The sequence below is a fragment of the Spea bombifrons genome, chromosome 13 (assembly GCF_027358695.1).
Source record: "Spea bombifrons isolate aSpeBom1 chromosome 13, aSpeBom1.2.pri, whole genome shotgun sequence".
In the NCBI taxonomy this organism is placed as follows: Eukaryota; Metazoa; Chordata; class Amphibia; order Anura; family Pelobatidae; genus Spea; species Spea bombifrons.
The window spans coordinates 18,306,400-18,443,453 of NC_071099.1; the positions used below are offsets into that span (position 1 = coordinate 18,306,400).

At 41.4% G+C, this 137,054-nt stretch overlaps 8 protein-coding genes across 11 annotated transcripts in view; 4 read left to right on the forward strand and 4 right to left on the reverse strand.

The window, feature by feature from the left end:
- Positions 1 to 3,673: 3,673 nt before the first annotated feature.
- LOC128470930 (gastrula zinc finger protein XlCGF49.1-like) lies at positions 3,674 to 7,671 on the reverse strand. Its single transcript, XM_053452781.1, has 2 exons — positions 6,628 to 7,671; positions 3,674 to 4,407 (listed from the first exon to the last, which is right to left on the reverse strand). Exon 2 carries the CDS (start codon positions 4,337 to 4,339, stop codon positions 3,674 to 3,676), a length of 666 nt encoding a protein of 221 aa, XP_053308756.1. The 5' UTR covers positions 4,340 to 4,407; positions 6,628 to 7,671.
- A 95-nt stretch (positions 7,672 to 7,766) lies between these two features.
- Positions 7,767 to 12,680, reverse strand: TLDC2 (TBC/LysM-associated domain containing 2). The gene is made up of 6 exons (XM_053453988.1): positions 12,267 to 12,680; positions 10,412 to 10,576; positions 10,151 to 10,303; positions 8,494 to 8,589; positions 8,313 to 8,389; positions 7,767 to 8,042 (listed from the first exon to the last, which is right to left on the reverse strand). The coding sequence occupies exons 1-6, from the start codon at positions 12,297 to 12,299 to the stop codon at positions 7,907 to 7,909; spliced, it is 660 nt and encodes a 219-aa protein (XP_053309963.1). The 5' UTR covers positions 12,300 to 12,680; the 3' UTR covers positions 7,767 to 7,906.
- Positions 12,681 to 16,859: 4,179 nt separating this feature from the next.
- On the forward strand, positions 16,860 to 60,842 carry MMP24 (matrix metallopeptidase 24). The gene is made up of 9 exons (XM_053453472.1): positions 16,860 to 17,239; positions 46,343 to 46,491; positions 47,827 to 47,943; positions 50,256 to 50,560; positions 50,744 to 50,905; positions 52,666 to 52,880; positions 58,594 to 58,732; positions 59,779 to 60,045; positions 60,224 to 60,842. Exons 1-9 carry the CDS (start codon positions 17,120 to 17,122, stop codon positions 60,559 to 60,561), a joined length of 1,812 nt encoding a protein of 603 aa, XP_053309447.1. The 5' UTR covers positions 16,860 to 17,119; the 3' UTR covers positions 60,562 to 60,842.
- A 10,939-nt stretch (positions 60,843 to 71,781) lies between these two features.
- Positions 71,782 to 79,517, reverse strand: SLA2 (Src like adaptor 2). The gene is made up of 8 exons (XM_053453778.1): positions 79,444 to 79,517; positions 77,335 to 77,449; positions 75,884 to 75,992; positions 75,345 to 75,431; positions 74,526 to 74,629; positions 73,031 to 73,180; positions 72,551 to 72,683; positions 71,782 to 72,258 (listed from the first exon to the last, which is right to left on the reverse strand). The coding sequence occupies exons 2-8, from the start codon at positions 77,417 to 77,419 to the stop codon at positions 72,108 to 72,110; spliced, it is 819 nt and encodes a 272-aa protein (XP_053309753.1). The 5' UTR covers positions 77,420 to 77,449; positions 79,444 to 79,517; the 3' UTR covers positions 71,782 to 72,107.
- A 2,901-nt stretch (positions 79,518 to 82,418) lies between these two features.
- Positions 82,419 to 93,449, reverse strand: NDRG3 (NDRG family member 3). 2 transcript variants are annotated; one of them, XM_053453636.1, is made up of 16 exons: positions 93,353 to 93,449; positions 91,927 to 91,962; positions 90,154 to 90,259; positions 89,551 to 89,671; positions 89,404 to 89,466; positions 88,730 to 88,790; positions 88,189 to 88,275; positions 87,424 to 87,480; positions 86,852 to 86,955; positions 86,421 to 86,483; positions 85,973 to 86,024; positions 85,172 to 85,219; positions 85,025 to 85,060; positions 84,571 to 84,622; positions 84,257 to 84,295; positions 82,419 to 82,921 (listed from the first exon to the last, which is right to left on the reverse strand). In XM_053453636.1, exons 1-16 carry the CDS (start codon positions 93,407 to 93,409, stop codon positions 82,749 to 82,751), a joined length of 1,155 nt encoding a protein of 384 aa, XP_053309611.1. In that variant the 5' UTR covers positions 93,410 to 93,449; the 3' UTR covers positions 82,419 to 82,748. The 2 variants fall into 2 exon arrangements, with proteins under 2 accessions (XP_053309611.1, XP_053309612.1); XM_053453637.1 differs by lacking the exon at positions 84,257 to 84,295 and having other exon boundaries at positions 93,353 to 93,440.
- Positions 93,450 to 103,069: 9,620 nt separating this feature from the next.
- On the forward strand, positions 103,070 to 123,915 carry CACNB1 (calcium voltage-gated channel auxiliary subunit beta 1). 3 transcript variants are annotated; one of them, XM_053453913.1, is made up of 13 exons: positions 103,070 to 103,396; positions 105,305 to 105,391; positions 115,372 to 115,491; positions 115,718 to 115,840; positions 116,126 to 116,262; positions 116,416 to 116,489; positions 117,485 to 117,639; positions 119,172 to 119,252; positions 120,096 to 120,154; positions 120,433 to 120,542; positions 121,238 to 121,389; positions 121,694 to 121,789; positions 122,876 to 123,915. In XM_053453913.1, exons 1-13 carry the CDS (start codon positions 103,310 to 103,312, stop codon positions 123,155 to 123,157), a joined length of 1,563 nt encoding a protein of 520 aa, XP_053309888.1. In that variant the 5' UTR covers positions 103,070 to 103,309; the 3' UTR covers positions 123,158 to 123,915. The 3 variants fall into 3 exon arrangements, with proteins under 3 accessions (XP_053309888.1, XP_053309889.1, XP_053309890.1); XM_053453914.1 differs by lacking the exons at positions 103,070 to 103,396; positions 105,305 to 105,391 and adding an exon at positions 110,884 to 111,012; XM_053453915.1 differs by lacking the exons at positions 103,070 to 103,396; positions 105,305 to 105,391 and adding an exon at positions 114,530 to 114,747.
- A 576-nt stretch (positions 123,916 to 124,491) lies between these two features.
- LOC128471926 (voltage-dependent L-type calcium channel subunit beta-1-like) lies at positions 124,492 to 125,225 on the forward strand. Its single transcript, XM_053453923.1, has one exon. The coding sequence runs from the start codon at positions 124,686 to 124,688 to the stop codon at positions 125,073 to 125,075; it is 390 nt and encodes a 129-aa protein (XP_053309898.1). The 5' UTR covers positions 124,492 to 124,685; the 3' UTR covers positions 125,076 to 125,225.
- Positions 125,226 to 133,276: 8,051 nt separating this feature from the next.
- Positions 133,277 to 137,054, forward strand: part of ARL5C (ADP ribosylation factor like GTPase 5C) — a 6,997-nt gene continuing 3,219 nt past the window's right edge. Inside the window, exons 1-3 of the mRNA XM_053453921.1 lie at positions 133,277 to 133,513; positions 135,714 to 135,774; positions 136,444 to 136,591. Of these exons, the coding sequence (XP_053309896.1) occupies positions 133,468 to 133,513; positions 135,714 to 135,774; positions 136,444 to 136,591 (255 nt within the window). The 5' untranslated portion in view covers positions 133,277 to 133,467. The remainder of the gene's footprint in view (positions 133,514 to 135,713; positions 135,775 to 136,443; positions 136,592 to 137,054) is intronic.

The window sequence follows — 137,054 nt, forward strand, 5'->3', positions numbered from 1 at the left end:
TGGATATTTCAGTTTGGATTTTCCGCTTTATAGAATTTGTGTAAATTTACGCAATCACAGATGTTCCAAATTGGTTTTGGGGTTTTTACTTTCCATCTCAGACTTAACCTCGCTAAAGAGTTCTAGATAGAGTTTAATGGTGAAGGACCACGTACTAGGCTTAGTTTAGCATTAAACCCACATGCTTTATAGGACGGAGCCTTTGAGTGGAAAACTGCAGGATATTTTATAAGACCAAGCGGATAAATTGTTCCCAAACTATCCGTGTGATGATGGCCACTAAAGACGTTGACCTTTTTGGCAACTTCACTGCTCTGGTCCAGGCCGTTGGGTTGAGGGCACGCTTTGGAAAGTGCGAAATCTTTTGAAAAGAAGCTGGGCGAGAGCTGCAGGAGACAATGCATCTGTATGTAAATACATTGTGTCGGATCTCGATCGGGGAAGGGGGTGATTGTTTTTACGCGATCAGTATCTGTATGTAAATACATTGTGTCGGAGAGGATCTCGATCAGGGAAGGGGGTGATTTTGTTTTTACGCGTTCAGTATCTGTATGTGGGTTAACGGTTCAGCGACATGCGCATAGAGTGACTCTGATCTCTATAGGGAGTGACACATGATAGCAAATGGAAGGGCAGAAAATGATGCTGAATATAGATTGTAACTACTTAACCCTATTTTATCTTTGAATCTGTTCCAACTGTGCCCTTTTTGGCCACAGATAGCTTTAATTTGACACCCGGATTTATGTTTTACAATAATATCAAACTGGAGAAAGATATACCGGTAAAATATATATCATAATTACATCATCATGCCTTGAAAATCCAAAGCTGTAAGCTTCAAGTTAGAGAAATTCTACTACGCAGTGGAATCTTCACGTCGAATTTGTACGTTAAGGTACGCCGGGGAAACCATTGCCTGTTATAACGGTCTATGTAGGGTCTGAGTGACCTTCAGCAAACTCAAATTCTAGTGAAAGTACCTTAATACGCTGATTGGATTGGGCGATGTTGCAGTAATTCATGGAAACGTTAAATTTTTTTAATTTAAACTATGATTACCGGTTTTCGTAGTTTTCCAGCCAGCTACCTTTCCCAAAATGTACAAATTCTAATAGAACTCGAGCACAAACCAAAGCCGAATCCAGCTTCGTTTGGTCCCGTTGATTTAAGTTGAGTTTGGTCATCGTAGGGCGGCGTCCGAACACTCGAAACCTTTTACGATTCAGCACATGGCCCGTTCTAGAAAGGGCTCGTCAATGAATCGTACCTCGTATACCCTCTGTCACTTTATATAACGCTTGTATGGGTTCTGATGTCAAGTGGCCTTCTTACATTGCTGTCAAATCAAACCGAATGATGTATCTTGCGTTCCGAATACGTTTTGTTCTAAATCCATGTTTTGTACGCATCGCACACGGGGGAAAGGACCCGGACTTGTTTCATGTTGGGGTTCAGAGATATATTTTGATTTAACGATTGCATTATTATTCTTTAAGCTTGTGTGTCTATCAGTTAAAAATGCTTTACGAATCTGCAGGAATCCATCTGCTGTAGGTGAACGCTTTGTGTATTTTTGGGGATAGGGTAAATCGTAAAAAAAAAACAAAAAAAATGGATGTAAAAATACTTTGTCTTGAGTAAAATGATTTTGAACGCTTTATAAATAATGTTTGATATTACCACTTTGAATGTTTAGATATACTTTTTTTCATTATTTGGTTGGATTGCCATAAAACACAAGAAACCGATTTTATTTTGTACAAGTTGTACAAAGTAAAAATTAAAAAAAAATATATATATTTTTTTTTCTAGTTATAATAACAGGCTCAGCAGGTCTGGGTATCCTGTTTGGATATTTGTCTATATTTTGACTATCATATTCTCAGTTTGCCGAGTCGGACGTGTGATGACATCATTTTTCATATCAGTCACATCTGAAACAAATCAAAACGGCAAGCAAACTTGATAAAAAAAAAAAAAATATATATACATTTAATTTGAAGTTTTTAACTTTGAATTTGAAGTGTTAACCCCATACAATTTCCAAAAAAATATTCTTTTAGATATTATTTTCAACAGAAAAATGTATAATTATGTGGTCTGTTTATCTTTGCAACTCTTAAGAGGTTAATAAAATCCTGAATTATATCTTACCACAAAAAAATTTAATACGTTAATCTAACATATTTATTTTCAGTATGTTATAAATTTTAGTTTCTTTCAAAATATGTTCTTCAATTCTGACAATGGCATTAGGGATCTGTTTATTTATTAAGAAAATATATTTAAGATTTACAGGTATTACGGCAAAAATTCTAGAATTCAGAAAATGTTTTTCCAAGCACAGGGATAAATGAAAAAAAAAGTTATTAAGCAATGTTTTACCTAGCAGAGTTCTGTGCAAAAAAAGTGTATTCTTGTATACTTGAAAAATAACAAATTTACTATGATTTTAGTGAAAATTCTGTGTAGTAAAAAAAGAAAAAACTGCACACAGGCAATTTATTTTAGAAAAAATGCCATTTCATGACATCAATATCAAACAGTTGTATTTACTAGTTCAAGATTGTTAAGTAAATAAATGTATATTTTTGTTTTAAGCAGTGGTGCCCCATCTTTAAATTAAAAAAAAAAACAAAAAAATATTGGGAGAAAACTGTCTCTGTTGTTTCATTACGTATCTTGTCGGTAGAAACGTACGGCTTCGTCCACCAAGTTCCAAAACAGGCCGTGTATGTAGCGGCAATGTATATTTTTTATATATATATATGGGAGTTGGAGAATCGTTACTGGTTTGTATGAATTTACCTGTTTAAAAAGCTTAAGAGACCGATTGCGGGTAATCCTGCGATCGGCCTCCCCGGGTACAAGTTTGGACGTGGCATGAAAATCAAACTCATTTCATTGTGTGGGTAGAAGACAGAAGTCACGACAGAAGTAGGAGGATTGGAGTAACGTGCAAGACGTTGGGATGCGGTTTGGGTCTGTCATGTAGATGTTACAAATGGGCAAGATACCTGTTGGTTTTATCGTTGGGTTATCTGTAATAAACGTCTCATGATGCTTCCCTGCCAAGGTTGGGTTGTTGAAGTAGCGTGACAATCATCACTCGTCATTTTCAATCTGTGACTTTGAGTGAGACGAAGTTATTGATCTGGGTGTCCTTTTTTACGACTTACGATTTAAAATAAAAAGGTGGCACATTTCATTCATATTCTTGGCGACATTCTTTTTTTCCCTTCGTTTTAATCACCCCTCAACCACAATGTTATAAATTAAAAGTGAGTTTCCAAGAATAATCTGTAGAATACTCGCTACAGAATGGGACAGAAAAGGAAGGCCTCGTATAATTAAACAGACCAGAAATACCGCACACACAAATATAAATAAAAAAGGACACTATGGTGTGGAGGCAATTTTCTAAATTGCCCCCCAAATATTATAAACAAAAAGTTAAACTGCTTATACGCAGTTTGATGACATCATAGCAATTACGGAAAGTTACCATTTTGAATGTTTACAGTTCCTCGAAAGAATTATCGAGATGTTTGTCTTGGAAAAATACTGAGAGAGAGAGAGAGAGAGACATCCAAACTACGCCAAGGCTTTGGGGAAAGATGGGCAGAGAGACCGGCGCAGGCACAGACAGGACCTGAGAGCACATCACCCCTTATCTATGAATTTTCTGGTGTGCGACGAGACGTGAACTATGAGTGAAATGCTTTCCGCATTCTACACACACGTAGGGCTGTTGGCCGGAATGAGCGCGCTGATGAATGACGAGGTTGGAGCGGTGCGTAAACGTTTTGCCGCACTCGGCGCACCCGTAGGGTCTCTCTCCCGTGTGAACTCTTTGATGCGTTACCAGATTGGAGCTGATGCTGAACTTTTTCCCACATTCGCCGCAGCTGTACGGCCGTTCTCCCGTGTGGACCCTTTGGTGTGCCACGGCGTTGGAGCTGGTGCTGAAGCTCTTCCCGCACTCGGTGCACACGTATGGTCTGGAGCCCGTGTGGACCCTGAAGTGAGTCATGAGGTTGGACTTCTGGGCGAACATTTTTTGGCACACGGCACACGCATACGGTTTGTCTTTTAAATGTGTTTCTTCTTTACAGGTCAGCGATTCCTGGAGGTCCTTGCTCACGGTCGTGTATGAGAGTCTCTTTGCTTTTATGCCGGGGGTTTGTAGCGACGGGTGGCTCTCCGTGACCTGTGCTTCCCACAAACGTCTTCGCGATTCGTCCTCGCCATCTCCTGGCACCGCTTCATCGTTTCCCGCAGGGACAGAGTTATGGGATTTATGTTCAAAGGACGCAGCGGAGCTTTTATTCTCCATCGTGCTGATCGTCTGCCCTTTCTCTCTGCTTTTTTAAGAATCCGCTCCTTTGTTCTTCATGGTTAAGCCTGTTGGGAAAAAAAAGATATAATAATTACGACCATTTTGGAGGTGGCGGGATTTATGTTTTTTTCCCCAAATCCATTGAACTTTTGACAAAATAGGAGAGACGATTAAAGGGATATAGAACTAGTTGGGAAAAGAAGTGAAAATTCCATACTTCCCAAAAATATGATAACGCGATGGCAGCCCCTACGGCTACAGAGCCCCCCCCTACGGCTACAGAGCCCCCATCCTCTCCGGGAATCTCGCAGCTTCTCTCGTATTACTCCGTCGGTTTAATGGCGTTTCCCAGATCCTGCGTATTACCATTCGGCACGTTAAATAAAGCCATGTACTGACAGATTCAATCATCATTACCTATGTATTAGAAACCTACAGGTGAGCAGCGTTTCCGTGGTTTTTCCTCCCCGTTGGGTCACTTCTCTCATTTAGTAGAAACAGAGACCTCTGCGTCAGACCTTTAGTAAATAATGTAATAAATGTAATAAATCTTTACTAAGGCTGCACCTCTGGGCACGGAATCAACGCACGCCTTTAGTGTCCCAAGGTGAGGACAATTATGATGTCAGCAATAACCTGCACATGTCAGAAGGTGGCACACGTGGGGGCCGGGGATGCGGGGTGTACGATGTCTTACACACTTTTTCTCTATAATTATTGTGTGCAGCAAACTCTGCCTCCTCGCATTAAGGGGGCACTCCGGCCACCATACGCACTTTATAGACATATGAGAGCTGAGTGCTCCCTCTACAATCCCCCCCCCCGTAAATGAATGAATGGAGGGAGGCTGCAGCTCCAGTGCTGGCTCCTGCGAGGGTTCTCTGGGGGTCTGGGACCTCCTGTACACATGCGCAGAAAGAGCTCCCACTGAGTGCTTTCCTGCCTCTGGCTGATTACAGACCACCCACAGGACCACCTGCTGCAGCTTCTCCTTAAGGTAAGTAATCTATTTTTTATGTTTGCAAATATATTACTGTATGTATGTGTTACTGTGTGTTTGTGGATGTATGTGACTGTATGTATGTGTTACTGTGTGTTTGTGTTATTGTGTGTTTGTGGATGTATGTGACTGTATGTGTGTGTTACTGTGTGTTTGTGGATGTATGTATGTTACCGTATGTGTGAGTTACTGTGTGTTTGTGGATGTATGTATGTGACTGTATGTGTGTGTTACTGTGTGTTTGTGGATGTATGTATGTGACTGTATGTGTGTGTTACTGTGTGTTTGTGGATGTATGTATGTGACTGTATGTGTGTGTTACTGTGTGTTTGTGGATGTATGTATGTGACTGTATGTGTGTGTTACTGTGTGTGGATGTATGTGTGTTACTGTGTGTTTGTGGATGTATGTATGTTGCCGTATGTGTGTGTTACTGTGTGTATGTTGCCGTATGAGTGTGTTACTGTGTGTTTGTGGATGTATGTATGTTACCGTGTAAGTGTGTGTTTGTGGATGTATGTATGTGTGTGTGTTACTGTGTGTTTGTGTATGTGTGTGTAAGTGTGTGTTACTGTGTTTGTGTAAGTGTGTGTTACTGTGTGTTTGTGTAAGTGTGTGTTACTGTAGTGCTCCTCAACCCCTTTTCCTCAAGGCACACCTATCAGTCCAGGATTTAGGTATTACTCAGGTGTGTCAATGTGGTAGTACACGTGTGTGTGTCAATGTGGTAGTACACGTGTGTTAGTACGCATCTTAAAATGCATTGGATATTTCTGGTTGTAAACATTTAAATAATGTTCTGTTATCATAATAAATAATAATAAAAATACATTATAACTTTATTTAATTTTAAATGAATATTAACCTGAAATGGGGGTCACAGGGCAGGTATTTGTGGGAAAAATATTTTGTGAGCAAAGTTTTATTTACAATAAATCTGAAAAACATTTATATATTTTATATTTTAATAAAACATTAATTCCAAACATTCCTCAGTAAATAATAATAATAAGGATTTCATGGTCACCCGCGGGCCGCGGGAATGACGGCATCACTCGGTGTGTAGGAGAGCAGCTTGTGAGGTAACTGTGTGGTGGTTGTGAGGTGATTTATTGTGAGGTGATTGTGTGGTGATTGATTGTGTGGTGATTGATTGTGAGGATTTCTTTTTACTTCCTGTCATGTAACTCGGTGGCAGCCCCGGTGAGGAGGAAAGAGCACGGAGGACAGAAACGGTAAACGGACAAATATCTGCCGCCCACAGAAATAAAAGCCGCCGGCCTACCTGATCCAGATGAACCCTTTGTGCGTACAGAAGATTGATTTAAAAGTCCAGGGAGAAATGTCAGCTCCGGGAATTCTGGGAATTGTAGTCCTGCTCTGCTTATGATAATAGCATCTTATTGCGATAGGACTACAATACCCAGAATGCTGTGGGAACAGACAGCAAACAGCCGCACTGTCTAAATACACTGACATTACAGTGAATGAATGAATGAATGAATGCATGACTCTCTCTGCATACATTAATATACAGCAACATTCCAATAATAAAGAGTCTTGGAGGAACGTAGAGATAACAAAGCAATTGTGGAGACAATTCAATTCTCTTTAGCCATTTATTCTGAATTGAGAAAAGACCGGGTAGATTTTATTGTACAACTTGTTGGGTAATAACGCTTTCTGGTATGGGGCAATTATTATCTGCAGGTATAGGGTACAGCAATGTGCGCCGGCTTCGCGTGGAGCTCCGCCACCCGACTTATGGGAAAGTGGGAAGAAGAATATATTTGTTATTCGGTGTGAACCTGGTGCTGTGTAAGCGATACATCGTCAACAAATCCATACAATCTGCGCTTAGACACAAAATGTTTGCATTGTTTAAGACTTTGAGTCTTTACAGCAGGAAAAATAGGCAGACTGAATGGGGCCAAATGGGGCCGATCCGCCGGCAGGTTTAATGTTTCTATGTCTCTAAACTTCACCACTCTTTCTCTTTGTGAAATCACTCTGCGGTGGCACATGCAAATTAACATTTGCATACTTGCCAACTGTCCCGACTTTGCTCGGCCAGTCCCGATTTTTAAGGCACTGTCCTGGCCAAATTTTCCCCAGGCATGTGTCCCGAGTTATGCATCTCTCGCCTCAGAGACTCGGTCCGGCTTGTCCAGCTGCTGGAGAGATCGGCGGCTGCTGTTTTTATCTTGTGGAATATACACAAAAATAAAACAATGGAATGAACTTTAGACTTCTTTCAACCTTATTAAGGAACCACCGTCGATTGTTAATCTGCTGAACATTGAACTTGGCCTGCAGATAACTATACTGGCATGGTGTCGCTCAGTAAAGGTAATAGAAAGTCTTGGATCTACCAGAATTCCTCTCGGTTTTCATAGGTCCGTTGATTATTGTTTTCATAATTAATTTTGTTGATGTTTAAATTCGCTGTTTAAACTGAATTTTGAGTTATTTTCACACTACAATGTTTTGACCAGCTAAATTCCTGTAATACTGCTCACGATGATATAGTACGATATATGGACGGAGAAGGCAGCTGCCGAGTGTCAGGTAAATGCCCACACCTCAAGGTTATGGATGTGGAACTGCTCACTGGTGGACAGTATGTCATTGTTAAATGTTTCACACCTCTGGCTTCTTCCGTGATACAAATCTTCATCCAGCCATAGACCAAAATTACCGCTGCAAGGGAGAAAAGATCAGATTGAAATTGTCTATTTTAATCTTTTTTTTCCCCAAGAACTCAAAGGTTTAGCAAAATACACCAAAGAATCTTCATGTATGATAAGCCCTTTAGATGCCATAAGTCTAGATATCATGTTAATGGGACAATAATGTCCCCAAATCCCACAAAGCCTCGTTAAAGCTTGGTTTAGAACTTATTGTGAGTTGAAGTCATCAAGTTACACTCTGGCTGGGGTTCCACTCAGGACGATGCATGGAAGTCCTTACCATCTGCCTCCTCCAAATGACAGCGAATGTGTGTCCCCCCGCACAAATAATGTATTATCACCTGTCCACCGGAACACCTTTGGGCACAAAGAAATATATAAAATGCATCTGACTGACGTTTTCATCGTAGTTTCCATAAAAACAAAGAAATGCAAAGCCCTTTCGCCCTCGGTTTATTTACCTTGAGCTCTGGTGAGAAACTAAATAGAAAGGTTTCACCAGTTCCATAGAAAGTTGACCTGGCCTGCAGCTCAGCAGAGGAGAAAACCCCAAATACCTGCAAGAGATTAACATTCAGGGAAAAGAATTTGAAGAAAATGGCCAATTCTAGACTTTTACAGGGATATATTATACTCTTCGGCTTTATTTGTAGTTTGAGGTTATGGTGAAATAGTTGTTTAGTAACGAGATACATCTGGTTTATATACAACGGCACCTTATCAAACGCTACAATCTGATGCAAAACAACAGAGGTGGAAAAGGGTGACAGATACTGCAAGAGGGATAAATGTCCAAAGTACACTCACTGTTGAAAGTAACAACACTCACAAAAGCCATCCCCACACAGTAACAAGAGTTATACAAAAACATGGAGTTTGATGGCAGATAAGAGACCTTCACCCCATATTCTTCTTTGTACAGCGCTGCGGAATCTGTGGGCGCTTTATAAATAAAGGATAATAATAATAATAATATTGCTTCATACTCTATGCTGAGCATTTGGCTATGACATCATGTTCTGGCATGATGTATTTTTAGAACGCACGGCACCAAGTTAGATTCACTGTGCAAGCAATAAAAGCTTTGTATTCAAAGTAGTTTAATATACAAATATTTCCAAGGATCCTGCCTGGGGCACTGAATTTCGAACCACAATCACTATATATATATATATATATATATATATATATATATATATATATATAGGCATTTAAATAGAATCTTTAGAACAAAGCAGATTAACTTTGAGTCGCCTTCAATAATAATATTGTATACAATAACAGTTTATGGAAAATATCAGGAATTCAAGGACATCCTGTAAATGATTGACTCCTGAGGTGCTGCATTATAGAATTATAACTCTAAAATTTAATATACAATATGGTTACCTTATTGTAATTTGTTCATATAAACTTGTAAATCATGTAAATGTAAAATAGATATATAAATCAGAAGGGATGAGTCGGGTATAGATATATAGTGTATATAGTGTTGGCTGTGCTCCTAACAGTACAACTCTTTGGAGTTTCTAGTAGATTTTTTTGATGTTTTATCAGCAACCATACGCCGCAGGCTGCAGCCATCTGAGAGGGCGCCATGGATGTGTGTCGATTATGGGAGCCCTAAAAGAAAATAGACCTTTTCACTGTATTCATCTGCCTCGTGCTGATTTCCCTAATGGCTGAGTAGGACTTCTTGACTTATGACATCATAACGATGTTCCCATTTTGGTCTCTGTCCATGTAGGCAGCACAGAAGGACAGCAGGAGATATCTGGGCGAGGGGACGCCAGGAACAGGGGATGCATGGTGGGTAAGCAGTTTTCTGAAGAACCAGAAGAAGCTATGATGTTCTTCTTATTCACCTTCCTTTGTTGTATTTGCATGAAAGTGACCTGGAGCCATTAGTTTTGTAAGATTATTACACTTACAACCCCACTCACACTCCAGTCTTACAGTAAGAACTTTAGAAGGTAAGAAGCAGGTTGAACAAAGGGCTGCCAATGTGAATAATCTATAATCCATGATACAAGCAATATAAAACAATGATCCCTCTAATTAAATAATGCAGGAAAAATGTAAACATAAGAACTTAACATAAACTGTGGCAGTTATTACCTGTCCTTCATTATCCTTGATGACCAGAAGAACTGGTGAGCTGATAGCATTCATGGTTCTGTACATGGTCCTCAGACTGAAACCGTGTTTTTCTGTGCTGTAAAGAAGTCTCATGGGATATCCCACAACCCTTGGCGGCAAATGTTGGCCAATCTGTGAATAATAAGATGTTTACGCTAAAATAAATATATAAATAAATAATAATTAAGAAAAAAACGAATACATTTAAAGGAACAACACAACCGGTGGAGTCACCCCTACCTTCTTGATGTGTTCATTTGTTAAAATCTGACTGTTCCCAACCAAAACGGGTTCATATGGCTCCTCGGTAGGTTTTCCGGTAGATTTTTGTGTCTCGACCTCAGGGTACTCGATACACTCAAAATCTGAATCATCGCTGGGCAGGGCTTCATACAGGTTATTGCTCTAAAAGATGGAAAAACAAAATAGTCCAATTTATTAGAAAGTAGGTTCCCAGCGGGTGAGCACCAGAGAGCATCCCAAGGGAGCTGCTGAGAAACATTTTATCTTTGGGTTTGCGACTCAATTCCAGTAAATGTCTTGTTATCGTCTTTTGATCTGTACATCTGCTAGAAATTAGCAATGCCAGCTAACAAATACCCAGGAAAATATACCGGTCTGTTACCAATGAGAAAGGATACAAAGAATGTATCCACTTTTATTACAAAGTATTCACAGTAGTTGCAATGGTTAATAAACAACAATTATTAGGAAATGATGGGCTTTAGAGCCTGTGAATCCTGAAGTTGGGATTATTTGTAACAAGCGACTTTGTGTCTTGTTTTGGGTAACTGACTCATTTCCTTGTTTGATCTATACACATGTTTTATATCGGTACGATGTTGGCTAAACAAGTGAAAATCTTGTAATGTAAGCAGCATGCTTGTTTTGGTCTAATACAAAATAATTACATGAAGCCGCAAAGGTGCCTCCGATTACAATACCTGGACGAGCCGGGAGGGTTTATGTGTAACGTTAACCATTCGATGATCTGCCTAAAAGAATTCCATCTAGTGATGAGTGCAGTGAATCAGCTCATAAACCAGTCGGAAAGGTGAACTAAAAATATAATTAAATATAACGGGTGGAGCAGACAGGTTCTGGGGTTTTAGGATATCCTTTTACAGGCAACAGAAGCATGGAATTTAATGACAGAGAAACATTTGACCCATATGCCCGTGACATTTTGTTTGACCTGCTGTAAGAGGCCAAACCTTGCTTGATCCTTGGTCTTGCCTTGTGTCCAGCAGAACCCTATGTCTATCGCATTCATGTTTATGTATTCCCACACTGTATTTCCATTGCTTTAATCATTTTTGTACCCCTTCTCTGAACCCATTCTATTTCCAGTATGTCCTTTTTTGTACTGGCTCCCAAAACTCCACTGCATATTCTGGATGTTCGTTTCACCAATGACTTATAAAGAGGCAACATTATGTTCTGATCTCCTAAACCTATTCCCCTTTTAATGCATGCCTTATGGACAGCTGCCTGATATTGTGCACCGCTACAGTCTATTGTCAACAAGAACACCCAAATCCTTTTCCATGGAGGGTTTACCCAACACATAACCGTTTGGAGGATAATTAGTATTTTTATTTTCCATTACCCAAGTGCGTCATTTTACATTTATCTATATTAAAACACATCTGCCAGTTACCTGCCACATTCTCCCATTTTGTGGAAATCTCATTGCAGAGAAATGGCATCCTGTTCAGACTTTTATGACCTCACATAAGGAAATACTTCTGCAAAAATTGATACATTACTTCATAAATAAATGAATCGGCCCAGGGATGAAAGAGGCGCTCCTCTTATAACCTTTGTCCAGCTGGAAAAAGGGCCGTTCACAACGACCGTCTATAATCTGTCTTTCAATCAGCTCCCTACCCAAGTACAAATCATTTTTCCAATCTAATATGCCTTTCACTCAGTAACCAATTGTGTGGCACGGTATCAAAATTTTTGTATATTACATCCATTGGATTACTTTGATCTAGATTGAAACTTACCATTTCTTAAAAAGCCAGTAAGTTCGTTTGACGTGACCTATCACCCATCAATCCATGTTAAAGATGTGTAATAATATTATTACCTGGAAAAAAGTCCTGGCAGCATCTCTAAACATGCCTTCAAACAGATTTCCCACTATGGATATCGGCGTTTTGGTTTTCTTGTCTTTATTTTTATCTCTTTTTAGATGGTGCTAGGGGGACACCTCTTGCTTCTCCTCCAGTTGTTGACTTGGCTTCATTGAAAGTGTCCAGCAATCTAACGACGCATCTCAATGAGGTTTGACAGCCGGCACTGCCCCTTAGCTGAAATAGCTGTCCTTACTACTAGATGAAGTATAAGTCCTGCCCAAGGCAAGCCCACAAAATCTTTACCTGCCTTGACCCTGTCTGCCGCCCCCGTCAGTCACCACCAGTACAATTTCTACCACCTCCGGTCCGATTCAAAAATGGGAGCTGCCGTGTGCTGCTCATCCATAACCTCAGAAATTATCTCGCCAAAAAACTCTTAAACATCATGCGGATAAGCCTGGGTTTTACCGGTACATTGCTGACGTATACAGAGATTGTTTTCCAATATTATTATAACGTTTAGCAATTGGTAATAATCCTCACATGAAAGTATAATAACAACAGCAAAGCCATTACGCAAAACACGCTTTATCCTGGTGACCGGGCAATCATCTGTTCCATATGGAACGCCCGTTATTTGTGACAGAAGTCAACATTTAGGGGATCCCATTCTTGGTGCGGCCATCAAAGCTGCAGAGAACGGGCCCTGCTTACTTTGATTAGACTACCTAATGAGTTAATCCATGGCTTCAGAAGCCCCAGGGAAATACCTGCCTCCCTATAACGCAGTTAGACAGCATTTACTATTATTATTAAAAAAAATTATAATAATAATATTCTGCTGCGCAATATAACACAACAATTATCCCTTAACAAAAGGTAAGGAACTCAAAAGTAAGTCTCGAAGAATTGTTAAGAAACAAATTGTGATTATTCACTAAACAGAGTTACAGTGAGAGAGTTTGCATGTTACATATAAGATAAATCAATATATTCTTGGCCAATATATTTGTAAGAAAATGTAATATTATAATATTATAATACATTTGAGACATACATAATATATAATAATAACTGCATGAAATGGATAAAGCAGAAATGGATCTATGCTGGGGTAAGTCCTTCATCATACATTAAAGTGGTGAAATATTGTAACTCGCGTATAAATCCCTGTGTAGTGAATAAGCCCAATGATACATCCCATGCCTATTTTAAACCGGTTAATCATATAAGTGTCTGCTTTTATAGGTTGGAAAGTTTGTCTGTTTAACCAAAATGCACGCAACTTTTCACCCTTCCCCTGTATATCTGCCGGCTCTCTGCTCAGAGCAGGATGGGATAAAAGAATTAATGAAGTCTGGATATGTTTTGGAACAAAAAAAAAATACATTTCTATTATTTTCTTTAAGAGTAAGTTGTACATACCAGCAGCGTGTAAGAAGAGCGAAGCGTTTTCATGTTTGCGAGCTCGTCAGCTGAAGGCGTGAAGCCTCTGAAGGTTATATGTCTTGGATGACGAACACGCCCAAAACACAGAGTTCACTTTACCACATTTCATAAATCTCAGTGCTGATGTCATACTTGTGTTTCTTTCAAATACTTCTAAAAATAACCCCTTTTTCTGTGTGTCTGCCCTGCAATACGTTGTGTTTTCTCACATACATTGGGCTGCATGTATATTACAAACACTTCTTTTGGAGAAAATTACAAAAAGTTACTTTTTGAACTTTTGCTATGTGGTTTGGCATATTTAGAGAAATAATGCTTCTTTATTTTTATGATTAAATCATGTGATGAGATTTGCGTTAAACATAGAATTTGATGGCAGAGAAGAACCGTTTAGTCAGTCTAGTCTTCTCGTTTTTCCTTGATCTTGTCTTAGATTCCGGATAGATTTATGCCAATCCGGTGCATGTTTTACATTGTATCTCCTCTATTTTGGTAAACTTCTTTAAAGTATTTAAATGTTTCTATCACGTCTCCCCTCTCTACAGTTTCTACACATTGAAATCTCTTTCCTGCTATTTTTATCCTGCATACCATTTATCATTTTAGTTCATTCTGAACTCTCTAGAACAGGGGTCCTCAAACTGCGGCCCTCCAGCTGCTGCAGGACTACATCTCCCATAATGCTCCTTCAGCTAAGGGGCTGGCTGAGGAGTATGGGAGATGTAGTCCTGCAGCAGCTGGAGGGCCGCAGTTTGAGGACCCCTGCTCTAGAATGTCGATATCCTTCTTGAGATGGGGTCTCCTGCCCTGTACACAATACTCTCTGAGGTCTGAACGGCGGCAGAACCTCTCTCTCTCTTTGCTCCTAATGTCTATTAATTCCATGGACTGTTTATAAGGTAAATTCAATACTTGCTGGACAAACATGAGTTTGATTTAGTAATTATTTATATAGATGGAGCATTTACTTATGTGTGTACTATACATGTGACTGCAGCGGCTGATGCTCTTAAAAGGGACACTTCAACCATCATGTGTACTTTAATGCATGTGATGGCTGCATGGTGGCTTTCCATTTCCACGGTGTCACTTTTGTAAGTATTGAAAATGATATCTCGTCTGATGGACGGATATAGGTTTGGCAGATGCCCGGAGAAGCTTGGTGCCTGCTGTCAAGTTTAGTGGAGGAGGTAAATTGGGCTTGGTCTATTTTTCAGGGTTTGAGCCCCTTAATGATCCAGTGAAGGGTAATGTTAATGCTTCGGCATACAAAGTCATTTTAATCAACTATATGCTTCCAACCTTGTGGGAACGGTTTGGGGAAGGCCCTTTTCTATCCATGCAGCATGACTGTGCCCCAGTGCACAAAGCTAGGTCCGTAAAGACAGTTGGATGAGTTTGGAAGAACTTGGCCGGCCGCACAGAGCCCTGACCTCAACCCCATCGAACACCTTTGGGAGGAACTGGAAGGTTGATTGGGAGCCAGGCCTTCTCGTCCAACATCAGTGTCTGACCTCACAAATACTCTCTCTACCGGATGAACGGCCACAAATGCCCACAGAAACATTCCAACATCTTGTGAAAAGGCAGGAGGAACTCTGTATTATTGCCCATTATTTTGGAATAGGATATCCAAATGTTTTTTGGTGATGTTAGTCCTGGCGAAATAAGGATGAACCGAGTTTCTCCCCTCCAACCATGTAAAATATTTCAAATAACATTTTTGAAAACACCTAAATAGCCCTCCTCTAAGTTAAAATAACGGCTGTAGTCAATGCTGGAGTTATTTAAATGGCAATCTTTGCCTATATTGCTATGGAAATAGGTAAAAACAAGGATACTTTGACCCAGAATCATTAACTGCAAAACGCAAGAATAAATCCAGAGTTCAAACGCTGCCTAAAGTCCTTGAATTCATGTGAAGCTGCAGCGAAACCACATCAGCAGGTTTCAGGTAGTGACCCAAAAATCTTGACATCAGAGTAGCCCAGGGGATTCATGAATTAATAAGTAAATGCAACAGCAGAAGCACACATCTCCACTTACAAACTAACTCAACACGCATTCTTCGTTGGTAAGACTGACTGGGACTCCGGACTTTAAGGACAACAATCGTCATCATACAAGGAAGCAGACATTTTATTGTAAAAACCAAGATCCACCTGTTTCAGAGATTCAGAGCTGTCTGAGGCAATTTACATCGGCTAAACAAATGGGCTATTTGGGGTTGTGTCTTTTGGCCACCACCCGTCCCTTAAGACTTCTGATACCGTGTTAGCCATAGAAAGGGGGAGAGCGACTTTGGCAAAGACGATACCTTCATTGGCTAACTGTCGTATAACAGATTGCAAGAGACTATCTAGGTTTCTTCTTCAGATAGTATGGTTGAAGAAGAGACCTAGATAGTCTTGAAAGCTTGCAATCCATTATACGTCTGTTAGCCAATAAAGGTATCATCTTTGCCAAAGTCGCTCCTTTCCTCTATCACTTTGGAGCACCTACTTCACAACAGACGGTGGGAAGTACGAACAATCTCAGGCTTTAAGCAAACGCAAAAAGGTTTATTATAAATACCATAACAATATAGATGGACTATGTGAAGGTTCTGGTGACCCTGGGTCAGGTCCATTTAACTCCTTGCCCCCTCATTAATAAAAACACAGTTCTATACAGGTCTACATATGTGCCACCTACATCTAAAGCTATAGATTTTTTTCCACCACAGGGTCACATAACATCACGTTACGCATTCCCTACTCCCGGGGTAGGCCAAGTACGAGTCAGACTGGTCTTGTTTAAAATATTTTGGATGGGCCTAGGGCAACTTCCCCATAGCCAAGTGGGCCAGCCCACCCCATATACAAATAGAACATATTTTTGGAAGGCGGGATTTTGAGCTCCTCCTAAAGAGGGCACCTGGCGAGGTGCATGTGGAGGTATCTCACTCACTGTGGAGCAAGAGCATCCTTATCCTCCCAGTGATAGAGGGACCAGCGCGCATCCTCTGGCCCCGCCCCTGCTCTCCCATTGGCCCGCGCCGAGTGACTCTCTTGCTCGGTGCGCCTGTTACTAAGGCATTTTATCCCCCTCACCCCGCTCGCTACTATGAGAAGCCGCCGTGTGATGTGAGCAGCGCAGGGGGTTCGGTACGCCGAGGTCAGCCCGCCCCTCCCCGTTATCGTCCCGGGGATGGGCGCCTCACCTGTCATACATATAGCGCGGCCCTGGCTTCCTTAGCAGTCCTCCGCCAAGCCTCCTGCCCTGGGCGCGGCACCTCGGGGAGCAATGCATCCCAAATAAAGGCGCGTCCCACAAACAGGTGCCGGGGGGGACGCGGCTTTACCTCCCGGGCGTGCATGTGATGCCCTGAGCTCAATGCAGACGTGAGACCTCATTCCCCAAAAGAGCCACCGTTATGGCTGAAACTGGAATTAAGAGACGGAAACCGAAGCTTCTGGGATTTTGTATCAAAACCTGTTTCCTGCAGTTTTTCGTGGTCTCGGTGTTCGGTGAGGAGAAGACCTTCATTGTAGAGGTAGGTCGGCGGGCAGACAGATGAGAGCCTGTGACAGCAGCGCCTCGGGGAATAGCATGCGGCGGGGTAACGGCACCGTGCTGTGCCACAGTGATGAATAATGATATGTGCTTCTGCAACATGCATTACTGTGTCATGTGCTGGAATCCATATGTGTAACATACACAACATACATCGATATATCCACAATGAATAATGCACATAATGCATTGCGGGGCGTCATGCTTATGTAGACACAGTACATTATTTTGCCTGTGAAATGTTCTACACCTCCCCAATAATATTCATTTCACATTTCATGTATTGTGTGTGTGTGTGTATATATGGATGCACATATGTATATATATAGAGAGAGATGTAAATAATGGAATTCCTACACTGTATGTGATCTCTTCCTAGCCATGCACCTGCATATAATGTGTAATATATACATTGCATATACATACCCCCCATGCACCTGTGCTAGATAGGCCTTCTGTATATTACATTATACATACCTGTGCTGCAGGCTTTGCTGTCAAATAACGTACAGGTAAGCCTTTGAAGAGGGCCACGTAGTATGCATAGATCTGTATGTGTTACACAGAAAAAATATATAGAAATCGTCTGTCCTATGAACCTTGATAAGAAAACTCTGGCTGCAAGGAGCTGATCATGAAACTGGCTGATTTGGGAAATGTGTCACTTAGCATAGGAGCCATGGTTCTTTTGTACTGTTTTCTGGCCGTTCATTGTTTCCTGTGAAAAGAGTGAAGTCGGCATAGAGATGTTAGCTGAATTTGGGGAGAATATTGCATGCATTGGGTTTTTGTGATTACACATATAGATCAGTGTAATATCACATTATAGTTGTTTGTGCAGAACTCTAACACGCGTATCATATTGCACATCGATCGAGAAATTGCATGCTAGGCTACAGCTCATCATGTCTGAAATCAAGACGGCCGTGCCACTTTGTGATGTCATTCATCAGCTAAATATGTCAAATTGCATTACGTAAACCAGACCGTATGGCGTTCCATGCAGTGCGCGTGGTTTGTTATCGTGGCAAGAATTTGAGAACAGCATGTTCATGATGCCACTCAAGAACGCCCAATTATTTTGGAAGGCTTACACCATAAAATGACAAATACTTGATCCAGTTACAGACAGATTGCATGCGGAAAACAGCAGAACCTGCGCGATAAACCTACAGAATTCAGACACGAGTTCTCCAAAAATAGATTTTTTTTCAACAGACAATATATAAATAGAATATAGAAAGGAGTAGGACCAAGGAAGAAGGAGGTGAGTGGATTGGCTGAGGCCACTAAGATGCATATATCAGCATTATTTGTTGCTAGACAAGCTTTCTGTATCGGTCTAGCTCTGTTTCTAAGAAAACACTGTCAGAAACAATGACAACATTTTTATTGTATACCCACTCACGTGGTCAAATACACATCACTTGTATCTCAGGTGAAATTCACGTATCATACAGTAATTGTATGTCATCATGTATGAAAAAGAGGTTGTAATAACAGAAGGCACCTTTACAATAGTGTTTAATATGTTAGAGGTCATTGTTATTGATAAAGTATCATTCAGGTGAGCCATAATTATCACTATTTCAAAAAATTATTATTTTCCAGTAAGTAAACTTAAATATTAGCTTTGTATTTTTCTATTCTTCATTCCTTTTTATTTTTATAGTTCCAGTTATCGGGGGGTTTATTATCCAGACTGTCAAAACAAGAGTCAAGGAGCCATCTTGGGGTTGTTGTAGGAAACACTATGCTGTCGTATAAACAGCAGTAACATTGTTACCACCTAAACACTATGGTTTACATACTAATGCAGAAGAACTGGCAATGCTTGTTTATTGTATAAATAATTGTATCATGCTGTAGCGCCGTGGAACCTATAGATAAGGGTTCTAATCTGGCAATAGTGACACATTAAGTAAAGGTGTCTTACCATGTTTTTTCATGTACTCAAATGTTATGTATATATCTAATTGTTACAATTGTACAATAAATTGAGATTTCTTATATTTTAGAAAAATAATAACGGATAAGAAAGCAAATAGTTACTCTATTGCTTACTAAACACATCTACCATATACCCGTGTGATATACTGTTTTAATCTATGAATATCAAGTCGGGTTCTTTCATATTTGGAAAACCTGCAGCAGGAAACTATTATTAGATGAGGAAGCAAGTTTTCTTTACCCTCCATGCTTTCTATTAGGTCTCTCTATTTTTCAGGAAAGAACATTTAAAATGTAACTTTAATGTTATGTTTTATGTTGTGTGGAAGATAAACTCACAAAATATCTTTTCAGATATTAATACATGGAATTATATAGAGCTTCGCTCCAAAAACATTCCCATCAAGGTGGATTTAGTGTGGTTAATATTTGATGTATAGCTGATTCTTAAGTTCTTCTCTTAAGTAAAAAGATAGGTTAGGATGTTCATTTGCACAACTTGACTGTGAAAATTAACTTTAAAATAGTCTGTAGCTTTCAGATAATTCCAGTCCCCAGTCATGGTAATGGTCTCTTGCGTCAGTGAAAGACCAAAATTTGAGGGTAGCGTAGCAGCTGTCACTAGTGACGGGTAGCACGACTACACTGTACCCTGGACATACTTGAATCATCATGGATGGTTGGCTAGTAAATGTGTGTGCATACATACATACATACATACATACATACATACATATATAAACATACACAGACGTGTGAAAAAGAAAGGACACCCTCTTTGATTTCTATGGCTTTACATATCAGGGCATAATAACAATCATCTGTTCCTTAGCAGGTAAATACAACCACAGATGAACACCACCACGTATACAAACATAGGTGATTTTGCTAATGTTACTGCTGGGGCAATAAAATGACCTAGAATCTAAAGCGTGTTTACTAGCACTCTCAACACATAGAAAACCATTGCCAGACAGAACATTTTTTTCGTCTCTCAGTCCTGCCAACAGATATCGACCCTTAGGTCACCGCTTAGACCATATCGATTCAAGTTATGTAATCATATTTTCTTCAAGCTTTCAGGGAAACTTAAGTAAGAATGGCGTGATAATCCAGATCTGTATTTTTTTTTTGTTTTTTGAAAACTTAAGATTCCCAAACAATTAGATGGTATAATCAATAATGACATCAGCTCGATATTACGATAGCAGAACACTGGAGTAATGTAAGATAAGCAGGACTGCTGACTAATCTACAGAGACAGTTAATGCGAACATTATACAACATCTGTGCCGCTCACTGACAGTGTTCTTTACGTTGTAATTTGGGCTTATCCAGAAGTGCATTAGAGCTGCTTTAAAGTATAGGTCTAGTCATGAGGGGAAATTGCCTTGCAGCTGCAGTGCAAAAATAGATTTCAGGTAGGTGTTAGACAATGCCGTATCCGGATAGAAGCCTAATTTTAGGTTAATTTGTCCACAGCATGCAAGACCCCCCTAGGTCTGCGTTCTGTATCCGTCAGTTAAAAATAAACATTTTCATAGCGCCACGTTTAGGGACCAGGGATGGAGGCAATCAATCTCAACAAGCTCAACCACAATGTTATGTTGCGGAATAAGGGCTCAGCCGCATTCTCTGTGTCCCCAGAATTTCGTGCCAGTACCAGTATGCGTGCTCGCCCGTATCTACATTATCACTGCCCGGTGAGTAGGGACATGTATAACTGAGCAAGACAAATCAGGAAAAGAACCTCTTTAATCAACAAGTTAATGAAGTAGTACAATGAGCATTAAAAAAAAAAAGCTGTAGGCATCCAGTCATACAGACCAGCGGAATTAGCCTACCTAGGAGCTCTCAGTGTTTGGCTCAGCCACATGTGGGCATGAAGCTAGCCCCAGGCAGTCTTTAAAGGTTGGGGAGTGGGGGGAATTTGGTGGAGAGTTGGCAGGGAGTGGGCATAGTCAGACGCTATTCCCCTGCCTGTAAAAAAACTGTTCTTTAACCTGAAAAGCTCCTTCTCCTCTAGCTCCAGATAGAGGGAGCACTGTTTAAATACACCGACTCCTCACCCAATTCCTGTACCACTCCCATACATATGCCATCTGGGGCTACCCCTACCGTTATTGCTGGCCAGTCTTGCCCCCCCTGCGTGTCTAGTCCTGGCCCCCCACTAACCAACTTCCCCAGAAAACGGAGGTCTACGGGTAGCCGGCATGGCAAGTTCTCATGTGTGATGTACAAGCTACAAGAAACGCACTAATGGTGCCGACCTCCAATAAAGCCTTTTATTTCATGAAGGATTTTGAAAATAGAAAGTAAGCAGGGACTGTACATACTTTCAACTCGGAACCTCAAGTGCAGAAAAGAACTTTAAGTAAATTATTAAGCGTGGAACTTTGCTGCTCTCTTACAGTGTACCATAAAAAGCTTTTCCTAAAATATTAATCGCATGTAGAGACCCTAAACACGAGAATATGCGAAGCGTAAGGCGACAGCAGACAGATGAAGCAGTTTTTTCATGTTGCGGTTAGAAAAGGGAAATTTAGAGAAACAGGGTTTGTAAATCAGCACAATTTGTCTGACGTTTAGAAGGGTATTGAAGAGCATGGTGGGCTTGGTCTGTTGGAGTCTACGGACAATTTCTGCTTGAAAAGGTGTTCCCCTATTGATCCACGGTTAGCTTACCAGTGCTTTCTTCATTTACTATATGACTGTTTATGATTATGGTTTATTTAACGTTTGATTGTGTTGGTAGCGTAACCAAGATCCAGTCATCCCCAAGTTAATGAATCTTTATCTAAGCGCATCTGTCATACATTAACTGGAAAATGGACCTTTAATGGACCAACACAAAACAAGATATACAGACACATAAGCTTTTAGGGACTGTCCTACATTTAATGAAGACTCAAAATGAGGTCCCAAAAGCTTACGTGGCTCTACCTATTTCTCCAGCTGGAGGACTGTAGGCTACTGTTTTCTCTGGTCCCCGACCTATCTGGAAAATTCTGAGGTACGGTTATATCACATACTAACTAGACAGGATCTGACATCCAAGCCTCCCAAGAGGTGGCCCTCCATAGTGAAACATTTCACATCACTCAATAATATGATGTGAGATCTGCCATAAACACTCTACAAATTATATGGAAAAAACATTAGGATGCAGTGGACATGCGCCACTTTATTGTCCCTACCTAGAACTGTTCTACTTATAAGTGCCACTAGTAATTGAATTAGATGGATTTGCACCACGTACTTCTGATTGTCAACCTTTTTTTTTTTTTGATAAATACCCTAATCAGGGCTGGATAGCCCCCTGATTCTTCCTGTAGGTAACACTGTGTCCTCTTAGCCTGTCACATTTTTCCTGGGTCTATATGTACTACAAGCTGAGAAACACCGCACTGTGCCGGACGTAAACATTATAATAGCTTTGAGATAGAATAACGTTACCTTCAGGCCAGACTCCTTTTATATCGCCGTATGCCCGGCCATCTGCCTATTCAGCTAAATAGTCACCTGAAGAACATGCCAAAGGAGATGGGGTGCCTGCCATGTCACCGTATGCCATCATTTGACATCTCATTATATTCTTGGGTTCCTTTTGTTTGTTTGGCCTTTGGTCTAGGACCATTTCAGAGTTATATTCCCAATTTAGTTCTTTTTTCAGCAGTTTACATAACATTTGACATGTCTCCAGAGTGTTTGCTTTCCATAGATTCACTGGAAGCTTCATTTATTTAAATATTTATGGGCAGACCAGCAGAATATGTAGTTGAGGCATGGAACAATAAGAAGCCTACTTTATTTTCTAGAGAACAAAATGTGCAGGCACTCGTCTCTGAAGTGTTTTAAAATTGATGGGTTTTAAGGAAAGTGTCTGTACATTAAGGGATGCCTGAATCTTGGCTCTTAAAGAGACAGTGTTTTTAAGACCCTTACAAGGTTACTGCTGTACGGATAGTGATTTTCAGTAATCGTTCTGCGTTACTTTTAGGCAGCTGACCGTAACGGCTCTCAAAATGCAGTGCAGCATTTTCCACAACTGCAGCTGCTGCGCAAGTTGCTGCTGTCCAACATTTTCTATTTTTATATATAGATGCATCTAATGGATCGACGCTAGCTCGTTTGACTGTATAACTCATTCCTCCTTTAACTCATTCGGTTCCTTAACAATAGGCTAAGCATTATGTAGGCAAATATTTGGGGATAAGTCAATATTCTGGTTAAGCGAGAGCTTCTGGTGCCCAGCGGCAAATACTTCTGAGCACAATTTAAGTAAAAGCAGCCATAGAGATCCTACATAAACCAATAGCTGGGAGCCGCAGTAAAAGACTTCTTGGCCCTAACAAGACTTGGAACCAGAGCATTGAGCACTGGAGATGGGAGGACTAGAACATGGCTAGTTTCTGAATCTTACCTTGGAGACAGGGTAGGGTGACCACATCGGCCATGTTTTCCTGGACAGGTATAATTTTTTCATATTGCTGACCAGCACAGGTAAAGTGCTGCCCTGCAATATATGGGATGCATAGACTCATGCAAAGGAATCAGTTGGTCAGTTATACGTTCTCCATGCTGCAGGGCAGCACTTTATCTAGGCTGGTCAGCAATATGAAAACATTATGCATGTCCATGGCTGATGTGGTCACCCTAAGACAGGGTCCTGTCCTTGACGTAAGCTTTATACTGTATGCTTAGTAAAGTAAATGTACAATAAATGGACATTTAAGAACACGAGAAAATGAAATAGTGGTTAAGAAAAAAAAACATTTTTGTGACTTTGAGATTTCAGCGGTTGGGTGGATTTTTGAAACATTAGGCAATTGCTATTATGACTTAAAGACATTATTTCACCATCTAAGCTGTTCGCTCAGCTTTGTGAATTTGTTTACAAAGTAATTATTTTGCCTTCATTAGCCAAAGAGATAACACAGCGTAAGTAGCTTATATCCTTCTACCAATGTTCCCAAGAATTTATTGACTTTTTTTAATAATGATAGAACTAAATTCAGTCTCCATGAGGATGCTTGCATGTTTCCAAAGCGATAAATCTACGCTTGAAGCACCGATTCATTTTGTTTTACTCGATAAAGCAATCTACCCAAAAAAGTAAAAAGTGATTCAAAAAGAGCAGACTAGTTGGGCGCCAATAGGTTATTATCTGACATCACTATCTATGTATGAAACGTGAGCTATTATTGCTATTTGACTGCAGATTTTGTCAGGCTGGATGGTTTGTAAGAAAAATGACACGACCCTTCTAGTAATCAGCAGCAGATCGTTGGATTTGAAAATTCCATGTCCATGCTAGTGAAGGGTTTGTGGGAAAAAAAGTAGATTCAACAATTACAGACCTAAAGAGACCACCTCACTGCTTTTGCTTTACTTTTCTCTTTCATGCCTGTGGCCCTGATGATAGAAATTTACTGACGTGTAATTTTTATGGCCAGCATCACATAATCGCATATTGATGACCAGCACAGGTAAAGTGCTGCCCCCTGCAGGTGCGAGATGTATAACCGATTCCCTTCGATAAGGTTATACGTCCTACATACTGCAGGGGGCAGCACTGTACACACGCAAGTCAAAAATCTGAAATAAGGAATAATCATCCTGGAAAACTATGGAGGACCACCTCTCGGGAGACTTGGATGTCAGATGCTGTCTAGTTAGTAGGTGACTGTGGTCATCGTGTGTGCCGTTTAAAACGCTTACATATATAAATTGTCTCCTACCATTAAACTTACTCTTTACATATTGTAGACTGGATTTCAAGCTATACAATGGACCACTTACGATTACATCATATGTCTTTATCATTATTATATATTTACTCACTTTTTGATAATACAGTTGGGAATTAGACCTCAGATCAGGAACGTAACCCAATTTATATCATGCACTTCTATTACAAATGAGACTCGTCTTTTATTATTTCAGCCTACATCACCTTTTCCTAGTCCTGTGCCCATAAGGAGAAGTAGATCTTGGGTTATTTTGCCGTTGACTGGCAGGTTTAGTTTTCTCTCTGATTGTAAAGTAAATCAGTCAGAGTGAAGCCAAATAGACCTGACGGAGGTGCAAATGAAACAGCCATTCCTCTGGCCTTTTAATGCATTCATATCATGATGTCTTTTTGCTTAATAATAATAATAAAGGGTTTGTTACCTTTTAGCTTGCCTTGAAATTATTTTTGTACAGGTATTTATACGCCACATAATATAACACGACGTCTATACAAGCCACCTCTCTCGTGAAAACGGTTTTCTCCAAGCTGTCCAATATACGGATTATTGACTTTTATCTATTCAGACAGTCTGGATGTTCTCACATTTACCAGTGGAGTCTCTCAGCGGACAATGATTCTTACTAACATTTTCTGCAAAATGAGGCCGGTAGGAGAAAATACCGAGCTTAACGTATATAACACGTTTTAATTGTTCTGTTTAAAACATGCTTGGAAATAAATAAGAGATGTGACCGTTTTGGTGCTTTTATTGGCCATTACATTGGTTTCCATGGTGATTGCTCCAAATTCTGCTGTGTCAAATGTTTGCGATAAGAATGGCCTAGGCACTCTACTGTGTGTCATCAGAATCAACATATAGGTATATAGGTACATGTTTCCTCATTGGCACATGCCCACACACCACTTAACGTGAGGGAGGTAAACAGTGAGTTAACTACGCATTATGAAAGGCCAGTCTGTGAATATCGTTGAAGAAGAGCTTAAATGGCGCTTCATACGGCTCACTTATGCACTTGGCAATGGAAATATAACATGGATACTAGACACAAGGAGTTGGTAATTAATCAGGCAAGACATGAACAGGCACTTATTTTATGTACGCGGGGAAAGAGAACAACAAAAACCTTTAGGCTGAAATTATTCAAATGAGGCTATCCTAGAATGTAATTAGCAAAGCTGTTCTGGCCCTAGGGAGATCCATCTATATTAATTGTTTCATTGTTTGACTGTTTATAATGTATCTTGAGTAACAGTCTTACCTCCCAACGCTTGACGTGGCCAATGAGTGACACTTTTGTTTTCGGGGTCGTTAAACACGTGGTCAGGGGCATTGTTAAACGTTTGCTCCTCGCACACTGCCAGCCTGCCCCTACCTTCATACCCGAGAAAACATTCTGAGCGCCAAGAAAAGAGGGGCATCAAGGAAAGGAAAGAGGTGCAGTGGGATTTGGGTCCAAAAAAAGAGTGTTTCTTCTGCCTACAATGTAATCCTTCCTGGGATGCAGTTGACCTCGTTGTATATTTGTAAAGGCAAATTTCAGCAATTGCATTTCGAGACACCCATAGTAGTCGTCATTTTACCAAATTCTTTATTTTACATTTCTGTTCAAGAAATAAATATGTGTAATGGAAACCCACCTAATATATATATATACCATGGGAAAAGCCATGTGGAGTTCCTGTCAAGGGTGGATCTGTAGCCTGACCTCGAGAGTGGGCACTCACACTAAAACACACCCACACAGACACACACAGACACCATCACAAACATACCCAGACACACACATATTATCATAGTCCAATAAATAAATATGTTCACATACAAAAATACCCCCCCACACACACTCACAAACATACCCAGACAAATACACGTTCACACACTAAAATACCCACATAAGCATACACACTAACAAACCCAAAGATACATGCTCACACACTAACATAACCAAACACACACTTTCACTGACACACAGATGCACACACTTACATACCCAAACACACGCTAACAGGCAGAAACTAACATGCATACCCAGACAGACTCTAGCATGCCTCTGTCTATTTCGAGGGGGATCATTGCCCCGTTGCACCCCCTGTGGATCCGCCAATGATTCCTGTTCATAGAATCTGCTCGAGTCTTCTCTCATTCCTTATACCTCCTGTATTGTTAAGTTGATTGGTTCAGGCAGCCATTGTAAAGGTCGTACCCGAGAATTGTCTGGGTTTGACCCGGAGTCCCAGTTTGAAGAGCTGTCTACCCTGGTCTCTTGTTCAGTTTCTTCTTTCTCTGGACTGGGGAGGGCAGTTGGCCACAACCACTCCATGCCCCCCGAAGGCTGTCTGGAACTAGCCCTGTGCCATGCATGACTAGTTCCACTCCATGCATGGCTAGCCCTGCCCTTCATAAAGCCATTACCCCAGAGGGTAGGCAGAGGATTCCAGGTATGGTAAGGAGAAGGGAGATTGTGACTGGCATATTCAAATGCACCATTAAACTTGTCTTTAAAACTGCTTAACCACTTTTTTAATTGTCAACACTCCATCTAGACAGTACGTGGGTTTCTACTAGTTCAGCAGATTGTTATTTTGACAGGTAATCATGAGACCGCTACCCACATTTCCACCTGAAGGTGCGCGTTTCTTTCATATTGAGAAACAGGTGGAATTAGAATGTAATAGAAGCTAAATAAATAAAAACATAAACGCCATGGATCTGCACTGAGTCAGAAGCGACACAAGGGACTCGATTACCTTTGTTATGATTCATTGAATCAAAGTAAATAAACTGTTCTGTATATGCAAGCCAGAGCCTACACCATTAATAAAATAAGGCATGTTTATGCGTCTGACATTTACAAAGATGGATGGATATATTGCATACGTAGCTTCTAATAGGATTTCTGTGAGATAAAAATATAACTGTTCCACAGACTATGGGATATCGTCTGCTCGGATGACTCTTTCTATCTTTTTTTTTTCTTTTGCCAATAAATAGTAGGCTTATTACCACGGCTATGCCTAAATATATTATGTTCAGTTCTGATTTTTAATATTTTGTTTGAATTCCTGTTGCACAATGTACTATGTTGTACATACTATGTATACCTGGCTTGTTATCTGTATTGTACCTTTTCCCGCTTGATATGAAAATACGAATGAATTTACCCCCAAAAATATTTCTGCTGCGAACGCCATTGATTTCTTCCGCTGAAACACTGTTACAGTTAGTAGCATAATTACATTTGTAGGCTTATATTCTTTGAACAAATCAGTGATGCTTAAAAGCAAGACCCAAGTACAATAAATTCATAAGTCAGATTATAATTGTTTAAAAGTATGTTCGCTATGTTTGGATCTTCATTGACTTATTGAGTCTTCATCTGACAAGTCCTGAAACGTAAGGAAAAATTCCATGTAGGCTTTCACGGCTTCCATGGTGGAGACATCGAGAAGCAGACGTATGATGCTATATATCACGAGTCCAAAATGGGGCTGTGTTTATTTGTAGACACCATCTTTACCTTTAATATAAAAGGTCTGCATAATGTAAAGTGAAACACGCTCCACATATTGAAGAGTTATTCCATTTGTGAATGATGTTCTTGCACAATAAGGGTACAGGTAAGGATTATGTTTGAGACGTTTTACAGCACAACTAAACTCTACACACTGTGCTGTTCTCCAAATCATAAAAAATAACCATATGGATTTTGTAATAACATTTCAAACGCGTATTCTTTATATTGTGACCGCACGCTTTGGAGTAGCTTTCATTAATCATTACATTTATTGATCCCGAAGACTTGTGACTCATGGCGTCCGTCTCTTACGTCACATTTACAGCCCGTCTGATCATCGCTTCGGTTTTTCAGACTCATTATTTTTTCGGATAACATAAACTAGTGCAGACCTAACCAAAAGGTTACTCCAACGGTCCTACAAGAATGAGCCTGAGACCATATAAACTTCAACGGGATTATTGCCATGCCGATAAACTCTATATAATAAACTATAGAACACCCACCAAGATGCAATGTACTTACAAACACTCAAGATGCCTTGCACTTTATCTGATATATATATTCACCATATTGCTAATGTACCAGACTCAAGACTTGCCCCAGTATCTTGGGGGCTTCAGCCTTCTTACCCATCCCTGGCAGTGCATCTGGGTACATTTTTTAGCTTTTTAGCTTTGTTCAAACTACAAAGAGCAACTTTTTATCATACCAAGCGACAGTGAAAGAAACTGTTTTGCTTTGATAGACTTGCGCGGTTTAAATGCATGACATCTGTGCACCAAAGCTTTAATAACTAGGTTTCTCTTTTTGCATCCTTGGAGAGATCTGCTACAACATAGATCAAAAGGGCCTGATAACCACATTGAAACCATAAAATATGATCTTTTTTTGTTTCCATATTTCTCTTCTGCAGAATTACTGTCGTTCTGGTGCATTTACAATTTTAAATTATTTCACAAACATACAAAAAAAAACCTACTCCACTACTTTCTAGACTTACTAACCAGAGAGTTATCTAGCCTTGTAGTGTTTGAGAAGGATGTTCCAATATGTGGAAAATGGATATAGCCATAGAATAGTAGATGAGTAGTGGAGTGGAGCATCGCCATGCCAGGGAAAACTCCTTAAAGCTATTAGTCTTTAACCCCCCCCCCCCCGAGGCATTCTCAAACTGTATTTTTCTTTAATGCCACAAAAAGTTAAACAGAACTCATTTATTTCTATTGATTTACAGTTTCTTTAATATTTATTTAATTATAACAAACACAGTACGGTCTGCTGCCCTGGCAGCGACCGGAGTCGTAGGTATATTTTTTCTTATCCCGTAGATATCTAAGCAGACCTAAGCGGACCAATGCTTTTTGGAACAGATTTTGTTGTTGCTAATATGAGTAAGTATGTTACGTCATTCTCCCGGAGGGCCGCGCTTCTGCTGCCGACTGTATCATCAGCGTTTGCCAAAGTGGCTCACAAACAAGATGGGATCAGTTTTCATGTTGTTTTTATAGAGATAATGGGGGTTTGATACCAGCAATAAAATGTTACATTTTAGATTTAAAAAGCATTTTTGTGCACTTTGGATCCATCCGGTATATTCCTCATTACAGCAGTAATCATTGATAAATTGGGCTTCTCGTGTGGCTTTAGAAGAACGTGTTTTATAATAGGGATTTATTATTCTGTTTCTTACAGGGCCGTGACGCCTAGATTTTCTTTTTACGGGAATCAGAGAAGCAAACAGTGTTTTCCCTGCACACAAGCACAGAGGGTCATATTATCTTACAGAATTAAGGGTACACACAAGAACTTTGGTGAGGATGAGTGAGGTATTGAAGGAAAATGGCCACCATATGGCTTATCTCTCCCAACATGCCAAAGAGGCAGACTCTTGGTATGGGGGATCTTTGCTCTGTTGCTGGATCCTGCCTTTGAACATTATTTTGTGGATATTTAGGGTGTTGTAAAATATGTTAATGTTCTTTTATAGATTGATTTGCTTTATAGGACTGGAACATCTGCACATCACTGATTACACTTCAAAGTGTTCACGTAACTGGTTGCCACACGCCAGGTGCTACAAATGTGTTTTCTGTGCAGGTAGTAAAGATTCCATTCCATTGGATTAAAGAAATAACGTTTGCAACTGTTAAGGAAGGAGAAGATTGCATTTCTATCTAAAATGAGAATCATATGTATTTTTAAATGTGAATTGCATCATATAATGCTCTGGAGAAGATCTGCATGCCTTAGGTTATTATACCCAGGCGTGAGATGACATAGCATTAAAATATAACATTTACTAATACAACAAAGGTACAATGTCTGCAACACAACTACTGTATTGGAAAGCTGGGTTACACATAAAGAAGTTTAGGCATTTGCTTTTAGAGACACGGGGGGCTCCTCCTACTTGTGCACCCATTATTCATGCTTCTGAACCTCCCTGAGATGGCTGCCAGGAGCCCACCTCTCCTATGGTGTGGCTGTGATTGGGGACTAGGGTCAACTAAACATAGGGATGAGGCTAGCCCCAATTAGACTTTATAGGGAAGGGGGAGTAGTCAAAATTGGATGTAACTTGGGCAGAGTGGGAGTGGCCCAGGCAGGGAGTGGGCGTAACCAGTGGCGTATTCTGTCCTCGGTCTCTGTAGCATAACAGGGAGCCAATCAACATGTTGGGCGATCAGGCGCCCTGTAGCGCCACTGCTCCATGGGCTGGTAGGAAGGGATGCTGCTTAAAGCCCCAAGCGGACCATGAACACCGTGGAGGGCTGTGCCGAGTCTGCGCAGTCCTCCATAACTTCCCACCTCCTGGTGCCACGTGCCCTTACCAAGTGGAGCACCGGGATATGGCATCATATCACATCTTATGTGAGAAACGTGCATGGTCAGTATGGCTTTTACGAAAAAAAATTAAGATGTCAAAGACTGGTTGAGGGTTATTTGCTTGCAAGTAACAAAATGATCTAATAAGCACAAACATTGATTTGTCATAGGTTGCTGTATTTCTAAGAATACTTATAAAACTTTGCTCAAGAAATCCTCTTTCTACATTAACCCTTCAGTATACTTTAACTCTGCGTTTAGTCTTTTAAGAAATAAAAGACCACTTTAGACTAACATCGACAAGGCACAAACCCCGCTCTTAGTCAATGAAGCCTTTGGGCACTATTCTATCTGATCATCTGCTCTCTGTTTACCTACAAGCAGATGCTTCTTCAATGAAATGAGACTCTGCATTGCTCCCTAGATCAAACTGGATTATCATAACTGCTGGAAAAATAAAATGTCCATTGTAAGTGCCATAACCTTGACAGCCCTTGACAGCGTCATCTGCTAAAACGACACGTTTCTTACTTCTGATTTGAAACGATGGACTTAGTGGGATGAACAATTCTTCTGAGACATTCGTTAACCTTAAGTAGACAATGTATACAGTGTGGCCAGATCCCTGAATTGCACTTATAAATGCATATAGCAAACCTAATCCCATAATGTCAGTAGGTATTCGGAATTATGGCTCAATTTCCAAATGAGTTATAAGTAATGTTTTATAGCGGTACTCGAAGTTCCCAGGTATGGTGATATATCAAGGAGCTGAAATGTAACTCCACTTATAAACTCTCAAGTTATGAAAAGGCCCCCTTTTTTAATTTATTTATTTTTTTAACTATTTATTTCAAAACAAATGACATAAAAAACAAATGACATAATTTTTCGACATAGCCACCTTCCTATGCGATGCAATTGCAACTGAACCGGTTGAACAGGGTGTTGTGAGTTACGGCGGGCCCACCTCATGTTTGAGACCCACTCATTCATTACTACACCTTCTGCAATCATTATTATAATAAGGCTGGTAATTTTAAATAATTAAGTGGGGCTTCCTAACAGAATTTAAGGAGTGAAGCAGTAATAAGAGGTGATTGAGTTGACCGTCCTAACAGAATCCAAAGAGTCCGACGAGTCCTTGGCAGGGAGATGGAATCAAACAGTGTTTCAGTGTCCTTAAAATGGTCCTTTTTTCGGAAAGAGTTTTAACAAACTAGCTGCAAAGTGCACAGATCACATTAAATTGCTTTGGGGGCTGCATGTTTGACAACCGTGGCTTAAACTGAATAGCCTTTTATCTTCAAATGCTGTTTAAATCTGCTGTAATCAAACAAGATCTGACACAAAGTCACAGTTGCTCAAGTGATAACGATGATGCAATCGACTTTCCCGGCCTCGACGCTAATTTCTTTCTGATTAAGAATTAATGATAATGTTGAGTGCGTTCGGAATGCAGTTTTGAACAGAATAAAGAGAAAAGCGTGGGCGATATTTAGACCCAAGCAAGTCATGAATGTTGTAGAATGATACTTTGTTTGACAGGGCTGGATTCTCATCTGTCCTACAACAGTTTCAAATGGTTATAGAAGACATATAGAATGAAAACAAATAGTGGCAAATTCTTAAAAAGATGCAGAAAATGGTCAAAATGGGCAGTATGTGGGAGGAGCTATTAAGCCACACCCACCATCTGCAGAGCCCCTAGAAAAGAGCTTTCTATGCATATGCTTAGTCTGCCTTATGGTGAATGAGGCTTTGGCAGGGCAAACTTGAGGTCTGCCAGGAAGCAATGGACATGAGTGTATTTTCTAGGAAAGCGCTCCTTCATGCCATGCGGAAACCTGCGCCTCTTGTATTGCTCCGTCAAGACTATTCCACGCCTCCGTCCCCAGCCTCCGCAGCGTATGATGTTCACCGTTTAGCCCAACTGTTTGTTCCCTCTCCAGTGGTGACATAATCACATGGAGGAGTGGGGGGGAGCATCTGGGGGGTGACTCACCAGGATCCCCAGTTATATTTCCTTGGATTTTGGTGCATGGACACAGACAAAACATATTGTGAATAATGTGAAAAGCTCCAAAGAAAATGCTGAACCACAAATCCTGTGGATATTTAGCAGAGCAAAGAAATAAAGGATGTATGTGTATCTAAAGCATTTGAGGACGGGTTGTTAATGTAAGGAATGCTGTAGGTACCAGTTAATAATTAAGACATTGCCTGAGTACCATGCCATGTTACAACATGGGTATATAAGTAATGTGGCACTCTGTAGCTGTGATAAGCACGTCTGTCACCTCTTATCTCACACAGATGTCAGGGTAACTGTATTTAATTGCTTATTTGATTCTCTTTTGCTTTTGTACAATGATCACCTTTTTGAAACCCAACTCACTAGGTATTCAGCTAGGCAATTAATGAAGAAGGTGTTTCTGTTTTTTTCATAATACGCCATGTTCACTAATTGATATCCACAGAAGTCTAATCGTGACTATTACTGGCAGGGACGCAAAACACTTGCCCTTATTAATATTCTGAAGGTCTTTTGTCTGACTAATTTCCGGCCGTACCGAAAAGCTTATTTCGCTGAATGAATTCAACAAACTGATAGATCTAGATAAGCCAGCAAGTCATTCTGCAGGACTCGTATATTTTTTAGTGATAAGGGACCAAATGTCCTCATTTTCAGGGGACGGTTGCCTTGCCGAGGGCTCTGTCCCATTTTTGAACATTTCTTAAGCCCCATGAGAAGTACGCTTGATCATAAAAGTCACAAAAAGTATCTACTGTAGTAGAACTGCAGTCATTATACCCCCTGCCCCATCAGTGACTTTATTTTATCAAATATCGCTATGTGCAATGAGATGTTTGCCTGAACACATTTCTTGCGTGGCAGATAGCTGGTAGGTGGGCTACTGCATATGTGGGGATTCTGCAAAAGGGACCTCCGAGTTATCATATGCATTAAAGTGGCCTGAGGGTCCAAGTTCCATGGCTATTAGCATTCATATATGGTTTGAAAAACGGCAAATGCTCTTTGTGGTAGAATCCCTATGAAAGGTGCCATATGGTAACAAGCATCTTTAAAAGCCTGTAAGATTAGAATGAAGTTTCCCTTTCAGCAGTGATGTATCAGCAGAGTTAAATAAATCTATTTTATTGAGTAATTTAGTTAGACTGCATCTTCTTGTCAGTTGAAGAGAGCCGAATTACATTAATCTTTATGCTCTCTGTCACTTTGCTTATAATGAGCCGCTGCTCCAAGGTAACAATATGGCAGCTTCGCTTGGGATTTTAGAACTTTAAAGCAGATCTGTCACTTTCTCTAGTCCTACGGTTTACAATTTAGTATACTTATTAAACAAATGTAATGGTCTTTCAGGCTCAAATTATCCTATATGAATATGTGTAGTGTGGATAAACCAGTGGGACCAGTGACCATAACGTCCTTTAAAATGCCTTTTACTTTACATTTTCTTCACAACTTGTAACATGTAATAGAAAATTCAACAAATGCAAAGACATGATTTCTTATCACTACTCAGCAGAGCATCACTAGATAAATCTATCACTAGATAAATCACTTAATGTCGTTTGTGAATACATGTCCCATCAAGCCGGCGTGTTCTTCAGTCACGAATGAGTTATATACTGAGCCTCTGCACGTTCCAATCCATCAACTCCATGTACGAATCCATACCCAAAATATGAAAATATCATTGGATGTAAAGAGCAAACTTCAAATATCCCGGTGAGTATAACGTTTGCATTATACTCATCACTTACTAATGTAATCTGCATTATGCTATGGAAGTCCTCCCATAGGAGCAGGGCCACCATCAGGGTGGTACGACGGGTACTAATGTACCGAGACCGGCCGTCCTCACCTGATCAAAGGGTATATAGATAATAATTAACTAATATTCCCTATTATTATTATTTTATTGTATTGTATTGTAAAGTGTTGGCTATGTTACAGTGAGATAAGGATTCCAGATGAATGGTTAGTTGGATATAAAGTATCTCAAGGGTTAAAGTATTTGAAGCTGTGTTTTCAAGTTCCAGTGAGCACTTTAAATGGTTTGAGAACTGTGCTTCTTCAAGGTCATGAAGATAAAGGACTAGCAGCGGGAATGGAAATATATGGGCCAGGAAAAATAATCCTCTTGCTTGAATAGAACACTACTCTTTGAACTTTGGAAACAAATTAATGTTATCTTGAAATGGATGTTCCTTCTGTGTGTGGAATCGCAGTAACCAGAAATATTGTAGACTGTATGATTAAAGAGCAGGACCTTCTTCTTTCTGTAGCAGTATGTCATATGATTTCTGTTAGGACCTACCGGTACCATGCTATGAGGGGCCTCCTTGGCCCTTATGTGTCCTATTGTCAATCTGAATGCCTGTGTTAATTATGGTGCTAATAAAACCAAGGATACGTTTCCGGTAATAAATAATACATTACACCCCTGCTACCGCTGGTGATTCCAAGGTTGGGTATCTATAAGAAGAGTGGGTCAAGTTCCTATAAGTTTCTCCGTCCATTGAGGCACAGCGCTCGGGTTTGATTATAAAGTTTGCATTATAAAGTTTAAGCTTGCTATGCTAAGCAAATAAACATTTTGAAAGAAGAGACTTTACTTGTTTAGTAGACCTTTAGGAATTAAACTGACCTCGTTATGCTTGGCCTAATGACAATTTATTCTTGTAACATTTGAACCCAATTGGGCTCCTTTGTATGCCATTGCTGAGGGAGCCAGTTGGTAAGATCTCCATGGTAACCGGCCCATTTGCAAATGGACATGAGTACAGAGATAGCGCTGTTGGAATTATCCGGACTAAATTGGGACACATGAAAAGTATGAAGCTTTCACAGAAGGAAGTCTTCTAGACGTGGTGTTTGTATGTAGGACAGTTCTGGAACTCTTTCCTGCAATCTGCCTTCATTATGAAAAATTGATTACAAGTCTCTGGCAATTATATTTTCACAGGTTTTCCCGCTGAGTGTTGTCTGTCATAATTATCAGCACACATTTTCTCCTACATTAGGTTGTAATCAAGGAGGTTTATTTCAGGTCATGAGAGCTTCTCTCTGTCTCTGATCCTCCATTGCTGCAGAACTGAAATCATGATTAGTAAAAAGCTGGGTTTTCAGTGCTTGTCTTCCGCACCTTGCGTCTGATGTGACGTTACAAGGTTTTACTTCGCTGGGATACACACGAGACAATTGAAGTAGGCAGAAATGTACGCATATATGTTTTAAAACACAGCTCAATTGCATTAAGCTCTAAAAACCGTAGAATCCATTTAATGAGTATAAAATAGTATTATGTTATTAACAGATGTCTTGTTACTGGGTTGTATTGGTCGTGCGGGATTTAAGGAGAATCTTATACAAAGGGCTCTAGTTGACTTTTGTTGTTTGTATAACTTCTCTCATTAAATTAGTTCCTATGATGAAGGCATCTTTATGAGGGGGTAGAGGGCCACTATGGAAACCTGGTATTTAGAACCCAACAAGCAGATGCTGTTAATAACATCCTCAAGCTGTAATTGAGTAATTCTACATAAATGTCTCTGTTACTCAGGAATGAGCAAGACCAGATGTTTCCACTTTACTTTGATATTTCATTACAAAATGTGATCCATAACCGTATGTGCTCATTTATACAAAGCAAAGCGCAGGCGCAAAGCCAGGGCTGGATGAGACTATAACTAGGCATGTATGCAGAGGTGCCATATGATCCAAAAGGGGAAAGCTTAACAGTAACTCTGATAAATCATTTCTATGGGTTTCCCATTTCTGACAAAGCCCTGTTTCTGAGTTCTTCCTACAAAACTTTGTTTAGCCGATGAGCATACCTGGGTTGGCTGCTTGGAGCTCTCTCACTTCATGTGGTTTGGCTGTGATAAGGTGTCAGACTTAGACTTAAAAAGTGGCAAAGAGTAGGCACATGACCAAACATCGCTCCTCCAGCCAGATATTAAAGATTCCTCCTGAGAAGTCAGGCAAGTCACCAGGTATCCCCATACATTGGAAAAAAACTGCAACAGATTGTAAAGACTAGTAATACTTTCAGGAAATGACGATGTTCACAGTGTCCGAGAACCTCAGCTTGTGATTGCCTGCAGTCTATGTGGCCGGATAGGAGAAAACGTATTGAATGTTGATGCAGTAATTTACTCATAAGAAGAAGGAGACTGCAGTCAGCTCCAGGCACAAGATGTTCAGCTGTGAAAGCCTTTGTTCTTGGTAATATATGAATGCCACGTTCAGTAATCTGTGCCGGAGATTGAATCGGGGTTTCTTGATTAGAAAAAGCAAGTAGGAAATTCATTCTTTTCATATGTAAGTGCATTGCGATGTGCTTAATGTACTGAATATGAAATCATTCCCCTTCGCTCTCCCCCAGCACAGCACTATTTCTTGGTCACAACTCCCTTTTTTCTCATGACGGCACGCGTCCCCCACCATAGAGTTCTCTGTTTTCAGATTCTCTCTCCAAAATCTAGAGTAATTCTTTCTTTTCACTCACCACATATTTTTAATTTTTTTACAACCAAATAGTTTACTATTAAAATGGCCATCACGGAAAAAAATGACCTTCTTATTTTTTCTTTTTCTAATGGCAGGAAAACAATGGGCAGACTGGATGGGCCGAATACTTATCTCCCATCGAGTTATAGGTTACAATGTTTCATTCTAAATAAAAGGCTAGCCTTACACGGTAGCGGGAAAGAATACACGTTCTTATTATTATTCCTTGAGAATAAGTGAATCAGGGGTTTGGAATATTACATTCAGTGACATATTCAGGCCCCCCCTGCTGTGATGCTGTCCGATGGGCCAGTTACAGCAGAAATCTGGTCTCCCCAGTCGGCCCGCTTACACTATATGAAATCATATCACTGAACATAGTGAAGATGGGGGCCGTGATGGTGCACTGGAGGTCCTGCCCTGGGTTGGTATAGTATGCTATAGAAAAGACACGCATTGATGTGTGTTCAGCTGTGTGTTTAGAATGTTCTATGATGAGAAATGGTTGTTCTGAGTGACAGATTATATCCAGCCATTCCCTGAGTATCTTCTGCCTTTTGCAATGTTGTGAAACAATTTCATTGTTTGTCAAAGTATTATTGATGTTTGTGACTGTCCTTAAATACCTTCAGGAAATAAATCACACATCGAAAAATCGAAACGTGAAGAGGAAGTAGGTGATTCGGTTTCCTAGCAACCACACAAACACCAGATGAATATAACGTACATATTACCTCAATCATCAGAACAATTCAGCTGTACAAAACGGATACAAAATGTCATAAGACAGACAAGGACAAAAACATGGAATTTACTAATGCAACCTTTGTTAAAATGAACAAACTATTGTCACGCTGGAACATTCTCTGGGCTAATATACAATCTTCACAAACTCAAACCTTTAGAGCTATTTGGCCGGTGCAGAAAGGACATATGGATTACACATTGTACACAACCGCTAAGCCTCGTTTTTCCTTTGTCCTATTAAAAGGAACACGTCAGCCATCATATGCATATTAATGAATATGATAGCTCGATAGGCCCTCGTGTGGTCCTGTTTTCGAAGTCATGGGGGGAGACGTGTATGGCCAAGCTCCAATACTGGCCTAGGGAAGGCTGGGTATGGGGGTCAGTAAAGATCCCCTGTAAATGTGTACAAAGTGCTGCCACTGATTGACAGCTCCACGCAGCTTTATACTATAATGTGGTTTAGCATCGCAGAAACATCTATTTCTCCCCAAAGGTATGCAAAAATATCCCCTCCCCAACATTTCTCCTCTGAAAATCATATCATTTTCTTTTAGGTTAAAAAAGGAAACCAAATATATTTACTTTTCACAGCTCTAACGCTGCTGTTTTGTTGAACTACATTAACATCATATCCTAGATACCGGCGGTTAACACGTGCCGTAGATGCACGACGCCTGCTATAACCAAAAATAAACTGTTTTCTTTTTTTTTTCTAAATAAAAAAGCAAAAAATATGAATGTTGAGAGAGAAAAAACCTGTCTGTACTGGAATATGGAAATTAGACAAGCTGGCAGAGTTGTCTACAACCCACGGATGAATCTCTGTCCTGCTGTACTCTACATTGTTTTATATGAAAGCATAAATATTTTATTAATAATTATTAGGAGGGCATTTGACGGTGATGGATAAGCTCTTTTATCATCCGAGCCCTGAGAATTATATAATATTTTGCAGCTTTGACGTGTTATACTTTCTTGTTTTAGTAAATGGAAAAGAATAGTGTAGTATTAGGTTTTGGTTCATTTCCAGCGCCTATGTGCAATTTGTCACTACATTATTAAGCAAATAAAGGATAATTATACCTTCAGGAGAACTGTGCCAGATACAAGCGATATTATCAAAGTGTTGCATGCTGACACGCCATAGAGAGTAAAAGATGAGGCAAAGAACAGCATCCCCTCGATTAATAATTTTTAGTATTCTGGAAGAGCACACCAAACGCAGACTATGGGGATTAATTAAGTCCTCTATTAAGGATGCACTAATGCTACGATATAGTAACTCAAGACAAATTAATATATTGCACGTTTACATAAATGTCTGTGGTTTAGGATAAATATATAAATATTGCCTTAAGAACTGTGCCATTACTAAAGTCTATCGCAAAGACAGAAATGTGGCTTCTTAAAGGGACACTCCAGCCACCGTATGCACGTTAATGTGTTAATTCTTTTTTTTTTTTCCTTTATTCAAAAAAGTACAAAAAACATACAAAAAACAAACATATATAGACATAACAATCGATTTTTTTTTTTATCTTCCTTGATCTTTACGTAGCGTTGTTTATAATCGATCGTACTTGACATAAACAGCAACACATAAAGATAAAGACAAACAATCAAATATAATATAAGCCATCCTTCCAGTACTACTTGGCATTTATTATGTCATTGTATTATGTTGATAACTCAAATTATCTGTAATTTGGCCTTTTTTTTTTTTTTTAACTTGAAAAATCAAATTCTAAACAGATAAATATATATTATAACGAGTTAAATAATAAGTAAATGCCGTACATCCATACTTTCAGCAATTATACCACTCTATTTTTAATTAAAGGTATCAATAAATTTGTTATGTTACTAAGCTTTGTTATTAACTTAATCAATGGATCTTTCTTTTGGTTGTGCATGGGTTATCCATGGGTTCCATATCTCTAGGTATTTTGTCTTTTTCCCTATACTCATGTAATACCCCTCTTCCATTTTACACTGGAATCGTATTTGTGCGTTTATCTCTTCCCAAGATATTTTTCCTGTTTTTTTTTCCAGTTTCTAGCTATGACCAGTTTACCGGCTAATACTAGTTGAACTGGTTAATACTAGTTAATGTGTTAATTCTGTTGTGTCCACAAAATGCCCCAAAATGCATTTGCCCACCCTGCTAATGACTTTTTGTCAGCTGCCATCAGAGTACTTTACTCTAACACGCACTTACACACTCATGCCAACACACATTCACACATATACACTCATACTAACACACACTCATAATAATGGACACACTGAAACATTCACTCTTACATTTGGAGCGTGTGATGGCACAAGCGACGTTTTCTTTCCCGCTATGCTTGTGTTGTTTTCATGCACAGAATAAAAATGACTTTTCAGAAAATGTTTGCAAATTTCTCTTTCGTGCATATAAGAAAATTGAATATATTAGCACGACCTAGAAATCGTTCGTTATACATAAGATAATGACATTAAGTGTACAAAGTGGAAACAATCTTCACAAATGACTTCGTACTGCGAGGATTTTTATTCGCAACATGTTAAGCAATTATGTAAAGAGAACAGAGATGACGTAGAGGGGAAAAAAACTGGAATAATATAGCAACGTACCTATTAATATGCATTTTTATAATCAGTGGTTTTAGTTAAACAAATAAATATTTATTTATATATTTATTGCAGTTATTTATTTATGTCATCCATTGCACTCTCTAAAGACATGTAAAGGTTAAACCCACAAAATTGTTTAATTGGAAAAAAGAATGGTGATAAACCTGTTCACGCCAAAAGGTGGACGGAGGTTAATGAATGAGGGCTTGAGGAATCTGGGTCTAATAATTCGTTTTTGACTTTTCAAAATAGAGACTTGCAGGAGGGACCATAACGCTCTTTGTCCGATCCATCGGAAGAATTGTATAATGTAACAAGAATAATGGACACGTTGAAAAGCTGACACGAATCTGGATTGGGGGGGCCATGTTTTCCAGAGACACATCATTTTCACTTACTGCTGATCTGCACATGTACAGTGCTGCCTCCGCATATAAACGAATGGAAGGGAATCGCTTACTGAGTTACACACCTCCAGGAATGTGTATGAGGTGAATATAGGGTGATTAATGATGTCATCGCTCGAATCGCCAATTACATCACTGCCAGATTGCATCCAGTGTGAGCGAGAATGTAGGCAACTATGTAAAACGTGTGGAAATTTGTGTGCCTAAGGTTGCACGGCTCATAAACAAAACCAAGCGTTCGTCTGTGCTTGTAGACGGCAGAAGATATACAGATCAGCCATAATATTATGACCACCTGCCTAATACAGCCATGACCCGTCGAGGCGTGGACTCCGCTAGACCTCTGTAAAAGAAAACGTGATTCATCAGACCAGCCACCTGCTTCCATTGCTCCGTGGTCCAATTCTTATGCTTGCATGCCCATTGTAGGCGCTTGCCACAGTTTTGGAGATGCTCTGACCCAGTCGTCTCGCCATCACAATCTGGCCCTTATGAAAGTCTCTCAGATCCTTACGATTGCCCATTCTTCCTGCTTCTAACATCCACTTTGAGGATGAAATGTTCACTCGCTGCCTAATATATCCCACGCAGTGACAGGTGCCATGATAACGAGATTATCCGCGTTATTCACTTCACCGGTCAGTGGTCATGATGTTATGGCTGATCGGTGTATGATACCGGAGTTTGATAAATGAAGTATACCGATAGCTTATTTCTTACTAGAGCATTTTATTGCATTGTAACAAAATGGGGTGAAAATACATTGCATTTGTATCCCTGCTGCTAGTTTAATTATTGAAAGACTTAAACAGAAAGTGCAAGCTGATTTATGGAGTTACTTTAAATGATTTTAAAGATCATTTCACTACAGCACATTTGTAGCTCAGCGTTGCGCAAATTCTTTAGTAAACTCTGTATTAGGAACATTATGCATTGTACACTTTCAGTCATTTAACAGCAGACTGGTATTGCCTGAAATGAGATAAAAAATGTAGGTGGAATAATAACGTGCCATCGAATACATATTAAGCTTGGTGGAACAAATACTAAAAGACACAGGGATCTCTGAAAAATGGAGCACCGCTGAGACATCTGCTGTGTCTCGGAATAGAGAAACGACTCATCTCGACTGCTGACAGAGAGGCAGAATCTGTCTAGAAACCTCATTACAGAGACGAGGGGCTCGCTCTTGGGTTTGTCTGATTATACAGTCACTTCCTCAGCTCAAACTTTATCTCCAGTGCTGCCCTGCAAACGACTCGCCATTTACTTTGATGGGAAGGTGGCACTGGACCTAAAGTAACCAAACCAAGATGTTGGCAGTGAGCTCTCAAGGCTGCTGGGGATTTTCCCATTAAAATCAGCATGGATCCCATACTCGCATGACTGCAAATACCTAATTCTTGGTTTCAATTATTTCAACCAGCACAGCACGCAAGGCAATCACACAATGATGGAAATTTAAATAAAACCAAATTCTGGTAGTCGTCTTTTTGTCGGGAAGATAAGGACTAAGATGGCAGTGTCAGTGATCAGGTTGGCTTCATGGGAGTCTAATGAGCATTAATGCGGAGTAATTTCGAGTCATTTGGTACCTGTAAGGGGTTGTTATCTAGAGCAAAAGAGAGCCAGGACCCGGCACCCACTTGTACACCAGTTGAATTAACAATCCCACTCATTGCGAGTGGACTCTGGTGCATTTTACTATTGGCATATTAGATGCTGCATACTTAAGTTTTATTTATATACCCCTGGTTCATTTTCTTCCTTCCACTAACCTGGCATTTTCGGGCAGTAAATGCGGACCATCCTTTCCATTACAATCAATGAGAGCGGTGGCAGACAGTTGTGTTCCGCTAGCATTCATGTTGCTGTGACTCCAGCTGACCCGCAGCCTCAGTCCAGGCTGATTCATAAAAGGACCAAAACATATGGAAAAAGCTAAAATAAAACCAATTTATATTTAACATTGTCAGCTTGCAGTTTTCATCATATCAGCGTACATTAATACAATGAAGCAGGCCTCTTGTGGCTGTCTTGCCTACGGACTTTTATGTTCTTAAACCAGTGCGTCTTTATCTAATTTCCACAGCCTGCGCTTCAATCATTAGGACTCGCCACCGAGCAGCTAGTGACCTCACCTCCGACCATTGTCTACAAAAAAGAAAACATCTGGGCAGCGGAAATCCCTAACTACCGTCCATCTGTATATATTATAAATGCTAGTAATTTCACTGTATGAGCTTCTGCAGAGAACTGCCTGTGGGATGGCTTGAACATATAGCTATACTGGATGCGAGCCCATATGATATGTAGTAAATTAGAACACAGGTTATTCAAGTCCTGGTCACAATCACAGGCGATGAAGCGGAATCTGGGTCATACAAGTACCGCATCCCTTCCTATTCTAATAGCGCACGTCTGAATGATACACGGCCCTTTCCTTGGAAGTGTTGGACAGAGCTGAATCAATATAACACCAACTGCCTCAGGACCAAGCCGCTTATTGAAAGGTGGAGTGAGGACAATATGCTATCCAGGCAAGCATAGAGTGTGCTTTGTTGCACTCCCCACCGGCACATAAGGGTTAAACCACATCATTTTGGGTCTAGTTGCAGAGAATGGTGCTGCGCAGTTAAATGTAAGGAAAACATGAGAGGCGCAAACAAAATCAAGGAAATAGATCTGCTTTGTTATATTATTAAATACCCACGCTAGTGAAAACAGGACATGCTTTAAAAATAAATCAGTGTTAAAATACAGACGGAGAACAAAGTAATCAGACGTAGGAAAAGCTACCGCCGATAGAAGAGCATTTGGTAAAATATAGGGTTAAAATGATGGCCATTTTTCTTAGGCAACTACATATTAATGTCTATGTAATTAGAATGCGATGTTATAAAAGTCGCTGTTGGTTTAATGGTCAGGTGTCCCAATACTTTTGTCCATATAGTGTATTTATGGATGGAAGACTACCTGTGTATGCAAAACACCTACTGACATGAAACAGGGAAGCGTACTGTACTATTAATGATGCGTTTTAAGTATAATATGTTTGACAAAATGCTAGTGATGGATCTTCCAGAAGTTTAGTAACAATTAGGAAGAAAGGCATTCCACACGATGTCATAGAATAAATGAAAACATGACATGTTAAAGCGCCAGTCTGATATATTTTCACAGAAAGGTGTTACTTCTCTTAGTTGATATATTTGACTCCACTAAGGAGCTGTTGCTAGGACAGATCTGTCTGTGCCTTGGTAATATTGATCATCTACATGCTACTGGCCGTGTGTGTGCAGTGACATCACAGAGGCCCAGCAAGCTGATTGGACGGCATTGTCACTGACTGTTTTTGGACAAGTCAGGGAGAGGGATGGGGGTGGAAAGTATGAAAGCATTAATAGCCCAGAGACCCCTAATCTGATGGGGGTGGCAGCACACATAGCATAAAATACAGTACTTTTATCTTTTGTTATTTACCTTTAAAGGTTACCGCCGGATCTGTCATTAGTATCTGTATATTATGTATATAATGCATATGCTAAAAAAAAAATCATTTATTTAATCGTTTATCAATAATGCACGATACTTAAAGCTAAAACCGCACTGCACACTTGATGAGTATTAATTGCAGTCTTAGTGAATGAAAGTAGAATAATATAACGGGAGAGACGTTTGGTTTACCTTCTCGTTGTCGGTGCACCTTTGGGACCTTAAAGGGTTAACTGATTGCACCCGAGCTGAAAGAGCTCGTACATTCTAAAATATGATGACACCAAATACATAGGAAAATACACGGGGGTCCTGCTATTTCACGCAGATCATAATAAATAAGACCGGTCGGATATTGTCCACATTTCTATAGACGGTTCACAACAGTCCGTTCATTCATTCATTCATTCATATTCCTTTCCCGCAGGATCTGGAAATTGTGTAGCAACTGCAATCTATTTTTAGCCTGCCGGATGGTTCACGCAGGTAGTTACTATTAATTTTGAAACAGCAGCACGTTGAGCGATCGCAGCTAGTCGTGTATTTCAGCCACATTTTCACCGCAGACAGTGTTTTTTGGAAGCGGTTGTATCTGCTTAAGAAGATCTATCTAAATATGCCCCAGACTGAATGGGGTCCCTTAATGACTGTATAAGTGTCACCTATAAGTGAAATATATGTAATCACATATAGAAACATAGTATTTGACAGCAGATAAGACCTTAATCAACAGGTTTAAGGCCTCTCGCTGTATTTTAACCCCTTAATGACAAAGCCCGTACATGTACAGGCTTAAAATGCATTGTTTTCAATGGGTTTTGGGACCGCCCATTGTCCTTAAGGGGTTAATTGTGGATTGGTCGTGATTATAACATATACATACCTTACATAATCTGCATGCATGTGTAATAGGGACGTTAATAACCGGTAAAGGATAATTACATCCAAAGTATGCACGACGCCGGTTTTAAACGTCCCTAGTCACATTTTGTGCAAACTTATTCTGTAATGAGCAAGGCTGAAAAAAATATCTATGTAGGATTAAAGGGAAAACCAGAAAATATTGTGAGCCGGCCTAGATATAACTATAAAAATGTAAAGTAATAATATTAGGCTCCGCGGTTATTTTTTATTAATAATAGTTATTTTTTGATATTGTGACACAGTAATAAGGTACGTGTTTAAAAATGCGTCCAATTGTATGTTCTTATTTTTTCAGAGTTGGTTAAAAACATATGGATACCTGCTTCCATACGACATCCGAATTTCAGCTTTACATTCGGGAAAAGCTATGCAGTCTGCCGTGGCAGCGATGCAGCAGTTCTACGGGATTCCTGTGACCGGGGTGCTGGACCAAAACACTATCGGGTGAGGTATTCTTCCGCTTTCTCCAAATTAGTAACATAAGTGGGTAACCACTAGATAAAACCTTTCCATATTTATTGTACATTGCTGCATGCACAGAATTTAATTCTGCATCATTTACATTAAAACAACGGAGAAACTTGCTTCTTACAGTTGGAATTGGATGCCAAAATGTCTTGATTTTTTATTATTTATTTTTTTTGTGTGTTTTTAGTGGCAGATAATAAGAATATGAACATATAGTCCTACTATACAAATATAAATACTGAGACAGGTGGGATCTAAGTCTTGTGCGATTGCTTGGCCCATCTTGATGCAACCCATGTTTCTTTGTCGCTGAAGTACTAGAGGATTAACCCTTCACAAATGTTGGAGTTTAAGTAGTTAGCCAATGGGCTATTCTGGGTTTATTGGCATAATTAGGACTTTTGTAAAATCCAGCCGTCAACAAAAAATATTTTGCTTATGATTTGTTCACTTAAGGGAAAGAAAGTTGTGGTTTTAACTCCTTGACTATACATTACGAAGTCCCATCACCAATTATCTTCTGCTGTAGAAAGAGCTTGGCTGGCCCTGTATTATGCATAATTAAATCAGTGAGATTTGTCGAAAGCCTTCTCATCCATTAAATATGATGCGTCACTCACAGGAGCGACATGATCCTGTGTTTAAGACCCCTGACCGATTTTTCTGCATCTGTCACCCTCCTGGAGTGTAAGAGACAGTTTGAGGATCTTCGCTCAGGGGGCACAGACGCTTACAGACTTCTAAATGTGAGAAATCGCAGAACAATGACACTTGCAGGAAAAAACGTATTGCTCCAAGTCAGGAAAGTGCCAAAACCGCATAATAAATCACTGTAAAATATGCAGAATATTGGTATTTTGTAACAAAAGGGCATTTAAGAGATAACGGATTATGAAACAACATTTTTTTTGGAAAAAAAAAACAAGCAGGTGCAACACCAATTTTTCACCTGGAAAAAAAGTTTCAAAATAAAAAATGTTTTTAAATTAGTGACATTAAAATAAAATATCATTACTTTGGGAATAATGAATGCATTGATATGTCCCATTTTTATTTACTTTATTTGTTTGCTGATGGCTGCCCTTGCCTAGTTGTAATGTTTTTATTTATTAAACATGTATACTAGCAACATTCCCCAAAAATGTATTTGTTTCTGTTTAAATGCATTTTTTTTGATTTTGCAGTCTTCGGCTGTTGAAAGACGTATCGTTTGTCGGCTGTTATATAGTTTCTTTTTGTTGCGTAAGCTCAAGCACTGACTAATGATCACCACAGTAATCTGTCCTTATTTCCGCAATAATTACTGTGTAGGTGGATGAAAAAACCTCGCTGTGGAGTACCTGACCTGCTGCATATAAGCCATAGAAGACGGAATAAACGATATGCACTAACAGGACAGAAGTGGAGACAAAAGCACATTACATACAGGTGTGTTTAAAGGGACGCTAAGTGACATGCATTGGTTTTAACATAACCTTTTTAAAATAAATGGAACTTTATTCTCTAACACACACACAATGTGAAAGCTTGGAAAAATATTTTCAGGAAGCCAATACAGAGTTCTTTAGATTTTTGGACCCGCTACATTTGTAACTGTGCTTTGGTTGGGATCCACGTTAACTTTGTGAGCCATGGATTGCCTGTCCTTTATTTTAAATATCAGATTAGGTATTTATTCACCAAAAAACAAGTTGTTAGTGCCTGGTTTCTTAAACCTGGTGTAAATAATAAATAAAGAATTTAGTTCAATATTATTCAAGATTTTGCTTTTGTGATAAATACTAGAAAGAGAAGAGAGCCCTAGAGATTGAATCCCCCCTAAAAAACAGTAATGTGCTGTGGACATTTATGGGAACTTCCCAATGTAGGCAGTCTGGAGCTCTCCCTCTTCTGGAGGAGTGGTTTTGTGAAGGGGCGAGGCTAGTAATATGCAGGGGCAGGGCTAGTAATATGCAGGGGCAGGGCTAGCTGCATGAGGAGTAAGAGGGGGTGGGCAAGGTTAAGGGTTAGGGTGGAGCTAGCACCCGTTACACTTTGGAGGGACGGGAAGTGTGAGGGAAGCACACGTGTGTTACTAACTTATGCATGGATATACAATGGAGCAAAGTGCTGATTTTGCACAAAAATAATGAATATAAAACACTTTGAACATGCTGTTAACATTTACAGATGTCACTAGCAGTAAAATACACCGTCCTTCTACGAGTTTGTTTGGTATTGACCGCAGCAGTTGTTCTCACCCTATAACTCCAAGGTTTCTTAACCTACCCCCGGTCAGCCAAAAGACTAGTGGGAGTTGTAGTTCATCAGCAGCCGATGTGGTATTAATTAGCCAAGCTGCTATTATGGAGCATATGTTTGTAGAATCAGCGATCGTACCAAGGGCCGCTTTATTCTAACCTTGAATATTCTATCTCAAGGAGCATTAAAACTGCAAATTACAGCATATGGCCTATAATCATATCTTGAAAACCTAATTACTGCAACAGACTATATGTGTACTAAAACCATTACCGTTCATGATTATTACGGTTTAAATGGTTGGTCCCTTGGGTGCTCCAGCGTTATTCATGCAAAACTAAAAATGGGAAAAAAACGAAAGAAAGAAAACAAGTTATTTTCTCCAAGTGTATCCGATAAAAAGGTTTATTTTCGTCAAACATTATAATATGGGGTGATTACTTAATGTGGTCGTGTTGCATGGCCTGTGCAATAAATGTTGATGTTTAAGAACACCACAGATATTAATAATACCCTCAAAAATAATTTGAAGGTATTAATGGAAATGGTGAAATAAATAAAATAGTAAAATTATACAGCGCTGGCATGTGGTATGGATAGAAAAGAAACGTTCTCACAAGTCAGTTGTATCAACTGATTAAAAAATCCCCCATAGTCTTTCCAAATCATAGCTCCTTCACACCTTCATGATATTCCACGACATGCGACATCATAGACAGTGAGAACTCCAGTATAAACCACTACACACCAGTCCCGGCTTCAAGGGGATTGATCGTATACATCCTAAATAGATACATACCATAGGGCAGTATGCTTAGATGATGTGCCATAATGTGTACCATGGCCAGTTTTGGTTGTTTAATTGTCTAGCCAATCCATGTTAGGGTCTACACAACCAATGGCCGTAATTTAACATCAGTTACAACAATAACAATTACAGCACAAGAACTAAAAAACTTTAATGTGCTATAAATCCAACCCAATGCTGTTCCTTTAGTGAATAGCAGGAAAAGACAAAGAGGGCAAAGGGCGAAAAGTAGCCGGTGGCTCCCCGATTCATATGGGACTGCGGCTTTTGTGATTCTTGGCCAGCTATCTGAGCAGTGCTTGTTGTTGATGATGTTTACGGAGCATCGTGATTGATGTATTATATTCAGCATTCGCATAACTATCCAACAATAAGAAAGTATCCAATATGATATTAAACAAGGCGTTTGTACTCAATATGACAGTACTATCTCCCTAAAACATAAATGATGACATCATATGGCTGCTTTGTTATAACATGAAATATTCCTGCCACATTCTAAAAGAAAATCATAAAATTCCAGTCTTTGCTTCCCTGAATCTCCAAAATGCACAATGGGGAGGATGACATTGAATGTAAATATTGAAAGAATAAAAGAATATGGTTTTCATGGTCGGCACAGTTTCTCCATGCTTGATGCTATCGTATTGGTTGCCATGGTATCGCTCATTATTTTCCTTTTTCCCTGTAGCATACACAACTATACTCCAAAAGTTGGAGAGCTGGACACAAGGAAAGCAATACGGCAGGCATTCGACGTATGGCAAAAAGTCACTCCGCTGACTTTTGAGGAGATCCCGTATCATGAGATTAAGAACGAGCGGAAAGAGGCTGACATTATGATATTTTTTGCCTCCGGTTTCCATGGAGACAGCTCTCCGTTTGATGGAGAAGGTGGATTTTTGGCACATGCCTACTTTCCTGGACCTGGGATAGGAGGTGACACCCATTTTGACTCAGATGAGCCGTGGACGCTAGGAAATTCCAACCATGATGGTAATTACAGTACTGGTAATGTACAGATAAGCAAATTCACCGCAGCGATTTCAGTGTTTTCTCTATTAACCAAACTAAAGAACAATAAAAAATATATATATTTCACTACTGTGATACAACAGGTTTATAATGGCGTCGTATGTCTTATCATGTCTTACTCTCTGTATTTTATCTTCTTTGTAGGCAATGATTTATTTCTCGTAGCTGTTCATGAGCTTGGCCATGCCCTGGGACTGGAGCATTCCAATGACCCCAGTGCTATCATGGCTCCTTTCTACCAGTACATGGATACGCATAACTTCAAGCTTCCCCAGGACGACTTACAAGGGATCCAGAAAATATATGGTAATTATTTATTTATTGTTCCATCTATAAGGCATCAAATATAAAAGGGATTAAAGACGAAACGCATAATCGGACACCGCCAAAAAAGGTTTGATTCATTCAGATCAACATTTCCATTAACTTGGGTGCGCGTCTTTTATGACATCGCATTCTGAATGCGATGGGGTTGAGGTCAGGGCTCTTTGGGTCTCCCCCAAACCGTTCCCACCATCTTAGAAGCTTAGCCTTGTCCAAAATGTCTTGGTTTGTCTCATTCAGCATAGAGCGCTGACCTCAACTGTAATGGAGATTGCGAATCAGGGCTTCTCATCCAACATCTGTGCCTGATATATATATATATATATATATATATATATATGTATATGTGTATATATATCCGCTATTTATTAGTGTGTTGGAAACTATTCTAATGTGAAAGCATCATCTATCGTTATCTCTCTGACGTATCTAAATCTGGCAGCTCAGGCTGACGTTTTGCCAGGGTGCCCATTAATTTTGAGATCCTGCTCAATCCTGTGGCTGCCTCCAGAAATCCGCTAACAGGGCAATGCAGGGAGCTGGTATACAGCATTTAATACCCCTCAGCTGCTTGTCTGGAGCGCACAGATCCCCTTTTTTCTTACAGCTTCTGGGATTCTAATCATTTTCAGAACTTCTGCGCCTCCGCATTGATCCACGTCCGTTTCGTGTTTCATCAAAATCATGGTTAAGAGGATATGCGCAAAATGCATTACATGATTTATGTGGCTGCTGTAGTATTTGTGAAAATGATTAGTGATCCTAGGAACAATAATACAGGTAGGACTATCTATTAAGACAGGCCAGTGGAATGAATAACTGGGACTGTTCTGTGAGCATTATGCCTCATGGGTCGTTTGATTCAAGATGTGATTTTAAGCTCTATTTTTATGTAATAAGTATATTACCTGCATCTTGTGATTTCACTTACCCCTCCAGCATCCAAGGGTCTCGGTGTAAGCCAATTCCCAGATTCTGTTATGTCTTATATTTAAGTGAAATACTGCTACAAACATGTTTGTGCTTAATTGCTTTTTTTATTTTTTTTGTAACAAATTATGCATTTGTGAAAATTAGATACAGAATTTTTTTTTTCAACGAATTGCTCTTAATAGGCCTGGTTTCCGTGACAGATAATTAGTGTGTATGTCGAGTAGACCAATCCACCTCTTGTTAAATGATATCCACTAAAAGGATATAATTACAGCCTGAATGGTTCAGGGTACTTAAGGACAGGATTGAGCATCTTTGCACCATTAAAGTAGAATGTGGGAAAGTGGGACCTCTAGTGGTTGTAGAAGGAACTGTGGTCAGCATACAGCATTCATTCGCATGTTGAAATAGTAGGAACTCCTGGGAATAAGTAAAGTTTGGGCAAAAGCCTAGACTCACAAGTGGGAAAGAATGGAGAATAGTAGAGATTCAAGTCTTGAATTGTCAACTGTGAAGAAGATATCAGAAAGATGGCATTGGGGATAGAGAAATAAGAAAAAACTTTGAAAAAAAAGGTTAAAAAAGGGATAAAAGCTTCTCTTTTTTTAATGTAATGATACTCCCATTGTTGCAGTTGGATTTCCTCTTTAAAGACAAATCGCTTGTGTATAGCGTGTATAGTAAGTAAATTTAACACCGATAGCAACACTATGATAGAGGAGATTTAAAAAAATGTCTTGTTCTCTTTTAGTATTTTTATAGACTCTTTTATTTTCAATAAAATCCTATAAATGTTGTTGTTTTTGAAGGTCCTCCTGCTCAAGCGATGGAGCCTACAAGACCTCTGCCGACTTTGCCTCCACGTAGAATCCATTCCACCTCAGAACGAAAGCATGAAAGGCAGCCGAGACCTCCCCGACCTCCACCCGGAGATAAGCCTTCCAGTCCAGGATCCAGGCCAAACATATGCGACGGAAATTTTAATACAGTAGCACTTTTTAGAGGAGAAATGTTTGTTTTCAAGGTAAAAGGCTTATATCCCATAACACGGTATTGCTGTAGCTTTAAAAAATATATACTTTTTGCTATTTCAGTAAATATATTTAACTGGTATGTTTACATGTATGGGAAACGCACAAAACACCTCTAGTTTGGTCTTAATAATTATAGATAATTATAAATCCTCTGCGGAATTCGGAGGCTGGGGATTCAGAGCTGACGAGCGGGGCAGTTTAGTCTAGGCAGGGGCAGTTTAGTAGGGGCAGGGGCAGGGGCAGGTGTGTTGTGCTGGTCTGTCCACACCTCACCAGGTCCCACCTACTCCCTTACACCTTTCAAGTCTATTGGCTCTGGCTCCTAGACTTGGCCACACCCCCTTCCTTCCGCCTATAAGAAGCAGTAGAGATAACGTTCCGGTGGCAGATGATTCCTTTTTACTTTATTGGTTTGTAGACGTTGGATTGTTTACGGGAAACGTGAGTCTGCGTGATGTCTTCGTTGTAATTAAAGATATACTCTGATCGTTTGCATATTTCCCTTGCCATTCCAGGTGGCACATGAGAAGAGAAGGCTCCGCCTACCAGGTAGGGCAGGAAATACTATAAAAAAAGGAGACCTCCCCCTTCCTCCCCAGTGTTGTTTCCTGCCCTACTCAGGTAGCGGTTAGGCTGAAGCTTACCTTTCCTTCCTTTTTTTGTTTTCTCGGAGCCCCGGGGGGGCGTCCTTTTCTGATACCCGGCAGCGGTCCCGTGTGGATCCAGGGTTCGTGCGGCAGCCTCGGAGGCTGCAACTCCGCGTGTATCGCGGCAACGCACACGAGGCTCAGTCCTCGTTCGGCTCTGCCCACAGCCCAGGGGGCTCACTGGGATGTATATCCCCGGGCTCCGGTTCACTCCGTCCCGGGGAATCCTCAGAGTGTGGCACGGCAGGAGGAGATCTCTAACCGGCTGTGCCGGTTTTCTCGGCACACGTTCAGATCTCCAATCGGCTTCACTTCCGGTGCAGCGACCCGGGGTCACGAGAGGTCAATTGGCTGGGAATTTCCGGATGTGAGGTTTCCGGCCCTGGGCACCTAAATGCCTCTGTATACAACGCCAGAATGGGTAAGATCTTTCCTTGCTGTTGGTTTCTGTGCTGTAGTTTTGCATCTACCTCTCTGCTATTGTGCCTGCCCGTGCCTGAGGATTGTCTACTGCCATTTCAAGTAGGTGTTGCCCTCTTTGCTTGGAAGAAGTTTTACGTTGCCTATGCCATTGTTTTCTACAGTTACAGCTTGTGTTTCTTCTCCTCAGTCATGTCAGATAAAAATCAGGATATCCCTCCTGAAGCCTCCCCACATAGGAAATATGTGGGAAAGTCAAAACACAAGCCTGTTCATCCTGCAAAAAGACCCTGCATGACCCTTCGGTCAAAACGTGCAACTCCTGCTCTCGGCCTAAAGAAGTTTCCGCAACGGAATTTACCTCCTGGTTGAAGGGGGAACTTCAGTCTACCTTTGACTGTTTTCGAGCCATGGCAAAGCCCTCTCAGGCACCCCTGCAACAACCTTACCAGCAGGGTCCACCAAATTACCTCCCGGATAACCCGGAAGATTATTTGGCTCCTTTTTGAATATGACTACAGAAACAGGGAAACTCTACTCTGAATCTACAGGAGGACATACCATTTGCAAAACCAGATCCTTTTCAGGGTCACTCTAGGAAACCGCAGACCTTTCCAGTCCACGATTCTCTTTCTGCCATTATCACAGAGCAGTGGAAATTTCCTGACAGGAGATTCTTCACATCCTTGAGAACCAAGAAGCTTTTTCCTTTCGATAATTAGAATTCTGAGGCCTGGGAAGTCCCCGAACCGAAAGTCGACACCGCAGTAACCAAGGCCACAAAAAAAAAAAAAAAAAAAAAAAAAAAAAAAAAAAAAAAAAAAAAATAGCCATTCCGTTGGTAGACGCGGCCCATTTCAAAGACCCCATGGACCAGAGGGCTGAGGTCTGCCAAAAGGTCTTCTGAAGCAGCAGCGGCGAATTTCGTCCAGCGATTGCTATGGTTTCAACTTCTAGAGCCATTAAAATCTGGCTCCAACAGGCGGTGGAAGACTTTGCAGCTATTCGAGAGACTGAGCAGGTCGCTAGCAACCTGTCCGACACCTGCTTAGCAGTTGATTTCATCTCCGATGCCTCCATTGAATCAGTCCGTACGTCTGCTAAAGCCACTGCGCTTTCAGCGGTTTCTAGGCGAGCACTCTGGCTTAAGTCATGGTCTGCTGATAATGCCTCTAAACACAAGCTGTGCAGCATTCCGTTCCAGGGGAGCCACCTCTTCGGCAGCGATCTCGACACGATCCTAGAATCCACCACGGGGGAAAAGCACTGGTTACCTCAGAGGAAAGGACCACCTTGTTTCAGATCGAGTTATTACAGAGCTCCAAGAGAGAGAGAGTCCTACAGGCCCTGAACCTCCAATCAGGACTACCAGTCCTTTCGGGGTAGGCAGGGACAGTAAAGCAGGAAGGTTCTGATGCCAGCAGGCTTCAGGTAGAGGGCAGGTTGACCGGTTTCATTCATGCCTGGGAAGAGATCACCTCAGACCCCTGGGTCCTTCGTATCATAGAACAAGGCTATGCTCTGGAGCTTACTCACCTACCTGCCCGGAAATTCCTGCTGTCCATGCCCCCTGCAGATCCTTGGAAAAGATCGGGTTTCTTCGCCACGCTCAACAACTTAATTCTCGAAAGAGCTCTGGTCCCGGTTCCTCAACAAGAGATAGGAGAGGGAACCTACTCCCAAGTCTTTGTCCAAAGCCATCCGGGAAATTCAGGCTAATAATCAACCTACAGGTGGTGAACACCTGTATCAGATACAACAGGTTCCGGATGGAATCCCTGAAGTCCGCCACAGAGATCATTTCTTCAGGGGACTTCATGGTCACCATAGATCTGCGGGATGCCTATTTACATGTTCCCATCAGAAGAGACCACCAAGATTCCTCCGTCTAGCGGTTCCATTACCTCAAGCGATTCGACATTTTCAGTTTCGGGCTCTTCCGTTTGGAATTGCTTCAGCACCTCGGATCTTCACGAAGCTCATGTCGGTGGTCGTGGCCTTCCTGAGGCAAAAAGGCATAAAGGTGGTCTCATATCTGGACGATTGGCTCCTCGTAGCGGTCTCAGCAACTTTGCTCCAGTCCCATCTGGAGTTTTTTTCTCAGGACCCTCCACGACCTAGGATGGCTAGTACACAGACTCAAGTCACAGTTACTTCCAAACAGACGTCGTACCTTTCTGGGAATGATCCTCGATTCACACGTACAGAGGACGTTTCTCCCTCGGGACAAGATCCCAAGATTGAGGGAATTCACACAAGCGGTTCTAACGAACAAGTCAGTGTCCATTAGAGCCATCATGTCTTGGCTCGGCCTAATGACCTCCTCCATCTCAGCGGTTCCCTGGGCACTTGCTCATGCAAGACCTCCTCAACAGTTCCTGCTGGATCACTGGGATCGCTCCAGGATGTCCTTTCGCAAGAACGTCCAACTTTCCCCCTTCGTTCGGGAGTCACTCCGATGGTGGCTGACAGCCAGAATCTCTCACAGGGGCTCTCTTGGCAGACGAGAGTCTGGGTGGTAATTTCCACCGACGCCAGTTTGAGAGGCTGGGGTGATGTTATGGGAAGCAATATTACCCAGGGAACTTGGTCTCCTCGGGAATCAGACCTGCACATCAAATTTCTGTTAGCGGTCTGGAGGGCTCTAAGGTTCTGGTCTACAATCCTGCGACACAGGTCCATCAGGATCCTTTCAGACAACGTCACCGTTGTAGCCTATTTGTCCAAACAAGATGGCACCAGAAGCAGGCGCCTGCAGACCCTGACCGCTCAGATCTGCCGATGGGCGGAGTTCAGTCTCTGCATTCTCTCCGCGGTTCATCTCAAGGGTTCACTGAATCAGGAGGCGGATTACCTCAGCAGGAACTCGGTACTTCCGGGAGAATGGTCCTTACACAAAAGGGTCTTCGCTTTCATCACGGAGAAATGGGGTACTCCTCAGATAGACCTGATGGCCACGCACCTAACCGAACAGGTACAGGAGTTTTTTTTTTTTTCTCTCTCTCCAGTTGGCCGTCCCCGAGCCCTGGAAGCACTCTCGCAGACCTGGGATTTCAATCTCGCGTATGTTTTTCCTCGGCTTCCCCTTATTTCCAGAGTGCTCCGGAAGATTCGAGAAAACCCTCAGTGTCATCCTGGTTGTTCCTTTCTGGCCTCGAAGAATCTGGTTTTCGGACCTTATCAACCTGGCCGTAGACGAGCACATGCTTCTTCCTCAGGTGAGGGATATTCTCGTTCAAGGCCCTGTTCTCCACCCAGATCCCTCCCGGCTCAACCTCTCAGCATGGCTTCTGAAGGGAGATCCTGACCTCAAGGGGATTAACTTCATCGGTAGTGGAAACGATTCTCTCCAGCCGCAAGAAAACTATGGCTGCTAAATACCAGAAGGTTTGGGAAACGTTCATCACCTGGTGCTATGGGCACGAAGTATCCTCTCCATCCATCCATGAGGTGCTACGCTTTTTACAAGACGGCTTTGATAACGGGTTACAACCTGCTACTATCAAGGTCCAGATCTCAGATCTCAGCTCTCAGCAACTGCTTGGACTCCAATCTGGCTTCCCATCCCTGGATCTCCAGATTTTCTAAGGGGATGTGCAGACTTCGCCCTAGGCTCCGTCCGTCGGTTCCACCTTGGGACCTTAACCTCGTGTTGCACCAACTCACCACATCTCCTTTTGAGCCTCTAGAGGATACCTCTCTAAAGCTGCTCACCTACAAGGTTGTCCTTCTAGTAGCACTCGCTTCTGCTAGGAGGGTGAGTGAGCTCCAGGCTCTCTCCAGAGTGGAACCTTTTCTCAAGATTCTGCCGGACTGCGTTATCCTCCGTTTACCACCGGAGTTTCTCCCTAAAGTTGTCTCACCTTTCCTTTCTGATCAGGAGATCGTCTTACCTACGTTATGTCCGGATCCCAAGAATCCCATGGAGTTGGAACTCCACTCGCTAGACCTGCGGAGATGTATCCTGTCTTATCTCTCGCGTACATCCGCCTGGAAGAAATCCAACGCACTATTCCTGTCCTTTGCGGGGACCCGCAGGGGCAGAGTAGTGTCCAGGGCTTCCATAAGCCGCTGGCTTAAGGACGCAATCACCTTATGTTACATCTCCGCGGGAAGAGTGCCTCCCTCCGGCCTGAAGGCACACTCGACCAGATCCGTCTCGACATCCTGGGCTGAACTCTCCGGGGTGAATCCGTCTCTCATTTGCAAGGCAGCGACCTGGAGGTCGATTCATACGTTCGTAAGGCACTACAGGCTGAACCTTCCTCTCTCTGACGAGTCTCAATTTGGTCGTCGTGTCCTGCAGACTGGAATCCTTCCCTCCCTATCTTGCTAAATCTTCTCATGTGCCACCTGGAATGGCAAGGGAAAGAGAGAATTCTTACCTGGGAATTCCTTTTCCTTGTCCATTTCCAGGTGGCACACTTTTACTCCCACCCATTAAATTTACTTTTGCTTGTCTATTATTTGCCTGAGTCTTTCTTTTTAACCACACTGGGGAGGAAGGGGGAGGTCTCCTTTTTTTATAGTATTTCCTGCCCTACCTGGTAGGCGGAGCCTTCTCTTCTCATGTGCCACCTGGAAATGGACAAGGAAAAGGAATTCCCAGGTAAGAATTCTCTCTTTCTATTTGAAGGATCGTTGGTTTTGGCGTCTTCGTAACAATAAAGTGCAAGAAGGGTACCCCATGCAAATCGAACAGTTCTGGAAAGGTCTTCCTGCAAAAATAGATGCGGCGTACGAGCGGTCGGATGGGAAATTTGTGTTCTTTAAAGGTACCGTCTAAGGTTTTTTTTTATTTATTTATTTATTTTTAGGAAATTTGTAGTTTATATAAAAAACACAAGAGAAATTATAACCGCACTTATGTATCAACCCCTTCACGGCTCCACAACTTAAAGTAAAAAATCCATATTTTTTACCTGCAAAACAATATAAAAAAAATAAAAAAATTTTATTTAAGTTGCCCAACATTTAGATCTTTTTTCCCGTTATTAAAATCAAGGCTGAAGACATGGAATTGCTCTGTAAATCCCTGCCGAGAGGCGTTTAATTTACCCTCTTGTGCTTGCATTAATGGTTGTCAGATCTGCGCACGTTTCAGTCGGAGGACGAGTTCTTAAACGTTATAAGACTAGACTCGGAGGTGGGTACCGAGATAAATGATTTCCGCTGCCGTTCCTTAAAAAGTACTCTATGAAAACCAGAGGTAAAAGAAAATGAAAATGTCGAGTTGGCTCTGTTACCTGAGCTAGATAATTAAAGCTTCCAGATAATTAACGAGTTGAACTCTTCTACATTTAATCTCGTGAGTAATTGCAGCTTTAGTAACATCATCCCAAGTACTGTGAAAACCCCAAACCCTTCCCAGAAATAGTTCTTTCACCCCGTAAAATATCCATATTTTTCATGTATGGAGTGTATGAAGGAGTGTATGAAGGAGTGTATGAAGGAGTGTAAGCAGTGTATGAAGGAGTGTATGGAGTGTATGAAGGAGTGTAAGCAGTGTATGAAGGAGTGTAAGAAGGAGTGTATGGAGTGTATGAAGGAGTGAATGGAGTGTAAGGAGTGTATGAAGGAGTGTATGGAGTGTATGAAGGAGTGTATGGAGTGTATGAAGGAGTGTATGGAGTGTATGGAGTGTATGAAGGAGTGTATGAAGGAGTGTAAGCAGTGTATGAAGGAGTGTATGGAGTAAATGCGGAATGGGGAGAATGTTTCCTTTCCTGTGAAGTTCCAGGATTAGTAAATTCACTGGATGAGCGTATATTTAATGTTTACATTAGTGAGACTTATTTCTTGATGTTTTTTTTCATCATAGGAGACAAGTACTGGGTTTTTAAGGAGGTCACCGCCGAACCAGGGTACCCCCACAGTTTAGTGGAGCTGGGGAGCTGTCTTCCGCGGGAAGGTATTGACACGGCCTTACGGTGGGACCTGGTAGGCAAAACGTACTTCTTTAAGGGGGACAGATACTGGCGGTATAATGAAGACAAGCGGGCCGCAGATCCAGGGTACCCCAAATCAATCAGTATATGGAAAGGGATCCCGGAGTCACCCCAAGGAGCCTTTGTGAGCAAAGAAGGAAGTAAGTGAAGACAACATATATCTGTTCAATGTACATGAGACCCTGCCATGTGACCTTTAAAGCTGTCCAAAGCGTGTGACGGGAGCAGCAGATATATATATGTTTTGTTCTAGCGCTATTCCTTAATGTTTTTACCACCACTTGATGCCACCATTGTATCTCTGCTCCTCTGTTTCAGCGTACACCTATTTCTACAAAGGAAAGGAATACTGGAAGTTTGATAACCAAAAGCTGAATGTGGAGCTCGGTTATCCGAGGTCGATCGTCAAAGACTGGATGGGCTGCAACCTGAAGGACCTCGACAGCAGCAAAGACCGGCATTTGCCCCACGACGACGTGGATATTATGGTTACGATAAACGACGTTCCCAGCACCGTAAACGCCGTGGCAGTGGTAATCCCGTGTATATTGTCTTTGTGCATACTTGTCTTGGTATATACTATTTTCCAATTTAAAAACAAAGGAGTCCAGCAAAACGTTACCTACTACAGACGCCCCGTGCAGGAATGGGTATGACAAGACACCGAACTTTTTATTTATTTATTTTGTTTTTAGTTTCTATGAGGGCTACAGGATTCCGGGAGATCCAGTCCATGAGACAAACTTTTAAACGGACCGGGATCCTTGAAGATCCTTAAGTTTACTTGTAAGGAGAGACGCTAAGGAATACGGAGATGGCCTTACACAAAGGAGCCTCTAACATTCTTCCTGCCTCATACTTGTATTTTTTCCTAGTGTGCCATTTTTCAGGTCCACTTTGTGACTGCTGGGTGCATCGCTTTGGAATTTAACAAGAATTATTAAAAAAAAAAAACACTAAAGGATCCATCTGACCAAGAAGACGCCTTGAAACCAGCTTTCTGCTTTAAAGTCAGATACATCCGAGCGGACTTGTTTCTAAAGATCCGAACAGAGAAAGATCCAACGTACGTTTCAATGATACGGCAAACAATCGTCACCGCAAAGTCATCACGTGACGAGCCGTACACAGGAACCGATGTTTTTAAGCGCATAAAAAAAAAAAAGGAACTCTCCATTTTTTTTCCAATCCCTGCTGGTCAGAATTATTTCACACGACGGTCGTTAATTAAAGATCATTGGATTTGAAATTCACTGCCTGCGTAAGGAATAGTCGTAAGCGTTCTAAAGGATTTGTTTCTTGCGGGGTTTGCGCGATTCCGTGATAAGAACCGAGAGCAAGAATAGAAGTTCAAATTCATATTCATCCGCGGTGATACCCGGTACCCGTTATATTCATGTAGAAGCCGACGAGAAAAGTGAAATAAACACGAATATCACAATAAAATCAATGATTTGATGATTCTAACACACTAAGAGAATCTGGTTTTTAGTACGAGTAGTTTGAATTATTCATACATGTAACATGTAACATTATTTGTTTTTATGCCTGCAGAAAAAAAACCCGTATTATTTTATAATGACTTCTTGTAACAAATCGTACTGTTGATTTAATTTTGTGTATTTTTTTTTCTAGAACTGGGTTATTATTCATGTTATTGCCCCCATTTTTTCAAAGGGAAGAGCGCTAGAAAGGAGGAATTCTAAATATGTTTTATCCCCCCAAAAAGATGGTTTGGAATTCACAAATTCATTTTACTTCCTTAAGACGTCTGCTGTTATTTGTAAGACAGCTGACGGCAAGGACAGGTTCTCACCTACGGATGGATGTGTTTTGAGTACTCCGTGCCACAACATAGCAGACAGCGTGTTTAAGAAATGAATTCATTAGAGAGGTCTAGAGCTATAAGGTAAGAAAAAAAGAAAGGTTTTTGTGGTCACTTAGAAACTTGGGTTTTGTTTCATTAACTTCCAATCAGCTTTCTATAGAACCTCATTCCAATCGTGAAATATCTCATTCCAGGAAGATGGGAAATCCCTTCAAAAACCATCTTTACACTTTATTTATTTTAGGAATTATCAGATAAATCCTTAAAGTCACGTACATGCGTTTCATGTATAGATTTGTCCTCTTTGTCAGAATCTATATGTGTTTGGGTTTATAGAGAGTTCTAATACCTTTCCGAGGCACAGTTTGCCGGGTGCTGAGTTTGCCCTAAAGCGGTTAGAATATTTAATACAAATGACATTCTTATAATCCGTTTAAGATACAAAACATTAGATTGAGTATTACCCATCTTATAGATAATGCTGAGGTCACCGAGACCTCTGACGTCACCCATTTCATATTATTTACCATTTCATATTATTAACCATTTCATATTTCTGTATGATGTCCCACCGGATATTTCTCCTTCATGCATGGATTCGCTGAACTAAAAAGTCTAATACAAGCATCAGTTGGAGATCTTAGGCCCTACTGGTTTATCTATAATGTATGTCGTATCTATAAATAAATAATGTTTAAAGCCAGAAGTCAATATCTAGAATGCTCAGCCAGACGCAATGTACTGTTCACCGCGTACGGGCAGTCTAGATGGGCTGAGCGCTTTCTCTGTTTATTGCGGTACGCGCATTCGGAGCAATGCAGTTTTAATAGGGATACGAAGTGGAAAATGTGTGCTTCTAGGTTAGTGGCGTCCAAGTTCCCAATGGGGAGGGCTGCTTATCATTCAAATGTGCTAAGGATTTGGGACTAGAAACCATTAAATGAATTAAATTAAAAGTATTATACCTCTTTGGAACGCTCAGAGGGGGCAACAGCATAAACAAGTCCTTAGCATTCACATTCTACGTGCCTACGACATTCAGAATGATTCACCCCCCATATATATATATATATATATAGTGGGCATACTTTCCAGTAGTCAGACGTTGTAGGAACATTACAATATGATGTCACAACTGGTGGAAAAAAGCATCACCTGGTGTGATAATCACCATAGTCCTTGGGAATTCTTGGTATAAAAGAATCGACGGAATTCCATACAAGTTCTTATTTTTTCTTAAAGGAATAAAAATTAAAGGATTTTACAAAACATTTGTCAGATATAATAATAATAATAATAATAATAATATCTGTTACTCTGGCTACATTCATACTGTAATTAAATATTCTGTAAAATAAATATAAGAAGATTTCCATGTAATAAATTGGTACCGCAGCTTATATCCCCACAGTTTGTCCTAGCTTTTGATTTTTATAAAGGTGTTGACTGCGGTAGATATGTTTTTGCCATTTTAAGCAACGCACCGGGTTAAGTTCCCTGAGTCTAAAGTAACTTGGATTTTCCACCAATTGTGCATAAAAAGTGACTGAAGGGGTTATTCACCAATATCCTTGGAGGGGGCTACCTATCCGAAGAGGCCAGATGACAATAAATTACGAGAAACAATCTGTGGGATAACTTCATTTATTTCTACGAAGAGTTGCATGGACAAACTGTATATATTGTAGGAGAATTCACGTTTATTATGTCATGCAGTTGCTGTTTCCAGGCTGAGGTCATCGGATGAAGCGACCGCCTCGTCTCTGGTTATAGTATCTTTGTACATCAATCCCGCCGGGCTCCGGCTAGCCATCGGGGGTGCAGATCAGTCCTGGCCGCTCAGACAAATAATGAATGCCAGCGGTTCAACCATTTTAATGAAATATTTGTTAACATTTAACAAATGATTAGGGATCCACGTTCTATCGCTTCGTGGTACTTCATATAAAGGCTCTCTGTTTCTAATTAGCCATTTCTGGCGACATTGTATAAATGTAACGTGACTTTTATGTGCATTGATATATTTTAATCATTTAAAGGAAAATGTCACTTTGACAATGGTTTCTACGTACAGGTTTCACTGTGAACTCTTAACCAATATCGTCTAGACAATGTTTCATTTTAACGTACGTCTATAACATGATTAAGATACAAAATAATGCACAAAAAAGAATGACTATTAATTGATAAATCCGTTTTAGTTTTATGGAGGGGCAATAAGGTTCATCTTTTAACGCAGACGGCTTTAAGAGGGTTACCTTTATTGAAGACAGAGTTGTGTTAATAATTTAGTGATGGGGCTTTTCAATCTTAAATGTTCTCTAGAAAGCTGTTTTATCCTTTTTATCATAACAAAAAATTCAGCAAAAAATAATAATTTGTATTTTACCACAAAAATGAAATGTTAATTTTTTTATTTTTTTTTTTTACAATTTCATATGTGTGAAATTAAAATAAATACTCGTTTTACATTATTTAACCGCTGTATTATGCTGTATTATCAAGGAGTTTTAAATAATAACAAGATAGGATTGTTGCTGTGATTTTTTTTTACATATTATATAACAAAGAACAAAAAATAACCTAAAACAAGGTTACTTTCAAAGGCTGAAAAAATAGCCGTTTGAATATGATTTATTTATTATTTCTTAATGCTGGCACAATTTAGGGACGGGCATGCGCTCTGCTGGGACGGTATTATTGTGTACAGTGATGCCGATTGCATCTAACTCTTACGTTTTTCACTTTTAGAATGTAAGCTCACAGGCCCGGGCTGTCGTGACATCGCTATTCTTTCTATGACGGTGCCTTAAGGCCAGAATGGAAGCTTCCGGGCAGGATCCTTAACTCTCTGTATGTGTAAATGTATCTTTGTCGTGTACATGCTAACCACCCCATATTTAATTCGCACAGCGCTGTGGAATGTGATTAATAAATAAAGAGTAATAATAATTCCGGTTGTTGTGATCTCCATTAAATGATGGGGAGCACGCTATATGTAGTTTTACAGGTGGAAAATCGGACGCTCTCTATTCCATTTCTCCTCTGGGAAAGACTGCAATAAACAAGATGAAGTGATTTGCTACAAGGTTGCAAACAGGTGTGAAAGTAAGATTATCGCTCATTATGCTTTAAGCAATAGGGGGTGAAACTTCATATGGATTTATTAAGAGTTCTTCGTATCAACCTGTATCTCACGGTCCATTCGTCTAAACATGAGTTTTGTATCAATTTGCACAATTACAGGCTGTGTTTTAAGGGGTATATTGGATCAAAACACAAATTCTAAATGTCTTAATACCTGCTAATTAGCCCTGGTTTAGCTTTTATAACACCTGTATTAGTTTATATTTGCCAAAAGGGAGCCTTCATTTTACTTGCAGACCAATGCTGGATGGGCCTCTTTGTCCATGCGCTACTTTGGATGCTGTTTTCGCAATGCTGTTTTAGTGCATGTCTATGTTATAAATCCCATGCCGTGCGTCACCCCCACCACTGTGATCACAGGTATTCATTAGCGCTGCTGAACAGCAGGCAGAGGTCTGTACATCTCTTACATGACCGCGTGTCTTCCGACTTGTAACCTGGAAATCGGAAATTACTCATTCATTAAATTCAGCAGAATAGGTGGAACAGCACCTTTAATTGTTAAAGCTAGCATTGTTTGAAGCAGACAGGCTCACGCTGAAATGATCTCCGACACCACAAACAGTAGTAATCCAGGTGAAATATTTTGCTTTGTCTAATATTTCAGAACTGCTGGTTTGTGATATTTTCCCATTTTATTATAACCGTGATGGACTGATCCAGGCGCAGGGCCATAACTTCCATGGGGTGAGAAGGACAGCACCATGAGGGGTTGCTTTAACTACCCTTTGGCGGGTCTGATGTCAGCGCTGGGCGAGGTCTCTAATTCTGCCCCAGGCTCCTATAGCTCTAGTTGTGGCTCCGTACAACCTCCATCACTGCGTCGGCCTTAACCATGCGGATGCCTATCTTAGAAGAAGTGTTACCTATTCCACCTGTTACCTGTATACTAAAACTCTACATACATGCTACACACACGGCAGTGTTTGCGGCGTGAAGCTACATCATGTTTTGCTATATTTTGGTTAACATCAATTCATGGCTCGTTCCTATTCTTTGGATCGCGATTCAGAGCTGGGTCTGAAAATGTGTGCAAGGCTTTTACAGATTGTAAAATGACAAAAAATAAACTCGGCTCCACTTTATGCAGTTAGTGTACATTTCTTTTTGATTTATTGATTTTTTTTAAGCAAATTGTCAACTACAGAGAAGGTTTGTTGGACTTTGCTGTACAGAAACCCACCTCGAGACAAAGTGGGAGGGAAATAGACCAAGCAGATGGGGTGAAATAAGGGGAAAATGCTACCCCCCCTCTCTTCTCCATTTATTTAGTACCTATTTGTGTATTATTGTTACACAAATATGTACTAAATAACAATAATACACAAATAACAATAATACACAAATATTTAGTACATATTTGTGTATTATTGTTATTTGTCTCTCTGGAATGAAGTCTTGGTGCCAATACCACAGACTAAACATTTGATGAGAGCAACATTTTTTTCAGGTGTGCCAAGTGGGAGTGACTGAATGATAGCTCCACCCACTTTTGATCCCATCACACCTATTTGTTTGCATTGTACCCCGCCATCCAGTAAATGTTGGTGTTTTAAATATTTGAGTTGGCGAAATTTGTAATGAAGAGAATCACCCTTACCCTATAATAATAACGTATTCAATATTTGGGTGTAATATAGTTACTGAGTACTGGGGTGTAAAATAAAGTGCATTTTATTGTTGTTTAAAGGTTCATCCCAGAGGCTTTACGGACACGGACTTCATACTAGAGATAACAAAGCAATGTCGTGTAAATGCAAGCCATATGAAAAGTGCATACAACAGGCGAATCAGGTGACAGGTGAAAAATGCCCAAATAAAACCAGAACAAGGAACAAAGTTGCAAGGACAGGGTTTTGCTTTACGGCAACGATAATCTTCATGAATTTACAATGCTACTGACAGATACAAGGTCAATTTAATATCGTAACGATGTATCAGAAAATTGTATCAGACATGTTGTCATGAGTAAAAAAAAAAATTGGTAACCTGTGTACCTCTGATCAGAATGAATTTCTTATGTAAACTTCATGCACCAGGTGGCGCTAAAGGACAGGTTACATCCTAAAAACACCTGTAGGGGCAACAGCGTTCTAAAAAACCCACAGATCTTTGGTATTAAACAGGCACCTAATTACCCCAGAAATCTTTCAAAATTAAGTTTAGACTAATTCTGCGAGAGGATGGAAATATCGGCAAATAGACAAATATGACGAATATCTGCAATAGACTCGCATAGTCTGGGGTTCTGCCACTAGAAATAGTTTACTATTTAAAAATAAATCTCTAAAACAACAATACGAGAATCTTCTAAACCTGTTTTTTGGAAACTATCGGTGAGTTGGTTAATTATTGAGTTTAGGTGTTTCAGCCTCATCCATTGCTAACAGGTGCATAAAATCAAGCATATAGTCAGCCAACTCCATAAACACTGGCAGTACAATGGGCAGTGCTATATTAACACATGTTCCAGGGCCCCAGTGGTGAATCACATTGCTGGCCTACCAGGAAATTTCCCATCAGGCCATCTCACCTGGGGCCATCAGGCAATATGTGCCGCAGCAGGCATAAAAAAGCTCTATGTGGATTGAGGCACAGATCTGCACTGAGTATATCGTCATATCCCGCACAGCACTGACGGGGAGACCTGCAGAGAAAGTCTGCCCCTCATTCTGCTGGGGCCAGGCTGCTTACCGGGCTTTGGTCCCAAGCAGCGTCTTTGCTTCTAGCAGCAGGAGAACCGGAAGCTGGCACAGTCCTCACATAACTCTACCTCCCCCTCCTTCCTCTGGGGGCGGGGCCAGAGAAGTTGCTTGCACAGCCGGGCCCCTGCAGAAGTCTGCGAGTGGGAGATCTGCAGTTCAGGTAAGGGGGTGGGGTGGGGGAGGGTTTTTGAGGGTTTGGGAGGCTGTAATCACACTACTATCATCCCCAGGTTCCAGCATGTACTGGCTGCCTTGGCTTGATAGGAGTGTGATTGCTGTAAGCAGTTATATATATATATATATATATATATATATATATATATATACCTCCAGAAATGCATTTTAACCCCCTATATGCCACTCAGCCCCATGATATGCCTTTTAACCCCCTATATGCCAGAGTATAGGGTATAAGGCATATCATGGGGCAGAGGGGCATATAGGGGGTTAAAAGGCATATCATGGGGCACAGTGGCATATAGGAGGGTATAAGACATTTCTGGAGGCAGAGTGGCATATAGAGGGTTAAAAGGCACATCATGGGGCAGAGTGGCAAATAGGGGGGTATAAGGCATTTCTGGGGGCAGAGTGGCAAGTCTGGGGGCAGATGTGCATAACTGGGGGGGCAGGTTGGCAAATAAAAGGAAATAAAAAATATATTTTTCTCAATCATAGCTTTTATTAAATATGAAAATTAGTTTACATGAATTAATATTTACTAGTAAAACTTTTTTCCTATAGGGTCGTCTTATATTCAGGCTTTTTGTTTTTTTTCCTACATTAATATTTTGATTTTGGGGGGTCGTCTTATAATCGAGCAAATACGGTACTTTGGTGTAATGTGGGGTGATGATGATAGGTGATGGAAATGATGTTGGGGAGGAATAAGAATGGTGGTTGGGGGATAGGATGTATATGATTTATGATGTAGGTGGGTGTGACGATGGTCAGGAGCAGCTCTACACACACACACACACACACACACACACACACACACACACACACTCCAACGCGAAGCACTTGCACACCAGACTAGCCCTGATGGAACCGCTGTCCCTGAAAAGAGTATTTTCCTGATTCCAGGGCTGAGCTAATGCCTATGGACCCCTGAAACTCTCATGTTTCTAACGGTGGGCCAAAACGTATGACGCCCGTCTTTACAGTCTGCACGTTCCTCGTCCCTCAGCCTCATTACTATGGGGGCCCCAGAGACCCTCCTACAATTCAGAGCCGTCTTAAAACGCCATTTATAAGAACCTTTGTGCAGAAACGCGAGGCGCGTGGAGATAGACGAGGAAAGCGGTGCCAAAAAGCTACAAAGATAACTAAAAGCGCAAACAAAATAGATTTTTCTCAAAGTCTCTACTTTTCTATTTATTTCCCAACCTGACAAAAATAACCACCAAAAAATACCTGTGCTATGAAATGGGTTAATTTGCTGGCATTGAATGTAAATGTCATTTTGCGCGCGTCAGGGCGGTTATTTATTCTATAAATGGCCATCGTTTCAGCGCAGCGTATAGGATGCGTGGCCGCCGTATATGTGGCTTTACATTTCTGCTTCATTTGTGATCTGAGGTTTAGGGTCTGTAACTGTGGTTGCATCACACGTTTTGCAGAGGGGACGCCGTGTCCCGTATCTTGCGTGGGCAGTTATCTGATGTAAGGATGTTTTACTTTCTGAGTGGTAGATAGGTGAAACAGCCTGCCAGCAGAAGTGGGAACTAATACAGTGAGTGCATTTAAACACACATAGGATAGGCATGAAGTTCTCCTTAATCTAAGACCTTTACATCAGGAAAAATGGGGAGACCAGACGGGCCGAAATGGCTTTTATCTGTCATCAAATTCTATGTTTCTATGTCTTCTTTTAATTCTTGGGGTCTAATTATAAATCCACTACTTGGTAAAATAGTCATAAAGTTAGTTTAATGTGAAGGGTCAGCGATCGCGTTTTGGAAATGTGGTAAACTCGCCCGTATTTCATCCTGTTTGTCAAACTCTCTGCTACGCATGGCTGGCAGCTCTTTTAGAGAATAATCTGCCGAGCCCCTTCCTTCCCCTGGCCTCTTGTTTTAGGTTGCAAATCACGTTGCCCTAGATATGCAAAACCACAACGAAGAGGTTTTAGACCCGAATTCTGACCAACTGACGCAAATGAATAACAATTGGCCTTGTTTGTTCCCCGGTTATAAGATGCAGCGACGTGCAGGTTGGATGATAAGAGAAACCTCCTGTTTTCCAGCTCTCCACTTAAGGGTAGAATATAAAGTCTACCCATTGTGATGTCATTGCCAACTTTACTTATTCTCATTAGCTCATCGCTTCTTCAGTATAAAGATTAATTCAAGCTCTGACCTTCTGTCGGGGGATCCTTTGAGTAACTGGGTTCTTTTTTTTTACTGTATCGCTAAACAACTGACTTTACTTGGTTGAGTGACGTCAATTCTATTAAAATACGCCCTAAGGTGTTACATTTCCATTCCTAGGTGTTTCTAATGCAGTCCCTACCATTAGATACGAGGAGCATCTCTACCACCATCAATGGTTTTAATGATGAACTAAGCGGAATCAATGCTGACGTTGGCGTGTTTGTTTGTAAATAAGTAGCGATGAAACATTATGATAAAGCGTTGTCACATTACCCTTCTCTAAGTGTATTAGGAAACATCATCTACAACTGAAATGTTTCAACGCACTGCAGTTATATTTTCCGCTGCTCAACTTCATGTAACGTGGACCCAAAAAACAGCTCAAAAACGTTAACGTTTGTATGAGGCATATAGTTTGCCTTCTCCTCCTCCGTAGGAACATTGGAGCAAATCGGTGGTGTTTTTCTCAGTTTGCAGGGGGAAAATATGTTAATGTAACTATTAGGTCATAGCTTCAGATGGAAATATTATACGCTCCACGATGCTCAGGAAAAGGGCTGAGTAGATTAAAACAGGAGAGCAAACCACATAGATCAGAGATCAGAGATCTGTCTTATAATAGAGGGGGGAAAGCGGCCGGGTAAGAGAAGGGCTACTAAGATGCATTTATCACGAAAGACTAAGGGGTCTCATATATATATATATATATATAGCTCAGCTGGGAGAAGAGAGAAACATGTGATGGAAACACTTAAATGCGTAAGTTAAACAAGGTAGGAGTTTATTTCAAAGGAGGAACCGTGTAAGAACGAGTCAGAATGCAAACCAAGGGGGTTAAAGGCTGAAAGGCTTAACTTCCTTAAATGTAATGAACTTTTACTTTACGTAGAGGGCGATGGATACGTTGAACAGTCTCCCAGCAGAAGTGGCAGATGTTAACATCGATTTTTTTAAAATTTTTATATTTCTTTATTAATCGGGAAAATGTTATCAGAAATGTCAGTAACAATGTGTATTATGACATCAACCAACATTACAAGTAACACAATCCATGGAATGGAAAGCAATAAGCGACATTGAGGCCAATTTAATTTACCCCATGAAACTATATATTTTTTTAAAAACTAGACATCCAAGGGTATTTCAAACGCTGGTATTTTACCTCTTTCCATTAATACCATCTTGCTATAGTTATTAATTTAGGCGATTGGAACAATGCAACATTAACGTTAACATCAATCACCTTGGAGAACAGATTGCAAAAATGTTATAATTAACTTTTTAAGTGCCAGTGATCTGGACACTATGAGTGAACCCTTCTGGAGGGATGGTGTTCAAACACAGTCAAACAGAAGCTGTATCTGGAGTCTTTGTCCTTAAATCACAGTGACCTTCTCATGTACCCTCTCCTCTCTGACACTCAAATGGTTAATGTGAATGATTTATGATATATAAATCTATATATGACATACATGGAAAATAGCAGTGAATTATAAAGCCTGTACAGAACGCCGACATAAAACCATTCTTAAAAAAATAGATAGCACCACAATAAAATCCTTAGATATTTTTATTTAGTAAATACATTTAAAATATTAATATATTTTATATATATATATATATATATATATATATATATATATATATATATATATATATATACACATACACACACACATATATATATATATATATACTCCATTTTCACCAATATTGCCTAGTTGAGGGATACAATGTTTCCTGCATCATAAGAAAATGCTATATTCCTTAAATAACTGGCAGTTTGCACAAAACAAAACGATAGCTAATTTGTGAGGGAAAAAAAACAAATATACACATGATTTTAAAATTACATTCTTATAATAAGACAAACACGGCAGCACAGCTGCAATAAATACCATGCTGGTCGTAGATAAATGTCCTGTGCTGTACGAGTCTGGAACTATTGTCCTGCAATATCTCGCTGAGCTACAACCGAAAAGAGTTTTTAGTTATAATAAAGTCACTTGGCTACTGAAAAAACGTCCATTAGTCGTTTCTCGTACAGCCGCTCCCAAGAAACGAGCCGTCGAGCCACCGGCAGAAGGCTAAGATTCCAAGGATGATGTCTACGAAGCGTTCCTGCATGGCCTTCTCTTCTTTTGTCCTCCTCAGTATGTCCTCCACAAGTGCTCCCTGTCTGTAGTACTCTTTGAATTGAATTCTTCCGTCATGAACATGTAGGAACTGACCGCTTGCCTGAGACCAAGGCTGACCGGGCAGTCATCGTTCACGCTGGTGTCTTCCCTAAAGAGCGCCGCGCTGGGAAGAATATGAAAATATTTTAAGACCACTTATGTTGTCATCTTGGCGCGTGAAGAAATATATATGTTGGGTACGTTAAGTACACCGACTACGGTATTGATTTCTTACGTTTTAAAGAACAATCTCAATCACCCCCCGCAAAAAAAAAAAATTTTTGTGGGTTTAAGGCACGTAAGTTTGCTTAATATGTAGGTATCAGGCCTTGTGGATCATGACAAGTAGCATGCCTTGAACAGAAGCTCAAACAGGTCCTCCCGTCTTTTAATCGTTAATGGCAGCTCGTTCTTACCTGTCTAGGTCATTCCAGTTGAGCGTTGGATTCCGAACCATGACTGGTTCAGCGGGACTGTAAACGATTGGACCGGAAACTTGTAACAGAGCACACGGCTCTTTTAATATGCAACATATTCCATCATCCGCTTCTGTGACATCATAAGAGAACATTTATTAGTAAACAAAAATACCAAATGAATCCCAATTTTTCAGGGTCAGTGACAAAGCGAAGCAGCGATTCCATCATCTGACTGCCTCAAAACATCGCAGCTTCGGTCAATAAACCAGATCCGTCAGGAGCTCCGGCTATTTCTGCATCTACAAAACCGGTAGGACCCCTGATTACCGCTTACACCGGCAGAACGAGAGGGGTCCATCAGCCTTCATGATGATTTTCCAGTAGAGCGAGGGAAAGGGGATACTAAGAATCATTAAAACTAGGTATGAAGGTATACTTCATTGCGATATTAATCCCGGCCGGCGGCGAGGAGTTTACCTGAGTAATAATCCACCAAATCCTGGAGAGTCGGAAAGGTCAGACGAGGAGAAATATAAAACCATCCATTCTCCAGCGTATTGATCCGATAATGTTTCACCGAATCCCACAACGCCTGATTCGTGCGCCGTATCGATAAACTGAAACATCCTGCGGAATAAATCACGTTGGGTGCACGGAATCTCATGCAGGATTTATAAATATACATAAAATGTATGCAATGCAAAGTCATCTGTATATAAACTGCCCAGCTGTCCTCTGTAACTTTCATATATATATAGAAATATTACATATTTATCTGGTTTTTTTTTTATTCAAATCTCACGGACAATGAACGTTTTGTGTGAAGGAGAAACAATGATGTTTTATCAAAGAGATCTCAGGAAAGAGAATTTGACTTCCAGAGAGTATGCAAAGCTATCAGGTCCGGGTATATTTAGATACCGCGCCAGAAATTTAATGTTTCTTAATATCCTACACAAGTGGGCACTCAACCCTTTAACGCTGTTTTGGGGGGGATTATACACTATATGACCAGAAGTACGAGGACACCTAACCGTTACACCTGTATGAGTTTGTTGGACATCCCATTCCAAAACCCCACTTTCTGCCTACGGCTCCAACTCTTCTGGGAAGGCTTCTTCTGAAGCGCGAGTCACCCCCCCCCCCCCCCAGAGAACCCGTCTGACTGCTCCAGCCGGCACTCGGCATCGCACTCAGTGATCGTCCACATGAGTGCAGCTGCGGGGCCACGAAGCCCATTTCACGAAGCTCCCGACACGCAGAGCTTGAGCTTCCAGAGGCAGGTTGGCTCTCTGTAGTGAGGGACGACGCAGAGGAGAGGCAAGCAAATGGTGGCCGTCTATGTGCTTGGATTTATATATCTGTTAGCAATGGATGCAGCTGAACACCTAAACTCAATAACTAGGAGGGGGGTCCACATCCTTTTGGTCATTTAGGGTACGACTAGGAACGTCTCTCCTGGTTTTTTTGGTACGAACGTCCCTTCTACTCGTTTTCACGCCAGGAAGCTCAAAGCACCGGCTCACGAGAGCGCGGCCGTCTCTGGTTTCCTGTTCTTTCTGTCTGTAAAAAGCGTCGTTTCCACAATTCACACCACATTATGTGCGACAGGTGTGAGGACTTCCTGAGGGCACGTTTAACAAGTCACAAAACCCGGGGTCTCGACAAAGAGGCAGTCGACAACCACACACAATGTATATCATTATTATCATTATTATTATATAAAATTGGTTTTTTTCAGCTTTCCTTGCAATATGGTCTGAGTTTCCCTTCAGTAATGTATAGTTAATGAGAGAAATCATCGCTGATTAGACTATACATACTGAAGCTCACGGGGCTGGCCCTGTAACATGTATCATCATATCAGGGAATTGGGTTGTTTAACTCTTCTGTTTGGCGGACGCACGACCCCCACGTCAGTTTATTTCCTCCACAGCCTCCGGGCGATTTAGTTCTTTAATCATCGGCCTACCTTTTCTGCTCTCGCTTTCTCGGATCAGGAAGGAACCGTTTTTGTTGCTGCTTAGCAACAGCAAAGCTTCCGCTTTCTCCCGATTTACACCTTTATAGAGCCATCTAAAAAAATAAAAAACAAGGAAGTTGTGGTGAACAGGTCTGTTCCCTATTACTTACACGGAAAAAAGAAATTTATACACCGGAGTTTCTTTTCCTTCATTTTCTATTTACCGCCAGACAACCAAATGTTTTGCAAATTTTCAGAAGCCAGAAAAGGAGAATTGAAACTTTTTTTATATATTAAGAAAAACACGGCAGGGAATTCTGCAGGCTCCGCTGACAAGTAGCGCTACCAGAAGCGGCAAGGGAGGCAGCTCCGTGGAAGTGGCAGCCCCCTTGGGGCATAATCTGGGGCACATCAGGCTACGGGCGATCAGGCTGCCCCTGGTGCTACATGGGGCAGTTGGGGAGGTCAAAGATCTCCCTCGTAACCAGTTTATATACACAATGGTGGTCTGCGCCTAGCTGCCACAGCATCGCCACACGTGTAGCCCGCTGGCATTTGATATCATGGCGTTTCACATAGGTGATGGCGCCCGTGGAGCCAAGTTATTGGGAAGCTGCCCGGATCAGGCCAAGGGCAACGTCCAGCCTATGGTTACCAGAGGCAGAAATCTCTCTACCCCCCGCCGCAAGACACATTACAGAAATAAATAAAACACATGAGATATTTTGCTCAATTCGTCCTTAATTTCCGCCTAAACTTGTAATATTTATAATGCGATGTAATAATTAATATATATATCACCCAAACGCGTATTTATTTACATCCTACCTGTTGAATACCCGGGCCAGATACTTTTTGGGCACGTAGCATTCTTTGCCAGTAGAGATGGAAGCCACCTTCCACCAGTCACCGTCCCTGGAAAAGACACGATTTAAAACGAATAGTCTTAGTTATTGGGGACAGACGCAGGAAAACTCATTAACCCCTTGGGTGCTGTAGTAATGGCACACATTGTTATCTACCGCAGAGTCTGCATTGAGGCCGAAACGGCAACAAAAAACGTAAAAATTGTTTTAAATTGAACGACTAATTATTCCTAGGCTATGACTGTCTGCAGAACACGGGAATATAAATGATTACTTTGTATAATAATACTAAATGTGATTTTATTTCATTGTTAAATGACATTATTTGAAACCATACCCGTGTTCAGACATGCCGCGTTCACATGAAGAATGTTACATGCGTGTATCGTTCATAAAGACCCAAGAGCGCCGGCTTGATAACGCAAACAAGTCACTTTCTAAAATGTCACGCTTTTCCGTTAATGTGTATAAGGTGAGAAGTTGCAGTTTGTGGTCACTCACTCAGAAACGAAGGTCACTCGTTCTCCTATTCGAATCGCTAGATCTGCCTGATCACCGAGTGGAAAGTCGTGCAAAGCCACAAACGCACATTTATCCATTTCTAGCGCGGCTGGAAAGAGAGAGATTTAAAACAACAAGGTTTTTATTTTTAGCAACAATAAGGTATCAAACTCCAGAAATACTCCTCTAAACCCATTGTCCGCTAAAACATTAGTCACATATTTTAAAAGAATCCATTACGGTTACTCAGGGAAGATCGTCTCCGGGTCCTTTAGAGTTTGGGGAGCAAGGTGAGGACCTGTTGTGACCTCCTACCACCATACGGAAAGGAATGGGTTAATGCTGGTGTAATTCCCAGGTTCTGCTTTAGGAACAGTGATGTCAGAGTTCGTTCACCGCAAACGTTTAGTTAAAGGCCCCCCTCTTTCCATCCCCAAGCTCTTTACGGTGAAAGCGTTCTTGGACTGCCGTAAAACTCATCAACACTCTGGGTTTGCCCCTAAAAAAAAAAAACCCGACACGATCCGAAAACATGCAAAACGCTCTGGTTAGTGATGTGCGTCGCACGCCGAAAATACAGCATAAATGCAAACGCTCAATAAAGTACTTTTTTTCGCTTCTGTAAGAGTCTTCATGAGCCGCTGAAAGAGTTAAACCATGCGTTTCTTGTTATAAGAGGGTAACGGTATTTCCTCTGCGGACTCCGTCTCCCAAATTTGAATGTTTGTGTATTTCCTTCTCAGTATCGGAAAATTTGAATGCATCGGTGATATGAGACATAATATCTCCACTAATAAAAGCTTTTGGGTTTTTTTTTCTATTTTACATCGATTTAGGGATCTCTGGCCCAGAAGTCCATTGGGTGTAAAACATTCTGCTAAATCCAGCAACGCATTCAACAAAAACACTTTGTTTTATTTCACTTCGTTCCAAAAACTTTCTTTATCTTCAGCTGTGGAAGCCGCCGTTGTTGTCAGTGTTTTGGTATTTTGGGTAACTTTCCCTGTTCCAAAAAACCCACAGAGTTAATTATCCGCGGCAATGCTAATGATGCCGGCTCGCACAATGAAATCCATTTCTCCGTTGACTTTAACCCCTTCATGACAAGGCCCGTACATATACGGGCTCACAATGCAGTGTTTCTAATGGGTTTAAAGACATCCCATTGTCCTTAGGGGGTTAATTAGCGGCTGGGTGATCATACACCCCAACATGTCAGGTGTCCAATTGGGGAGTCCTTTGCCGGGGTGTTTGAGGTGAGGAGGGTCTGGACCACAACCCAACTTATCCAGAAGATCCACCTCCTGGTGCTCGGCTGCAGAGGTTCTTGAGGAGGCCGCGTGGGAGCTGCCGCTGAATTTACAGATCTCCCCAACAAGCCCATGACCCCCCCACTCTGAGACCCCCTAAAAAACAAACCTGAGAAAGAGAAACGTGAACTGCATTCTTACCTCTATGACTCGTTTCGGCATCCGGTACGCCGCTCCCCGCCGGTCTGTAGGGTTTCTTGCTGGGCTGACTTCCCATGCTGGTCATTGAATCTCCTCCAAAGGCACAAACGGAGATCTGTAAGATAACGAACTCATTATGACATCATACGAGCTAATCTTTTACTGATTGGATTCATATCATCCTAATTAGTTATTATTTATGTAAATCAGGTTGTGCTCGGAGTCTCCTTTGTTTGTTTTTTTTTTACATACATCCAGGTAATATATATAATATATAATATAATATATATATATATCGTACCGCTCTTATCACATGATACATATACATTATTTTATGTTAATTAAATTGTTTCCCTTACAATTCATTTTGTTTCCACTCATCCGCTTTATCCGTACACAGTTTCTGTCGCAGAATATATTTTATTAGCGCTGATACTTGGTCTCCGTTCTAGATGAATAAATGACGGGTATTAAGCGTGTTTTTATAAAAGAAGTGTTGGGTCTCCCGTTTCTCATAGGACAGGCAGAATATATATAATTTAGATTCACAAACTGTTTTGGTTTTTGTTTCATTTTTTTGACATTTTGAAAAAGCAGCAGTACGGAGTAGATGAGTCGGTACAGAAAAGGGGGATTTGTGAGATAAAGGTGATTGTTGGGTTATAAGAATCGTTACTGGTGCGTGGGAGGGGAGGGGGGTTCCTCGTATCCTAAAATATATATTTATGCTTTAAAATGAGGTTAACGCTGACTAAAAACTCAATTCCACTCAGCCGTAAAGAAGTAAATAAACTGAACAGAAAAAGCAAAAACCCGATCCACGAAACATGACATTTTCGGTATTACACTGCGATGATGCGTAGACGAGCGCTTAGGTGGATATCGTCTATTACCGGACTATTCCTACCATAAGCGGTCGGGGGGGGGTTGTTCCGCCCCAGATACCCTGAATAATATATACGCTCCGCTATGTTGAGGAGCAGGATTTAGCCAGAGCCCCACAACCAATGGAAACCGAGGAGATCCAACAGATTAAAATCCCCAATCAAAGAATGGAGAGGATTCACATGAGAAATGCGTCGGGTAATACCTCCCGGCCTCCTCTTATTATTTAATTAACGCCCTCCGTAAAGCACAGCATTTTAATGGCCTGCAGCGGCCGGTATCTGGGCCGGCGCGGTGCTTTCCGGTTACAGTTCTGTTTAACCATTTCAGGGCAGGTGGCGTAGAGATTCCCTTTCAGACGAGCCGTACAGAAGTCTCATTCCAGTTACTATTCACTACCGAAAGCACGAGATGTCACCGTGTGGAAGAAAGCAACGTTTGTTGTTTGTTTGTTGTTTGTTTGTTTTTTGTGTTACGACGATCAGAGCCAATATTTAGCCCTAAACCCTGATTTTGTATTAAAAATGGTCAGCATTTGGCTTCATTATGTATACTCTCATATTAAAATAGTAACCCGATGTACTATAGACATAAACTACGGGTATACGGGACACAAATATATCCACGCACTGGGGAAAAAAAGGCAATATGTGTCACGGTGAATACGCAAGACTAGCATGTTAGATATTCATGAAATAGGTTATATTTACATATATTTATTCACATTTATACACGCATGTATATAAATCATGCAACATGTAAACTAGAAGTTGCAAAGTTACAATGTTACGTTATTTTCCATTATGATTTAGTAAATAAACACATTTACACCCAATTCCTTCATTCGCTTTAAACTTGCAGAGAAAACGGCGTCCGATAAATGCATGAATCGCACAATATATTTGTTAAACTTCTCCCCGGGGATTAAATAACGCGGTTGGTGATTGTACAGGGGGGGGGGTTTGGCAAGAAGATACGTACAGTATCAAAATACCATTGTTTTTGGTTTTTGGTTATAATCCATGAAATTATTAAAATTTTAGTTTTTTCCAGAATACAAATGAAAATGTATATATCCTGAAATATGTTCAGTGTTGAGCCAGACCAGAATATCTCATCAGATTGATTGATTGGTATCCTTGGAAGGCAGCCATCGCGTACGCAGTGATATTGATTTACTAACTAGGTTATTGCAGTTAATTGATAAAAGCCAGAAAAGCCTACCTCGTTACCATGGTTTTGCTCAGACGTTCGGGTTACCGTTTGCTGCGAGTGTCGATGAACAGGAAGCGTCTGCTTTGAAAGCAAATCTTCAAATGAACTTTCCAGCGTCGCACGCGGAGACCTGGGTGACAGGCGAGGGAAGGTCCGCTCCCGACACACGACTTAAGACAATTTTATTATTATTATTTAATTAGCTGACTGGTGATTTGATTTTATCACAGATTCTAAAATCCACACCACCATCTAAAAAATTAATTATAAAAAAAACTAAAATAAAAAAAATAAAAATAAAAAATTATAAAAAAAAAAAAACCAAAAACATGGCCTTAAATCAGTATGCGCTTATATACATACTTCGGCTTAATGACATGCTATAGAATATAAAGTAGCCAATATATACGTTGAATTACACATTGATTAAAGTCACATGGGCTGATCGAATTGCGAGTGTTAAGGTGTAAAAAAAAAAAACAGTTTTAACCCCTTATAGACAAAGCCTGTACATGTAAGGGCCCAAAATGCGTTGTTTTTGATGGGTTTAGGGACCGCCCATTGTTCTTAAGGGGTTAATGTTGAATCATTCCTCCCGCACATTGCGATATAAACTCTATTTCATCTTCAATACTCCGCGCAGGGTGAAATCCGAGCAGCTATTCCGACCCGGTTGTTGAAGTCCCTTTTAAGAGAATCTGAACTCAAATTATTCCTGATTTACCCTTTAAGTCGTTTGGACTGTTTTTTTTGGCCAAGGTTTGAGCATCCATCGTTAGACATCCGACCCCCAGCTGCTTCTCCCAAACTTACGAGTTCAGAATCCGTACCTCGGCTTTCCGATGAGAGACGACTGCTACGGGCGTTCGATGCTCCACGGACACTTTGATGTCTTATTTCCTATTTACCATTAGAAGACTGACGACCACCACATTGCTGAACAACTAAGCAATCAGTTCATGCGCTTTCTAAATGTTGAAATGGAAACATTGGTAAATTGGTGTTTTTGTATTTAAAAAGCTACTCGATGCCCCCTAGCGTCCATTGGAGAAATCGTGTTTTCCTTTTGAAGAGAATGGAATTAAACGTAGAAGGAAGGAGGTAAATCTGTGAGATTTGAGTTACAGCGGGACCAGCTCAGCCCTTCACACCCCGGCCGTAGCATCGCGCCAGCGTACGCCGTCCCTAACAAACAGCGGATTAAGGGCAACTCTTACTTTAGACCCCAATAAATCTTCTCAATATACTGGAATTATACCTTAAAACATTTCACTTGGGTAAAGAAACCTAAGCTGTGCGGCTTCATTGGGTCCTGTAAGAGAAGGCACTAAATTAAATGAAAATAAAAGGTATGCAGGAGAGGACCGGTTTACGATGGGTTTTACTTATTCAGGTTTGCAGCTTGGATCGCAGGCAAAGGAATTATAACTGGCAGATATACGGGGGGAAAGTCGTGCGCTGTGATGACGATCGTCAGTGATAAGTATCGTAAATAGGAACATTTGGCGAATACACAAACGAAACGCTTTGCACCGGCAATCAAACACTTTAGGAAAAAGCATGTTGGTGAAAGGAGATTTCAGAACCGGATGAGAAAAGCCTGAATGATTCGCAAGCTACGTGAAAATCACGAGGTGACCGTGGAATCGGTGACCGTATCGTCCAATTATTATTATCCGCTATCACAGGGGTTCTCAAACTGCGGCCCTCCAGCTGCTGCAGGACTACATCTCCCATACTCCTCAGCCAGACCCTTAGCTGAAGGAGCATTATGGGAGATGTAGTCCTGCAGCAGCTGGAGGCGCCGCAGTTTGAGAACCCCTGAGCTATCACAATAGTGCGTTAGTTTTGTAAATTAAAAATCAATTACGGGTTTTAAATGGATTATAAGATTTTGAAGCCGGATACTTCCTAAATCCGGTATTTAACAGAAAACAGACAAACCGTTTCAGAGCTAAAAGCAGCCAATTCACAGGGATTAGACAGCAATCTACTCGATTAACTGCCACAGAAATAAGTGTAAGTGCGGATTAACAGAGAGCACGGCCGGCGCGCGAACAACAAACAGCCTTCAGCAACAAGCTTTACCGCTTTATTATATATTTTCTTAAATTACAAACTTTTAATGCCCTCTAATAAAACATCTGAAATGACAAAATGAACAAAAGTGTCATCAAATCAAAAAAACGACAACCACAGCACACAATAAAAGAAAAGCACATTTGCCAATGAGAAAATATAACTGCAGGAGACAATGTTTACGGTGGAGAAAAAACAAAAACAAACACAAAGTGTATACATGAATATTCTTTATCATTGCAAAAGACAGAAATTTGACCAAATATAAAGCTTTATATTCCTACAAGGATTTTTATTAGTTTAACCCCTTAAGCACAACAGGTTGTCCTTAAACCCATTAACAAAGCGCTGTGAGCCCGTACATGCACTTGTGTTGTGAAAGTGTTAAATACCCGTCTTTTCCAATGATAAAGTTTACCATTTCTGGCAGTTAATGTTTACACTCTCATAAACACTCGTATGCACTCAAAACCATGAACGGCAAACAGCAACCGGTACGATGGACATGAGGAACATCCAACAGGAGGTCTTATCCCAAACTCCAAGCTTATTCCCCTCTTTAAAAAGCGGAACCACGAGAACTACCATTTACCCGTCTGTTCTTCTCCATTTTAGCCAAAAGGACACAAATATTCGGTATACAGTTACATTTCAGGTGTTTTGGAGCACATAGGGAAAAAAATGAAACATGGTAAAGTTGTTGATACTAAATATAACTTTATTACTGGTTTCCGAACGTTTTGATTCGCCCGAGAGGAAACACGGTATGAGATTTTAACGTTAACGGCTCAGGATTTGGTTAGGTGCTGGCAGCGTCCAGTCGAGGAAGTAGAGCTCTGGAGGAACAGGAGACTTCTAGGACCTGCAACTACCATCTTACAGTTCACAAAAAAACCACAAAACAATCCAACCAATATTAGTGTTTATATTATATGAGTATAGGAAGAAAAGCAGAAAATGCAGAACAAAAGCCCTTCCCCCACGCGTGGGCTCAGCACAGAATATCGAATGACATCAATCTGATCATCGGAGACTGGAATCGCTACAAAACGTGTAAATCTTACAGAAAAGTTCTATGGAAAGTGTGGAGTAAATAAAGTTAAATATACAGTATGGTCATGCACAAATCTACATTTCAACAAATGCCGTGGAATGAAAAAAGGTTATTTTTTTTCCAGACCGGTGAAAGTTTAATATCTGGAAGGGTCCATTGTTTAGCGGATCTGCGGAGAAGCTTAGCAGGACAGCTCCATCGTCTGGGGAGCCTCGTTTATGGTAGCCGTGCCGGCGGTGGTTTCCAGCTGGGTGTTGCTGGTGTGAGACCGGCTGCGCGGCATCTCGGAGGAGCCACAGCTCGAAGACGAGTGGGTGCGGGAACGGACCAGTCTTGTCATACCGGCGCTGGGCACTACAATAACAGAGACAAACGGCTTAAAAAAAAAAGTCATTAATAAAAAATAAATAAAAAATGTGAATGGAACGTAAGCTTGAGGATATCACCTAGTTACAAAATAGAAACGCATGCTCATAAGTGCTTTTATACATGCAAAGACCAGGCAAGCTATGTTAAAGAGTGCAGTCCTTCTGAAAAGATGCATGCAACTATTTTTTTTTTTATTAATAAAAAGGGATATATCCGGTAAAATGACTTATGATTTAATTTACTGTTAACTTTGAAATAGGCTTCCAGGTATCCGTGCGTAGGTCTTACATTTCCTAAATTCATCGGTTATTCCCTAGGACGCTGCATCTTCAGGATTATAACAGCAGGACTCATTTTAGATTCCGATACCTTATCGGCTCTCTCGCTATCTCCGCGCTTTAACAGCGTAGAGCGTCAGAGAGCTTCTCTCCGAAGCGTTCGGTTTATTCCTGTCCTTTGTTTTATCCCCAACACCCACGCCTCGGAACCAATTCCCTGTCAGTCTCTGAATAGCCGAGCTCGGTAGGTAGCGCTTCCAATGTTAAAGCCAGATAATGCCTCTTACTATCCCAAAAGAGCAGCACACATGCGATAGACTGAATGCAGAATAATAATAATAAACACATTTTAGAACCCGATGAGATACACGCCATAACAGAAATGTAACAGCTTTCCAATCTGCGAGGAACGTTTGATGATGAAGCAGGGAAAGATGTTAAAATAGGTGACATCGTACCCAAAGGAAGCATGGTGACAATCACGGCATAATGATAAACATGCAAACACAAACCGGAATCTAACGCTCGAGCGATTTCATGCTTATCGGGACAATTCTTTTGTGTTGTAGCTTTTAAATGTTTCTAATACCTTGGAAAAACGTATCCTAGTATACAATGCTAATAAGCGGGGGGAGATTCCATGGATCTGTACATAGAATAATATCCGACGTAGGCCAAACGGTCCGCTCCGAGTATGAAGATTAAGCAAACTCTCTATGGCCGTTAAGGAAATTAAGTTTTTTAATACCTCCAGCGCCAACAATCTAGATCAATACATGAAAAGCTTAGCGGTCTTCCATTTTGTACAACTCGTGACACCTATTCATTAGAGATCGCCATAAAAATACAAAAACAGACCCACAAACACTCATGGTAACAGCATGCGTGGATTCCATGCCCAATGATGAATACGGAGACATGGAGAAGAAAAGCCACAAGACGCTTTGCACACAAACAGGACGACGACACCAGCCATGGAAGTAGATGAACATACAGGGATATTTACACGACATATAATCACTGGATACTGGACGACAGGTACCTGATTCAGCACTAAGGTGGCTGAGCTGAACATACGGGACTGAGAGCACAGAGGAACAAAGGGAGAGGACATACGTAAAAAACACAAGTTAGTGAGTATAGAGCGAAAGGTCTCCACGACGCGCCGCTGCTGCGTTACCCATATATATATATATTCAGTCATTTAAGGAAAACGTGGTATACAGGTTTATATGATTGAAGAAAAGCAGGGGTAGCCAGAGATAACCTGCTTAATGATACAAAAAAATGGAATAAAATGTTTCACGTCACTCAGAGTAGGTTTTTTGAGAGGGCCACACCGGACAGTTTACTTACTGTATCCCATCCCTTGGACAAAGTACTTGAGGGCTTCTGCCAGCTTCCCAGGCTACAGAAAACAGGGAAAGTAATAAGCATTTTATTACAACGGTGCATTTATCAGCTTTATCTAAAAGGATCATTGAATGGATTTAATGCATCAATTTAGCGATGTAATAATTCTCAATTAACCTGATTTACCAATAATTTAATGTATTACTTTATTAGTTCAATGGATTAATGTTTTCACTAATGTATTTATAACTTCTTTACTAAATGCATCATTTACATATATTTGCCAAATATTTAATGTATTGATCAATACTTTAAATACTTAAAAAAACATTAAACAACTTTTGTTGCATACAATTTGTCAGAAGATTCGTATTGCGTTTTGTAGCACCATATTCTGCAGTGCTGGTCAATAAAAGAAATATAAAAATAACAAAATATAGCATAACGCTATACATACCTGAACGGCTTGTGGTAATCCACCGCAATCTGCCATCTGGGGGGGGGGGAAATAAAACAGGCAAGATTTATTATAGAAAAAGTATTTAAAACATGTTTCTTCTGGTAAAATATGTAAGATGTTGGGTTACGGTAAACTGGAAATTACCTTTAACAAAGTTGTTCTTGTGGGGTCTAGTCTGGAATTGCACTCAACCTGGAGATTAGAAGGAAAATGCACATTACATACACACTTTTGATCAGGTTTCAGAATAGTAAAGTTTCAGTTGGGTGATAATAAAGAATCCTCCCAAACGCTTTTCCCCCTTTCCCCCATCCTGGTCCTAAATGCTGCGCGGATGCGTTCAGCTGAACACCTTCCAGAACGCATTATACTTCCCTCCAGCGACGGCTCGGCGTACGCCGCATGCAGGGGTCTATTCAGACCTCAACGCGTACATAAAATCAATGGCAGCACTTTCCTGCCAACAAATCACTGCTTAAAGCAGCCAACGCAGCGGCAAACATAGTTACACCACGGAGGAGGATGGCAGTAGAATTCACATAAAACATACCTGTATAGTACTTCAATAAGCATTTTCTATAGTGGGGTGTCAGGGACATTATATCCCTTTAAAACAAGAGCGTTCTCTCTGTGAAGTGGCATTCAGCGGCAAAAGTAGTATTTTCCCCCGGGGTATGGCAGGCTTGGCATTCTGTAGACTGCTGCTGAACAATCACCGGTGAGCGACAGCAAAACTGCCTGCATAGGGCGCTCTTTATCAGCACAACAGTAGTTCTGATAATAGCGCTTATACAAAATAGAGTCTTACAAATTACACGTAACAGTCTTCTTCTAAATGCACCCGGGGACGTATTTATCAAGGCAAACTAATCTACATTATTAGACACAGAAGAGTGTGCATTTTACAGACAAAGGCTCCTGTCCATTGTAAGTAATGTAACATACCACAGCATCGACAGCAGGGGAATTGTCACCGACTACCAATAAGGCCGGACATCTGGAACAAAAAAAATAAATAAATAGATTTTAACTTTCATCTGAAATAAAGCAGTAGAATCAGTATCACCTTATCCCCTACTCATTGCTTATAATATACCATCACATGCTGCTTTAACGGTGCTTCTAAACATGACAAAACAAAAAAAAAAAAAACAAGAACAAAAAATAACGATATGTGGGATGAAAAACCCAAAAGCTATGATTTTGGCCTCCCATTGAGGGAAGGTTAAGACTCACAAATCCATAGGTGTTTCAGCCATCATAAACCACAGCATAGTCTTTAAAGACTAATCAGGCATCGCACACCTCCCAGACATCATGCCCGTGACTTTGTATATGCGATGTTATGTATACTAGTATAGTTTACACCTCGGCGCACTGAAAACGAGCATACTTAAGAGTACTTCCTGTGTCACCGGAACCGAAGACTGGTCTCTCGATCTCCAGATCTTTGCGGCTGAGGAGGGAGAAACATTTTCGGTTTTAGGCTCATGTGAACATTGCTATCACGGCTGAAAAGCCAAAAGGCCGATTGCAACAGATTCCCCAAAGTCCCAGCATGACCTTGTAGCAGCGACTAAACCGATCAGATTCTGCACGCCGTGTCGGACCACCACCTGCATGACATTCCTATGCACTGCTGGGTGGGCTGCCAACCTCTGTACAGCACCAGCCCTAATGACAGCATCATCTTTGTGAATGTAACAATATACTTTGCATCAGAAAACTGGTGATCCCTTCAATGTTTTAGTGAATAGTTGGATCTTTGTCAGGTTACAGGAAGAAAAGAAAAGGGGAAAAAAAACAAAAACAAAGAAAACATACCTGTTGTACGAGTTCACAAACAGTTGTAGGTTTTCTTGGTTAATGTCTTGCGCAATATGCAGTCTGTATGTTTGGATCAAATCCAGATTGGACTGTAGTTCATCCTAAATAAAGAAACACATTTCAATAGTACTTAGCCGAAGGACTTTATTACAAGAATCAACACATCACGCAACTCTTACATTTAAGGCAGTTGGGAGATTTAGAGCTAGATACCATTGTTTTTAGAATGCTTAAAAAAAACTCCATCAATTTTTATTTTTTTAGTTGAATACTGGGAAGTATAAATGGTGGGAATGTCAAAAAGTAAGCTTTGGGTACTTCTGTTAGTCATTCAAAGCACCTTAAAATAAAGGAGAAAAAAATATCCGCCATCATCGGCCTGCAGGGTACTGCCGGCCGTCACGATGCGAGGTTTGGAAGGCATGACCTAAAGATGTATTTTCAATCTGGCTTTGCTATACCCACATATTTATTTATGCCTCGGTGGACACGAGAACATTTATAGAAAGTTAAGAACACTCAAAGCGAGATGGAAAAGACCCCATAACACCACAAACGCAATTACTCACGTAGCCAAAGAGGTGCGTAAGCACAGTGTCTACTACATTGGTTGTCCATCCAGAGAGCTAGAAAAAGATACATACAGCAAGTTACTACTAGAACAGATCGGAACTTTTATATTATATATATATATATATATATATATATATATATATATATATATATATATATACACACACACCTATATATTATATACACACACATATACATAGACTAAATAAATGTATACTAATGGATGGAAGTATTGACTAATGCATTGCACATGGTGCCAACGGCCTTGGTCGCTTTATCATCTATACATCTGCTGACAAACCATTTTAGCACAAAATATTCTTTAAATTGAGGCTATAACATTAATTGATTAAAATGTACCAGGTTTGTTAAGGGTTATAAAAGGTTTTTTTTTCTTCTTCAGTAATTAGAAAATAAACCCAGCCCTAATTTTTGACTGCCCCCCCCCACACCATTTGATAATTTTATGTGCATGATGTCATGCTTTGAAGATTGCATTACATCGTTCAATACGTCTTTAAATGTTATGGCTCTGTACAAATCCTCTGAATATGAAATGGTACCGTCTTCTACGACATGGTGTGCGGGGAAACAATTAAGCAAAAATATATTGAAGTAGTGTCTGAACAGAAATGTGGCGTCCCCGTAATTTATTTTCCAGCACTGTTACTCTCTGGTCATCATTTGTACCTGGAACATGAATTAAAAATCACACACAACATTTTTTTTTTTTTACAATTAGTCATTTTCTGTTATTGTACCTTAGTGGCTGCCCAGTCGATCCATCCTTTGGAGCACGGATCAACATTGATTAGTACCAGACCCTCGACCAAGTCTGGATAATTCAGCTGGAAAAGGGGGAGAAAAATAAGTCATTTTCTGGACGGCACGGTTCGCTGAAAGTCATGAAATTTCTTTAAGATGCTTTCAATATTTAAAAGAATTTTCCTCTCCTATATTTCAGATCCCCCTATTAGGAAGCAGAATGTATGTACGGGAATATGTATGAGGATATGTATGAAGAGTATTACAGGATTGAATTTTGATATCAGCTTGATAATGTAATATATTGCATTTTTTGTATACTCTATTATACTTTATTTATGAATGAACTTTGTTTTTGTCTGTTTTAATGTTTAATGTTTGTTAATGAAATATTTAATAAAGCATGAATAAAAAAAAAAAAAAAAAAAAAAAAAAAAAAGAATTTTCCTTTGGTGGGGATCTTTTCGTCGATGTCATTTGGAGACATTTGGGTTTATTTAGTTAATAGACTATTTTATATTCAGGAAGAGAACTCACTGCAAACTTGGACAGCACGTAGGCACCGGCTCCAACACCAATTCCAATGATGCTTTTTATGCTGAAACAGAGCAGAGCGTTTCATTGTAAATAAGCGCAATTAGTCACGTTTTTTGTGTGGCTGCAGGACATCGTTCCAACGTCTACATACTTAGGAGCAAGATATTTCTTTCCTTATTTTAAGAGACAGCGAGCTTGCGTTTTGCGTATTCACAAGACGTAGAATGTAACTGCGACTTCATCCTTAAACATGGGAGGCGTATTATACAGTTATACCCAAAGGCACTACCCTGGGTTACGTTTATGAAGAGCATGGGTTACAAACTAGGACGTGGTCTTCATACAGCCCCCCCCCCCCCATCATCACAAAAAGTGCCCATTGAGACAAAAATCTGTTTCAGTTTAACTTACTGCAATTACATAACCAGCTTCATTTATAAATATTAAAAATAAGTCATGAATACGAACGCAAAACTAAACGAATGGATGGATTCTACCTACTGCACTATCCCGAATTTAAGATGAAGACAACTCTTTACATCAGGAAAAAAGACTGACAGATGGACGGACTGGTTCTTGTACTGTATTTATCATTTAATTGAGGAAAAATAAATCTATACACTTATGCATGGCGCTGGAATTCACAACCCGTTAAAATCTTGACCGGTACTTACCTTAAATGTGTTAAAACGGCAGACATCATTTCAGCCAGTTCGTCCATCGTAGGATATTGATACCTGTATGATAAAGAAAAAAAAATGAACCGATGTATACACTTCCCTCTCCTATCACTCAAGAGCATCAAAGACGTTCTAACTTACCCAGATGGAAATGACGGGGCTCCCTCCTGCTGCCCGGGGGCATCGACATGGCACACCGCAAAATGCTGGGTGATTTCATGCATATCTTCAAAGTTAAAGAACGTATTGAAGCAAGATTTGTCTGCGTAGGGAAAGGGAGAGAACAAATATCTTATATTGGCATACGGGACAGTCTGTACCTGCGTCCCACAAATACTACGATTACATCAATATAGACTCGCCAAGAAATTTCCCAGGATAGGCTTCCCAACAAGCTCTCCGTTACGGTGGCGTAGCTTTTTGACAGCACCGAGCTTAGAGAGACTGGAAGAAGATACTGCCAGCCACCATTCCCCTGCCAGACAAAGAGGTTTTTATCCAAAGGCTGAATTGTCAAAACCCAGAGAGTCCCCAGCTATCAATGCAAGTAGAGAGTGCATTGACTTTTACAGGTTGCAGGGTTGTGACAGACAGTTGGGTTGCCATTCAACTATAACCAGATATTATGGGCCATATACATCAGTTTTTTGCATTAGTCGACCGCTTTTAATATGTACTTCCCAGCATTCTCTCTCATCACAAGATCACGTATCAGACAGCTTTGCTAGAAAGGGAACTACTTACGGTTCAGACCAATGTCGTGGTAAGTGAGAATCACCGGTCTGTTCCCCTTCGGGTTTCCACGCATAGTGATGTGCAGAACGCCATGTGCCGTTTCAATATTGTGTTCCTGTAGTAAGTTATAGAGTAAATGAAAATACTATACACGCACATCTATATACATACACATACTAATCGCTCACTAACAGGTGGGGCTCATTAACAAAACATTACACGAATACCTATACTACAAAACACAGGTGTGGAACTGCAAAATCTCTAGACTGAAATTAAAGCCAAATAAATTATCCGTATTTGCCCATTTACTTAAGGGCTAAAGAATAGCGCGGGCTGCCTTCTACATCTACGACAAGGAGTATCATCTCCTCCATAGGGGGAACGCTGGCACTATATTATGTATACTTTATATACTATACTATATAAAAGAAGCTCAACCCTCAGTTTGCACGTGACACCGATAAGGGGTTCATTCAAAATGTATAGTTAACAGAGGGAGAGGTTGTTCCCTTACCATTACTCAATGAATAACCCCATGCAGAAGTAGTAATGGGAACGGAACACCACGCAGTTACTTTACTATACATTAGGAGCTCAGATATGCTATAGTTGAAGGCATTACATGTAGACCATAATACACCGGAAAACCCAACTGGCAGGGTACAAAGTGTCTTAAATAAAACACCAAAAGAGGTGTATGGTGTATATACACCAATAGATCATAAACATACTATAGTAAAATATACTGCTGTATGTGAAACGCTGACCCCGACAGCACTCTCCACTGCGTGTCAACGTTTCAAACAGATATACAGTCAGAGAGAGACGCAGAATCACGGAAATATTTCAGTATTTGTGCACCACTGATTGTATTTGTTAACAAAAACGGTCACCCAGTTCAGAATAAGATCTCCAGAATAATGATCTAAAGATTTATAAACACCCCTAAAAAACAGACAACATTTTGCAGTCGCAACACACGCACAACAATCAAAAACAGAAAAACAAAATAAAAAACAAACAAAAACTCTTCTAAATTGAAAATATAAACGCGTTGTAAGATATTTCTTTCTAATAGGATGCTGTTAAGGTGGCAGGAATTCTGCAGATTACATTTATATATCGCCAGCAGATTCCACACGGAAAGAAACCTCAGTAATCGTCAGACAATAGATTAGAATTCTAAACTACAAAGAGAACGAAAAAAAAACCACAAAACTTACCCAGGATATTAGAGAAAGAGTTATGCGATCGACAAACAAGGAATCCATTAAGAATAATCAACACCACAAAGAAAACTGACCATTGACTGCTAACAAAAACAAGGTAGTAAACAAGGTAGTAAACAAGCTAATCCGGATCAGTCTCACTAATGGGATTAGAAAGGGCGAGCGGTCAGAATAACAGATACATCCACTGTATGGAGCCTTAGAAACAGGCGAAGAGGGTAAATAGGTCAGCAGCATTTTATTAAAGGTGTCGCAAAAGTAATATTAAAGTAATATTTAAATATTACGTCAAAGGGCTTGTGGTTTTTTTAGCCGTTATTTCCACTATTAATTATTAATTTGATGAGTTACAGCTCCTAAAGCAGGTGGAAGAAAAGGCTCTGCGTAAGAAGCCATAACGTCCACGGATTAATAAATAAAGCGATAGATTTTCCAATTATCAGGACTGCTTTCGCGAGAAAAATAAATAAATAAATAAATACACATTTAAGGATTATTTTCACTTGTTGTCTGTCAGGGAGTCGCATGCAATAAAGTAAACGATCATTACCTGCCCATCAAAGTCTTCAAAGCTTTGACCAGTACTCTAAAGAGAAATAAAAAAAAAAATAAAAAAGGCATTTTATTTACGTTTAAAAACATGAAACGTTAAAAACGGCAGATTACGTAAAGATACAGAAGAATACTGCAGCTACAGTCATGTTAATAGTTAAAAAAAAGGTTGGATCCGGCATCTGCTTCTGGTGTTATTTTTACGCTTCTTTTAATTTAATGGGTTGAAGAGACACCTTCTTGGCTCGTGTTCTTATGGCGCAGACGTCTTTGCACCGAACAATCAGCTCGTTCTAAGTGATAATATATGCATTTAGCTATTTAAATTGCTTTTTGAAACCTGCCCCAGTTTCCATTATCGCTGCAAAAGTATCCACGCTCAATGGGAAATTTAGAGACGACCTTATGGTCGGGTTTTAAATCTTCAGTGTAATCTTGTGCTAAAAAAAGGCTCAGTCACCTATGCGGCATGAATGCAGAACTACATATTAAAGAGTGCTTCACCTTAAGGAGAAGCTGCAGCTCTACAGCTGCAGTGCACAGCCTTCGCCATGGCCACATTTTGTTCACGTTACTTTCGCAGCAAAGCACTCGCACTCAAACCATTTCCGGCATAGTCACCACACTGAGCTAATGCTTTATGGCAATGCTAATGAAGTCCCTTCCTACATAGACATTCACTATCCTGGGTGTCTGGCTGAGTGATTAATAGAGTTGTTGTATTGCTCCCCTGGGCAGAATGGTAAGGAGTCAGGGGGCTTGTGTACTGGATTGGGCTACGATAACAGAGTGAGAACACACATAAAAGGCTATTGTGTAGCTGTCTGAAAACAAAACAACAAAAAAAACACTAAATAAATGGTGGGAATTCCCACCGAGAAATGTGAAAAACAGCAAGCAGCGCAGAGCTTTCATCAGTTTGACTGCCAAGCAGGTTCAGCCAGACACCATCTCTGCTGGGAGTCTGCCTTGGACACGAGGTACTGCCTGTACCGTTCTGTTCTGTTCCCACCACATGCTGGCTCACTAAATAATCACCTCCGGAAAGGAGTAAAGATCACAAACCAATACTAAACCCAGCCTTCAAAGTGTTTTTACTCCGTTCCCAAAATATGTTTTTTTAGGGTCAAGAAAAGTATGGGATAAAAATTGAAAATAGACTAAATTGTATAGCTCGCAAACTATGAGTGTTTAAGACATCTTTATATAGGATATGATCTATTCTCACTTAAAATGCACGGTCCTATACGGCGGTATTACAAACGCCTGAATTATATTGCGTAGGCTCAAGCTGGCTTCAGTAGAGAACTTGCTGGCACCGAAGACTTGGACAAGGGTCAGCAAAGCCGAGGATCTCAGCAGCTCTGCATAGCAATCAGGCCGGGGGCTGCTCATCGAGTTATATCCTCAGCAACGAACCTTACCTTATCGTTGAGAAGAGGCTTTATTTCCGTAAGCTGGACATCTTGCAGCTCGTCCATTTTTTAAAAGGCGGTGAATAACGCAGGGCTGGAATACCGCTACGGAGAAGAGAAGGAAAAGAAAAGGCATTGTAAGTCACGAGTTTTGCTACAAGAGCCAGGACGAGTTAAAGATGCTGTTCCACCAGCACTGCTGAACTTAACACATCGGTAACTAAATGCTGTATCAGAAACACCGTCCTAGCGGCGTTCCCACAAAGAATTACATCAGGTGCCAAGACAGACATCAGAGGAAAGCATATAATATCTGATTAAAGGGGAAGTTCCTAATCTCTTTGTATCTCTGATACTCTGTCATCAAGCTTTTCGAAGCACATTCAATCAGATGGTTATTTACATAAACTATAAATCTGTTTATACCGCACACTATCTCAATGAAGTCACAAGTCAACAAGCAATGGCATCACCAGGAACACCAGTCACGCATCGCAGCCACTCGAAATGGAATTCCATGGGATGGCATACGGATTGTATTACTGTTTGTGTGTGTGTGTGTGTGTGTGTCAAAGGCAAAGGGTATGGTATCCTTGTTAGTGCGTGTGTCTGTCTGTCTGTCTGTCTGGGCACAGGGTATGTTATCCTCACTCATCAGTACGAGCGTTTGACCCATAGTACATATCACGAAGGTGTTAGACTATGCCCGATTCATGCGCAAACGTCCTAAACACAAAATAAGAATCACCAATTGGTTATTTATTATTAGTATCATACGCTAACCGTGCGCTGTACAGAACAGAGCGTATAGATTCACTTTGTAGCTTAATACTTAACTGTAAAAACCTATAGGGCACCAAATCCCCAAGGATGGGGGAGGAACGGACATTCATGAATAATTAGTATCACCTTCACCAGAAAGCCAAGGACAGTCATAGCAAAATGCAAAGTAACTCAATAAAAAAGCCTCAAGAGACTAAAGAATGCATATTAACTACACATAAAACACGCTATACCCCCTATACGTTACTATACAGGATCATCAGCACTACGGGTGAAAGCCGGGCAACAAAACCGCAATAATTAAAGAAAAGAATCCTTAAAATAAATGAACGCCTCAAACCACGCGGGAAAACTAGACTTGATTAAAATGAGATTTCCGCTTGATATAATAATACAGCCATAGCGTTTACAAGCGGCGCGCTAACATATCTCACCCTCAATTTGGTATCAAATAACGACAACACCTGGGGGAGAAGACTGGCATTTAAAGGGGTAAACGAGCATGGCATTTTTTAATGAAATATACATTTCATATACTAGATGCCCCACACGCCAAAAACGCACAGAACGAGCCGGCGCGTTCAACGATAACCAAAGCCCCTTTTCAGTGAAATCAGAAGAGCCTTTTGTCAGGAAGATCGCTTGTTCAGGTATCCGGCGGCTGCCAGGTGCGTTTAACAGACTGGCATTGTAATGGCAGCGCCGGGCTGCGAGCGGGCAAGCAGCCGCTAATGTGAAATGCCACAAAGCATGAACATATGACGCCAATGCCTGCGCGCTCGCAAAACAGGGAGCAGCCCACCGATTTGAAAAAAAAACCGTGACTGTTCCTTTAAGGCTCGCTACCTCTAGCAAATGATTAAGCATCTTCTCATTGAACGAGTCAGGAGACTATAAAGGTTAATGTTTTAACTCGCAGGTCTAGAGGTGCTGTATCTCACACAGAGGTCATATAAAGTGAGCCGCCATCTTTATGTTCCACTTCTTCCATAAGGACCTCTACAATGTACAAATGGGGGGGCAAACGAGGATTCAGTGGGTGCATTTGTCAGCACAGGGGGCATATACCATGGATAAGGCATTATAAGGGGGACAATCCCAACACCTCTCTTATCACTCAAAAATACGAAAACAAATGATTAGATGTAAGCGTGCGCGGCGTCAACGGGAATAAAGGGGCAGAAAGCCAGAAGGGGGAAAAAAAAACAAAAACAAACCCATAAGGTCAACAATTAATACAAAAAACTTTTCTTGAACAGCTACGCTAATCCGAATGTGCATGGGGGGGGTTATATTTTTCTCTCTCCATTTTATTATATATTGAAATATTAATCCCCCCCAAAAAATTAAGAGCAACAAGTGAATTGCCAGAAAACGGTTTAAGAGGGAGGCGTCCCGAGCCGTATCATAACCGGTCGCTGTGAAGTCAGCGGCGATTACGTTCTGGCAGAACACCGAAATCACGGGACATCATTCAACAAAACGAAGCGACTCCATTCCTTCTGATAAGAGAAACATTTTAAGAGGGCCCTGTGCTCCATCTACGACACCCATGTAGCGAGATGTCAGACCAGAAGATCAACACAATCCTGACAATAAATAAGCCTCGGCTGTATTTTTCCCCTCTAACTTTTTTTTGGGAGTCCCGCACCATGAAACAATCTCTTAAACCAACAATGGGGCTCCAGTAAATCGTGGCTAGGAAAGCAGCTCGCAGGCAGCATAAGGGAGGAAGCTGCAGCATGGGATCGGGGTGGAACCAACTGGCTTTTTCTAGCCGGCTGTTTGTGTAGAACATTCGACTACCGACTGACCGTCTGGATAAAAAGTCACCGCACGATCGCCAGCATTTTATTTTAATTAGATGCAGAAATGAAATCGCCCCTAATAGGTCACCGTGACGGATCAAACGGGCAAGCAGTGCATTTCCCCCAAACCACTGAACATGCCGTGGCTTCAGAGCTTATTTCATTCAAAATATTTTGTGACCATCTATTCTAGTTGAAGCCCCATTCTGCATCTGTTCTTGGTGGGCATCTTATTCTCTTTGTTTGGCATTTCTCTTGGGGTTCACCTCAAGCGTAAAGGGGAGCCCAGATCTTTAGAGAATTTGAGAGAATATACTCTGCTTATTCGTGTACCCCCATTGTTTTAGTCCGTAACACTTTTACGCGGGTTTATCAAGTTAGTATGAAACACAAGAATAAAGCACTACGAGCACTTTAATTATTCCTATCATCCCTGACGGCTGTCCTCCCGTAGCAGTCTCGTGAGTAGCGTAAAGGAAGAGGGCTTCGGAGCGGAGTCTTCCCAATAAGTATAACGTTGACAGTTTCTAGAAGGGTTTGCATGGACTGTCAGGCCACCTGGTTCTGTCCCCGTCAGCTAGCAGGACCATCAGCCTGGTTAGTAGGCCATCGTACAATCGTGGCAGATGCGGATCTTGGCAGCGGCAGCACACAAGCCCCCGACGCACACGAGCAGCAGACCGGATGGGCAGAAGCCACCGGGGAAGGTAAACGAGCAGCGATCATCCTCAGCGAGACGCTGCTCATTTTCCTGACAGACGGGGGGGGGGGGGGACCGGGGGGGTCAGATTGTTTGCGTCACAGGTCCAGGAAAAGGTGAGGAAAAAAAAGTCACGGCTTTATGACTGATCTAGAAAAGTATGGATTTGGCAGCCTTGTTGAGTTGAATATTTAGATATTCATATACGTTTATACACAAACATACACATATTTTAGATGTACTCCCTGAAGTATTTAAAGCTCTTGCTTTATGGCCGGTAACTGGCGAGCAGGACGGCCATTAACAAGACTACAACTCGCAATTGTCAAAGCAGCAAAACATAAAGCTGCACATAATGACAAGCGATACACAACACAGCATCACAATCAGCAGGTTATTGCGCAATTTACACTACGATCTGCCTCCGGACAGGTATTATTACACTCTCACGGATGGTTAAATAGCGGGATATAGCAGCCAAGCTACGTGTAGCCCGTATGACTTACCTTTATCATCATCATCATCGGAGCCTCAGACATATCGCAGAATCATAATCCGTGCAACAATCTCATTCCTTTCTTTGCTTTTAAAGTTTGCTGCCCCCTATATTCTGAAAACTATGGTGACATTATCCATGCCTAATTACACCTATATATAAATACACATATATATATATATATACCCCCCAATATATAAATACACACACATATATATATATATATATATATATATATACACCCCCCCATATGTATCCAGCCGCCACAAATCTATCAATCCTGTATCCCCTACTCTCAGTAGACATCGCCCCGATTTATACATCATTTATTCTCTGCACCGACACGGGTTATCCGCCGGCTGTCACCGGGCCGGGAGCAGCAGGGATGATAACCACACAGATCAGATAGAGATTGCGCAAACGCTGCGATCAATAACACAGCTTATCGCCTCGCCCGCACACAGCGATCACACACTATGTAATATATATATATATATATATACATAACGGCTGGACCCCCCACCACTAAATACCGCTTGCTCTTAGCAGACAGCGCATGTACACAAACACTTCGCGCGCACACATCTCAATCTCGCATTGTAAATACGCACCATGCAAAGACTACACGCACCGGCAATTCACTCCCAATTCCCCCGCCACTCCCACCCACCATGCCCGTGGCTCCACCCGGTACTGCGGGGCCCCAACAACAAACCCTCTGGGTAATAACACACCAATGCTCGCTCCGGATAGTCCGCGGGTGACACCTGCACCGATACGAGGCCTTATTGCGAGAGACGCAGCGGTCAATGCGACGTATCCGTCTCCCGTGCGCACCGTTCTCAAGCACAGCGACCAAAAGCTGACAGAACATGGAACCACAGAGAAACGCAGCGCCTCCCTCCCTGATTGCTTAAATTGAAAAGCAACGAGGACGCTTATTGGACACTCGTGACAGCTCGGCAGAGCTTAGAGAAGAAAGCGCCGATTGGCCGTTCGGACTCTCTAGTCATTTCCATGTGCTGGTACTGTCAAAAGGCGCATTATACTGTAGAGAAGGGCAAGGCGTGCGTATGCAGCAGGGTGTGTGACTGGACGCTGACCTTACATTATCACACCGGGAAAAACAATGTCATGTGAGGCCCGCGGAGAGGCTGCTGCGCGCGTTACGGCTCTTCTACGTGTTCTCGTTGCATGGGGCAATATGGCGCACTGCCATACTTACCAACATCCAGAAACACTTTGCAGCACGGCTATAAATGATGTACTTAAACATTTGCCACACCCAGTCCGAAGCTCCACCCACTCTGCCCTCCATAGATAATTTAGCCCCGCCTAGTTATTATGGCGCAGATTATATCACCAAGTTCCCACTGGCACCACCACACATTGTGAGGGAGATACATTTGCAGTGCTGCATCTGTGTCAGACTGGTGGGTTTTATCACCATTACTGAGGTAATATTGAATAACAAGGACATTAATAATATTAGAGATGCAGAGAATGAAAAAACAATAGTTATTATTATTATTTATTGTTTTATATAGTGCCATCAAATTCCGTAGCGCTGTACAACGGGTGGATAGGACATAACTAGTAGTATGTAACATAACAAATTGACTAACGGAGACAACAGGTGAGGAGGGCCCGGCTCAGACGAGCTTACTAGTTAATCAAGTTTCCTGAAACCCAGTCCGATATTCACATGTTGTGCTTGTCAGGGCCTGAGCCAGGGTTTTGCATGAGCTTGATGGGGCATAAAAGACAATGGGGCCCCTTAAGTAACCTTTGGACCCCTAAGGTTGTGTACTACAATCCCCATTATGCACTGATGAGACTGGGCCAGTCTTCGGGGCCATGCTGAGGCAGCTGGATCTCCCCAACCAACGCTGCTAATCGGGCGCCCGCCGAGATATGACATCATACCCTTGCGCTCTGCATCAATAGCTGGCGCATAGTGAAATGACAGACCTCACATTCCCACCACAGGATGGAGGATGATGGAAGATGAGAAAGGTAAGAAATGGGGAGAAAGGGGTGCAATAGTTGTGTCTGTATGGGCAGTGTGTGTGTGTGTGCAGTGCATGTGTGTATGGACAGGCATGTGTAAGAGCAGTGTAGGTGTAGCTGGTGTATATGTGTGTGTGAGGACAGTGTATGTGTATATGTGTGTCTATGGGCAGTTGTGTGCGTAAGGCCAATGTATGTATATACATGTGTGTGGGCTGTCATGTGTAAGGGCAGTGTATGTGTATATGTGTGTTTATGGGCAGGTATGTGTAAAGGCAATGTAAACTCTGTAAAGAAAAAATAACAGGGGGGCACAATATTCAATTCTTGCCTCTGGCTGTTCACCAGGCTCTGCCTCTGCACTTGTAAACTATAAAGAAAAGCTTTCAAGAGATTCCCCTCTCTTTCCCAGGTCTGAAGCAATACCTGAGGTAGAGAGGAACTTAGTAAACAATTTTTTGCTAATTTGTGAGGGAGAAGTTGTTCCTGAATCATAAATATGGTTGTTCCATTTTGATCTTCCAGTAAAATCAAAATCTGGCTCTCTGCTAGCTATTAACATTCTGCTAGCGATAAAAATCTGCTTAGCAAGATCTTGGCTAAAGGCTGAGCCTCCATCATGGACCGAGATAATCGATCAAATTCAGTACTAATGCGACATGGAAAGTTATTTCTTTTTAATGGCCTTGAATGCTGTTCTCTTTGACAATATTTGGCGCCCATGGCATCCATATGTAGAAACTACCAAAATGACTAGCTCAGGTCAGTTGCCTAAAGGATTTGAACCTTTTTTGTCCAATTTCTCTCTGTCCCTTTTCTCCAGGGTATATACCTCTATGTCTTGAATGGTGTGCATGCTTTTGATAGCATAATATGTTGTCTAACAGTAACAGTTGGGTTTTCTTGGTATATTTATATTTAAGAAGTATTGATGTCTTTGTAACTGAATTATATGTTCTTACGGTACTGTAGTCATTTTACGTATGCTCTTTGTATATTTAGTTTTTGTATATTTTATGCCTGAATGAATTATATAGAAATTATAATCAAGAAATCTAATATGAAATGTTTAGGATTTTAGGATAATACAATGATATCACTTTGATGTCACACTCAAAAGATCTAAAAGAGATTCCAAACATCTTATATTACATGCTAAAGATCTTAAAAGATTGTTTTTTAGATTTCATTATGATATCATAATGACAATAAAAATGATACAAATAAGATGGCACAATCTAATATGACATGTTTTGTTTCTTTGAATATGTTTTGTTGATTCCATTATGATGTCATAATGTTAATACAAAGACAGCACCATGAAATCACAGTGGAAAGAACCCAGTGAGGCTTTTGTAATTTAAAGGATTATCTGGACACCGTTAAAGAGGCCCCCGCGTGGCAGGTGGGGTTGCTCAATCCTAATGATGCTGTGGTAATCATGTCATGATGAAGGCATAATGTCAAGTTGATATCATAATGAAACAACCAAAACAAGATTTGTAAAGATCTTTTACATCATATGAAAGATCTTTTAAGACGTTTTGACAACGCCATGACAATGTAGTAATAACATCATGATGAAGTCATAAAAGATCGGAATAAGTCAAACATAGTATAATTTTTTTTAACATGATGTGATAATGAAAAGAGCAAAACAAAATGAATGATGCCATGATGATACCGTTATGATGTGGTAATTATATCATGATAATGTCATAATGGAAAGATTAAGATAAGATTAAAAAAAGATCACCATATTTAAGAATATTTAAGTGTTTTTAATTATGTCATTAAAGATAAAACAAGATTAAGAAAGATTATTTAAAGTATGCCCAAGATGTTTTCATGATCTCTTATTAGTTAAACTCACTAGTGATAGTAACTTGCCAAAGGTTCCTTGATCTGTGAAGGTCTTGCGAATAGTCCTAATAAACACCCTGTTTGCGGACCCTACCGATCGGGGAGCCCATCATCCGGTGGTCCCACGACACTCGAGGGATCCTCCTCCAGCCACTTCCACTGACGGGTCCTGCTCCTCTCCTGCTGCTTATCTTGCGCACCAAAATGGAGAATGGAGAACTATTCTTTTTTATATATTGTGATATGATATAATATGATATGATGATGGCATCATCAGGGCACCCTTAAGTCATTAGGACATCATCATGACATCATCAGGGGATCATCAAAACATTTACAAGATCTATATGATGTAAAAATATTTTTTTTTAATCTTTTGAGCTTTCCTTTAGGAGATCACTATGATATAATTAATATGTCATTACAGAATAACTGAGGGGAGGTCATTAAAAACCTCTTAACCCCTTCATTCCTGGGGTTTTTACAACCAAAGCACCAAATATCTTTTTTGTCATTTTTACTATGTTTGTGAAAGCATGATTCCATTTAAGAAATTTAATAAACCCACACAAATGATACATCATTTTGTTCAGGAGTAGTAGTGCCTGCTATATTAAAATAATAAAAATACATAAAACATAACAATTATTAGTGGCAATAGACAAAAATGATACTAAACTAGAAAAATATCCGATTTTTTTTAATCTTACTTACATTTTCTTCTATACTCTAAGCCCCACAGCTGAACAATGACCCAGTTTATGTTCAGCAACATCTCCTGATTACAGTCATATCCCACATACATATTATTTTATGTTCCAGAGGGCTACATCCAAGCTTTACACATCACCATTTATTACATCTTTTTAATCCTATTGATTTAAGGGGTTTAAGGGTAGTGAATTTTTATGTATACATTTTTTTACTCATAGTGGAAGGGGCACTTTAGAAGAAAAACAAATATTATTTCATGATAATGTTGTTTTTTTGTTTGTTTGTTTTTGTACTGTTCCCAGTGCAATGTGGCTTTAAATCCCTCTGGGGATCTCTCATACATTTTTTATGCTTTGTCTTGGTGACATCACTATTCTTCCAATTTGATTTTTATTTATTTATTTATTTATTAAATTGTTTTCTCTTATTTATTTATTTATTTGGAAGAGGAGAAATTGTTTTTTCCCATCTCCTCCTCCTGTTCTGTTTGTGCTGGTTACAATGTCAGCCAGCAGGGGGAGTAAGAGAGCCCAGCAGGCTATCACAATCCCCATCAAACCATGTATTTTCAAACACTAGACACCCCAGGGTATTTTAAATGCTGGTATTTTAACACTTTCTATGGTAAAATATTTTGGGTAGATACAGTGCCAATTGTTGGATGTGTTTGTGTGAGTGTTGGATGTGTTTGTGTGTGTCAGGGTTCTGCACAGTATTGGATGTGTTTGTGTGAGTGTTGGATGTGTTTGTGTGTGTGTCAGGTTTCTGCACAGTGTTGGGTGTGTTTGTTTGCACGGTGTGTTGGGTGTGTTTGTGTGCACGGTGTGTTGGATGTGTCTGTGTGCACGGTGTATTGGGTGTGTTTGTGTGCACGGTGTGTTTGTGTGTTGGATGTGTTTGTGTGTACGGTGTGTTGGATGTGTCTGTGTGCACAGTGTGTTTGTATGTTGGATGTGTTTGTGTGTGTTTGTGTGCACGGTGTGTTTGTGTGTTGGATGTGTCTGTGTGCACGGTGTGTTGGATGTGTTTGTGTGCACGGTGTGTTGGATGTGTCTGTGTGCACGGTGTGTTGTGTGTGAACGGCTTGTGAGTGTAGCACAGATTGGTTTGTGTGCTCATGCATCTCCTCAGCATCCTGCAGCGTCACCGGCGCACTGCCGTCAGGATCCAACAAGCAGATGCTGTGGAGAGCGTTGCTAGGAAGACAGCAGATCTCTGCCCCCTGCCGTCTCTCTCTTTATTCTCTCTTCTCCTTTCCGTCTCTCCCACCATTTCTAACGTCTCCTCTATTATTTCCTGTCTCCTCTCTATTCATCTGTCCCCTCCATTTCCTGTTACTGTATCTCCTCTAAAGCTCGGTCTTCCTCGTACACCCCTTTTGTCTTCTTTTCCTGATATCTCTCCTCCCCGTTCCCTCGCAAACACCCCCTTCTGTCTTTCTATCCTTTCCGCTGCCTCTCTTCTCTCCATAACTCGAGCATCCCCTCCCTGTCTCCGTCCTCTCCTCCTCTCTCACTGCCTTCTATACACACTCAGACCTGGTATGAGTGCAGGGTGACTGGGGGTATCTATGCGTGTGGGGGGTGACACCAATGGTTCAGCAGAACAGGATGGCCAGGACACCGTCCAGCTCCACACAGGAGATCCAGATGGATGTTTTAGAAGGACACAGTCTGCAGGTGAGAGCTTCCTCCTGTATTATATACACATATATAAACACATATATACACATATACACACACATTATATATATATATATATATATATATACAAATACATATAAACATACATATATATATACACATACACACACACACATATATATATATACATATATGCACATTACACATATAGACATGTATATACATTCATGCATGAGTGTCCATCTGCAATAAAGCATATATTCTACAAATATATAGAGAGAGATGGGGAACCAGGCGTTATGTATATATGGCTGCAGAGACCTACATTTATGTATATGATCTAGGATGGGTGGATTGAAGGATACGGGGAGATTGGCTATATTATTGGACTGTATGTACGGTTGGGGGGTGGGGATATATTTATAAAGAGCTGGAACCCTTTACAGCCTACGATTAATATACAAGTGGAGGAAGAAGGAGGCTTAAAGATGGCATTCGAACACAGCCTGGCTGTTGGAATATAATTCCTATCTGTAGATGGGTTAAAAAAAAAGAAAAAAAAACTGGTGAAAATGCAGCTTGAAGAGAGGTAAACACAGGGATGTATGGAGGCTGGGAATGTATCAGGAAGGTGGCTGTAGTGTAGTGGCGATGGGGTTAATTTAGGAGTAAGAGTCAGCCGGTCTGGTACTGTCCAAAACTGGTATAGTTTATAACGGGTGGGCGTAGGCGGGGGAATCACAGGGCCCGGAAAATGGCTCATAATGATCCTCACTTTTTTTGTTTCCGAAGTAAATATGATAAGTTGTCATGCCTTAAACTGTGAAAAACAAGGCAACGTAGGAAACTGTTATAAGAAGTTCTATAGCAAAATAGAATGAGTTGTAAGATAAATATGGGGGGGGGGGGTAGAAGTCAGAGTTTGTTTTTCTTTCTAGATATGGTATTGAGGATTAGCAAGCACTATAGCGGGGGTCAATATGGAGCAATAGGAGAAATTAAACTTATGTTTAACATGATGATGAGCCGGGCACCTACATTACTGACTTGTCGTGACCGATAAAATCAGGTAAACAAACACGAGAACCAAAAGCGATCAGGGTGCCCCCAGGTTATTCACATTGGCCGGGACAATCCTTTTATCTTCTGACACCCCTGATGTGTTGGCAGCGCTTCGAAAACTAGAGTAGAGTCAACCTCATCCCCGAGAATCCACGGGCCTTGCCGTGATTCATATAAAGCAACACGGGGTACATTATGGGCAGACTCGATCGTCGAAAGAATCCGATGGCAGATAAGAACCAATCGTTCCGTAAGAACCCACCGTACCTCTCAGTTATTACATTTTAAACAAAAAGTTAGAAAATACCTTGCGTGTAGGAGAAAGTTAGAAGGAAATTCTTTGAATAATGCTTTGAATGGTGATTTTGGTTTTGTCAGTCATTTTATGTGGACGGACTCAAACAAAATAGTGTAACAGTGTAACAGGAGCTCATGGGGGTACGGTTACTATGGCCATATGTTATAGTTTCATTCGAAGATGGAACCATATGGGGGTCTGACATTATAGATCAATACGGTGGTTTGTAAAGCGCATTATCACCATAGCAAACACTGGAATGATCCAATCAGCAGGAACATTTCATCGGTTGCTATGGTGATAAGACCAGTTTGGCACGAGTCACGTTTACATACCCTCTGAATGGGGTGAAATAAGCCTGTGTTTTTGGGGTGTTCCTGTGGAGGCCAAACACCTCCATGTAATCCATATTAGAATCAGCTGTATTAGTAAACAGTTTATTCCATAACACATAGTATTTTTGTAAACACAGATATCAGGATCGGGGCAGATAAGTCCTCCATTTTCTGGCCGCGGGCGTGAAACCTTACAGTCCCTTTAAGATGTTAACCCTAATTTTTTTTCTGCATTTGTAACATTTTCAGGCCAAATATGCAAAGAGAAAAAGTCGGTTCAAGCGTTCGGATGGCAGCACGAGCTCGGACACCACCTCAAACAGCTTTGTGCGACAGGTAAGCCACGCTCATCGCTGCTTTACTCTTTGGCCCGGTATCCGAGGCGGATCGAGCAGGCCGTCCTAGGCCCCGGCCCTGGTTACCATGACGCCCAGCACCAGGGAAGAGATGCTCCTACGTCAGGAGATGGAAATGACAAACGTTAATTAACTGGCTGGGAAAGAGGGAGAGACTAGATGGCGAGGAATGAAAGGGAAAGAAGGAAAATGGAGAAAAATAAGCAAATAAGCAGGAGGGGGCACGTAGAAAGAAAAAGATGGATATACTCAAAACATTAACCGTTTAGTTACAGGCTGCCCCCTGGCATTTCAGGAGTTAAGGAGTTATTGGAGGATAACCGTGTTGCATGATGTAGCCGTCCATGTTTTTTTGTGTGCCGTCTCTGCTCTGCATGGACGTTACTCGGTGTAAAAGTATTTAGAGAACGGCTATTATGGTCACCAAATGGCAGTAAATAAAATACTGGAAGCATTAATGCTACTAAAGGCTTGGGGTGATATCATTCCGACTCCTGTCACAAGGCTGTTTATTCATAGGTTAAAAAAAAATACCAGCTGTGTGATTGCCAACGTGAGTTTATTTGTGGTCCATCGGCTAATTTTTAACGGGCCGTTAGTACAATTGTGATAAAGAGGTTAGCCGTGTTTGTGTTGTTCAGCGCACTTCCCGGTGCGTCACTTTGTGTTTCTAGGTTCTCATGATACGCAGTGTTGGTGCGTTTTTAGGCATCTTTTCGGGTGTTTAAGCCTCTGTGGCCTGTGATTCTATGTGTTTTTCTGCGTGGACAGCGTGGTTGTTGGCGCGGCTGCGTGGAGCCTGTGTAGCCGTTGCTTTATGTGCAGTATACGCTATTATGTATGGTTGTAGGGTGGGTCATGTGGTGCTGTGCTTTATTTTTTCCTTGTGTGTTTTACCACGCTATTCTATTTATGGAGCAGGGAAAGATCTCTGGCACTCTTACTGCAGCCTACTGGGACTCCCATGATTCTCAGCCAGGCTGTCTGAGCCTTTACAATATAGTAGTGAATAGCTGCTAGAGGTAGCTTACACCTGGGGTATATATATATATATATATATATATGTGTATATACATACACACACACACTGGGGTAGTGACAGATGGCTTGTAGTTGGGGTAGGTTAGGGCTGTCCTTCGGGACGGAGTCTCGAGCAGCTGTTCCCTGGTTGCTTGTTCTTGTCACGGCGTATTGTTGAATTTTTCAGGAGAGGCGGCATAGCCTTGTCTGCTCTCTACATGTGACGGTTGGGTTTCCTTTTGCGTGTTTCATTTCGGTGCCTTGCTTGTGCGATATTGTGCGCAGAATTCACATTGTGTTATTTACGTTGTGCTGGACATGGGTTGGCCAAAATCAATCACAGCACCTTTTAAGCACCATTAGTCTGTAGTCTGTAAGAGAATAAGCTTTTCATTTCCATTACACAGCAGTGCCTGATGTCAAAGTAAAACGGACAGTCGTTTCCCATCAGGCCACCTGACTGGAGACTTGATTTGGTTGCTATGTAGATAAGACAGCGTTCCAAACTTTATACAAATATCACATTTAATACGTAACCCCCCCTATGTTGCCTTTCTGGACAAAGCACTGCTGTCAAACACAGCTCGTAGCTCATGGCTGCCTCCTGACGTTGGCTTCCATTGCATTTCCCATTCCAGCGGGTTTTGGTTACCGTCAGATGAAATGCTGCCTGATACTGGGGAGTCTTTAAATATCAAAAATATCTCTTAATTATCTCCTAATTCTTCATATACTGCTGTCAGGAGGCAGTAATGAAATACACGAGGGGTTTTGTATTCTGATTGAAAACTGCTCTTGGTACTTGGTTGGGGGAAAATATATTTCCTAATAAAAACCAGTAGTTTTGATGTCTAGAATATGAAGCTCACTTCCAGATCGAGTGAGTCTGCAAAGCTACCCGTTGGCACTGAGAGCTTTAGGAAAGAGGTAAAATCTTAAGACTATGGGGCAAACCTTGAGAGTTCACAAGTATGGGGTGCTCACTAGCATCTTAGGCGCACTTGCTAGTGAGCACCCCAATAACTCAGTGATACTTCTGGGAGGTAAGCATCGAAGCAGTGTTACTACGGGACAGTAAGAGTGTCTGTTTATTCATGGCATGCTGATATACTATAATACCGTTTCATATTATTTTACTAGCTCTTATTTGCAATGTTTCTGTTGGTTTTGGGAAGATTTGTTGGTTTGTTGTCATCGCCAATTATTAGGAAACTGAAAAATGAGGAATCAGGGCACGCCAATGTATACCTGCCACCTACCCTGGGCTTGGTGACTGTGAGGTCATGGGACCAGAGTCTCAGGGTTAACTGCACTTTTCCCGCTTCTCTTGGACATTGGCCATGCGGTATATTTTTGGGCATGTACACTCTCAGTGGAGAAGTAGTTTGTAATGTATGATGTCATTAGTAAAAGCACAGGGGAGAGAACTTATTTCAAAGAACTTTATCTTGTATTTCACAGCTTTTTTTACATTTAAGAAAGAAATTAGGTTTGGCATTAACAAAAGTTTTTTGCCATTGAAATTATGGGAGCTTTTCCATCACTCAGCCCCCACATCATCTCATTTGCCCCTTCAGCCACCCCAACTGCTGCCTTCAGCCTCATCTACCCTTTGACCCCCCATATATCCCCTCACCTCTAACTGCCCTGTCATCTTCCTCTTTGGCTACCTCAGCCCTCCAACTGACATCATCAGACATCTTACCCCCAAAACTGCCCTCTTTCGCTACCTTAGTCCCATCTGACGTCTCACCTCCATCAGCCCCCATCTTTCTCCTCTCTCACTAACTTCTCTCTTCAGCCACTTCAAACCCAAGCACCCCTTCAACCACCTCATCCCAACATCTACCCCCTTCAGCAACCCCATCATTCCCTTCACACTCACTTTAACCCTTTATATCCCTTAGCAATCTACCATCTGCCCACTTCAGCCCCATCGACCCCTGACCTCAAACTGCCCTCTTTAGCTGCTTCAGCCCCAAGTGCCTCTGCAGAGGCCTAAGCCCAAAACTGCCCTTTTCAACCACCTCAGCTGTAGTTTGGCTCTCGGAAACTACCCGACGGATTTGCGTGACCGTGGTTTCCATTATATTTCAATGACAATGTATATGGTTGTCAAGTAGATTGAAATTCTAAAATACAGCTTTGTTTATCTTTGGATGAGATGAGAGCAGACGTCCCTATTCCACAATTCCTTTGTACCATTCTACAATAATTTGACAGGGTAATAAGTATGTACACGTGACATGCCTGTCACGTAGCAGAACATGCTTTGATTCCATGGTATAAAAAGGTCACACTCAGTTTAGAAAAGTACGTGAATTATAATTATGTTACACATGTACATCTTGGTGAATGCATACTTGCCTAGTGTCCCTTTTTTGGGGTCCAAATCCCTGATGTCCCTTTCTTCTAGGAGCTCAGAGTGGTGTGTGTGTGAATCAATGTTTTCTTAGTCCATAAAATTACAATAATGTGTATAAAAACAGCAGACAATGTGTTTGTAAATAAATTGTGTCCATAAATACAACATTCTTCTTTTGTGTTACTCAGTTAGCAATGGGTGCAAGGTCACAAAAAGTCGTGTGTTCTAGCCACACACGCCAAACGAAATGTTGGATGCAAAGGTAGGGCAGATGATCCGGAGTCGGAATGAGCTGAGCCAGAAACCTGCCCTGATGGCAGATTCCGCATGCTGAGCCATGATCAAGCCGAGATAGACCTGCCCCACATTAGACCTGTAATGCGTGTAACGAACCTAATGGCAGAGCGGCCCAGCAAACCCAGTCCTTGCCATGAGTTGAGCTTAGAGCCCCCACGAGCCGTCCATCTATTGCCAGGAGGCCTTTCAGTGCTTTAATTATAAATGATATATTTGTTTATTATATAGGGACCTCCTTCCCATGTATATGTCCTGTTGTGGATCTTTATGGCTGCGTCTCAGAACATCTGACTGTGTATAAGTGAAATCAGTATTTTACCGTATAGAGCGTTTGGATGTGTAATTTGGGGTATATGATAACACCTTGCACATGCGGGTAATAAATAAATAAAAAATCATTAACAGCACACGTTATCAGTGTCAGTTTCAGAAGGCGTGCTCGTGAAAAAAACGACGCTAAGGATTTAAGCCCCCCAAATGTATTTCTCTGTTATGGTCCTATGAGAAGCCCATTAAATGTAAAAATAGATTTTCTTTCTTTTCCAGGAGAATGTCTTCCTTGTAGCAGCCTTTGGAATGTTTTAATTAAGAACAAAGTGGATGATTTATTAGTTGCAAAGATACAAACACACAGCTCGCCGCAGCATAGAGCTGCATGAATCTGATGCGGTACGGTGGTCTCGGGTTATACACAATATTCCCCCTTACATTCAGAAAATATCAACTATTATCTGTAGTCGATTACCAAAATATGCACCATATTTGTTAATGCAAATTAGCATTTCAAGTATGTGATAAATCTTTATCTCACTAAAATAAGTGTGGTTTATTCACTGCACTAGGTTTGCAGGTTAGGTTGAATATTTTAGCTGATAAAATTTTCCGGGACCCGTTTGACCCGGAAAGTTTGACCAGAAGTTTGCCCGGTCGGTGAGCACTGCTTCTCCGGTTCTCCTGGCCCGAATCCACTGGGTTGCGGGGTCTTGACACGACCTGCTTCCTGCCCCTTTTCCATTTAAATGGGGGTGTTTCCCGCTGACATTGGCGGGAATGCCCCTGACACCAGGTGGGCAGTCCTGGCCGCGTCCCGCAAGGGAAGTTCCCAGGTATGGACATAACGAGTAGTATGTAACATAACAATATGACGTACATAAACAACAGATGAGGAGGGCCCTGCTCAAAGGAGCTTACGATCTAGAGGCATGGGGCACACACGGCTTATTTCATTATAATAATTTAGTATTACCATCTCTGGCCACCAGGGTCAATAATCCTGCTTGTGCGAAGGTGATCATGTATTATTGTGTGCTTTATCTACCAGTGATCACTATTTTATATATTTTCAATAGAAGATACCCCCTGTATCTGTATATACAGATATAAATTACAATTGATATGCTTTGGGAGAAGTAAACAAGGTGAGTTGCCTTAAACGTGTAATTGGAAAGGCTGGAGAGTGTTACGTGTGATACTTGTGACTTAGTAGAGTGAGTGACTGCCATTGTGAGTGCACTTTATGTCTCTGATTCGTGGATGAGTAGGTCTGTATTCTGTGATCACTGTACCTTAACATATAGATAGGCATGTGTATCCGGTGTCAGGAGTTGGTATGTGGTGTGTGTGTTGTGTGTGTGTGTGCATACAGTCTAATCGCTCACTCCCACTCAGTATCCCTGGATTAGCCATGTCCCCTTATAGCCCCGTGTCGGCCTCCATGCTCCTGTTTGTGTCTCTCCATGTCCCCTGAACACTGCTAAATATACCCTCCCAGGTTGCAAAGACTGCAGGATTTCTGTAACCTGAGCCTGAGGCTCCGGAGAAACCTCTCCGAGGAGGGGAGCAGAATGTCTGCTCCAGACCCTCTCACCAGGGTTGCCTCCATCATGGATCCTCCACCCAGAGTCCTGCGCACTGTCTTGGTGAGGCCTTTTTGTCTTTAATAAGTTGAATCCCTCTAGTTGCTTCCTTAACATCTGCGTCTCTCCCCCATAAGTTTGCTGTGTAGTTTTTGAATGCTTGTCTTTTTTCTCTACCTAGTGGTTGCCTAATACTCCTTCCCATCTACTTACTCTCAGAAACCATTTTCCTCTGTGTATTTCGGACCAGGGGCTCTTGCTGTTGTGATTCTGCATGTATAGTCGCCTGTGGGGATATATTTAGGATTTCCTTTTTTATACTTTGCTACTTGTGTGCTCAGTGGCGTGTTATGAATGGGGTATATATCAGGTTGGGGAGATTGTGCACTGAATGCTCACAACCATGTTAGTATCTCTCTATTACATGGACTGAGTTGTATCTCTGGCTTAGTGTCATACATTTAATAATCAAAATATATAATCAATATATATATATATTATTTTTATTATATTATAAAAATAATCAACATGGTGGTGTGGCATGCTGGTGGCCACATAGAAACTCTTTTTGTCCCGTTGGACAGGGATGTGGTATAATGATATTAAATGACTGCAGAGAAATATGTTATTGCATGGTTAAGATAACTCGCTGTATAAACCGCTAGTACAGAGTAATGTACTTGCACACTACTGAAGCCTAGTTCACTTTATTTAGGAGCAGATATGAACCACTTGGCCATTTTATTTTTGCCCCTTGGAAAATAAGAAGCATATACGATCCTTGGCTTGTCTTATGGCCACTGTATATAAAAATCCCTGCATTTTATTAACTTCAATGTCTGCTGGAAGGTTGGTCTTCATATGAACAACCTTTTTAGTGAAGTCATTTTTATTTCATTACTTTTAAGCCTCCGGCACGTGATTTTATGACAGGATGACCTGGCATCTCCCCTCATTCTTATACCTTTACCTCATTCCTATGTACTTGTGTTGAATCCATTTATGTATTTTAATGCCACTGTAATATGTCTGTGCAAATCTCCTGCAAACTTCACAAGTTACGTTGAAGTAGTGTTTTGTTATAATTGTTATCCTTTAGGGGATCACTTAGTGTAGATTATCTGTTTTACGTATGTATACTCTTCTGGAACTGGGGCATGTATAATTACACATACATACTATACGCCGATCATCCATAACATCATGAACACTGACCGGTGAAGTGAATAACACGGATAATCTCGTTATCATGGCACCTGTCACTGGGTGGGATATATTAGGCAGCGAGTGAACGCTTAGTTCTCAAAGTTGATGTTAGAAGCAGGAAAAATGGGCAATCGTAAGGATCTGAGAGACTTTCACAAGGGCCAGATTGTGATAGCGAGACGACTGGGTCAGAGCATCTCCAAAACTGCAGCTCTTGTGGGGTGTTCCTGGTCTGCAGTGGTCAGTATCTATCAAAAGTGGTCCAAGGAAGGAAAAGCTGTGACCCGGTGACAGGGTAATAGGCGGTCAAGGCTCATTGATACATGCAGGGGAGAAGGCTGACCCCTGTGGTCATATCTAACAGGCGAGCTAATGTATGCATGTCTGCAACAGGTAGACATTCCTGGTGGAATCAGAAAAATTAAATCAGAATCATGCAGAAGCTGCGGTTTAATGTTGGTAGCTATAAAATTATGCGCTGCGACAATAGACGATGGATGCTTGGAGGTCATTATTTTTGGGCAATTAAAGGTAAGCAGGCAATGCAAAAAAAGTAAAACTGGGTGCTGGGTTTTATATCTAGGAAGAGAGAGCTGGTTCTGTCACTTTTACTGATCTCTGGTCAGACCTTTCCTACAGTGTTGTGGACAGTCCTGGAGACTTCATCCCCAGAGGGATATTCTGGGTTCAGATGAGGGCAACTAAAATGATGAATGGTTTGAAGGATGAGAATTATCAGGAAAGACTAAGGGATCTCAAAATTGTATAGCTGGGGGAATGAAGAGAGATCTAACAAAGTGCAGGAACTGTTAGAACACAAGGTCGTAATCTAAAGCTAGAGGGTTGCAGGCATAGACTTAATGTAAGGAAGTTTTATTTTACTGAAAGGTAGTAGATAAGTAGAAAAGCCTCCTAGCAGAAGGTTAAAACATGGCTATCCTGAATTAAGGACCAAGGACTGATTAAGGTTTGAGTCTTTACAGCAGGAAACACTGTCTATATGGGCTGAATGGTTCTTATAAGTTTTTATGTTTTCTTAAGGGTAATAAGCGTTACTTTAAGGATCCAAAATAAGGGGAATGTGTATCATCGTGAAGGAGAACTCAAGAAAGGGGCAAGGAGAGAGTTAATGGAATATTATCTTTATTTCAAGGCGGAATTGATAAATATATTTTTTAGTATTTGAAATGAAAAAAAATGCCATAGATTGAGCATAATGCGCACGTGCATTTTCTAATGCATGAGTAAAATGTGCGTGAGGAGAGGCAATATGCAAAACTGAAACATGGCATGCTCTAAGTTCCATTGTTTCATTCCATTCCATCCCAATGGTTGACGGGCTTCCATAGGTTATGATCTGTGCTTCTGTTTGACCTGACACAACCTCCGCTGCTGGCATAGAAGCCCCGGCGGAGGTGGCGAGCTGCAGCAGAGGTTGTCTATGCGCATGGCGCAGTCCACTGGTTGTCATGAAGACAAGACTTTGTCCAGCTCTGTCTGAGTAACCATTCCGTAACACGTGACCCCCTGAGTTCTGCATACGTTCTAAAGAAACTGTAAAGTTTAGAAGAGATACAAATTAAGAACTGATCAAGAAGACCGGACCGTGCATTAGTACAGGCCTCATTTTTTTCTCCTTGTATTTTGCCCGGATGAAGACCCGCAGTGCAGGGTTAAAAAAACACACGCGCATGCAGAACTTTTTCTGCAATAGAGTGGATTTTTCCATTACATTTAAATAGAAACCAAGCAAATTACAAATGTGAATAATACAAAAAGGTGAAGACCTCAGCCACTGAATAAAATTATCTCTATCAGCCTCTGTGCCAAGCATCCAAGACCATGTACAGCAGTTTGTATGCTCTACTACATAATGTAACGTTCCTTCAGCTGTCTAGTCCTATTCGAGTTGAGGTGGAGGTGCGTTTCTTTTATTGTTGAACCTGGCAATTTAGGTAGGACTTGAAGAGTCGGCTCCCGAGGTTATAGATACTGTGTATCGCAGGTGGGATAATAGCAGGAAACGCGTCGCTGTGTTTAGCGTGTTTAGAGAGGCTGTGTATTAGACGAGGGTGGGACCGGCTTTCGCAGATGTAAATGAAGTTGCGTGTTACAGACAGACACATGTCTTCATACATCACTGTCAGTTTTTACTCGCTAGTTTTCCTGGTTTGCCCGCCACCTGTCTCTAGCCCTCCCCGGATCAAACTGTCAGGGCCGCTGTGACCTCAAAGGGGCTGGACCTGGCCGTCGGCAATGAGATCATTACTCGGGGAGGAAATCTGTGTGTAACTGTGTGTTCCTGTCATTGTGTACATTATACTCTGCGACGGTATCTAACTATCACCGTTAGAGTTGCTTAATATTCCGGAAGTGCTATATGGAGCACTGACTGCGTGTGTGCGGCCGAGTGAGGAGCATATTGTTAATGTAATATGGTCCTATACACATCAGGCACAGGGTGAGGGCGTAGTAACGCAGCATTCGCTGTCAGGAAGGGGTAGTTAAAGACAAGAAGTTATCAGGTACAAGCAGCGGTCTCTCCATCGCTGAATTTAATTGGAAATGTACGCTTATGACCTCGAACATGAGGTAAGTGCTGTCTGTGTGCTCAGCTCAAGAGGCACTTTCGTTGTACAGTCACATAGACAATTTTGTGTACAAGCTTTGCCATTTTTCTGCCCCTTCTGCCCCTTCTTGCTTAATCCAATGTGTCTGTTTCTATGCACCACTCATATTCCGTTATCACACATTCCCCACTCACTCTCATTCTCACACTATTTCCCTCTGCCCTTAATCTCACCCTAGAAACTGCATTGTATGCATCCAACCCTACCATGCTTCCCCTATATGAAATATGATGCATACTTAGTGAATAAACCCCTTGTCTAATTTTCACCTGCCTTTCCTCATTTTTCCTATTTCAGCACACGGCCCCACAATCGCTGGCAGTTTTGCTACCTTATTCCCGCTAGCTATTTTTCTTCAACTAATTTTCTCTATAAATATCACCCTCATTAATCCGCTATTCTCTTCCACCCGCTTTCTCTGTGCGGTGTTACTCCTGCAACCCCCTCTCTTGTGGTTTTGCTGGTACGTTCCATGCTTCAGACCCCCTGCTTCCAGAACAGCTGTTTTCCTTGAGTGTTGGCTATGTTAACCCTTCTGTAAACTTGTGAACAAGCCGTAATATCTCTCTGTGTTGTCTCCCCCAAGGGGTCGGCAGAGTCCTATACTAGTCGTCCGTCGGATTCAGATGTATCCTTGGAGGAGGACCGGGAGGCTCTGAGGAAAGAAGCAGAACGTCATGCTCTTGCACAGCTTGAAAAGGCCAAGGTAAGAAGGTACCTTAAAACCCAAAAGGGTACAAAACCCAAAAGGATACATGACAGTTTAGTACAACTGAGGACCTGCTGTATCACCTGCTTTGTATTATTATCTATATTATATTGTCATTGTAACTCGTCCTGTTTCACTGCGGCATTTTATAGGAACGTAACAAACTTTTTAAGACCTTTGGCCTAGAAAAGTCATAACAGGATCACTTCTTGCCTTCAAACAGACAAAGCCTGTGGCCTTTGCCGTTCGGACAAATGTGGGATACAACCCATCCCAAGCCGATGATGCTCCAGTGCAGGGGATGTCTATCAACTTCGACCCCAAAGACTTTCTGCACATCAAGGAGGTAAAACGAGGAACCAGAAGAGATTGCTGAGGAAACCCAAAATATCTGTTCAAAAGCATAATGATAAAAAAGATACTATTTAATAAAAACAGAATGGGGAGCACACAATGACATAACTACAATGTGTGCTACTCAATAAGAGGTGCCAACGTTACTGAGACATTCAGACCACCCTACTTTTTTACAATTTAACACCTCATTCTGTGATAACCGTCATATTTATCTTCCACCATATCCTTGGTCCCCCTTCTTGTGAAATTCCTTATCATTTTCCCTGGCTCTCAGAAATATAACAACGACTGGTGGATTGGACGGGCTGTACGGGAGGGCTGCGAGGTTGGATTTATCCCGAGTCCTGTGAAGTTAGAGCACATGAGAATGCTTCAAGAGCAGAAGATGAGACAGAGCCGACTCACCTCCAGGTGACAGCACCTTCCTATAGTCTTGATTTTTTTGAGTATTTATTATTGAGTATTATTTATTAAAGTTCCCTCCTAGTCCCCCGTTTTTCCTGAACCTTCTCTTTTTTTTAAATGTTGTGGTTTCTAAAGCAATTCTATTATTACATATTGCAGTAAATCCATTGGGAACTCAAACAGTTTAGGTGATGTGGTCAGTGGAACGCGCAGACCTACTCCACCGGCTACAGGTGAGACTATCACACCGCACCCCAAAACATGCACTTGCTAAACACCTTATCTTATATACACAAGACACACTGACAAAGTCAAGAAACTGGTAACTTTGAATCAGAAAAGGTGATGCCAGTTAGGAATAGGGTATTAAATATACCGTGGTATGTAACATGGGAGAAAGGTCCAGCTGAGCAGTGGAATGTAATATCTGCACTGTAATTATAACATAGGGTTGTAGTGTTCCCTTTGTTGGACTGATCTAAAGCCCTCCAGTTATCACACTTCATTCATCATCTTTTCATGCACTGGGTCAGACTTATACAGAGTAATTCTGGTGCTAAATGTAAGGAAACTGGCATGGACATTCTGTTGGTTTCCATGCTGACTGCTCTAGATTTAAAACTTTGCCCTAGAATTGCATTTTTAAATATCTTTATTATACCCTGTTTTATTTTCTCATTTGTCCCTTCATTGCATTCACATTTTTGTGGCTCTTTATTCTTTTTTATGTCATCTTTTTACCTCTTTAAATTATTTTAAATTTTTCTTCCACTTGTTTAATCTCCCTTTTCTATCCTGTTTTTATTATTTAGATTTTCTTGTCCATCGTTCCTCCCTTTCCTCAATGCCTTAATTAATTTTCATGTTACCCCTTCTATTCCTCTTTGTCCCATTCAAATCTGTTCTCATCTAAAGTTCAATTTTCACCTTTTTCAAAATGTTCTATATTCTGCATATGTAGCCTCCCTCTTTCTTCATCAGTTATTACATCTCACGTTGATCTCACGTTACCTTCCTCCGTATATATATTTACCATTCAGGGTCTTGCAGTTGTCTCCTTCTCCATCCCCTTGTGTATTTCAGCTTCTTTATCTTGCCTTTCCATTTTCCATACCTTTATTTGTATTTTGTATATTATTATTTTGTCTTTCTCTCTCACATTACCTTTGGTACCTACCTCCATTCCCCTTTTCCCTGTTCCTTACTTTCCCGTACCCCTCTTCTCCAGGTCCCTTGGAGTCCCCATTAGTTTATGATATAGATCACGTTGATTTAGAGTATGAGGAGACAGAACCTCAGGTTGCTCAGAGAACACCCCTGAGCAGTACGGGGAGTGTGACCACCCCACCATCTACCACCAAACGTGTCCCTTTCTTTAAGAAGGTAACCCTTTTACCCCAACTGTTTGACTAATACCTCTCACCCTGCAAGGTTTGCTGACTGTCCTAAAAGCTCACATGTTGCTCTCTATATGGACTCATATTTATCTGATTTAGAAGTGCAAGCAAGTTGTCGGATCTGCATGAAACAAAGCAATAACTGGGCGTTCTAGTTGATGAACAATTAAACCGTATTTTCAATGTAGAAAGTCAGCAGAGTTCATAATTAAACCAGGCAGTTTCTCATCCGCAACAAATACACATGTGCAAGACTAAATAAAAAATATGCTTTGCAATGGCCCATTTGTCTGTCCATTGAGTTTTGGGTTTGCAGAATTATACAGTGTAGGGGATATACGGTGTGTGTGTATATATATATATATAATATATATATATATATATATATATATATATATATATATATATATAATGTGTGTGTGTGTGTGTGTGTATATATATATGTATGTGTATATGTATATATATATATATATATATATATATATATATATATATATATATATATATATACATTACAATTAAGGTATGAATGTCTAGTCTAGTCTAGTCCCCCAAATAGTTATATTGTTTAATGCAGTCATTTCGATAGGAGCCAAGCTTCTATTGACTTCAGCGAATTGTACTTTACAGCCATAGAGAGAAGGATGAGAAGACAGAAGTCTCATTTTCTAAAGGAAAATATGAATAAGTAAAGAATCACTGCAATCATTTGCATGCATTAAACAATACAACTATCTGGGGGACTAGACTGTCCCTTTAACATTGATTTCTACAATTACAATTTCTACAATACTTAAATGTTATTGCAACAGTAAACAACCCTGAACTCACAGCAGATTAAAACCTATCGCATTCAATACATTTTAGTATTAGGAATTTTCATCTTGATTTTTGTAAATATGTATATATTAATATAGCAGAGCAAGTGTTTTGTTGGATTTTACATACATGATGGCATGTATCTGAGCATGCATGTTTTGCTGACTATACCAATAACATGCATGGTTTGTTTTTTCTATTTTTTTATTTCTCTCTTTTCACTCTGTCATTTCCTCGTGTTATCCTCCCTTACTCGACACTTTTATCACTTCTTTTTCCCCAACGCATTTCACTTCCAATGCATTTCACCTTCTCTCATCTCCGCTCATCCATCGTTGTTCATCTCTCCCACAATTTCTTTCTTGATCCTCCTGTACTTTCTTCCATCTGTTTCGTATGATTCTGCCCTGTAATATCTTATGTTTCCATCACACCCTTTCTCCATTCATCAAACACCACATACTTTCCTTTCTTTCAATGTGCTAGCCAAGCAGAGGCAGAAGTCAGTAAGTAATTATCTATCTATATATCTATCTATCTATCTGTAGTGACTTTGTTTGGTTTATTTCCTAAATATTGCATGTTGTGTTGTGAGGATGTATAGAAATGTTATGTGGGTATTGTGTTGCTATACAGTGTACACATTACATTGTGATGGGGTGATTGGGGGCATATAATAATAAATACTTTCTCTTGCAGACAGAGCACATCCCACCCTACGATGTGGTTCCCTCCATGAGGCCAATCATTTTAGTGGGGCCCTCCCTGAAGGGATATGAGGTGATATTAGAGGGGGACATTATCCCCAAAATAACCCCTATCTCTGTCCTCTTACACCACTGCTTCTCCCTCTTGCTCTATTTGGCTCATTTTTTTGTTTCAATCTGTTTTAAATACTGTTCTTCCCGTGTTATTTTTCTACTAGACTTCTTTATATCATATTATTATTGTTATTTTAAAGAAAACATCATTTTTTTCGTTCCTTTCCACTACCTTCTCCGCAGACTGCTTCTGTGTCCCTGTCTACTTTCCCGCGAGTCTGCTTCTTCTCTTGCATCTACTTGTTCTTGTGTCTTCATCCGCTTCTCTCCACGTCTCCTGTCTTTGCCCACTTATCCTTGACCCAGGCCTTCCCTGCACTTCTGCAAAAGGGTGGTGCCTGTGGGCACACCCTCTCAACCGATTGGACAACACGATAGAGGCTGTCCCTGTATTCTGATAGGCCAGACAAATGTGGAGAAAGAGAAGTGTTTCTGCACCTCTCTTTCTCCTGGAATCTGTCTGCATTATTCTGGCCTATAGGAGAAGGTGTGCCCAGAGGCCCCGCCCAGAAGTGTGCGGGAGAACTGGTTCACAGACAAGTGGACAAAGTCAAAAGACAGTTGGAGAAGACAGAAGAACAAGAAGAGGCAAGAGAAGAAGAGTAGCTGCGGAAAGGAGACTGGGGCACAGAACTTGTCGGCAGAGAAGGTAGGGAGACTTTTTTCATTTAACGTCTGTCCCGCTTTGTAGCTGTATTTTCTCTTTCTTTTCTCTCATTCACACCCTGTAATTGCATTGTTTCCTAGCCTGTACACTTCTTCGCCCTCTCCACCACCTTGATTGTATATTTTCTGTCCGCAGGTCACAGATATGATGCAAAAAGCTTTGTTTGATTTCCTAAAACATCGCTTTGATGGAAGGTATGAAACTTATTATCTATAAATGACAAAATAGATGTAACTCTGCATACAAACTGAAATAGCTAACCATCCACGAAGAGGTGCGGATGCCTAAATATGGATCCACAAATTATGTTTAACAAAAATATTTTTTTATGAGAATCTAGTGCTACAGTGCCACTTATAACACGATTTTATTGTGCATAATGCTTAGCTGTTTATGATTTTAATTTGAAAAACTGTTATTCTCATCACATAATATGATTCTCTGTGCTCAATCGTGTGGTTTGTTTCTACAGAATTTCCATTACCCGGGTTACCGCGGACATCTCTCTTGCCAAACGCTCAGTGCTGAACAATCCAAGCAAACACAACATTATGGAACGATCCAACACACGTTCTAGTCTCGGTAAGATTCCACGACACAAGAGGGGAGAAATGGGTTAAAATGACTGGGCTATAGCCATGGTGAGACTACTTGTGGGACTAGAAAACCGTGGCAGCAAGACCATGAGTGGTCCTGACTGTGTGGCTTTGTGTTTCGTTGTGTGTCAAGCTATTGTGAGAAGAGCAGTAATTGTTGTTTTATTAAGTCACATGGTCCTAATTTGATAGAGATCTCTGTTGGCAATAAGGATAAGAAATGTGTTTTTAATTTAAGCTGTTTTAACCATTGAACCAAGAATAGGCTCACCACGATAGTCTGGGCTATTTCCCAAGATCCTCTCTTAGTGGGAATGCCCCTGTTTGTGTATACCCTAGTACCCTCTCCTGCCCTAAGTGCCCATCTTCTAAGAATATCTGGTGCCTAAACAATTGTATAATGATGGGGAACAATTGTATAATTGTATATTGTTCCTTATTGTCAAGCCCCCGGTTTCTCCATCAGGACATTTTTTTTTTGTTTATCTGAGGAGGTCTGTAAGGTTTGGGCAAAGTTAGAATTTCAGGGGGGAAAGGAATACATTTTGCTCTTTGTGTTTGCGTTTACTCATAGGCATCTTCAAGTACCTTGAACACAAGAAGGAAGTATGATTCTTACATATTATTGTAAAACTGTTTCCCTCTCTTATTGTCTCTGTGATGTACTCTTATCTTCCTCAGCGGAGGTGCAGAGTGAGATTGAGCGCATATTTGAGCTGGCCCGGACTCTCCAGCTGGTAGCCCTGGATGCTGATACCATCAACCATCCAGCTCAGCTGTCCAAAACCTCGCTGGCACCAATTATTGTCTATATTAAAATTACCTCTCCAAAGGTGAGTGGTGCATTGAACATAGAAATAAGAGTCTTAAGGGGAACACATTATATTATTATTATTATATTACAAAAAATGATATTCATTCAAAAGCGGATTTCAGAAAAATTCCTCGAAATGTTTTTTTAATTTTTTTATTATAATGAACAGTCCCATCTTCCGGCTTTCTAATAAGACCGGCAAAATGATCTTCTCAATTTACTGTTATATTCATCCTTCTATTCTGTAATTGCTGAAAAGTTCCTTTACCGAATGTTATACCTCTTGTTAACCCTTATGCATGCCTGTGATCTCTCTGTCCCAGGTATTACATAGACTTATAAAATCCAGAGGAAAGTCTCAAGCTAAGCATTTAAACGTGCAAATGGTGGCGGCAGATAAACTAGCTCAGTGTCCCCCGGTAAGTGTTTGCTTCACCAAGGGGCAAGATTTTCTGTTTTGTTATATATTCCTTTCTTGTTGTGACTTAAACTTCTTGTTACCTGCATTTCATATATTCTTGAAGAACACAAGATATTGGTTCTATTTATCTATTTGTCTTCTGTCTAAAAATTATTTGATCTGTGCTAAATGAATATGCGTTTGAACTTCCGGTAAATGTCAGCAGTGACACCTACCAGAAGGGGATGCCCGATCGCCTGATCGGACATTCCGTGAATGATGGCCTACCGGCGCTCGCAGCAAGCGCTGTTACACACAATTAGCAATGCTGGCTTCTACTGACATGGGAGAGCCCAGGCTGTCCCTGCCACTGCAACAAAGTCAAGACGTAACATGTACATGTTTTAAACGACATACAGGTACATCCTAAGGGGACCGAGGTGGTTAAATACACAACAATAACTCAATTGAATTGTATTTCCTTTGATAAATACAATTTCTGGGAAATCCTATAGACGGATACAGCGGCCTCCGCTAATATTGGCCCCCGTGGTATATATGAGCAAAAAAGACAAGACAAAAATGGTTTACTGACCGCAAGTTCAAGTTACTACCATGGCCATCCCCTTCCCTGACCCCATAGAAAGGCGTGAGGTGAACAGTAGAGGAGCGTCGACCTCGAAATGTGAAGGATCTGGAGAGCTTCTCTATGGAGGAATGGAGTCAGATCCCTCGCCATGTATTGTCCAACCTCATCAGGCATTATAGGACAATGTTATCTCGGTAAAGGGAGGTGGCACAAAGTATTGACTAAAATGCTGCCAATAATTGTATCACGCATAAACTTAACATTTTAAACACTATACAGTATATGCACCTGCAAAAGCCACAATTGAAAATTATTATATTCTAGACCCCGAAGGTCTTGCAAACCTAGCCTCACGATCATTAATGCTAACTTTGCCTTGAAAATGCCTTATTTTACTAAACACATTTCTAAGCACAGTAAGAAACAAGCATTTGCTTATCAATGCAACAAACAGGAACGTGGATATGCCCAGAATCTGCCAGCCCGTACGTCCACATTAACTGTTTCTGTCCACAGGAAATGTTTGACATCATCTTGGATGAAAACCAATTGGAAGACGCCTGTGAACACTTGGCTGAGTATCTGGAAGCTTACTGGAAGGCCACTCACCCACCCAGCATCAACCCACCCAACCCACTGCTCAACCGCACCTTAGCCACAGCAGCCCTGGCCTCCAGCCCTGCGCCCGTCTCCAACCTCCAGGTGCAAGTGCTCACCTCGCTTAAACAGAATATGGGCTTCTGGGGGGGTCCTGGGGAGTCGCAGATACCCCCGAGGGTGGATGAGCATACGGTGTAATTTGGTACGAGGAAGCTGCAGAGTGCAAACCTTTCCTCTTACAGAGGCCTGCAGGGCACCGAGCTCATATAATACCTTCTGATTTATTACACCCTCAATGGTTTCATGAAGTTATTATTATCCAGGCAGCAAAGGTGCTAATAGAAAGATCCTTGCACATTTTCATAGCGTGAAACTGCTTGGCAATGTGATATTTTGCAGACACTTGCACCCTGAAGGGGGTTAAACGTGTGTGTGTCTGGGTACTTTGGTGAACCCCTTAATATATTTGCCGCTGGTGCCTTCTTTCACCTTGGCCTCCCAGCCCCCCAAATATCTCCAAATACCTCCTGACATCAACGTCGCCTATAATGAAACTTCGTTCTTGGGGTTGACGGCTGTGCAGAAGATCCTGAGTGAGCTGGTAATAAACCGGGGGGAGACGCGCCTCTTAGTAACCGTTTTCTGCAGGAGGTGCGCTTTCCCCCAAAATGATCATTTATGTTTTCATTCTTTTGTGATAACTTTTAATCAATTTATTATTTGGCTTAGATGATAGGTATCGAAACGTCCTTCTATAATAGACAATATAATAATTTAGCCGTGCTTTCCAAAGGTAGCATGCTTTTTTTTTTGCTTAGTTTAGTCTGATTTGATTCTGTTCTGGCACATTACTAAACCGAAGACTCGCGCAGAAGATGGAAGGCGTACAGTTCAGGGTTCTTTTGGTAAATGTTGTTTTAGCTTGGCTAACATTAAACAAGCTTGTGTTATGTTTACATGATTTTCATTAACTGGAAGTAAACTACTGGCATTCGATTAATTGAATGGCGGCATCACTGACAAATTTGTAGAGCGGATTTAGTCCTTCTATAATAGACAATATAATAATTTAAATCAATTAAATCATTTTATTTAAGGCTTAAATAAAATTTTGCCTCAAAAAAGGAAAACAATCCTTCTTGACTCCAAATGACAATCTGATAACTCACTGGATAAACGAGCGATACCTAATTTTGTCTTTATAGTCAAATATATTCCTGAAAGGTTTTTTTTTGCTAAAAAGGCATCAAGCCCATAATTTAAAGGCATCTATCAAATTTGGCAGGATAGTGTATAAAACAATAATGAGTTGTGTTTAACATTATAAAGTGTGTTAGTAATGAGTAAGTACGGTGGGACATATGGCTGTATCAGATTATATGAAATATGGCGGCGCTATATTAATAATATTAAAGCACTGTCGACTAAACCAGTGTAAATGCTTGAAACTGTAATGGTTTAATCCCTAATTGTGTGTAATCGCACATTGCATGCAAAACACAGTTGCTTTTATTCTGTTTGGGTTAAACCCAAAAAAGTTTAGAATGCAGGAATTCTGTCCCGTGCGCTGGTATTTAACCCGTTGTGCCTGCTATTTTTATTAACCTATTTTGTATATGTGCATGCATGTAACGTGTGCGCTTCTGTCTCTGCATGCTTTGTCTGTTTTACTAACCAGGGTCCGTACTTGGTTCACGGAGAGCTGAGGACAGAAGGAGGTGACCGAATGGGTGCATATGAGGGGCATCTGCGAAAGGGCCAGATGGGCTCCCGTGTCCTCTCCCGTCATGACACGCTGGAGTCAGAGACGCAGGGCAGCCGGGACTCTGCCTATACAGAGCCAGGAGACTCCTGCATGGACATAGAAACGGACCCTTATGAAGACCCAGAACCCAAGAGCCAAGGGGGCAACAATTTCCAAGGAGGAGAGCGTGGCCGGCTCCAACGTCAAGGTTCTTGGGAGGAGCTGGGTCCAGATCAGGAGAACCTCCAGCAGAGGAAGAGGAGGGAATCCCCAAGGCCCCAGGGGAAGGGCAGAGAGCAGTACTGGCACGAGGGGGAGGGCAGAAACAGGGGCCAGCTGGACAGTTGGGGGAGGGATGTGTGCATTCGTTAACAGCCACTGCCATACTACCCCTGGAATTAAAGGAAGGAGGCATCACACACCGCGGTGGTCACAATCATGTAATGCACACCTTCGTTAACATACCATTTACATATGCCAAACATTTGTCACGCAAGTATTCACAAACCCTTTTATCACTCCATCCTCAACCTCCATTCTACTACACTACTTCTATCACGTCTTTCTACAAGCACCTCGATGCTTGTGTCTGACGCAACCCCGATACCGTACTGAGCATCATCAATGACCCTTCGGCTACTTATCTTCCCTCTAACCACCCACTGCATCAAAACGGACCTGAGCGTGGCGCTGCAGCTTCCCTCCCACCTTCTTCCTATGTTAAAGTCCATCCAATCCCCCCCCCTGTGCTTGGTTACAAGATGCTAGACGTTCTCAGAATGATTCCTTCCTTGCACAAACATGGCCCGCTGGCCGCGCGCTCCCTGACCAACCTCTGATACTTCCTCGCGGCACTGACTGCCTTCTCCAGGCTTTAAAGAGAAGTAACTGATCTCCAACTCAACGAAATCCTGGAGAACAGAAAACGCATAAACTGAATGTATTAGCCCCTCTATATCAGAGCGGCATTTAATGATAGACGCCGAAGGACTGGCCGCCGATCTGTAGCCGGGATGATAATGCCAGTCTGGTGTCCTGCCAGAGTGTAAAGAGTTAAAATTGGTTGATGTATACGTTGTGCCTGCCTATACCAATATTTCTGCCTGCTTTTTTATGCTTCTTAGTAATTTATGTTCATTATACGTACCCTCGGGGTAAAACCTTAATTCCTTTCAGCCTTTCGAATGCACAAGGCGTTAGTTGTTTAATAATCTTTTTCCTTACTCATTTACAGTTCATTTCAGACGGGTTACCGGTGTTGGTTCGCATATCCAATGTCTTGATGCCATTGATAATGTTTGGGAAAAGTGCAGATAGTCTGCGTATTTAGTTGGTAAATATGTTCTATAGAAAAAATGCAATGCGTAGATCGTATCACCACATTACATTACGAAAAACAGCAGAAATATAGCCCAACTGCATCGAAACCTTTTGGATTTAAGTTCCAGAGAGACATTTTAGATATCACGGGACTAAAGTATTCCTAAAACTACAGCTTCGAAACGTTACCAACCTCTCCAGCCCCTGTATATAATTATACGAACATCCATACATTTACACACGCTTCTTATATGGCATGGGATTTTCCTCTATCTCAAACGTCATGTATAATTACATCAGGCAATATAATAATTTGCCTAAACAAGCATTAAGACCATAAAAAAAAACATCTTTCCAAATATTGTATTAAAAAAATGAAAATCAGATCAATAAAAGAGTAAAGAATATGAGAATTTAAAGTATTTCAATAAAATGATTTCATTTACTGAAATTGGACTAAAATTCTGACTCACTACCCATTAAAAGCGTCCACCTATCTGTGTATATATATATATATCTATAGATATATATATGTCTCTCTATATATCTATATATATATATAACTGGGCACAGAGGACAACCATTGTCATTAAGTGTATTATGTTGTACAAAGCTGCATATTCTGCAGACTTTTCTTGCCAAAAGTGTTGATTATTAACCCACCTGTTATTATATCCCTATATATCCCGATGTAATTTACCACCTGTAGGGTTATCGAGTTTATCGTGATTTGTTACACCGATAATAACCTGCATTTATCATTCTTCACTGATTTACATTCTACTAGTTTTGTAATGCCAGATATAGACTTTTCCAAACTTTTCCAAAGCAGAGAATTCACATCTTAAACTTTTTTTTTATTGTTCCCTGACTTTGTGATGCGATAAATCGTCAGGTTTACTAGTTGGTCCTAGAACTTTATATACATGCGCAGCCTGCACAGGGAGGAGAACATCTCCTTCGGAAGTAATTCATCCAAGCTATTACCGTGGTATCATTAAATATATAGAATCTTTCACGTGGTTCTTTATAACATTTATTTTACTCGAATTCAGGAAGCATAGAATAAATATTACTTTAGCTCACGGTAGCAGCCATTGCTTTTTATATTCAGTCAAACTAGCTTGTTGCTGGGGCCGCCACAAAGTCTTTATGTTCTACATAAGTGCCATGAACTACGTCAGATTGTGATTAGCACTCCATGGGCCATACATATCCGTTCAAGCCCCTGACCCCTTCTATGGGAAGGGATCTTACCCCGGGGGCGCTGGTGCTGTCGCTATAAGGTCTGTGTCTCTGAGCTTTCCATCCTCACCTGAAACCCAGCAGGCCAACAAACCCCTGATCTTTCCCATCCCATGGCCTTGAGCCTTAGGCAGTCGGCGATGCGCCATGATGTGTCGGTGATGCGCCATGATGTGTCGGTGATGCGCCATGATGTGTCAGTGATGCGACATGATGTGTCGGTGATGCGCCATGATGTGTCGGTGATGCGCCATGATGTGTCAGTGATGCGACATGATGTGTCGGTGATGCGCCATGATGTGTCGGTGATGCGCCATGATGTGTCGGCGATGCGCCATGATGTGTCGGTGATGCGCCATGATGTGTCGGTGATGCGCCATGATGTGTCAGTGATGCGACATGATGTGTCGGTGATGCGCCATGATGTGTCAGTGATGCGACATGATGTGTCGGTGATGCGCCATGATGTGTCGGTGATGCGCCATGATGTGTCGGCGATGCGCCATGATGTGTATATTGAATGTACCATTGGATGAATAAACCACACATCTAAATAGTTAATGTGTAGCCGGTTATGGATGCCTTCCTGAAACAGTCTATTTTGGTTTCAAGATCACATGAAAGGAGCTTTTTGTGTGCGTGTGACGGGCCGTGGGGAGATTCACAGCAGCCGCCGACGCTTTGATATGTCAGTGTGAGAGCTTGGCAGAGATGGCAGTTTCGTGCCCATCTAGAAATAATACCCCGTAAAATTATAACATTTACGTAAAAGGCCAGCGGCAGACAAACACATGAGGCTGGTGCTCGTTTTACTCCGTTACTCCAGCAGTGAGCAGTCTCAATTTACCCAAAATCATAAGAAAACAAAGTACTTTACTTCTTGTGAAATAACAATAAGTGCCTGCTTGGATGTGAAGTAGTTATACGGCGGGCCACTGGTCTGTAATGTAATGCAGAATGTGTAACGTACACAATACTAGGAACAGCGGTCCAATCAGCAGGGCCGTTTCATTGGTTGCTATGGTAACAAGTCCACTTTTCAAACTTTGCACCAGAGTCACTTTCTAAGTAGTGCACCCCTTGGCACAACGTGGCTACCAACCCATCATGGAAATCGAGTCTCTTGGTGCTGCACATGTTGGAAAGCGAAGTTGATATTTGTGTACGGAAGGGGAGACCAGCAGGGGTGGCCAGAGTTCTCCATAAAGCAAGGCGTGATTCGTACACCTGAAGCTTTACTTTATCTATCAGGTGAAATATCGATAAAATATACAAATGTTATGAATGTAGGAGCTCTGCAGATGTAAAAAGACATGTTTTATGTGTGCTGAGACTGACCCGGTGGGATTGTCCTAGAGGGAGGCTTTGCCAGGAGGAAGCCCACCCAAATACTTCTGCCTGGGGCGCCACTTGGGTATATTTTATGATGTGGAAAAGGTTTTTTTTATCCCATTTCATGAACATTCTGTATATCTGTAGACGAGTCGCCCCGTACACAAAACACATTTGGGAGAAACATGTAACACGTACTATGCGGACCCGTCCAAAACACATTTACCGAAAGGAACAAATAAAAGAAGCACAGAAAGGAGTCAGTCATTGTGTAAGATAAACACTGTCTGTTTTTGTTTGTTAAAAAAAAAAAATTAAAAAACCATGATGGCTTCAAGAAGAAATGCAAGCAAAAATTCATATAGTAGCCCAAAATCATTAAATCAGAGCGGGTCAGGGGGCTGTGATTTGTGGATACAGAAATATATGATATGTTTGCTGTATCTCTATATCTCGTGTATCTGTACTGCATTACTTTGATTGTATAGCGCAGTTGCGTTGCTGTCTGGGCCCCGGTCGCATTTATCTTTGGTGACCCTGGTCGCAGTAATTCACGCGGCTAAACATGCGGTGCCTGGACGGTAACAACGGTGCAACACATGGTGAAGGGGCCGATATGTACAGGAGCTTGGAAGGGATGAATAAACTGTATATAGCGTATAGAACTTTTATGTGATATTTTATCCTTTTTATCAAGTATGTTGCAGCTACAAATCAGTATTTAGTTCATTTTCGTCCTCCCCTCTTGCCATTTGCTCAAATAACTTCATTGGCGACATCCCCTGAGCCCTGAGCGGAACGGGGTTTCTGGAGGTTCTTGGAGACGATCGGACTTCTTAGCACCACAATAGTTTGGGGATCCGGTGCCAAAATCCTAGAAGAACATCGCTGGTTGTCGTAAATCCCGCGGATGCCGTCACGGAATCAAACCGCCTAACTGCATGTAATGGGATCGCTGCATCACGCAACATGCAACGGATCACGCAATCTCCTCGTTTCTGCAAAGGACTAAAATGTGATACCGACCCTGACTGCAGAAAGGGTTAACGGACTATGTGCGAGGGCCGCTGAGCATATGAATGCGTCTTATGCGGCCCCCATTTACAGTCTTCTCTCTTTTCAATGTGGTTAGAAAATAAATACTATTTGAAATACCTGAAATCCTAACCCTCGTGTATTTTTTTTAGGGTGTTTTATATTTTGTCGCATTTGGGGGTCACAGTTGGAGGGTAGCGCGTAAGACCGGTGCGTAAAACGCTGTATGGTCGGGAGGATTTAATACCGGGGCGGCCTGGCGACGTGCCGCGTTTCTGCGCTGCAGGAGATTACCTGCGCCCCGATTAATAGTAACGTGGTTTCCGCTTGCCCTTTTAAGCCTATATCCGTCCCAAAAAGCCGTGTGAAAATGTTTGATTTTTAAATGGAGCGTGACTCTGCCCCCACACAAACACCGCAGAAACCGTAAAACAGTCGCACAGGGTCCAAAAATATATTTTATTTATTTATCACCAACAATTTAAACAGCGCCTCTTACAATCCGTATGCAACACACAGCAGAAGACGACCAGCTGATCCATCAGGCTTACAATCCATAAAGTGCATGCCTCGCTGGCGTGTCCCTTAAACTGAAGTCACGCATGTACACAATACTGTGTATCGGTGGAGACAACGCTCTGCACTCCGATAACCTCGCACAATCAGCTGATTCAGTAAATAAAACCACATGGCAGAAACCGCTTGCGCAAGATGTCCTTCCCCAGCCGAGAACCGCGGCCGTTTCTCAGAATCTGTTTGTTTCGGCTTCACAATATTTACTAAAAATGTATCCTAAATGCACTGCTACACAACTCAGATACGTGCGCCCCCCCCGTAACATCGCTGCAGAATCCGCCGGCACGCTGTAAATAAATCGAATGAAATCTAATTTGTGTATTTTGTGGATCTCACCTCCTGTTCTCCCTCTTTAGCTATAAATAAAAGGTCGAAGTCACAAAGCCCATCATTCTAATAAACGGTGACATCGACATCACATGTAATGCATACGTGTGTATAATATATATATATATACCTCCTTCCTGTTACATCAGCATGCATGCCTATTACATCATCTAATCGTTAATGTGGAACGCGATTACGTGGTAATATTTTTGTTTGGAGACACAATGGAAAGCAATAAACATAGGCTTTAGTTCCTCTTATACATGAACCTCCTTATATACAGGCATCAGGACACAGACCCCTCACCCCTCCTAATACACAGACATCAGGAAAAGAGCCCCTTCTCTACTGACAACCAGGGGCTCCCAACTCCAAATGGCTTCACTAACAGGGCAGTGTTTGGTAATTAGTGGTATTTATCACATGCTGTTCCTATGGAGAGATCCTCTTACCCCAAATACACCGACCCCCCCCCTAATACACAGACATCGGGACACAGACCCCTCACCCCTCCTAATACACAGACATCAGGACACCTCTCACCTCTCCTAATACACAGACCTCCCCCCCCTCCTAATACACAGACATCAGGACACCTCTCACCTCTCCTAATACACAGACCTCTCCCCCCTCCTAATACACAGACATCAGGACACAGACCTCTCATCCCTCCTAATACACAGACATCAGGACACAGACCCCTCACCCCTCCTAATACACAGACATCAGGACACAGACCCCTCACCCCTCCTAATACACAGATATCAGGACACAGACCCCTCACCCCTCCTAATACACAGACATCAGGACACAGACCCCTCCTAATACACAGATATCAGGACACAGACCTCTCCCCCCTCCTAATACACAGACCCCTCACCCCTCCTAATACACAGACATCAGGACACAGACCCCTCACCCCTCCTAATACACAGACATCAGGACACAGACCCCTCACCCCTCCTAATACACAGACATCAGGACACCTCTCCTAATACACAGACCTCTCCCCCCCCTCCTAATACACAGACATCAGGACACCTCTCACCTCTCCTAATACACAGACCTCCCCCCCCCCTCCTAATACACAGACATCAGGACACAGACCTCTCACCCCTCCTACATATCCGCAGATACCCCGCCTGATTTCAGGGATACCCAAATAACTCCACCACCTAATTATAATCCATGGGACAGGAGATGACTACCTCTTACATAAATAGCCTTGCCTGTTCCTGGAGTTATTTATCATCGTTTCTCACGCGTGTCCGGCACTCACGGCTTATTCTGCAACCACAGAACCGGTTAAACCACCACAAGAGCACCTGATCGGAAACTGCTTTTAAGGGTTAAATAACGCGTTGGTGGATATAGGGGGACGTCAGTAATTATATGTATAATGTACACCCACTGGTCTCTTTATTAGGGACAGCTCGCTAGTACTGGGTTGGACCCCCTTTTGCCTTCATTCTTCGTGGCAGACGTTCTACAAGGTGCCGGGAACGTTCCTCAGAGATTTTGGTCCGTATGGACGCGATGACATCACGCGGTCGCTGCAGATTTGTCCCCCACATCCCAGAGGTGCTCTATTGGATTGAGATCTGGTGACTGTGGAGGCCGTTGGAGTTCAGTGACCTCATCGTCATGAAACCGGTGTGAGATGATGCGATTTGTGACGCGGTGCGTTATCCTGCTGGAAGCAGCCATCAGAAGATGGGGACGCTGCGGTCATAAAGGGATGGACACTGCGGTCAGCAACAATACTCAGGCAGGCTGTCGCGTTTAAACGATGCCCAATTGGTACTAAGGCCCCCCCCACACCATTACACCAGCAGTCTGACCGGCTGATCCGAGGCAGGAGGGGTCCCCGCTTTCATGCTGTTGATCCGGGCATCTGAATGTCGCAGCCGGAATCGAGACTCATCGGACCGGCAGCGTTCTTCCCGTCTTTGTCCCATTTTGGTGATTCTGTGTGAATCGCAGCCTCGGATTCCTCCTATTATTTATAATCGTTTTTATAACTCGAGTAACTTTCTGCTCTGATTGTTTGCGATCGGTGAATGCGGGACGTCCCGCAATCCGCCGCCGTTCCTTCAGGCAGTCAAAACTTTCCAGAGAACGAGAAGCGAAGACTGGAAACCAGTTTGAGGAAATGGTTTCTCGGAGTTCTACCAGTTACTGTAAACGGGGGGGGGGGCAAAGGAAGCTTTTTGCAGAAGAAAAAGCCACTCGATGGTTTTGGCAGGAAAATTATTACAGAAATTGGTTTATCTGCCGCATAAAAATAACAACTCCTGGATCCTCCAATCTGATGGCGGAGAAGACCCGGCCGGCCGGCTACTCTGCCCATTTCTCCCAATGTAGAGATTTGGACCTTTGGTCTTTTCTTTGATTCAGGAGCCATGGGTGCTTAAATCCCCTCACTGTATGAGTCTCTACCACTTCTGCTGGGACTCTGCTCCACCTAAATACCACCATATCTAAAGTAAAGGGAATGTAGGGTGCAATCTCTCACACGGCCTGTAGAAGACCGGGGTGAACACGTAGTGAGAGTTCTCATACGTCACGCTGTGTTTTTGATACATTTATTCGTTCCTCGATTCTTTTAAAGGGAAAGCGCTCTGCGGATCGTCCCTGGGCCTGAATTCGAAACCATCGGCCCCTCCTTGATGACGTCATGCTCCATAGATGGGCGCTTCGGTTCTTACCCGATTTGCGACATCCTGAGGACTTCCCCGGAACACCCAGCTGCCGGGAGGCGTGGAGTGCGTGACGTCACCGCGATTTAAATGCCTCGGAGAGATGCTGGCTCTTATTGAGCGGGGCGAATCGCAGCTTGTCGGGACTGCATCGCGCTATCGCGACCGGAACCCGGGAACCCCGTTGTGTTGATTTTGTTCATCCGGATTTGAATTCCAAATAACCGACAATGGGACAGCTATTCACTAAACTCATGAGCATCTTCGGCAATCGCGGTGAGTTCTGGAGGCCAATTGTTCTGTGCTGATCGTTCTAAACTATTCTAGAACTATATACTATTCTATATGTACCATGTATAACTATATACTATTCTATATACTATGTGTAACTAACTATATACTATTCTATATTTACCGGTATATTCTATGTATAACTATTCTATATACTATATATACTATTCTATATATACCATGTATAACTATATACTATTCTATATACTATATGTAACGAACTATATACTATTCTATACCTACCGGTATATTCTATGTATTACTATTCTATATACTATGTGTGGCTATATACTATGTTACTATGTATAACTATATACTATTCCATATCTACCGGTATATACTATCTATTACTATTCTATATACTATGTGTGGCTATATACTATGTGTGGCTATATACTATACTATACTATATACTATGTGTGGCTATATACTATTCTATATACTATGTGTGGCTATATACTATGTGTGGCTATATACTATACTATACTATATACTATGTGTGGCTATATACTATTCTATATACTATGTGTGGCTATATACTATGTGTGGCTATATACTATTCTATATACTATGTGTGGCTATATACTATGTGTGGCTATATACTATGTGTGGCTATATACTATGTGTGGCTATATACTATACTATTCTATATACTTTGTATAACTATTCTATATACTATGTGTGGCTATATACTATGTTACTATGTATAACTATATACTATTCTATATACTTTGTATAACTTCTATATACGCGGTGTGGTCAGTTTGCGGCGACTTTCGGGTTCTGAGGTTTGTTTACGAAACAAATAACCCAATAGCGTCTTAAAAAGCAGGGGATGTTTTTGTTATAATAATAATTGAAGCTCCATCCTGGCTGCTGATGAGCGCTGGCTTCTAACGGGTGAAAGACTCTGCTCCCGCAGCTGTACATGAAGTCTTTGGGGAGTGTGAGTGTGAGTGTGATCGCTTGTTTTGCCCCGGCTGGGGGTAGACGATCTGCCCCGGATCTGGAGGCTGTTTCTGGGCGCATTGTTCTGGGCGTCTCTGCGGCCGGCGCTTGGTGTTTTTGTGAGATTAGAGGCGCTGGGGTTTGAGACTCTACACTCTCCCCCCTCACTTCCCCCTCTCTCCCCCTCTCCCCCCCTCTCTCCCTCCCCTTCCCCTTCCCGATTTCTTTCCTAAACTTCTTCCAGGGCTCTCCAGGAACCCCGTGCGGCCATCAGCTGTGAAATGGGGACCAAAAGGGGCAAATTCACTAAAAGAAGAGGAAAGTTTTTAAAGGGCGGTTGTGATTTAATCTACGTTTCTAGTAAGCGGCTTCTGCAGAAGCTTGGCTCGCCCTCTGTAATGTGCAGCGAGTCATATGCTCTTCTAGATTGTAAGCTCTTTTGAGCAGGGACTTCCTTGCCTTTCGGTTTCTGTAACGCCAAACTGTTATGATCTGCTTGTCTCGTATACCCTTTGTACAGCGCTGCAGAATATGACGGCGCTATATATTTCCATATACGCACGCACTATAATATTCCTCTAGATTGTAAGCTTGCGAGCCGAGTCTCTCCGCCTAATGTATCGGTTTGTCAGTTCTCTTCTCGTCAGACCCCTTAAATATATGGATTGTATTAAGCGCTGCGTAAACTGTTGGCGCTATATAAATAAAAGATGATGATGATGATGATGATGATGATGTAAAAGTTGATGGCGCTTACACTGGTTTGATGCAAGTTCTTCGCTTAGGGGCTATTGCTGTAAAAGTTCACACAACTTCCGCGTTATCTTCGTTTCGATCGCTCGCCTCCGTGGTACTCGGTCTGCTAAACGTTCTCGCTCCTCCCCAACTTCCTGTTTTGTAAAACTTTGGTTTTTGGGGGTTAGACTGCTGTGGGGTCAGACTGCGTTTGGGGGTCAGACTGCTGTTTGGGGTCAGACTGCTGTTTGGGGTCAGACTGCTGTTTGGGGTCAGACTGCTGTTTGGGGTCAGACTGCTGTTTGGGGTCAGACTGCTGTTTGGGGTCAGACTGCTTTTTGGGGTCAGACTGCTTTTTGGGGTCAGACTGCTGTTTGGGGTTAGACTGCTGTTTGGGGGTTAGACTGCTGTTTGGGGTTAGACTGCTTTTTGGGGGTTAGACTGCTGTTTGGGGTTAGACTGCTTTTGGGGTAACGCTGATTCTGTCCCTCTTTTTCCACAGAGCACAAGGTGATCATTGTAGGTTTAGATAACGCCGGGAAGACCACCATCCTGTACCAATTGTAAGTATCCTACCTTCACACCCCACCCCCGGCAGATGGCCTGGGGGTATTAAGACAAAGCGTTTGGAAACAGGACAAAGGGACAGCGTAATTAGCATGTGACCATCAGCAGGATGCAGGGGCAAAGGGCTGTTACGTTTTCCGACCCTGGAATATTTGATAATCTCGTTATCGCGTTGATGACTCCTTTTGTCTCTCAACTGAAAGCAAATCTTGGTAAAAAGCAGGCTACGCTTTAGTGGGCCGGGCCGGACAGGCTGTACGCCTCTGTTCTCTTAGCCCAAATAGCCTGGCTCCCTACCCGACGGCCTGTAGGGAAACAATAGAATGAGTCTACAATAGTCTGTCGCTGACTAATGGGAGGAAGGTGCTTCGTTGTGCAAGCAGGACTTCATTAGCATTGCCATAAAGAATCCACTCGCTGTGGTTTGTGAGCAGGCAGGCGCATCCAAAATATCACATGACCAACAGCAACGGCGGCCTCCTCTCTCCAGCTTAAAAAGTGGGGAAAATTAAGAAAAAAATGCACTTTTCCTAATCCCACCTATTATTTCCAAACTAGGGAACCCAATTATGTGTCTTTTGGCGAATTCAATGCGGATTCCGCGCCATCTGCTGCCATAAATGTAACGAATTTCTATTTTCTGAACTCTGTTATTTCCATCCCAGCCTGATGAATGAGGTCGTCCACACGGCCCCCACCATCGGCAGTAACGTGGAGGAGATCGTGATTAGGAACACGCACTTCCTGATGTGGGACATCGGAGGACAGGAGACGATCCGGGCCACGTGGAACAGTTACTACTCCAACACGGATGTAAGCGGCGCCCGGCGAACGGCACTAACAGCGCAGCTCGTATCGCGCGTAATAATATAAATATTACCTGCTCCTGGGTATTCTTATTCAACGGGAGAAAAGTGTTGGGTAATGCTCTGAAACGAGAGGCGCAGAGGCTTGGATGTAATGCCAGGAATTTGGGTTCCCTAAAAGGGGTGATGGGAACACACATGGGGTAAGCATAGAGCCGTCCTGAATATAAGACTATGGCAAGGGCCGAATAATCGGTGTTTTTTACAGCATGGAAAAGAATGGGCAGACTGGATGCGCCACGCGGCTCTTTCCTCCTTAAAGCCCGATATTCTTTATATTGGAGTATTTGTGTATATATATGTGTGTGTGTGTATGCGTATGCGTGTGTGTGTGTGTGACAGCCGCTCTTCGCTTGCCGTGATTATCTGCAGTGAGCCCGAGCTGCCCCCCCTTTTCCTGGAACACTGGA

What these genes read in the sequence shown, in the direction of transcription:
- LOC128470930 (XM_053452781.1), bottom strand. Translation starts at nt 4,339, where the DNA reads ATGGAGAATAAAAGCTCCGCTGCGTCCTTTGAACATAAATCCCATAAC.
- TLDC2 (XM_053453988.1), bottom strand. Translation starts at nt 12,299, where the DNA reads ATGTTTAGAGATGCTGCCAGGACTTTTTTCCAG. An exon ending in TCAAGGATAATGAAGGACAG is followed by an intron (nt 8,590 to 10,150) that starts GTAATAACTGCC and finishes AATCTCTTGCAG; the next exon opens with GTATTTGGGGTTTTCTCCTC. An exon ending in GTTTCTCACCAGAGCTCAAG is followed by an intron (nt 8,390 to 8,493) that starts GTAAATAAACCG and finishes TTGTGCCCAAAG; the next exon opens with GTGTTCCGGTGGACAGGTGA.
- MMP24 (XM_053453472.1), top strand. Translation starts at nt 17,120, where the DNA reads ATGGCTGAAACTGGAATTAAGAGACGGAAACCGAAGCTTCTGGGATTT. An exon ending in AGAAGACCTTCATTGTAGAG is followed by an intron (nt 17,240 to 46,342) that starts GTAGGTCGGCGG and finishes TTATTTTTTCAG; the next exon opens with AGTTGGTTAAAAACATATGG. An exon ending in CTGGACCAAAACACTATCGG is followed by an intron (nt 46,492 to 47,826) that starts GTGAGGTATTCT and finishes ATTACTGTGTAG; the next exon opens with GTGGATGAAAAAACCTCGCT.
- SLA2 (XM_053453778.1), bottom strand. Translation starts at nt 77,419, where the DNA reads ATGACCAGCATGGGAAGTCAGCCCAGCAAGAAACCCTACAGACCGGCG. An exon ending in CGAGTGACCTTCGTTTCTGA is followed by an intron (nt 75,432 to 75,883) that starts GTGAGTGACCAC and finishes TGTCTTTTCCAG; the next exon opens with GGACGGTGACTGGTGGAAGG. An exon ending in CTGGCCCGGGTATTCAACAG is followed by an intron (nt 74,630 to 75,344) that starts GTAGGATGTAAA and finishes TTATTTTTTTAG; the next exon opens with ATGGCTCTATAAAGGTGTAA.
- NDRG3 (XM_053453636.1), bottom strand. Translation starts at nt 93,409, where the DNA reads ATGGACGAGCTGCAAGATGTCCAGCTTACGGAAATAAAGCCTCTTCTC. An exon ending in GCCGTTTTAACACATTTAAG is followed by an intron (nt 88,791 to 89,403) that starts GTAAGTACCGGT and finishes GCTCTGTTTCAG; the next exon opens with CATAAAAAGCATCATTGGAA. An exon ending in GATTACCACAAGCCGTTCAG is followed by an intron (nt 84,623 to 85,024) that starts GTATGTATAGCG and finishes TGTTTTCTGTAG; the next exon opens with CCTGGGAAGCTGGCAGAAGC.
- CACNB1 (XM_053453913.1), top strand. Translation starts at nt 103,310, where the DNA reads ATGGTTCAGCAGAACAGGATGGCCAGGACACCGTCCAGCTCCACACAG. An exon ending in CACAGCTTGAAAAGGCCAAG is followed by an intron (nt 115,492 to 115,717) that starts GTAAGAAGGTAC and finishes GCCTTCAAACAG; the next exon opens with ACAAAGCCTGTGGCCTTTGC. An exon ending in CAGAGCCGACTCACCTCCAG is followed by an intron (nt 116,263 to 116,415) that starts GTGACAGCACCT and finishes TACATATTGCAG; the next exon opens with TAAATCCATTGGGAACTCAA.
- LOC128471926 (XM_053453923.1), top strand. Translation starts at nt 124,686, where the DNA reads ATGGGTGCATATGAGGGGCATCTGCGAAAGGGCCAGATGGGCTCCCGT.